Here is a 144,179-nt window from a genome sequence, read left to right on the forward strand (position 1 = left end):
TAGTTCAGTGATCGTATTTTAATGTGCCATTTTATTCGCGAGTCCATTCATCCGATTTGAAACTTGGAAATGAATTAACAAATCGATCTTTCCATTCAATTGGTCCTATCGACTTGAATACAGTGAGCCTGAGTAAACGGGAAGTATCTTTCGTAAATATAAAAACTATTATAAGCGCATTTCTAAATAACAATTTTAAAATATAATTTTGACAGCTGTTTGAGGCTGCTTTCAAAAGATTTCTTACTTATAAATATAAATATATGTACTGAAAATTACGAAGAGAATAACACATACGTATCTGTTACTACGAGAATAAGTATTGCTAATGTATGCAATAGGGCTTGAAAACTCATTTTGATTCACCTTTCTTTTCTTTATGAATGACGAATATCTGTTTGCCATACACGTGATCAAATAGGGGATAAGTGTTTAATCCGTAAGATTATAAGTATTGATTAACATTTCCTATAACTACTTCTAATTGAGGCTTTCTAAGAGCAACCCCCTTAATTTTGACTCGCAGCTTTTAATTTTAGACTAGGATATGAGCATAGAATCTACCTTTAAACAATGGGATCTTTTTTTAAACACCGTGGCATGACAGTGCCTAGTAATAATAGTTTTAGCGTCGCTAAAATCATTTTCTGGATTCTCATATTGATTTTTTTCCAGAAGATATTAAAAGCTGCAATTGAAGAGTATGAGCAATGCATAATACATACATATATAACGTAAGCATACCATAAAGAAAAATGAACCCCAACAAAAGCTGATCGACTGCTATTGAACTCTAAAAAGTGGTTTATCAGAGGGAAAATGGCAATTAAAATCAATCAAAATTCCATTTAATTGATTTTAATTATTTATTTACTGTATCGATTTATTACTAATTGTAATGGATTGGAATATTTGAATATGAATTAGCTGAATATTTAAGAAAAATATTATGACTGCGAGAATAGGAAAAAAAACATTTTTTGAATATTTACTTTCTTATAGAATGCAGATGAATTCATTTTTACTCAATGAAAATCAAAATTTAGTAGCTAATTAATCTGTCTTGTATAGAGCACTTTAGTTCAGTGATTCGCATAATTGTGCGCTTTTTTTAAAAAAATTAAATGTTTCAAGAATAATTAGAAAAGGGCATAATTCTTTTCTTACCCTTAAATTCTTCAATAAAAAAACTGCATTTTCAGCTATAACCAAGTGAAATAATTTTCTAAATATAATTCAAAGCATGAAAAATAAGGTACATAAACAGCTTGGAAATGCAATTAGCATTGAGATTCTCTTTAAGAAATATAGTGAAGCTTAACAAAAAGTCTACGAAGTGAAGTAATTCCGTAGAATATTTTCTAACTCTTTATGATTAAATGGCACTCAATTATACTTTATAAACGACATGTAAATACTATTTAATGTATATGTGTGGATGTGTGGGGGGGGACTCACTAGCGGCTGAGCTGTAAAGCCGTTGAACTCTGGCAGGTCGATCCGGGGTTCGAATCCGGATCGACGGGGATGGCTGTATTTGCGTTTTCGAGGTTTTCCCCACGTGTAACGTGCGTAAGAGTCAGTTTTGCTTAAAAAGTTCTCCACGAGGCACCCTTACCCTTAGGCAAATAACCGTCGAATGCTTTGCTATAATCAAACAAACCAGACCAAACAATAGATATATAAATAAGTAGCTTAAAAAACTGCTATATTTTATGTATCATTATCAAGTAGTATTTAAATATATATAATGATTAAAAGAAAGGAAAAGTCGGATCCTAACTGATTGTATATAATGTAATCCCTATGAAGGCCCTAACAATTCTTTCTCACTTAAAGTCGTAACCCAAAAAGAGAACAAATTAAACTTCAGATACGTATACAATACTGAATCTAATACAAAAAGTACAAAATATAAAAATAAATTATATATGTACGAAACCTAACTAACTATTTATATAGATATTACGTAAATATACGTATGGTAATGAACATTGTATAATAAAGATATTTTATACCTTGTTCTATAATTGGTTCCATTTATATATACCTAGACATAGATATATATAATTAAAGGATTCCACTTAAGGATTATAGTAGTAGTTAATATAAAACCCAAAAGTGCATCAATAATGTATTTTTCAGTATTATTTAACTTCATTCTTAGGAATTTTCTGCAGTCTAGTTTGCGTTATTTTATTCATAAGTCTCAAATAAAAACAATTATTGTTGATATGTCATTAGAAAATTAACCAAAAAGCAGCGACCGCAATGTAATTGAAAAACAGTCTTTAGACGTGAAAAGGTTGAAGGCCATTTGAATAAAGACTATTTTTTCAGATACTCAGCTACTTCGCATACATGTAACAAAGCATTCGAAATGAAAAACTCAATATTTACTACAAATTCATTCATGTAACAAATATCTGTCTTTCTACTCCTATGCCTTTAAAAAAAGATGTTATTTGCCTTACAGTTTATCGTTAAGTAATACATTTTCATTGTACAAAATTGCATTCATTCGAAGAATTCAATTTGTATTTTCCTCTGTATAAAACTGAATGTAGAGAAGTTAGATGTTTAAACAACCCCCACATTTTCTCAAGATCCCAAGCGAGATTGTCCGCTGCTTGTCAGCTCTCCCCCTGAAAAAAAGGGATTGTAAATTTACGACCTGACCGCATATGAGGGTATTTCGGATCTGATGCTTCTTCCCAACCACTCCTTAAGTGGTAAGAGTAGGAAGAATTACGGCTTTCCTCCGCGCGTGCTCTTGCAGTGTAAGTGTAGTCTGTCCAACTAGAAACTGGAAGATGCACGGAAAGCCATAACTGTCTTTTTGCGTTCCTGCTCTTAGGAGGAAAGAAGGGGAAAAAAAAAACTATTGCCTCTGTAAACAGGATTTGAAGATCTAATATAAATTCTAAAACGAGATTGACGAGTTGCTAGGTTTCGGGACTAATGTTTTCGAGTGCTTGCAACGAAATGCAAAATTAATGTCGTCCGTAAAGAGTTAATCGCTTTTTCTTTATTTATTCCAGTCTAGTTCACATCTTTAGCGAGCAATGTGACATATCTTAAAAAATGGAAGAATCAAATGGACAAGCTTTACCTCTCAGTAAAAATAAAACCTCGTAAAGTTAATGCTGCTTAAAAGAAACAAGTCCTAATGACCGAAGTAAAACTTTTATCGGCAGTTATACTGAAAATTCTCTTTGTGGCTAGTGTTAACACATCCCACACCATACACTGAAACAGAAACAAATGTATGCATGTAGTATAAGACTCCTAATTTAAAAATTACATTAAATTATTAAGTTTGATTCTGCTTAAGCACAGCAAAACCTCATTGTACTGTGGGTGTTAGGGGACCATTATTAACACCTACATTCTAGAGTGAAGTAATCCAAAATACCATATAATATTGCTTACATAGACCTTATATGCACATAACACGCATTTTAACATGCTGCTAGCACAGTAGTCAGTATGGTATCTGCCATATTAGAAAAATACGTTTTTAACTAGGCTTCCCTACCGGAATATACAGCATGCCATTTATATAGCTATATAGAAATTACTCAAATCAAGTAAAAAGTCACTGTTGTTTGGTCTGTCAGAACTGCTGCAATTATTCTTCAATGCCCACTGCTTAAACTAGGTGTAACATATAAAAATGTTCAGAACTCGTAATAAAAGTTAGAGGTTAAACTAAAATAATGTCCTAAAAATATTGGGTAACATGGTCTCCGGATATATTTGCATCCACTATTGTCCTCGATATATCCCAGCTATATAATGTCCCCGATATATACCCGTTGCTGCATAATGAACTTTTACAGCACTCACAAAGGGATGAAACCACTCCTAATGTTAATTCTTAACACCCAATTGTGCAATTAATATCACATTTATAATTTACAGTGTAAAAGAGCTTGAACAAAATAATAAATACAGCACTATTAAAGTAATTGGTGATTTATTTTTATCGTTTTATTTTGTTATATTGGTTTGCTTATTATTTTACACTAATTCTCATTATCTCAATCTAATAATTGCATTATAAAATTTGTAAGTTTTTTTACATATTTTAAGGAACATTATTAAATTTCAACACTTATAATGATTCTGTAGTGTGTCCTCGATCTTTTCGTGTCTGTACCTATGCTTATTCTAATTTAGATTTTTCTTACTTTCTACCTCTTATTTATATCTGTCGTGCGTGTCTCTTTACATCAGCATGCTTATCTGTTTCTCGCTATCGGTATGTATTTATATTTAACTACAGTTGCCTATTTAAATGCATATCATTATTGGGCTGTAGATGTTTTCAGTTTAACTTTCTTGACAATTATAAAACGATGTAAAGCTTGAAAGTCTCGAAATATATGTAGTTATACTATTGTATAATATGATAACGTAGGTGGAATCATAATATTTTTAAATGTACTGAGTTATGAAAACGATTTTACCACTGACAATGTAAGATCGGTTCCTATTGACTGCAAGAGCTAGTTATATGAAATATTCGCGATTTTCTCGCGGTGTAAGTTAAATATGAATAAATCAGGTAAACAAGTAAGAATGTATGAAGAACTAGAGACTTCACTGCAGAATCGGATGCTCTGTAGTGAAGTCTCTGAGTTCAAGGGCTGAATATGTTTGATGTTTTGAAGAATCATGAAGACTATTGATGCTGCTGGGGTATAACCTAATCATTGCTCTTTTCGAATTTTCGCTTTCGATTCTAAGGTGTGATTTGGTTCTAGAGCATTGAGATTTTGGTATAGTTTCATGGTTTTGGGGATATAGGTGGCGTTGAGATATTATCAGTCTTTTGAAGTTGAGGTCTAGATTGGTGGATTTCTGGAGGTGCAGGTTACTTATAAAAGAACAGGTAATGGTATGCATTGACTAATCTTCTTTGATTTCGCAAACGCAGTAATCGCTCTTAGAAAGGCTCCTGAAAATAATCTTTATACGGGTCATGACCGGTGAGGTAACATGTGCTGATTCTTGTGAGGAACTGGTGAATGCTCGGGCCTGCTGTGGTGTTGTTCCACTCTTCTTCCACTCGTGGCTTAGGTATTTGTAGTAATACAGGTTGTAGCAATTACGATTTTGGAAGCCTGATGTTGAGGAACTCACCTTCTTGGGAAAGAGATACTACTTCCAATATTTTCTTGATGGACTCTCCGTCAGCAATCTTGGGAAAGAGATGCTACTCTCCCAAGATTGTCGACGGAAAGTCCATCAAGTAAATATTCCTTTCTCTAGGAAAACAGAACGGAAATATAATTAAATCACATTAACCATGCAGAGACAAAAAGAGTATGACAACAAGAAGTCGTTGAAATTATCCTTACGATTTCTCGGAGTTGAATATGGAACTTCCAAATTATTCCCCATTGGAGGATTGCTTTTAATTCCTTATAACATAAGTGAAATGTGAAAAAACTGTAAAATGTGAGTGTAGTTAGTCTGACATATATAAAATTGCATAAAACGACAGACGTTGCTACCCGCTACATTCCACGTATATTGCAATAATTAGGTCTTTCTGAGAACTTTGTGAACATCGCAATTTAGTAGCAGCAGATATTACTGCGTAGGATGAGGTATAGTATGTTTGTAGATATCCGTTAAAACTAAGGAATTCTAATGTGATGATTAAAATATAATTGATAAATGAATACCTTTCGTTTATTGACTATGCTAACCCAGCACGAATAAATATTATTTGATCTATTAAACATGTAATTTTATTATACCTATAAATACTATATACGTAAATATTTACATAAATTTAATATTTTTGGTATCTATATGCGAGTATCTATAGCAAGAAGAAATTTAAAAAGGGGGAATTTAATGATCCTTCGCACGCATCCCCATCATTAGAATGCATGAGATTGAATTAATGAGAAAGATTCTTGGGGAGAGAAGGAACCTAGGTTTAAATACAAAAATTTCACTGAGGACTACATTAAATGAAGAGACTGCTCTTGGCTTGGAAGAAGAACTGTAAACTTCATATTCATTTCCTGCATTGTGCAGTCTTCTTTAGTTTACGTAATGGTGCGTCTAAATGGCAGAATAGTTAAATGAGAGCTAAATGTCTAGTTTTCATAAATTAATTGGGACAATTTTTATCATAATGTTTATAAGCAATAAAAATCATAATAATTATGAGGATTTTCCAAGTTTTAGGTTTTTATATTTTAAATTACTTCTTTGTAATTAATTAATCTGCTAAACGAGCCATTTTAAGTGATTTTGAGATTTCAACAAGTATATTTATGGCTGCAAAAGCTGAAAAAACTATTAAAAGGTCGCTTCAAAGAAAATACATTAGGGAAGATAATGATTCAATTAAATTGCGGATTGTAATCAAAGGAGAGAGAATTTGAGTTATTGTTAACTCATTTGAAATGCATCATTGGAAATTATTAACTCCTGACAGAAGAAGAAAGGTTGCCATCAAATTTTTATTTTTGGTTTTTAATTTTTTCAAAATACTTGAATTAAAGCCACGCAGACAGACAATGCAAATTATTAAATTTTAAAACAGCCCATATAGTACCGATTATGACACTCTGTGTTTTACTAATTTGCAAGAGATCGCTCGTAATTTGCAAGAGATCTCTCATTATATTGATCAAAATAAGGATAAGAACATCATTATTCAGATTAATGTTGAGTTAACGTTGTTTTATAGTTTATGATACTGATGTAGCTCTAAACATATTTTAAATCAGATTCATGCAGTAAACAACGAAAGGAGAAAATGTTTACCAAAGCGCATCTGAAAATTTTGGCTGATAATATTGATCACTTTCACTTGATCTTTATACAATTTGTTTTATATTTAATATCAAACAGTTTTACAAAGGTTTTGAATTCTAAACTTCGAAATGTCTTTAGAAAATACAAAGGAAAGCAGTGGAAATTCTTTTACATATAAGACTGCTAACACTAATTTAAAACGTATTCTAAGAGAAAATTTAAAGAATAATTTTTTAATCTGCATAGCATGAAGTGTTGTTATTGTATTATCGATTGCCCTTTAAAAGAGCGGAGTTCGTACTTGCACGTCACATTTGAGATGGCAAGACTGAAAAGTTTTACAATCAATTTAATGTACCGTAACGCATTACAACATTAGAATTCTTATTGTTTTGCTTTGTGAATGAATTTTACAAAGTAGCACTGAAATATTTTAATTATGAATTTCATACCTTAGACATATCATCAAAGATTAGCATAAAATTATCGTATCAGAGTTGGAAGTTTCTTAGGGTACCGTAAATAAAAAGTTATCTCGATCCATCAAGTTAGGTGTTATTTTTAAAGGTGGTAGCAGTTAGATCAAACGTAAAGCTGGCCAGATGGCGGAAAAAATTGAGGATATAAACATAACCCTAATTAAACCTTCTGCTTTAGTGTCTGTACAATCAGAGAACACGTGGGGTGAACCGATAGTATCCAAGGGCCACTATCAGTGTTATCGGATTTGCTGGCGGGATCGAGGAAACGTCTCTTCTCAAACACATTTATCGACAGGTTCGACCACATACCTCCTCGCACACTTGATCATTCTCAAAAATTCTCCAATAAACAGCGATTTTTACCTTCCTGCCAGTTTGTCTTGACACGTGCTCGATTTATTTTCACTGGACTGCCAAACACGATGTTTGGAGAAAGGCCGTGGTCGGATTGTATCTATGGTTCTCAAATTGGTTCTCAAGATAGTTCAGAGTATCCCAGTGTATTACACTGCAACTTCGGGCCGGTCAGCGAATCTGACGATTATCGAAGGTGAGTACATGTTTTGCAAAAAGGTCCCCCATTCATGTTTGCGTCATTCCGGTGCATTGAGATAACGGTGCAAATAGAAAAGATAGTATTTATCACATTTATTTAACTTAATTAAAACAAATTTAATCAGAATTTATCGTACACTGATAGTCGACTCCACAGATAACTTTCTCGTATCGTTCACTTTCTCGAACTAATATTTTATACTATACTATGAAATATTTTTACAACACAGACTTCGTATCATGTTAGAATATTTCGGTTACATTCTCTTCATATGTTAGGTATTTGAAAATATCTAAATAAGATTCATTCATACAGCAACTATATGTTTTCTCAGTCGTAATTCACATCGACTTCTGAAAATTTTACTCATAAAATGGCAGAAATTATTTGTATTGTTAAAAGTTACTTTAACGTTATCGCTTTTCAGCTAAACTTACTTTAGAAATCATATTTTTGTAAAGGGATGTTTAATATAATTGCGATAAATTTTAAAAAACATTTCTCATTTTTACGCCTTAATTAAACTTAATTAAACATTACATACACATATTCATTAAAGATAATAATCCAAAATCGGCCCGAATTGTAAATATTCATCAAGATTAAGGACATGTAAAATGAGCAAATATTTAAATTGTGATATTCTTCGTTCATGAGCGGAAAATATCAAACCGGTTTGCAATAGACTCCCGTGATCGTGAAGAGAGTTTTTTTGCAGTCTAAGTGGATAACCACTTTCAGTTAGTATGCTTAGATTTGAGTTATCAGAAAAAATTACTGTCTAGCATTTACGAATATTTAAACATTTAGGAAAACATTTAGTAACGTACTAAAAACTAGCACTTAACAATATTTTTGAGACGAAATATTAAAATAATGAGACGAAAAGTTTCTTTTACTTTTGGATTTTACTTTACAATGCAGTTTTTAAAGTAGTTCTTTAATAATACATATCCAAGAAAAGGGCTTCGTTAATTTTTTAATTCATGAAAACAATTTGACCAGTTCTTGCAACTTTTTGTTTTTCAAAGAGCTTTATGAATTGGCGTTGAAAAATTATTCTCCCTCTTCCTTTCTCAAAATTTGTATTTATTGTTTTTTCACTGTGTTAAAGTACTTTCACAAATAAGATTCGTTTTAACCTACAGTTACTCAACGATCACTTAACGATCCTAGACGCTTAGTTGAGACTTTAAAATACTTACTTACTCATACTTATTGATTTTTATCTTACTATTGTTAAAGCGAAATCAAAAAGCGGATATCAGAAAAACTGTTCCTTCAAGTAGATCTCTGAAGAAGCACAAGGCTCACAATGAGCTAACATCCAAATATATCAAAATTTATTTTCTGATGGATATCTTCTGATATTTTTAAGGCATATTTCGGTTTCCAAATTAATTTTCTTATCATTATCTGCAAAGCATTGCGCGAAGCAGATTCTAGTTAAACTGAAAATTCAAAATTTCTCCTAGAAAGGTTCGCTATCTCCTCTTCAAAATCAGTTTATTTAGATGTTTCTTTAAACACCATTTCATTTTCCAACACTTTTAAGAAAAACTTCTTTTAAAAGATTCAGATCACAAACTCGATTCTGAAGTAGTTTTCTAAGGATTCTATAATAGGATTTTCTTATCATACTATTAAATAGTTTCGTTAGGCTGTAGTTAAATGTGCTTGATCGAGTATTCATATAAAAGTCTGTGTCCTTAGACAATTCGGAAAAGGGTGCAAGATTGAGGATTGTCGCGGAAATATCTCAACAAATTTGGTCAAGAAAAATAATATAAAAGTCTGGACTACTATATTTCCAAATTAAATGAGTTTATGCAACTGTTTCAAGTCACTTAACTCGGTATTTCTGATCACAAAAATTTTGGGCATCCAAAATTTAACAAACAACAACAACAACAACAACAAAATCTTTCTATTTGTTTTTATACCACTGAATTTAAAAAGCAATAAGTCCTAACATTAAATTAAATTTTATAAACTCATGTTACCTGCGATTTAATTATTGTTGTTTTTTTGAAAAACAGAAGAATTTGCAATGAGTATAAATATCGTTATTAACCTTAAAAGCAAAATGCTTGCAGAATTACTTTGTCCTGTCATGCCTTTTTTCAGGTGTGGAGTTCGAACTACGATAAAATGCCTTGCAATTTGTCAAGACTTCTTCCTCAAAATACTATGTAATCTTAATTATGCTGGAATCGACATGAAGAAAATAGTAACGCTAGGAAAGAAATATCAGGGAACAAATTATGTAATTTAAGTCAAAAGTACGAAATAAAAGTGGCGATTAAAAAGAACCAAAATATTTTTTCGTGGCTAAGAACTGTAGTAATAAACTAAGATTAATTAGATTTTGAAGTTTAATCCCCTGGCTGTACCAGTAAATAAAACTAACTTCCTTTTTTTTTTTTTTTTTTTTTTAAATGCTGCTTTCAGTCTTTTAAGTCAGAGAGGAAGTGTGATAAAACTGGAAGCTGGAAGACTGTCAGAACAGATCAGAAATCGAACTTTAATTTTAATCAACTTTTCAGCTTTAATAATGGTTTAAACTAATGTAAAGAATAGGCAATTCAATAATGCAAAATTGTTAAGGAGAAGCTTCAATCAATCAGGTAGGCAAGGCATTCACAAGGTTGTCTGTTAACTGCTACGCTATTCTTAAAATCGCAACGTCTCCTTTTAGTAACAGCATATTTTTCCTTCTAGTATAAGTTAAGTTAGAAACTAGCACAGGAAGAACAGAAAAATAACCATACTGTTATTTTAAACTTAAAAATAAAGGGTTACAATCTTTATTTGATTTGGTTTGATTTCCAGTTCACTTCAATCATCCGATCCTAATTCTAATTAATCATTCTGACTAAGTTCTTATTTTATAAGAAATCCAAGCAGTTACTCTCTCTTATAGAAAATAAAGAGATCTTGGAAAACTGTTTGATATCGAATTATTAATTATTTTATACAAATATGTAAATATTCTTTAAATGTGGAGATCTACGTATACAGCATATGTTTCTCATTATTAATTCAAATGCGTCAACCGTAGACAAAACGGTCTTCCTTAAACAAGGTAGATGAGCATGTTCAAACTCTTCTTTTCCTGTTTTGTTTCAGTAATATAATCATGTGTCCCTGAATATGGAGCTTATACAGGTCCTAACTTTTCAGCTTAATTTAAGAGGCATAGCCTTTAGCTGCCTTTTTTTAATCCCTTACTGCCCGAGTTTAACTCCTGCTACATCTCACGACATTTCGCGATAACAAAACTTGAAACTCAAAACTGAGCAAATAACTAAACAGATAACGATAACTATAAAGTGTATTGGCAAATAGTAGCTTCATAATTAAAAGATTTCTTCCATTTACAGTTTGACGAGCACGATTTATAATCTAGTGTTCTACCGTTGCTATGCACAAATTTACTAAAATCTGATTATGTAACTCTGAAGGGATAAAGTCTAACTTAAGAAATTTTTATCAGAAAAAAAGGTTTACAGTAAAGTTCACCTGGAACAGTTAACCAGCCACAAAGTTAAGCAATTGCTTAAAAGAGTAAGTTCATCTCAGCTACAAACTACTCCAAGCTCGGTGCTTCTCTTCTTTTGTTCTACTTCTGTGTGCTTACTTTTTTTAATCAAATCTGGATGGAAAAGAACTATATAGTAAAAAACACCATAAAGCTTAATTCAACTCAAAATAAATTCATCAAACAAGGAAATAAAATTTAAATTTAAAGTTTCTTTATGTATATGTATTCTTTATGTATAAGCAATAAACATAGCTGTGTTTTATAACTTTACATTATAAAATAAGTTTACTAATGGAAGCGTATTTTTTATTTATTTACAGAAATTGTGATAGTGAAATCCTATATTTAGAAGCATGTATTACAAATTTCCACATAATAAAGCATATTTGTAGTTTAAATCCATCTGAATTACTTAAGAGTTCGTAATCATAGATACTGTAAGAAAAAGAAACAAACAAAGAATCTCAAATCTTTTTAATACTTTTATGATTAAAATCATTTAGTGTATTAATGTAAGGAAAAATAATATACTAAATGGCAGAATTTGTACAATTCCAAGAAGAAATCCATCTAAAGCTATTAATCAGTTATCTTTCGAATTTTCTGCTTGAGTTTCTAGAAAAAATATTAAATGATATAAATCTGATTGAAAATATTTCGGAAAAAATAGAAACTATTTGCCTTGAATTAATATGTACTGCATTTACATGGTTCATTCTTCTATATTTAACTAGGCACCGTTATACATTTTAATACTTTTAAAAAATTTCTGTACCATTTATAAAATATATGGCAATAATCATCTTTCAATAATAACATAAAGATCGAAATTTTAACGATAGTTAGCAGTTGGATATATTACAAATTAAATATAATTTAGTTCGCATCAATTAAACAAATTATTAAAAAACGTTTTAAAAATATTTAAATTATTAAGAAGATTTAAATCATCGCTCAGTATTTTAATCAAAGATAGATTAATTTATGTGAAAGATATATTCAATTATACTGTGTTAAATGGGGACATTCTAAAAATCTTCTATGCGCGAGGACACGTGAGAGATTTCTTGTGTTTCTTTCAGTGTAACAACCATCAAAAGGTTACATCTAGGTTCTTTTTATTTTTTCGTCCTTTATTAATTTCCATGGTATCGCAGAAGTTTTCTAGCGCAAGATTTTATATGTTAAGGGAAAATAACATATTTTTTTCAAGGATTAGAAAAGAAAGAAAATTCATGCATTTATCCTACGTATTGACCAGAAATAGAACCCTAACGCAAGTACACTATCTTTATTCATTCAATCAATAATGAAGCTCGAATTCGTATCAAAAATCCAACATTGTAGAAAAGAAAGTGATAGCAATTTGGGATGTAAATATCCTCTTTATTATTTACTCAGCTACTCCAGATATAAGCAGATAAACGCATTTTGAAATGAAGCGTAAGTAGAAGGTGTCCAGGAAAGATGTGATGAAAAATAGCGACACGTATATCCGAAATCAGTGTTTTTATTGCACTGTGGTTTACAAAGCTAGAAAGAACTCAAAAAGTTTTTTTTTCACAGAAAGATCGGCGCGGAGCGGACTTGGCCGCTTTAGATTTGCGTACTCTAATTACAGAAACGATAGATGCCATGCCTTCTGACATGTGGAATAATATCGACTAGACTTAGCCCGAACTAAAATGGCGCTTACATATAGGTTGTACTAAAACTTCTTAAGTCCCCCCCCCTCAGCTATGTAAACACAATGCGACAATCATACATATCACTGCCGTTCTTTTTCATCGATTCTTCCCCGAACATCCTGTATTTTAGACATACTGACATATATCTGCATTGGCTAAATGAAATAAACCTCGTTTTGTGTTACAAGAAAGAAGAAAGAAAAAAAAAAAAAAAAAAAAAAAAAAAAAAAATTCAGTTAGCTTCTTATCCGATTTGTTCATAATTTCTTTCGCAGAGAAATCTAGAGAAGAATTACATTTATAGGCTAAGAAGAGGAATAATAATACCCAGTGAAATATAAAAAAATATTTTGATAAGTACCCCAAAAGCATATTTTCTACACCAAGAGTCTTCCAGAACAGAAACTAATGGCCCTAATTAAAATTACGAAACGTTAGAAATACAGGTGATGAATAAAATTGAACTCTAAATTAGTACCTTCAGAATTTAAAAAGGTTTAAAGGAATCCAAAATTAAATTTAAGAACGCATTATATTTTGGTTCGGTGCATAAGTTCATGGAGTTTTTTTAATAGGTTACACCTCCTCTAAAAAAAATGTAAATGACACATAGTGATCGAGTGGTCACATACCATAAGCTGAGCCAGTTTCCCGCCCTGTTTGATAGAAATTCTTATGAAGATACTGTTAGCCATCTTTATCAAAATATATCGGTCTTCCTGAGCATGGATCAATAGAAAAGCCAAACAGCATTCTCTGAAACGCTTCCTTTCCATACTTTCAGCAATGGCATTAGTCCCGTACGTAGTTTTGCCACTACTGTTCTACTTGAAACTCTCAGAGCACAATGTGCCGGAAATGATCAGCTTTGCCCATTCGACATTCCATCATCTTGTTTCATCTTCAAAACAGGAAAAAAAATTGCGCTGAGAATAGTTAGAATACTAATTCATGTGTTTTCATGAATATAAAACTACAAACTAAGCAATAACAATTGGGTAACAACCAACGAACTCTTGACAACGAAGTATTGACATTCCATAGAAAAACGATATGAACTTATGTACAGATCCAATGCGTATATGCGAACTATGCTATATATACACTATATCCACAAAAGTCTACCAATTCGCAACCGTTTCATTTCGCAACCGTTGGTCGTAGACATACTGTTACAGTAATATTTTAAATGCTGCAAGTATTTTGCAAGTATTGAAAATTTTTTAATTTGAAATACAAATTTAGTAACAATTGTAAAATCTAACATTTTGTACCATTTCCAGGTCCTAAATTTATATTTTCGGAAATTTTGTTCTCTTCATAAGAAATAAAATCCGATAAATGTGACTACCAAGCGATAAAAATTGGCAGAGATATTTGATGTTTGTATATTAATTGGAGAGAGATATGTTTGCATCTGAATGTAACTAAAAATAAAATATCAGTTAAGAGAGTTAAAAAGATTAAATGACGAGCATTTCTGTGCAGATTATTGTGAGAAGTATTGAGGAATGTAAATATTTTCTCCGAAGAGATCTTATTCTCAGAATCTAACAGAACTTGTGTTTTAAAAAATATTGTCAGGCTTCAGTCCTAGCACATAGCCAATTAGTAACATTATTTGTATTGGTTAAAAAATTCTAGTTTGATGATTTTTTTTGCAGGATTATGAGAGTGTGATTCCAAGGTAGTAAAGGCCCACTAGCGGCCGAGCGGTAAAGACGCTGAACACTGGTAGTTCGGTCAGAGGTTCGAATCCCGTGAACGGGCTAGCTGCATGGGCGTTTTCGTGGTTTTCCCCATGTGTAACGTGTATACGAGCCAGTTTCCCTTAGAAAGTCCTCCACGAAGGCATCCCTCCCTTTAGACAGATAGCCCTCGTGTGCTTTGCCATAATTAAATAATCCAATCCAATTCAATCCAATCCAAAGTAGTAAAAATGCATAAGAATACTAAAAACGTATTTTAAGTATTTTAAAACTTATAAATTACTTGTGTGATTTTTTCCCTGCTTATCGAATGTAATAAAAATATAAAGTAAAGACTTTAATTCACAAAACAATGTCATTGAAAGGAATTTAAGAAGAAAAAACCCACCTCGAATTAGTCTAATATATTTACTAACCCACCCTTTGATTCACATTGAAAATGACATCAGAAATCCCAAATTGTGAACTCAAATACCTCGGAAAATTTTTATAATATATATGAGTATTATCTTTTATAAGTGTCAGGACCAGAGGAACGTATAAAAGTTAATTTTTACTTTATAAAAAATCATTTTTTAAATTTAAAAATTCAAAAATATGAATCTCTCAGTCATTTAAAACATTTTCGTGATTGGAAGAATACGTCTACGAACAAAGCTTGCTAAATTAAGGACAGGGTAAGGATTTTTTGGAGACACGATGTATATACAGGACGTTTCAGAACTATTGTTGAGAAATATATATGGAAGTGCGAAACACGATAGCAGGTAAACCATATAGGAACATAGGGTCGCATACACGGGATTGGTACTATACTATACTCGTCGGGATTGGTACTAAGAAATATCTGATTATCTACCCAACCATAAAAAGAATTCACCAGACACTGTGCTATATTGACAAAATAGGCAACCCATAATATACGCAAAATGTATTTGACAACACATCCAACTTGAATTTTAAAATTTGCATTCTTTCCTGCGCTTTAAATCATGTAATTCTGTGGTATGACCACTTGCCATATGTCATTTTCAGTTAAAATTTAATTTATCTTTATGTAATTTACTATAATTCATAAATTTAATTGCTATATTTTAAATAAAACATTTTATATAGCTGATATAAATAGACAGATTTATGATCTTAAATAAGAAAAAATTTGTATAAAGTGGTGTATAGTTTTCATTTTTGTATATAGAAATGTGGAAAATATTGTAATATGCAGAAAATGCTCTCATGGATACCACACAGGCAATCTTTGTAAATAACTAGTATTTATGAGAACCTTTTTTTTAAACGTGGACTACCAGCTCAACAATGTGCTTATTTTTGGGGTGCATGTTTGGCAGATACTTTGGGTCAGGGTGTTTTACTTATTTTCTTGGAACCTTTTCAAAGTCACTTACAGATCTGTTTATAGGATATACATTCAGAAAAAATACTTTTTGATGGATCAGGTAGTCTGGTGTTGCACTACCTTCAATAATTCCGTTGAAAGTTTCAGTTTTCGTGTTGGAAGTTTAACTATACATAGAAGTTTTTTAATAGATCCAAATAGATGGAACACAGTTTAGCTCAATTTTTAGCAGTGGAATTTTATCTAGGTAATAAAATTGGCAACTCTGAGCATCAGAAGCTCACAGTCTTGAAATATAGACATTATCATACCAAGCAATGGGCTAAAACAAATTTTCATTTTATACATCAAACATTGTTTCTCATATTTTCACTTTCATAATGGTAATCTTATACAAAATACATGCTTAGTGAATGAAAATGTTTATTTTATGAGATAATTCACAAGCTTTGATGTAATAAATGTGCAGTCCTTTTTTAGTCTATTATCGCTGCTGAGAAAGATTCTTAAAGCTATTCTGAAAAGACTAAAATATAACCTCACATCAATATTGGTTCAGACCCAAATTCTCAATTTGCCTATTAATCAATTATATATGCATTCTTTTTTGGTATAGTCAAGGTCTCAAGAGTTTTGTTAAATGCCTAGGCTTTACAAAATATATCAAAAATATAATTCAGTCCTATCTTAGAAGTTTGTAATGCCATGCCATCCTAACAAGCAGACATTCCCCTTAAGTAGTTTACAGGCTGTCGTTAATTATGGTTTGGGTGAATAATATTTCTGACATCTAAAGGTTACATACAAGTTTATTTGGGATAATTAACATTTTAATTAATTTTTCTATGAGTTTTAGCACTGCCACAAGATTTTTCTCTTTTCCACAAAAAGTTACAGTTTGTTTTCCAACTAGTCGGCCATCAGTATCGAAGTAATCATTAATCAAAACAGTTTTAGTAAAGTTCCTTTATATCATGCCAAATCAACAAAGTTGCACCAAATAGTTTGTCTTCGCAATCTTATTATTGTGATAATATATTTATATAGCCCTTTCTGCAGATGAAAAAATGTGATTTTTCTCGCATAAAAAGCATCACTTAGTCTATTCATATAAATTGTTGCAAATACAAATTTATATATTAGAAGCTACACAACAAATTAAAAATTACATTTAATGTAAAAAAAAAATTGCTGTTGAACTCTTCACAAGGAAAAGGAAAATGGATAGCGCTTCAAAATCTATAAAATAATCCTTTCCTGGGTTGAGTGCTCCATTTATCTTGGGACAATTTTCGTTTCTAAATTAACAAGGAAATTACATATTGCATGTGCTCTCAGAAGATGCCACCAAAATTTCATTAAGTATTTAAAAAATTCTTGATATCCCATGTTTAAAACATAGCCATTAACTTGACTAAAATATACTGCAGTAGAAGACCTACAAACGGAAGAAACTACAATCGAGTTCTATTTCCATATTATTAAACTTCCGGAAACTATGAAATTCTAAACAGTGTTTTACAATATTTAACGAATATTTTAAACATACCATAAAAAATCTGGCACACAGAGAACTTGCAGTTTTTATAAAAATATGACCTAGGTCTTTTAATACACCATATAAAAGCTATGCATTTTTTGCAAAATATGGATTATAAATAACATTGATTAGATATTATTAAAATGCATATATAAATCTCAGCTGTCCAATTTTTTACGATTTTTTTTAACAAATGAGTGAAAACAATATAAAAAAATAAATAGGACTATGGAATTGATGTTACACACAATTCATGGACCAATTTCAATATCAATTGCAAGAAGTCTGATTATTATATTAAATCAATTAAATAAGCAATGTATAATTTTAATTTAAATATAAATTTAAGATGCACTACAATGAATAAACGTCTCTGAGAATGTTATTTCCCAAAGTAGCATAGATGATAAACTAAAGATCTCACAGCAAGTGTTACCATGCCATGAGCTTTGGATTCTGGCAGCGTAATGGAATGTAACAGCTAGAAAGAGTAGGAAGATTACAATATAAATATTTCTGATGATAACATTTTATACCTTTTTGTTGCCTTTTTTATCTTTGTCAATATTATAACACATATGCTATTTATTTCTTTGGTTACTTTTAATAAAACTGTTTAACTCCTATAATGTTTCTCTCAATTCTTACTTTAGGTATTGCTTGTATACTTTTGTCATTTTTGTTTTGATGTGTACATGTATTAAAATAACATAACAATTTGTATAACGCATGTTTCAGTGGACCAATTTAACTACTTTTATTTAATTTTTTTTTTAATCTTTTTTTTTTCCAGTAAGGAACAGTCATGTGGTTTATGTACATGGAATGATACTAAATAATCTTAGATTTTGGGAGGGATACAATCAGTTACATATTTAACGTTAAAAGATGTTGAGAGTAGGGAAGAAATATCAGATAAATTTCTCCAAAGAGGAAAATTCTTGAAAAATCTTTCTTTTCACAGAATATGTATATGCACTTAATAGTTAATAAAATATGAATCATTCTATGAAATAAAGTAGCAAATTTTTACGAGAATTTTAGTTTTGCTGAATGCTTGAAAGTCAATATTAAATTTGCCAAACCAAAGATAAGAGGAAAAATAATTTAAAATATAGCCTATTATGCCTCCTTTAAAAAAATCTAAACTTAAAATCAGTTTCAATATTTTTAATCATTTTTTGTGCATAAAGACAACAGCAGCTGATCCATACTTGCATGTACCGCACATATGTTTCAGGAATTAAATAACATGCTTCATTTAACTGTCATTTCGCAAAACAGTACCTACCTGCTCTTAAAATGTAAATAACAGACATAAAGGTTATTCTTTTTTCACATTCAATTTCCTGTTTATTTAAGAACAGAGCATTACCTATCAGCCATAAAGTTAGTCACACAATTTTTGCCAATTTACAAAGTGAACTTGAATACAAAGTTGTTACAAAGTTGAATGGATTAAGTTAATAAGCGTAAGATAAGAAAAATATTAAATAAAATCAAGTAAGTTTCAATCTCGTACAGAGAAGGGTTTTTACATTCATAAATCAAAGCTGCTAATGAAAATCAAAACTCTTTATTTTCCTCATACAAAAGTCCGAATAATGTCCCTTATTTACCCATTATATAGATGAGATTTAAATTAATGTAATTAACAATTAATTAGCCAAAATGCAGTCACCTGCTGGCTCATATTGGATAATATAAACATGTGAAATATTTGCATTCAGACAATTTACTAACGGAAATTTTACACACAATTAATCATACACAGTATATTGAATGAAATTAGCCACTTTATTTTTAAGAAAAACTAAGCTAATTAAATATAGCACCACTAACACATATTCGTTAGCATTTCAAGCGATAGTATCATAAGGACGCGGTCTTCGAAATGAGAAAATTGCGAGCGGTTGGATGAAATCCAACATGAGCATTTGTAAGCGCTTGGACGAAATCCCTTTTTCCCTCTGTCATTCTGAAACCCGGGCGATGAGTAAAAGTGAGGTTTGGGGTCTAGACGCTTGTCGATTCTACAAGAGTTTCATACACTAGACATGTTATGTACACTGGTGAAATAAGAGAATTTGCATGTTTGATCTACGATCTCTAAAACTACTGGACATATTTTAATAAAATTTTGTGTGAACATAGGTTGATATAATACAAACAAAATAAACATTCAACAGTTATAATAGACACACATGTTCGTGTGTAACACTCATGGGAGTCTGAAGGTCTGAAACAGCGGCAGCAGAAGACACAAAAGGAATGGATTAATAGGAAGTATGGCCCCCTCTTGCAGTCATACAGGCTTCGCAGCGTGATGTCATACTGGAAATAAGGCAGTTTATCAGTGTCTGTGGTAGTTGGTCCCACTCATTTAGCAACGCTGTTTTCAGATGGTTCTCGGAGGGGGTTGCGAGTTGCAGTTGCCCTCTCCAAAGAGTCCCAGACATGCTGTATAGAGTTGAGGTCTGTAGAACTGGCTGGCCAATCCATCCGCCGAATATCCTCACTCTCGAGAAATTCGTCGATCTCGCGTTATCGTCTTGTAAGATGAACTCGGGGCCCACTGCACCATGGAACCTGTCGAAGACGTGGAGAGGTGTAAGGCCATCCAACATGATGCCTGCTCAGACCATTACACCGCCACCGCCATAATTGTTGATTTCTCGGACATTGGAGGGTAAGTAGCAGGTCCCTGGCTCTCTCCATATGAAAGTAAGGCGAGAAACGGTGTTTAGGCTAAAACGGGACTAGTCGGTTAACAGAACGGTCGCCCATTGTTCCGTACTCCAATCACTATGTTGCCTGCACCATGCTAATCAGACTCTCCTGTCCGTGGACGTGAGCGGGACGCAAACAGCCGGTCTTCTGGCAAACAACCCTCTCTCATTCAGTCTTTTGGAAACAGTCACCCTTGTTACACGAGTTTATGTGGCTGCATACTGGTCCCGAAAGAGCTGAAAAGCTGTAGCCCTTCTGATACGCCTCGCTAAAATGGAAAAATAGCAATCCAAATCTTCTCTGGTCTTCGCGGCTCTTGGATGACCTTGCCCAGGCTTTCTCTCGATGGATCCAGTATCCTGGAACTGTTTCCATAGGTTACACACGACGCTTGGGCGTTAAATTAAACTCTCTGTATATCTGGACTTGCGATTGGCCTGTCTCTAGCCTTCCCACAATTCGCCACCTCATTCCATCATCTAAACGTTGGTGGTTACTCATTTTTACTGTTCCGATGTGAATTTAACTGATTGCTGCAAGATAACACCAAGAAATTCGCCGAGGTGTGCTGGCGAACGCACTTCGTCTTACCCTCCACGCACTTATAAAGCCTGTTTTTCTGCTGGCTTCGCGTACACACACGTGTACGCTTACGTATTTGCCGTACAATATTTGCATCTTTATCTAGAAGCAGTGGTTTTTCCTTCAGTTCAATTTTTTTCATGTAATTCGATAAAATATGCAAATTCTCTTAATTTATTTCATCAGCGTAGCTGCTTCCCTCCACCAGAAAAAAAAAAAAAAAAAAAAAAAAAAGTTTAGTCCTAACGTTAAGCGCAAGAGTTGCTGATGTGACCCTATGTTGCTGTATAATTATTGCCTGCTATCGCGCTCGGGATCTCTATGCACTTTTGAACATTACTTCTGAAACAACTTATATAATGCGTCAGTAGTGTACTCACAGAAGTGTCATATGTATGAGACATATGAGTCTTTTCTAAGAAAAGAAATTCAAATATATGTATATATATATATACAATTTTTCTTCTCCCCCCCCCGAAAAAAAACAAAAAACTTCAGAATCCTTTTATTGCTTTTTTTTTAATTACATTTTAACGCTTGATAGATTTTTCGTCCATCAGATAAAGCTTTTTAACCCTTTCCGGCACCTCTACCTTTTAAAGTTGGAGTTTCGATAAAAAAAAAAAAATGGGTAGGCAGTCTAATTAGGCCTAGAGGAGTACACAAGTAACATTTTGTGAAGATAGCACTTATCGTTTTAATTCTGTGAGTGTGCCCAAAGTGGGCACACTGATTGAATAGAGCTTCGAAAAGAGTGCTGAAACGAGTATTGTTGTCAATGAACTGACCGATGAGATGCGGAGAAACAAAGAATACAGACATTGTCCTAAATTATTGGTGAGCCCGGTCTGGGCACACCTTGGGTTCGCCTTTTGATTTTAGGCAAGATATCAAGGTAAAAATTTAAAACTAATATAATATAAGGAGATTAGCATACAGCCAAAAAATAACATAGAAATTTCTTTTCAAACAATTCTTTTTATACCCTAAAAATATTTGGAAGATTTCTTTGAAAAATGAAAATCTTAAAAAACTAAACATGACTAAAATATATGGACTGGTTTGTATTGAGCTGCCATATACTATAAATAAAGAAGGTTCAGAGTAACCTATAGTAACCTATAAATCCTTTTTCATTCAATTTTTCTGTGCGTACAGAAGGAAATTTTTAGGTGTGTCCAGACCGGACACACTGTGCCGCAAAGGGTTAAATCCAGACTTATTCTGTGCTTCAACACTCTTCAGTCACACAGCACTACAGTTTTGTGCCTGCGAACTAAAAGTATAATTAAACAAATTAAAAGTGTAATAAAATATTAAGCTAAATTTCCATTTTCAAATTTGTACAGAGGTTAGAGGCAGGAAAAGAGCTCATATATTTTTTCCCCTTTTTTTAAGACAATATTAGGCAATCAAAATGGAAATTTAAGAAAATATGTAGGAAACTTCCTAGCCTGGTGAACAGTGCTAACCATTAAACCCCAATAATTTATTTTCAATGTTAATGAGCTTTATGTTCTAGAAGTCAGTGATACTTAACTCTTTTGAAGCTATCTCGCTTCTAGGCGCTCAAAAGTCCTCTTATAGCCTAGGTAATTTTAGCCTAGATAAAATTTAAAAAATTCCCCGGTAGACGTGGCGTCGGGTAAATAATGAAAATTCGTAAAACATTCATGGCCTGGGATTTACACTAAAAATTTCACAATCATGGATTTACATCAACATTTTAGGAGGATGTACATCAATGAAGCGAAACAATAACCCAATTATATAGTCTGTAACTAAATAAAATTTGTTTTGTGCCTTTTTTCCCTTAAATTTGCATTTATAAATCAAAATGTATTCAACATCGTTCTTTTAGATTAAGTAACCTGAACGGTGTTTTTATACATTATACTTTACTTTGCTTACATATTTTTCTGAATTAAGTGGTACGCGCTTTTAAAAATATTGTTGATCATCAAAACACTTTGTTGCGATCGGCAGCTGAAGGCGATTTTATGTTATAAGGTATTTTCTCCTCTTTCCCGCGTACCCTCGGGGCGTAATTGGAAGCATACTTGACGGGTATTCTAGAAGTTCAGGGTTCGAGTCCCGGGGTGGAGACTGTACATTTTTCACGTCTTCTGCTCCAAAATAATCTAATGACTCTGCAATGTAGCTTGGAAGAACACATTTTTCTCGTATTCCAGAAGCTCAACCAAACGTAAAATATTTCAGAGTTCAATCTTCTATTCTAGAGTTTGAAAAAGAAAAACTTTCAGTGTATTTTTGCGGAAACACTAAAGAAAAATAGCAAAAAAAATTTTTAGATATGAAAATAATATTTCATTTATAATAGAAATGGGAAAAAAAATCGGAAGTATCCTAAATTTGCCGGAAAATCTGATATTCGCGAAATCATACAAAGTTCTCTAAAATTTGCCGAAATTTCTACTGCGATGTAAATATTGACCCACTCATATAGTGCTGTCTGTCGTATATGAAATATTGAAAAGAAAAGGGAAGAGACTCGTAAATGCACAATACTTTAAAAAGAAAAATGTAGTATTATGTATAAATTCGCACTGTACATTCGCGTACATGTCATGTATAAATTCGCACATAGATGAAGATTAAAATTACTACAACATGAAGGCAGCATGCAACGAACGTCAAATTTGCATGAAGGTACTACATGCTGAGATATCCAAATGATGAACATTCTAGCGCATGCATACAAAGCAGATATGTGTAACGATATCAAAATGTGTATAAATGGGAAGATTGAACAGGGAGTTTCTTAGTTAGAAATCATATTTGGATGTCGGTTGTTTGTGTGATGTACTATATAAGACTTTAAGCACAGTTTATGCATATCATCCTTATCACCATTTTGCAGTGACTCATCCTTGAGCTTTTTTTCCTGTGCACAAATAACAGGACTAAAAAAAAAAATCAGTGTTCAAAATATTTCAGTATACAGTTGATTCAAACTAAAAATACATATTTCCTGATCGGTGTAGCCAAGTAAACATCCAATGTGAAAGATACACATTTCGTCTGTTTTGTCTGCGGTATCATAAAATAATTAATTTATATATTTATTGTACTCTTTTGTTCGACATAAAAATACTTATAATTTTTTCGTATTTGTCAACTTTCCTTACGTTTTTGTTTTGATCTAACTGATGAAAAGTCAACTAAAAGTAAAGATCGCAAATGCAATTTAATTGCAAAAATATCTCTAGACCTTTAATCGTATCTGAATGTCATCTGTTCATCTGAAAAATACAGTAGCCCATCTGTTCGTATCCGAAAAATACAGTAGCACATTGACTTTGGCTACTGGAGATAACGTATGATCCTTCCTTTCCACAGAGTCGTTGTTTCAGTTTTCGTAAATAAAAAATACCGAACACTTCTTCTAACTCGAGTTTTCTGAGTACTTCTTGACATTAGAGAAGCATCCACATTATGTTCGCTGATAAGCTCAAGGAGTCGTAATAGGAAAATGTGTTTTTGGAATGAGAGATGACAGGTTGTTTATTTTCCGGACGGAGTCGTAGCTAGGGTTTTCAGCGCCCAGGGACAATTGAAGATTTCGCGCCCCCTACTGCTTGCCAAGGATGAAAAACATTTAATTCTAAAATGTCGTAACATCAGTTTGGCGCCCCTTGGATTCTGCGCCCGGGAACAGATGCCCCCTTGCCCCCCTCTAGCTACGCCTCTGTTTCCGGAATAAGACGTCTTTAGTACTTGTGAAAATGCAAAATATGTTTTAGAGCAGAAATCAGAATGGAGAGTATCTTTCTAGTAGATAAGTTAAAATTTTATTTAAAGATAATTAAATAAATATATATGCATAAGTTTTAAAAATAGAAAAATATTTTCGTTGGATAGAATATTTTCGTTGGATAAAATACATTCGTTCACAGGAATCGTTGTGTAACTGCATATTAGAAGTTCAAAGGGATATTTTCTTACACTTGTGGAAAGCCATTAAATACCCTATATGTTAATATATTTCTTAAAATACCAATTTGTTATGTGCACTTAAAACAAAGGGTTCAATGTAGATAGATTGGTAAACTTATGGAAAAACACCTTGTATTCTTTTACTTACGGCTTTCTCTAACAGATGGCGTTGTGAAGTATTAACGTGATCGTAAATTTTTAAAAAAGAGTTGTTCTTTTTGAACGTTCTGTCCTTCAACGATCTTGCTACCGGAGAAAAAGATAAGAGTGAAGAGCAGAGTGATACTAGATTGCTAGTATTTTGAAGAAGAGTATAACAATGAAAGATAACTTACTGTTCCTGTTTCATTCGAACAAAAATTATAAATGAAAGTAAAGAGGTGAAAAAATATAAGTTTTCATTTTGAATTAATAATTTATGATTTGGAAAAGATCTGAGAAATACAAGATAATGAGCATATTCTATCTACATCTTTTATCACGATTCACAGCCAAACGGAAAATATTATGTTTATAGAATAAATCTAGGAAATTCCGCTTTTAAAATGTAATATAAATAAGCTTAGTATTCAAAATATTTTAACTGCAAGGGTTTTAGTCTCAGATTTACCTGATAAAATTTCACGTAGAAAAGTAGTTATAATTTTTTAATACAGTAATTTTGTTTAAATTGACTTATGTTAAAATTTAAATATTAAAAATTATGTTATATTAAAATAGTATATTAATTCTCTTCGCTTAAAATATTAATTCATTTCAAAATAACAAGAATAGACTGTTTTGTTCAAGTTATTATGTCAAAGTACATCGTATTTCATATTTAAAATATGATTTTGGGGCTATAATTCAATGTCTTGATCAAATTCTTCTACCGGTTTGACGATCACAGAAATGTCTGTTTCTATAGTGATCATATACACATTTCGGAATTAATTACATGAATTAGAAATAGTGTTTTACATTAAAAAAATGCTTTTTATGTAGTCTGTCTGGTAGTGCTTCTCCTAGATTATCAATTTGCTGCTTGATTTCCTAAATAAAATTGCATGCCTGAATAAAAATGCACTATTAACAATAATATTTTGCTCCGCTCCACTTCCTTTGTTTTCCAAAGACTTCTTAGAGTTCTGCGTTAAGAAAGCGATTTTTCTAACAATCCAATGGTAATAATCCGCTTATGATACATTATGCGTAATTTGAAGAAATGGAAGACAAAAGAAAAAAAAAAAAGACACAGATAAAATAATTGTTTTTCTTTCCTTTTTACTTGTTTTACGAAATTTAACGGAAAATTTGGATATTCTTATACCTGACTGATAGCTTAATCGTGATGGGTTTGTTCTCCTTGACGGCTCGATATGAAAAGAAACGAAAGCTTCTGTAAATATAAAAGTTAGTACATTATTTTGATTATGCAAAGATTTAATTTTAGCATTTCTTTCGGCTTTTTTAATTTTCTGCTGTAGAAGAAACTAACAATTATCACAAATTTTTTCCGAAGCTTTGTATGAATTCTTGAAGCCAAATTTTGGGAATTTTCGTCCAACTATTATAGTGATAAATTGATCGGTTTTATTAGAGTTATTCAGGTAAATAAATGTCTCATAATCAACAAGATGTTTAGGTAGAAGACAGCAGAAACAATGCTTTTCAGCCTTTTTAAGATTTAAATCTTTGCAATAATTTCTTTTACGCTTTATATAGAAATGGTTAAAGGCACTGAGATTTTATTTTATTTTTTAATGGGAATATTTTCTTTTAAGATTAAATACACTATATTCGAATTTATTTATTTGGGACTCGTTTTGTTCGGATACTCGTCTATTCCGATAAAAATGTTATGTATTATTCCGATTTTCCGATAAAAATGTTATGTATGATGGTTTTTATTTTTAATACTAAAGAAAAAATATTACTTCTTTCACTTTTAGAAATGTCATTCATATGATTTTCGCAATAATTATTTTAAAACTTTTTAGATTTTATTATTTTTCCATCAGAGTCTTTATAAAAGAGTGCAAGCAATATCTGTAAGTTTTGAAATATAATGAGTCGAAACAACATGTCCTATGATCATAGACAGATTACTATTTTAAATAGCAAAGAAAATTATCTTCTATTTTTAAAAGTAGTTAATTGCAGGAATTTAAGTCATTCAAATGATTTTGAAATGAAAAGGATTCAATAGTAAGCAAACATTTTCTTTGAATGCATGATGTTATATGTTATGTTAAATATTTTCATTAAATAAACGAAGCTATTTTTTTCCGAAAAGTAGAAAACTTCAAATACCTTCCTTATCTATCAAATATTCTCAACAAGGGCTCATGAAACTTACACAGTTTTATAGGTTTTCCTTAATTTTGAACAAGCCGAAATTACATCAATGTGTAAATAAACTAATTTATACGTTTCATTCTAAGGCAAAAATTTCTTCTTCCCTCCCCTTTTCAATCTTAATCTGAGCTTTTAACTATCACTTCTGCATAATGTACACGGAAATTTCATTGCACATTTAAAAAATATATTGATTTAAGAAAACAGCAATGTACTATAGTAATCACATTTCGAAAACAAAGAATAGTATTCAGACTATTCATCTTATCATGACTCAGCACAAACTCAAAATAAATTAGAAGATTAAGAAAGAACGCTTAAAATGGAAGTTTAGAAAATATTGAAATCCAGAATTTATAATTCATAAATTGCATGTCTGAAATAAAACTAATATAATATTAAAAAGAAATTTAAAGCATTTGTTTGAGAAGCGGAATTAATGCTCTCTTTTCTCTAAACTGCGATGCATAAAAATAAAATAATGTTAAGAATGGCTCAGCATTTTATGCATTTGAGCAAACTTCGAGGCATTGACCAGTAATTTAAAGACGATTAAAAGGTTTAATTCGTGCCAGTACATATTTGATCCCAATAGGTAAGCTTTTGTCTAAGTTTCAATTTTCGTTTTCACCTGACTCTAAATAACTGTTCAAAGGGTTTATTTTTTTATTAAACCATATAAAACTGAAAGGTTTGAGACTTTCATATTTATTACTTACCATATAAGTCCAGGTTAAGTTTGCTAATTACTCTGCTTCTGCTGCTGCGTATTGATTTTAATATTCATTTCTTAAATATAAATTTTTTATCTTAAAATATTGTTTTGCGCACATACTTAGGTATAATTCCTGCATTACGTAATCTCCAAGGAACACCCAAAAATATTTTGTATGTATCATTGGTATAAAATTGTTCAAAAACTGTAATAGCTCCAGTTGATTTAATTTCGTTTTCTAACTGTTCGACAGTCTGGAAATAAAGCACTTTTGAAAATAAAAATTGTAAATCATAAGCCCGTCTGGTTTTTGAAGAATATAAGCTTTCAATTCTTGGGAATTTTCAGAATTCAAAAGCAAGTCAGTTGGCTGCTGGCTATAGCTATTTTCGATTAGGGTAATATATTTGGAAAATGTTTTTTTTTCAGTTATCCGTAATTAAGAGTAAGAAATGATTAAATAACTGATATGAGCGTATGTTTTTCTTTAAATTTTGAACATATACAATCTCCTCGTGGAAATTCAAATGTGCAACACGGCGCTTACAAAAGTAAGTTAACTAAAACATTAAATATTACGTGTATATATAAAGCGCAGAAAAACAGAGAACCAGCAGTTTAGATTTCACAAAAAAATCAATTCTCCCATTTCTAAGCGAACTTACAGCTAACAGAGTTTCGGTTACTAATTTGTCGCTGATGGTAATACTGTTCTAAAGATGAAGAGAAGAAAGAGATTCAGAACATATAAGTTACCTTGAGGACTCTGTCCCATTATCCTTGATCCACATGACGACAAGGTAAATATAGAGAAGTATTTATAAATAGAGAAAAATAATCGCAAGCAAATTACCAAATGCATGTAATTACAAGCATTTTGCGGTTTTCAACCCTAACTGGAAAAACAACTGAGGCTTAACTGAAATAACGGGACAAAAAAAAATAGGGCTGAAAAATGTTAAATTTTAGACATTATGGAATGTCCATCGAAATCATTAGAAACCTTTAGTTGTATCTGTTAAATATTATAATAGTTTATAGATTAACTCTTCAACTCACTTGTTGAGGAAAACGGGTAATTACACTTTTTATTGAAAGCAATTAAAATTTGAGTTTTCCTTGATTTGAAAACGAGTGTACAAACTTGATTTTTTTTCCCTTATTACATGCTCCGCCCTTAGGCACTACACGGAAAGGGAGGGATGCCCGTGGACTTTTATGCCACATTGTTTGAAATGCTTTTTAAGGGAAACTGGCTCGCATCCACGTTACACATGGGAAAAACTACGAAAACGCACATGCAGCCAGCTCGTCCGCCGGGACTCGAACCCCAGATCGAACTACCAGTGTTTAGCTGCTTTTACCGCTCGGCCACTGCTGGGCCGTGGGCAAGTGGTTAATAAACATTTAAATAATATATAATTACTAAATATTATGAACCTTAAATTTGCATATATTTTTATAACATACTAAAATAAAAATGTTGGTTTTTCAGTTTTATTTACTATTTGGAATTCGCCATTCATTTGAAAGCAGTGGGCATATTTTAATACTGCTTCTTCATTATTATGACACATTTTAGGTAAATCCGAAGCCATAAATCGTAATACTTACCCTGGATACTTAAGAATACGTATAACTTAATATCGTATTTTAATACTTAAGAATTTTTTTATGTATGTGTTCCAAAAATGCATAGATAATTTGAAAAGAACAAGCTTAACGCCTTTCCGTATGTACCTTAAAATTGCATAAATAAACTTTTTAAAAAATCGCTGTGGAAAAACTATAATATAAAAAATTAATATATGAAAGAAATTTTAAAAGCTTTTTAACTATATAATTATTTTTATTATTATTATTATTTTTTTTTTGATGTCAGACTTTTTTTAACTTAGCTTTTTTTTCGAGTAACCTAAGGAAAAGGATTAAGTATGCATACCACATTTAAGCGAACTGTTCTAAATAAGATGTGCTGGTTTTGAACACTTTTTTCCCTAATAACATATGGAAAGCATCTACAATTAGAAATAGAAATAAATTCGCTAAACAAAGTTGAGCAAAAGTATGTATTATAATACATTTACTTACATTATTTATAACTACCAATGAGCAAATTTTCATCTTACGGTGCTTACAAATAACTATGTATTTCACGCCACTATTTGATGGATCTGGAAGTAATTTCCGAAGAAGTAGATATTTTGCATTTCTTTATTTTTGTGTACAATTTTCTGATATCACTTACTTTTAATCACAAAATATGTAATGAAAGAAACAGAATAAGACGAAAAACATTGATTTAGAAACACTGAATATATCCATTATCCAGTGACTCAGTATCCTTTCCTCCATCATTTCAGTTAAACGACTTTTATGCCACATTTTGTGTTTGTTTTTGATCGCTGTTCTCTCATTATTTTGAATCTTTCTTTCTATCCCGCTCAGGAGATTCAGCTAAGTTTCATACTCGGAATCAATACTGCCTTCCCCATTTTTGTAAATTTATTTTTATTTATATAAATATTTCTTCTTTCCGTACCCCTTTTACATCCAATTTTGAATTGTCTAAATAAGCTTTTACACATCTTCATTGTTTGAAATGCTTAGGAAAAGTATTTCGATAGATATTAGTTATTAATTATATGAGCAAATTTCAAGCTGAAACACCTTTACATTTTCCAAAACAAGGACTCGGGTCTCACCGTAATGAGTTTAATACGCAAGCGGTGCGTTTTCAAGCGAAAGCTTATCTTTCCTAACAGGCCCTCCAGAATTAAAAAAGTGCGTACGGCAGCAAACCAGGGCTGTCACCTGAGGGCAATTAAATACATAACTCTTTTACTTCCTTCCGACGAAAGTTTTTTGACATTTTTCTCCCTCCATTTCAATTTTCAGTGGAATATACTTATATTTTTTCAATTATTTATGTTCAAAATTGCATTAGAATTATCCGAGAGAATGCAATTTGAAAATTAACCCCAGTTTTGGAAGAGTGTAATTTGGAAATTAATCAACGTTTCCTTGACTGTGTCATACGCTGAGCATGGGATGCAAGTAAACTTAAAACCAGTTGTGCCTACACGTACAGAACGCAGCTCTCTGATTATATTCTTTACAATATTAAATTATTTGTTGCGGGGTTATTAAAAACAGCACTTTGTTTAGCTTCCGTATGAGTCTAGATGCCTCACAATCATATACTATTTATTGTTCTGATATTTCATAATTTATGTATAATTTGTGATTATGACGTATGATGAATGAATTGAACTTTTACTTTTTTTTTGCGTGGAAGTACATTATATAATACAGCAAATCAGTTTTTACACACATATTGTGATATTTCCTGTTCACTTGTGCCCCTTTAGTCTCTGTACACATCAAATTCTACGCTAAAGAACACATTCAGAATTTAGTATTTAGTATTTTAATAGTCAGAATTTAGTACATTTTTTAGACTGTTTAAGACAAACTTCTACTTTAAACTGATGAATATGTATTATCAATTTAAAATCAGGTTTTGTCTTAATTAACCTAAAAATTGTTGCACTTTAGGGGGGGAAATGTCATATATCCATAATTTTAAATAAAATCATAATATTAATGGAAGGCCATGTTAAAGAAAATGTTTAGCATATTTTAGACATAATAATAAGAATAATAAAACTCATTTATGGCTTTCTTCAGAAATAAATGACCTGTGGAGAAAACAACGGTACCGTGAAGAAATGAGATAATTGATAAAATAAAAATCTGAGGGGGCGGATAAAGTCTTGAATACTATTTATAACATTTTGACAAATGAATGAAGCAATCGAATCAATTATGATTCATTGCTGCGCACGTGGTTTGGCAGGTTTGAAGTGCCTACTTCATTCACATTTTAAACAAAGTAGCTCGCATTCAGAGTAATCTATGTTAAGGCATTTAATCCGTTTATAGACAGGCTATTCGAACTGCATACAGTTACGCCATCTATCGCATAAATAAAGCATTACAAAAAAAAAAAAAAAAAGGCACCACTTAAAACCAATAATTAACCCTTTAATTGATGAACTAATCGAAATCACGTTAAATGAAACGGTACATGCTAGGAATAGTAATTGACCTGTTACAGTAAATCTGAATAAAATTATAAATAAAAAAGTTAATTGCTTAAATTTTTATTTCATGTAATAAATATTTGTTCGATCTGCATTTTACGGATATGGGAGGAGAGATTTTTACATACTTCTCCATTTTACCATCTTTGCAATTTGCAATAACTGGCCACCGCTGTTTCATAATGTCAGGAGAATTTGAAGCTGTAACTCCACATTGTGATCAAATAAAATTTTCATAGAATTCTCATTGTGATTTCAAAGTAGTTCATGATATTTGGGTATTAACTTTTTCTCTCTAGTCCAGTTCCAAGTTTCTAATTTGATGAGAAAATTTAAGAAAGTAAAAATGTAAACAATAAATTGACCGATACAATTTTAATTTCATAATCAATTACTTATGTAATTAATTCTGTGATTAATTGTGTAATTAATCTTATGTGATTCATTTTTTAAAACTAAACTGTTTATTTTAAACTAGTTTTGAAAACGAGCAGTACTTTAGTAGTTCATGGGAAAATTACGATTATTTACCATGAATGATGATGTCTACTTATTGTTTCTTTAGCCTTTTTCCTATTTCAACAATCTTAAATTCATCTAAAATAAATTTATCTCTACAGTTTACTGACAAAATGGTTCGCTTGAAGGAAAAAAAAAAAAAAAAAAAAAGCTTTTTAAATGATTATTCATTCTCTTAGAAACTGTAACCTACCATTTCCTAATCCCGCTAACTGGATAATGAATTTGTGTTGAGGTGGATTTTCCTACAACTAATTTACAGAGTTTAATTTAAAGGCTGTGCTCAAACTTGTTGAAAACGGTTACTGCTAAACATGATGGGTAGGGGACTGAGAAAACCAACATGAAGTTTTGCGGAAGTTCTTGTCAAAATAGGACTAAAAACAAAGTAGTACACTTTGATATTCTTATTTTATGTAAAATTTAATGTTTATCAGTTAATGTAATGTTGTAATTCATTGCCCAATATTCATGTTAATTATGCAGTATTATTTAAATGTCAGTTAGCAGATTTGCATTTAATAAGTTTATCCTAAAAAGGACAAAATTAAAAACAAGAAATAGCGTATAATACATAAAACATGCAATACTATAGTTTCAAAGATGAAACAGTTTTTGTTTTGTTCTTTAGCTGTGACTGAGAAGAAAACGCCGTTTCTTTTTAGTTACACGTCTTATGCATATACTTCACGCTGGTTCCTGAAGTTAATTTAGGCGCTTTTTCCGATGGGATATCTATGACCTGCAGTACTGTGCAAAAGTATTATATTTAAATTAGGTATTTCAATTACTTGGGATTACATAAAAGATAAGAGAAATATCCGAGTACATTTATTTATTCAACTAAAAAATTAGCAGCATCATTTGTCTTTAAGCATGAACGTAAAATATTAGGAGAAAGGAAATTACTTGTAGATTTGAGGGCACTGAGGAAGCTAATTTCATTTAATTTTCTCTTCAAGTTTCATCCCAAAATTTGCTGCATTTGCTACTAAAATAAATCTTTTGATACATTTTTTAAATTCTTGATTTGCAAAATTTCATATATGTTTAATGTGACTGAGTAATTATTCTATGCTGAGCGACTGCAACTATACCGCTTTTTGCTAAAAAAATTCGCACTGCTTAGAAATGTGTTTCGGTTTATCGTCTTGTTGATATTAAAACCTTTGATGATAAGACGAAGCCCAGATTTAATTCATAAGTGATGATTTGGATAATGATTTAATAATTTATTTTCTGATTTAATTTTTCATCACTTTTGGAAGATCCCCGCACTCCTTCAGCAGCAAAATGCTCCAAACAACAAGAACCTTTCCACCTCTCTTTAATAGGAAGTTTCTTACTCTCTTTCCCTGCATATTCCATATGCAATAATCTTAATTGTTGTTATAAATTTCTAATTTATTTTTGTCTGTCAAGAAAATATTTCAGAGCTCTTGGTAAGCAATTGATTATTTGTTGCAATCTTTTGCACTGCCCAGCTGTTATTTCTCAACATCTTTATTCTACTTCCGTGTAAAATAGACCAATTCTTGGTGTCGTTGATATTCGAATTCTTTCAAAAACTGTACTAAATTAGGAAAAAGAATTTGTAATTTTCAAATTTCTTTAGCGTAGCTTATATTTTACACATACACACACACAAAGAAAAAAATTTCCACTAACCTGTAAAACATAAGAAAATAAAAACATTAACTGTAATAGTTCTTTAAATCTTAAAGAAAGGTGGAACAAAAGCAAGGTAAATAAATTTTGTCAGACTCATTGAATTTGAGGACGTGGCCCACCAGCGGCCGAATAATTAAGTCCTCTGAATGCTGGTAATTCGACAGGGGTTCGATCCGAAGGAAACGAGCTGGCTGCGTGGGGAAGTTTTCGTGATTTTTTCTCATATGTAACACAAAATACGGGTCAATTTTCCTTAGAAAGTCTTTTACGAAAGCACCTATGCCCACAGGCAGTTAAGCCCTCGTATGCTTTGCCATCTTCATGTAACTAAAAATCAGACTACAAAATTATCAGCGATTCAGAAGAAAGCACCATGCTTATACCCCAGTTAAATTTTAAAGAAAGATAAAGTAAAACCTTATTTCTTTGCTTTTATATGCTAATATATTTTATATGCTTTGTAATAAAATAGGACAACGGTGAAGAATAAAGAAGTTACATTAAAAGCAAATGAAAAAAATAAATAAAAGAATGATCTCTTATAATACTTTCACACGATACTGAGCTTAGCGCAGTTTTGACTAATTCCACTTTTGACTAATACCCGTACCGAAGTATTAATCACATTTAAGTGGAACTTTTTAGCGCATCTTTAACGAAACATGTTTTTGTCTGAAGAAGCTTTTCTTAAAAAAAAAAAAAAAAAAAAATTACTGCCAGGTATCACCACCATTTCTGTTACTATCTAGATTACATATACCTGGGATAGAAATTTTATTTCATGTGAATAAATTTACATCGAAAATGTGGAAACATCTCATGGAAGTATAGAAGTAAATCAGTGTATCGTACTTAGGCGACTGGTTGTCTATCACGTCTTCCTCAAATCATTCAGGCCGACCAGCGGCCGAGCGGTAAAATCGCTGAATACTGGTAGTTCGGTCTGAGGTTAGAATCCTGCGAACGGGCTGGCTGCATAGGTGTTTTCATGGTTTTCCCCATGTGTAACGCGTATACGAGCCAGTTTGCCTTAGAAAGTCCTCCACGAAGGCATCCCTCCCCTTAGGCAGATAGCCCTCGAGGCGTTGCCGTAATTAAATAACCTAACCAAATCATTCAGCAGAGAGAGGTTATTCAGCATGATTGGGGGAAGACTGCAGATAACCACTTTATTGCAGTTTACTTTATTGAGTTTATTATTGGTTACATTGTAAAAATCTTCTAACCGATTTTTCTAAAAATACTTTGTAACAACTACTCTAATGTTTTACACAGGATTTGTATTATTTTACGTATTGTGTAAGTAGAGTAACTCTAATAAAGTACGCTGGAAGATCGTAACACATTATATGCAAAGTATATAAACAATTTTTACAAGAATCTCAAACTAGCCGGCAGTTTCCAAATAACATCGGGAGTTCAAGAGCTAATCGATCGCAAAGATGTGAGACTACTGCATTACGAATTATAATGTTTAAATAACTATTTAAAAAACCAACAGGTATTGGAAGACATTATATATCAAACAGATTCATTCAGGTCTTATTTTATTTAATCTGTAATATATAGCCCCCTCCCGAAAAATGAAATGCTGTACATTTAGTTAATCTAACTTTTACAGAATATAACCGCCATCTGAAAATTGAAATCCGTAATTACATAGCAACATTTCTTTTACTGTTGAATAATACCTGATGATCATATAATGCAAAAGCTGAAAATATGAACAGTGATCACTGACAGGAAATATAATAGTTGCGAAAACTTCCATAATTGAGCGGAGGGGGATTACTTTCAGTATTTAACCTGTTTATGCTAACGTTTTCTATATATATAGGTTTAAAAATTATCTAAAGTAAAGCATATGTATGCTTTTACCCTTCCTTCGCCCGCTTAGGCTGTGCATACAGTTTATGACACAAACTTTCAAATGGCGAAGTATCTCTAAATTATAATACTCGTATTGTTAATTTAAACTGAAATTCTGCTTATCAATTGACTTTAACTTAACGGTCTATGTTAGTCTACACACCTGCGAAAATTAATTATCGTCAGCACAATAATAATTCACAGAACAACTAAATAAGCAAATAAGAACGACAACTTGTAGGATAACTTAAAATAATTTACAATGCAACAAATTAAAGACTCGCTTGTTTGAAAGCAAACTTCAACAACCTAAAACCTAAAGTCACAGCCGAATAGCCTAAAGCTGCTAAAAGTCTGCAGTTCTGACTAATTAATCAATTTACATGGAAGTATCTGATCTTTAATTACAAAGTTTCTAATTTGAATTCTATTTTTGAAAAGGTATTCAGTTTCTGTTTAGGGCGATGCGCATTTCCTGAAGCAGAAACTAATCTCTCTAGGATTAAATATAAGCTGCAATTAATAAAAGAGCAGTGTTTGAAAATATTGTCGGGTAATTGAAATATAGATGAAATTTCTGAATTTCACGAGCTATTGTGGCGGAAGCTAACAAGACAAGTGTGAAAACATCATATTTAACTGGTACGAAATTTTAACGTAATTGTCACAGTATTACAAATCTACACAGTTACTAAATTGTGTACGAAATCAGTAATAAAATCTAATGAATTTTTAAAGGGAGAAACTCCTTACCTTTTGGAAGTTTTAATGATCGGTAAATATTCTCTATGATGGATTTTAAAATTTTAGATCTTACCGTAAGCCTCTGCTAATTTAAAATACTAATTCCTCTGTCTCAGTTAAACACATCTGAAAATAAGCATTAGGCGTTTAATATATTAGCCACGGTATAAATTTTTATATGCGTTAAACTTTCTATCCATTTCCTTCGACTATTATGTTAAAATGATACGTATTTTGCTTCAGTCTTTTAATGCTGTTTCTATGAGCATTTAGATCTAAAAGTATATTAAAAAACTGTGTAGCGCGTTAAATAATATAATATGAAATTTAAAAAAATGTTTAATTAAAAAAGGCTTGGTTATTCTTATTATTAACTAATTCTTTTTTAAAGGCTTGAAACACCGAAATGTTTTTCAAAATGGAGAAATTCAAAATGGACTTTTTCGAAGACAAAGTACGACAAATTTTAGCCACGACAGACAAAGCTTTCCATCTGATGTTAAAATGCTAGTATTATCTTTGTAGAATCCTGTTTACTTTTGTAAGAGCAGGATATAAGCGCATTTATAAACTAAGCAAAATCTAATTTACACTAAATTTTTTTTTAAAGAGGTGGTACTCTGAGAAAAGCGTTGATTTTGGGGGGCATTAAAACCTAACTTAGAAAGATTTTGAAGATTAATAATAAAATTTCAATATAAAGTAGCTTTTAAATCTCGTCAATCGCTTTTACGATATATACTCGTAGTTTAACAGGAATCTCCAACGGAATATTTTAAATCGTTTTGACATATCTACGATCGTAGTTTGAATAAAAATATCTACAAAGCCCGATTAGGATTCACTATCAAGCAGCAAGCGACATTTGTTGACATGTATATTTTATTCATTTCCTTATCGGAATAACGACAACCGTTGACAAAAGTAGGATAAAAAGTTAACGGTTGAATTGGGAAAAGGCTGCATGAATAAAAAAGTAATGAAAGAGAAAAATCGAAAAGAAACAACTGAGAAGGGCTGCTGAAAGTTTTTTTTAAAATCTAATATTAGATATGATGTTCCATCAGAGACTGACTGCGCGAATATATTAACTTTAATGTATTTAACCTGGGGAAATAATTCGATTTGCGGGAAATTTCTGATTTGTTAAGCTCTTACTCTATAAAGGAGAATGACAGATAACTGTTTTAGTTCTATTCAGGTAGTCATCTACAAACAATATGTTGCGAAATTCTGCATATTCTGTTATAAAATGAATTTTAAAGAATTCATGAATTTAAACTCGAAAGTTTACTTCAAGTTATTTCGTAAAACCTTTTAAGTCGGCATTGGATTTGCGCAACAGAACAATTTTGAACGCACTCAAATAAGTTTCAAAACTAAGATGTACATTTGCTTTTCAAAGTCACAAGATTTTTTCATTGATAGTAAGTGAAAGAAAGTAAAACTAGAAAGAAGGCAAAAAATAACATTTTAACGTAAAAATACGAATCATTAAGCAAAATGATACTCAATTTACTTTTTATAGTAAAAAAAGCACTCCCTTCCGTTTTTTGCTTATAAAATGTTTTTGCTATTTTTCGTTTTTTTTTTTTTTATTTATTTTTTTATGTTATTGCTTATGATTTAACGTTATTTCTAGGTTTTGTTAAAATGTTCTAAAGTTACATCATATAACTATTTTTTACTATACAACATACTTTATTATAATACATTTTATTGTTTTATCTCTGAAAAATACTTTTTCGCAATGAACTTAAGTTGTGTATCTCATACATGCACTAATATCCAAAAGTAAACTCCGAAATGTACTTTTAGAGGAAATCTTAAATAATGAAGTCGCTGAACACTGGTAGTTCGGTCCGAGGTTCGAATCCCGCGAACGGGCTGGCTGCATAGTTGTTTTCGTGGTTTTCCCCATGTGTAACGTATATACGAGCCAGTTTCCCTTAGAAAGTCCTCCACGAAAGGCATCCCTCCCCTTAGGCAGATAGCCCTAGTGTGCTTTGCCATAATTAAATACACCAACACCAACAACTTAAATAATGAAGAAAATTTTAAAAACCTTTGACGTAATCATAATTTCAATAAGCATTACATTACAAAGCAAAATTATTTATATATTTTGTCTATATACGGTTTTGAAAGGAGCACCTGCTCAATATACGAAGTTGAAGCAGTTTCTCCGATAAACAGATGCATAGTTTTGAGTTTCATCAGTAAATAGGGAATATACTAACTTCAGTAATTCAACAAGTAAAAACAATCTTAGAATAGGAAGATCCTTGTGTCCGATATCAGCAAAACCTTAAAGATTTAACAAAAAATTTTCCACGGAGTTGCAGTTATCCCAAGAGACGCGTCGCTATAGAAATGAAAGGAAAGAGCGTGAAGGGAGCACTTAAGCAGATAATAGAGCTGAAGCTATGACAATAACATGGTCACATTATCCAGTTATAGATAATTTTCTCCTTCCTTACCACGTGTCTTTGTGGCAAAATTGGAAGCAGTTCCTACTGGCAATCAGAAGGTCGCAACTCGAATATCGGCGAAAGCACTGCTATTTCTTACTGTTTCCTACTCCGAAAGAAACCTAATAGGCGTTACAGATAGTGTCCGAACAAAAACCAAATACAGTAAACGATAGTTAAGCACCATCAGGATTTGGCCTCTGGATACATTCCTCCCTAATGGCCATTTAAGTGGGGAAGAATGCAAGGAATTTTTTCCTTCCTTACTGAGCGCCTTCGCGGTGTAATTATAAGCAGATCCGGCTAACAATCGGGAGATCCGAAGTACGGATCCCGACCAGAACGGAAAGCATCTTCAGTCATTAGTAATTGAAACCGGCATCGATATCTGAAATCTATTGGGTAATCGAAACCGGCAGCTAGCTTCACTGGGATGAAGGAAAAGCCTAACCCCGGGGAGTAGCAAGGTCTTGGACTAAAATCGTGTCTGAAGCCCTGTTCATCAAATGGTTGCATTCTAAAGCCTCTCAGATTGGAGACTTAGTATTTTTAGATCAATAAACTACTTGATATAGAATATATTCATCTCTTAAGGATATACAATGTCGACTCATGCTCATCAGAAGATAAGCTGAAATTTTCCGATGATTGCTGTTCCGTAGTTCCTATCTCATAAACTATTCTAGAACTCGTCACCTCCTTTCTTCGTTGTATTTCAGAGTCACAAATATGGCTTGCTAGTCCATTGCCTCAATGCCCGCCAGGGACCAAGAGGTCAGACCGCTGGAAACTGTTTGTTAGATGCAGATTCAAATCCCTGAAAACTAACTGCAGGAAAATTTTCGTGGGTTGTTTCGTATAAAACGTGAATACATACAACATTTCCGAAGGACGTTTTAAAGGAAACTGGGTCAGTTTCTTTTAAAAAGTCCTTAGGAAATGTATCCCTTCCCTAGGCAGCTGGTCTTATGTATTTTCCCCATCTCGTGATATACGAATAAAATCCAGTCTATTCTCTGGATATCCTCGCTGTTCAGGAGTTCATCAACTCTCGCTATGATATCGAAGTCTGCGGTTTATTAACGGAAAATGACGACAATGTCTGCCATAGAAGATATTGAATAATATTGTAGGATGTCGCTTCTGTACAACATATCATTCATTAGTCATTTTTAAGCAAAGAGATTGGGTTTGGATTAGATGATTTGATTTTTGCAAAGCTCACCGGCGACTATGGGAAGCCTTATATGTATGTTGCAACTTGTAAAAGCCATGAAATCATTACGCAGAGAACATGTTAAGACCTCGGGATTAGAACTCAGGACGTATTACTGCTTCGCGGATTTAGCCTATCAGACATTGATGGCCAACCAATATGTGAAAGTGCATGATATATAGCTATTTAAATAATATCACTTTAAAGAATGAATTACGTTTCCTAAATAAGATTCTTTTTTTTTTGGCAACAATAGCTCTAGTTATCGAATAATTGTTATTCGTATCCTAGAGACTCACAGCAAGTGCCTTAAACAGGAAAGACAAAACTAAATATTGCCCACAAAATATCCTTAACCATTTCCTCGGACCATATGTTCCCTTCAATTTTATCTCATAACGATCTGAAACTGTTTATTAAGCCGTATAAATGAAAGATAAAATTTTAGTTTTAATTTAAAAAGCTGTATAAACTTTTTCTAAAAAAGAAATTCTTCCCGTTTATTTTTTACACTAAGTTACGTAACTGCATATTTTAATGCGTCATGTTTTGTCAGAGACATCGCTGCATAGCCATTTTATGAGACTAAATATTGGACAGCCCTTATCTGCTCTGTAATAATCGATGAGATAAACAAAGGAATAGGACTACATATTTCAAATTAAAATATACCTTGTGGCTGATAATGTTATATTTCATGAGCTCTTATCCTAAACAGATATCATGAATAAAGAACAGAAAACACTTATCACACAGTATAACTCTAATTCGGAGAACGTATGAGAAATTATCATATCCCCTGAGCATGCTCTAAAGTTGTCGGTGATAACAAATATTAGGTAGTACTAATATAGTAACTGGAAGATTCTTAGTTCGAATCGCAGAGAGCGTATAGCTGAGTTTTCATGTTTCTCGCATCCACTTAAAAGACTGATAGTTCATTAATAACCCAGTGGTTTCTACAAGGAATTGGAACGAAAATTTGAGTTATTCTCTTCATGTAGAATTGAAAGTTAATGCACATTATTACATCGCATGTGAAACTCTGGGCTATATGGAATGCACATTAACAATAAAAATCAAAAGTTTTTAATAGGATTTTCATGCAGAATTATTTTATATAAATATTAATTTCCTATGTAAAATAACTCATGATATGTCCTTGATTTATAAAATTAATTTTTTAATAAAAGTTTACTCTACTTATTTAATGCTTTATATGCTGACTGGAGCATTTTCATTTCTTCACGTATAACAATGCTGGGCCCTGTATTCATTGGTAACTGTTTTTGATGACTTTTGGTAACTAATGACTTTTTAGCCAAGTGTTTTTGCTCTCGTTTACAGTAGTTTCCTCATCTCCACTTAATGTGAAGACATGAGCATATGAGTTATATGAGTGGTTTAATTCTTAGGTGTGGCTTTAGGGTAAAACTTTGGTGAAACGTTTATATGGCATGTTTTTGCCATTTATGGGACAGATGGGTAAGATAAAAAAAAGAATTTCTACAGCATTTTATTTCGGGTAGGAAAAGAAATAGGCGGCTGAAATTCGAAAATCGAAATTACCATTGCAAAATCGAATTTCCGAATAATATTTGAACTCCTGTGCTTCTAATATAATATATATATATATATATAAACATATTAATAAGATTTAAAGGAAAAGGACGGTTAAAAATAGCTAAATCTTTAAAGTTCATTTGAAGCAGCTAATTCCAAAGTTTACAAGTAACACCATGTGAAAAACAATTACACTAAATGAAAGCAGTTAAATTTTACGCGAAAATACCTACCTAAAATGCAACAAAATTTAAGAAAACTTAAAAAACAAAATCCAAATTGGCACTTGGAAAATACTAAACAAATTTTGTTAAAAACCTATACTACAAAATCAAATTTGGTACGCTTAAAAAACCAAAACTTATTCAAAACAAAGAAATAATATACAAAAACATTGAAAAAATGGTCAATTCACTTAGCTCGAGATTTCAGATGCAGTTTATCAAGGGAAAAGTACCAGAAATCTCTAACTAAGCTAATGAAAAGGCACGCTTCGTCGAACTTAACCATTGAAACTGAAAACGGTAATCCATTTATAAAATTATTAAATTATTTCATCTTTTTCTAGCTAGGTCTCAATAGTTTAGTCCCTTTTCCCGACGTGCCCTTAGTTAAAAATAAAAAAATTGAACAACAAGATCAAATTTAAAACTAATACACGAAAAATAAATTTATGCAATTAAAAAATTTTAATAAAATATATATTTTAATATGTATATTAAAGTAAAATAGAAATAATTAACAGTAAGTTCTAATAAATCGGCAGAGCTAAATCCTTCGCTGAAAGTTATTTTAATTTTGTAGAAATAACTTAAAATTTAAATAAAAATTAGAAGCAAATTCAAAAATCCTATTCAGATACAGCAAAGTAGAACAAAAAGAAAATACGCTCAAAACAGTGTAAACAAACACTGCATAAAATAGATATAAGTGAACATATTTTAGAAATTAAATAAATTTTCGGTAAAATTAGAATCAAAATTAAAACCGATATTAATTTCAAAAAAGCATACATAGATGCAGAAAAGCTAAACAAAACGAAACTCGATCAAAACAGTGCAAATAACCACTCAATAAATTCGAGAAAAGTGGGGGCGGGGAAAGATTTTTTAACTGAAAAATTAAATGTGCTTTAATTTCCGAAGATATTTTTGTTAGGGCTTGGAGTCTCGAGAAATGTAAAATTAAAATCACCTTCTTCTGAGATAACCAATGTAAAGTCAAAAAAATGAATCTATATTTAAAAAAATTTTAACTAGAAAAAACGAATTAAACTGTACATTAGTTATCCAACCCTATATAAATATATACAATTTTTTGTCCAACCCTATATAAATATATACAATTTTTATGCATATTTTTTATTGCTTAAGTAATCGTTTTGTCCTGAGACTTTTATTATTTATTTATTTATTTGGTTTTAAAACACTGAGTTGATGGGTTATTTTTATATTTTTTATTGAGTGATTTAGGGATTTTACTGGTTTTAAATTTCATATCTTTCATGTCTTTGCGGTTTTGGTTTTAAATTTCTTACGACTTTCTATGACTGATTAATTTATCAGCAGAATATTGCGCTGAAATGCTATTAGGATATATTTGCATTAAAAACTTTTTTTTATGATACGCTCTCATATATATATATATATATATATATATATTCATTATTATAAGTAAGGTTGTAAGAACAAACGAAAAAAGACCAATTTTGGTTAAAATTTTGCCCATTGTGCTGCAAAATTAAGGAAATTAGAAGATAAATTTTAGTAAGAATGCCAAAAAGTTACCAAAAACTGTGACTCCGAGAAAACTCCAACATAAGCATATTTAGTTGCATGGAATGTGTGAAAGAGGAGAAAAAATATTTGAATATTTACAAGTTAAAATAATAAAAAAGCTATATGCTAAACAAATTGGGTAATTTTTAACACAGTAAAAAAACAAATCAATTGAACGAGGTAAAATAAAGATAGTAGGCTATATGCTAAACGAAAAAAGTAGATTATGAAACAGTAAAATCTAATCAATTGATCAAGGTAAAATATATTAAAATTAAGAAGCGTTAAATGGCTAATTAGCCCAATTCGAAGCTCATTTTGGCTTTTCAAGGCAAATTAAAAAAAAAAATTTAAATGAACTTCGAACCAAGCTAACTCTATTACGCGTTTCGCCGAAACAGACAATTGAAACTTTGCGCGACAATTTTTTAATGAATTAAATAAACTATGTCAAAAAACTTTAGTCTCAATTCTCTGTTCCAATTTCCCGACGCGTCCGCATATATTGACACATTAAGGTGTAAAAAATGGAAAGGCAATTTCGATGTACAGAAAAAAAAAAATAAATAAATAGCGGTATGCTATTAGTCAAAATATACAAGAACTTATGGGTTAGATCTGCGAGCTTAAAGAATTAAAACTTTGCAAAGGAACCTTAAATTATATTTAAATCAAAAAGGAAAAAAAAAAAATAAATAAGACGACAAGCAGCATGGGTCTTGCCAAGACCTAGAAAAACTTTTATAGAAAAAATTATAAAAATCAGACCTGGAACAAAGCTGTCTTCTTTGGTGACGAGGAAATTCGAAAAGGGCTTGCAAACCCCCTATATGTATATACATATGTGCGTGTATCTATATCTATCTGTATCTATATCGATATAGATAGGTAGATAACATAAATAAAAACGTTATAAATAAAGATTTTTTAGACAAAACAATCATTTACGTAATAAAAATAAATAGGCCTAAAAATGTATAAATAAAATTCCTAGTTTATGTTTAGAGATATAGCATGAAAAAAAAAAACCGCTTTTTAGTGTAGTAATAAAAGGATTAGTACTGCTTCAAAAGGCTGCAGGTTCTTGTCCTTTATTTGCCGACCAGCGGCCAAGCGGTAAAAGCCGCTGAACACTGATAGCTCGGTCCGGGGTTCAGTTGCCGAGAAACGAGATGGCTGCATGTACATTTTCATGGTTTAGCCCATTTTAATGTCTATTCGAGCCAGCTTCCCTTTGAAAGTCTTCCACGAAGGCATCCCTCCCTTAGGCAGATAGCTCTCGAGTGCTTTGCCATAACTAAATAAACCAGACCAAATTTCGCCTTATTTTACTCAAACAGCCATTTGTAGGGTTCCCTCTTTCACGATCAACGAAAACGCTTATAAAAATTCCTAACATTTTCAGGATACATTATAAGGTACTTCTTTCGCCTTCTTAGCATGCCTTCGTGGTGTAATGAGCAGCACACTCGGCGCGTACTCGAGAGGTCCGAGATTCGAGTCCCGGCGAGGGCAGTGCTCATTTTTCATCTCTCCTGCTTTCAAAAATACTTAATGTCTTTACAGTGGCGACCGAACTAAGAAAGGTGGTGGATGATGATTCTACACCACCAGGATTTGGCGATTGAGTCCCCTAATCCCCAGCCGCCCTTTAAAAGGGGGAGTATATAAGGTATTTCTCCCGCCTTCTTAGCATGCCTTCGTGGTATAATGGTCAGCACACTCGGCGCGTATTCCCGATGTTCGACTCCCGGCGAGGGCATTGCTCATCTCTCCTGCTTTAAAAAGTACCTACTGTCTCTACAACATTCCCAGATACAACCGTCCTTCCGTCATTCGGCAGGGTAAGGACTAGAGGATTGCTGAAAACCGGAAACTGTCGAAAAAGGAAACCAGTTTTTTTTGCGCTTGCAGATTCATTAAAGTTGCCAAAAAATGTAGCTAAAGAAATACAAATTCTTTGCGAATGAAAGTTGAAGCTAAAAATCCAGCTATATATATATATATATATATTAATACGTGTATTTAAATGTAAATGTCGCGTCGGATGTACTGAACAGTCAAAGGACAATATCTTAGAATATGTATGCAAAATCATATGTACAGTACAGTCTGCGCATACCGCAGTGACATAGCAAGATGCTCCTATGAACAGTAGAAATGTATACTCACATGCCCCGCCATGTCAGACATCCTAACCTCATTTGCATAACTGCCAGAGCAATTATATTGCTCAATATGTATCAAAATCTAATGTTACGTTGGACATAATAAAAACACTGCTGAATCCGAACGCTGCACAAACTGTAAATGTATAATACCACGTAACGCAAGTATAACGTCATTTCTGAATAGTAATGTAAAGTCATATGCAATGTTGTATTGAATTACGTAACATAATACAGAAAATACTTACAGTACCGCATTATATGCAAACACTGTCATAAATAAGTATCTATGTGCCTGTACAAAAATCTCACAGGTACAGCAGGACCTCTGCCTTGAGCACCTATAATGTCTATATATCAGGTCTGCCTGTACGCCATCCTGAAGCTCAATCACATAAAAGCAAGAGCAAATATAGTGTTATAAATGTGTTCTATATGCAATGTTGCTCCTGACAATGTATTTACAGAGTTGAATCTGCATAATGTAATTCGTAAATGTAATGTCAATAATGGTAATGTAATACCACTATTATCTCATACCTCATATATAATGTCAATGCCGTATCGCATAGTGTCTATATAAGCCATGCAATGTCATAATTATGTAAATATGCATATGCACAGCACTATTTATACGTGCACTGAAGTAATTTAGTTGCAACCGCCTTCTGCACACATGTAGTGCATATGCACTAGTCCTGCATGAAAGCTCTCCCAAGTTCATTTGCGTAATTACAGGAATAATTATTATGTTCTATATGTATCTATATGCAATCTCTAGCCAACTTTAGATAAGGGTGGACGTGGTGCTGTACTGATTAATCTTTACGGCAAAGGGACAGTGCCCACGTCCACCGTCACTTATCACTTATATATATATATATATATATTATAAAGTTCATGCAGGTATAGAATAAACTGGAGGAATGGAAATTTTTGGTTTTAAATACAAAAAAAAAAAAAAAAAAAAAAAAAAAAAAAAGGGGGGGGGGGAAACTACTTACATTTAAACATACTTGTATATTTGGACAATAAATAAACATTTGAATGAAGGTGATTTGTTGAAGACTGTCGAAGAAGATGGTTGAGTCTTATTGTCAGAAGGTTCATTGAATCTCAGTGGCAAAGGAAAGATTGTATCGAATAGGCTTTAAGAACAAAAACAGAGTATTAGATTGTGAAGTCCGCCCTTCACCATGCCGATATGCTAAGAGCTGCCTCAGAATGATAAACATTTCGTTTAGTTTTAGTTCTCATTTTCATAGTTTTGGTACACTGCTCAAAAAAAAAAAAAAAAAAAAAAAAAAAAAAAAAAAAAAAAAAAGGACACTGTTATATCTCCCGTTCTACTGGGCCGATTGACAAAATTCAAACTGCATTTTTCATATCTCAAAAGTGCGACTTAGGATATATATTAGATTTATATATAGCGCTATTCTAACATAGGTATTTTGACACAAAATCGGACTTTTTCTGAAATAACATACCAATTTTTTTCCATATTTTGATTTTACGACTCAAATTATCCCAGAATACCAAGTTTTGTAAAAATCGTACGAGTAGTTTTTAAAATATTAGCTCTCAAAATTTTAGCTCCTCAATGTTAATTGAATTTGGCAAATATTTATTAATATCTCTTTTTTTATTAAACTTTTATTATTTTTCCTTTCACATTTCGAAATTTAGGTTCATTCCAAATAAAATTTACCAATTTTTTGTGTTTTATTTTTTTAATTTCCATTTTTAAATAATTTTTATAAATTTTTCGTAAAACATTTTGAATTATAACCTATAAAATTTTTACCATCATCTTAAAGAAGTTGTGTTTCTAAGCATACCTGTAAAAAATTAGACTTTTTTATTCAAAATTTTCTAAGATATACACGAACTTACATATTTTCGCGTTTTGAAATTTGGCATCTTTTTTTGAGCCAACCATCAAGATGCTTGGGTTTATTTAATTATGACAAAGCACACTAGGGCTATTTGCCTAAGGGAAGGGATGCCTTCGAAAAGGACTTTCTAAGGGAAAACCTCTTGATGAAAACAGTCTTTTCTTTTATCTCATAACCTTCAAAATAAATGCTTAGCCTCTAAAGACTGATAAAGTCTCTGATGAAATGGATTGAATTGGATTATTAAATTATGGCAAAGCAGGGCTATCTGCCTGAATGCCTTCGTGAAGAAATTTCTAAGGGAAGCCAGCTGGCATACATGTTACACATGAGAAAATACACGAGAACGCCTATGCAACCAGCCCGTTTACTGGGATTCGAACCACGGAGTCAACTACCAGTGTTCAGCGACTTTACCGCTCGGCCGTTTGTGGGCCGTTATGAAATGGAAAGCGATAACTTTATTTAAAATGATTGTCAGAAATACCAAGATGTTTCGAAAAGTTGGATGCTTTTTAATACACTTGCAGAATGCCTAAAGAAAAAGAGCAAGAAAAAATAAATTTTTGCGTAAAAATTTAGTATTTGTACTTTTTTTTTTTTTAATTTAAAACTTTTTAATCTCATGATATTTGATTCTTGTGATTTCAAAAATAAAATATTTGACTAAAAATATGAATAACATTTTAAGAAATCAAATGTAGGATAAAATTGTGTAAAGCAATGGGCACAATGATAGAACTGTTTAAAACAGTGTATGCAAGTTATCCTAAGTTAAAATGTCGGTTATGCATCTCTCTTCTTTATATATATCTTTTCTGAACAGAAAATTGAAAGGCGTGTTAAGTGTGCTTTACTGTATTTTCTCTTTTAATATATGCAGTTTTCAAATGCATCGTAGTCTGGACAGTGTTACAAAGTATTACAAAAGGTTGCAAAGTATTCTTCCGAAAGAAACGCAATTCAAATAAATAAAATCAAATTCTGGAAAATTTATATTAATAAATATATTTAAAATGCTCAGTTCGAATGAATAAATTGAAAATTTTAAAACAAATATCTGAAGAGACAATGCAACACTAACAATTAAAATAAAAGTCTAAAAATTAAAAAATTACCTAAAATCGTAACTATGTCTAAAAATATAGTATAAAGAAAACTATTTGAAAAAAAAATTAAAAAAAAAATAAACGATGCGCCTTTGATTTAAACTACGCAGTTCGAATGAGTAAATAGAAATTGTTAAAACAGTTATTCGAAAGAAACTATGCAACGTAAACAATTAAAATAAATTCAAAAAAGAAAAAATTGCTTAAAATTAATAGCAATTATAATTTAAAATATAAGATAAAGAACATTATTGAAAGAAAGAACGATTCAGTCTTTTTTTCCTCTCACGCACTATGTAAAAATGGAAATGAAAATAAGTTGCCACATATTAAGAAGTTCGCCAAGTGAACTAATTTTGGCGCAAACTGAATAAAAAGCGCCAACATAAATTGTTGAATTTCTCCGTAAATTTCGCACAAAAGTTTACAAAATTTAATATTTAGGCATAATTTGGGTCGTAGAATCGAAATACTTAAAAAAAATTGGTATATTATTTCAGAAAAAGTCCGATTTTGTGTCAAAATACCTATGTTAGAATAGTGCTATATATAAATCTAATATATATCCTAAGTCGCGCTTTCGAGACATGAAGAACGCAATTTGAATTTCGTGAATCGGTCCAGTAGAACGGGAGATATAGCACTGCCCCCCTTTTTTTTTTTTTTTTTTTTTTTTTTTTTTTTGAGCAGTGTACATATTTAGAGGTCGTATAAGATTATCAGTTGGACACTGCGACAGCAGAATTTGAAATTCTGTCGCAATGATATACAGTGAAAGGTTTTCTTCATCTGAGATAATCGAAGGTTAATGGAAAGTAGAACTGGCTTAGTTATTGTATGCATTTGCAGTATTTGTTAAAAATACATTATTATTTCAATGCTTATTTTTTGTATTTTATATCTCCAGGCTCACTCAATTTTATTAGTATAGTTTAGAAAATTGTGCATAGTAAGAGCTATGCACATTTTAGTTGAAGAACGATGGTAGCTGCATTGTTTTTGTGATAATAAAATATATGTTTTTAAGCTTGATTTTACTCTGTGAATTATCTTCCCAGGTATAGTATTTTTATGCATGTGACTATTTCAAAAAACTATGTGGCGAGTCTAACTAAGAGTTACTTTGTAAGACATTTTGAAGTGGGATCTATTTCTTTCTTTTTACGCTTTATTGAAAGTTGTAAATGTCGTTGTAAGCTTTAAGAACATTGGTCTTCTTTAACATTTTCAGTTATAAGCTGCGTGCCCAGGAAAACCTTGGGGATCATTAAGGCGAGACAGCACAATAAATAAAATTGACCAACTTTATTTTTGTACTTTCTGTTTTTCATTTTTACTTAATCGAGTGATATGAGGTCATTAAAATGTATGGAAGACCATGAAAGCAGGATGAAACGTGTCGAAAAAGAGCTCCGTACAGCAAATTCACGAGTTCTTATTGCTATTGAAAATGGGTTAAAGAATGGTACCGAGAAGCGGAAAAAGAATGTACTTAATAAATCTAAATTTAAAACTTTGAAATCTTTATACTTTTTTATCTGAAGCTTTCTTTTTAGCTAAGCCTAGTTTTTAGCGAACATAGTTTATAACAAACTCCCGAATATAACGAACACTTTGTCCCCATTCAGTTATCTATATACTTGATGGTATTTCGTACGGCCTTAGCGAACCTCCAAATGTATGAAAATCGGGTGTAACGAACTTTATGGGTATTTTTAACTTAATTTATTATTATTATTATTATTTTGCAATTTTCGACTGAAAAATCTTTAATCCTGAAATTTTTCCATGTTTAGGTTTTTGAGATAGCAAAAATTACCTTCACATTACTATTCTTTTATCTTCATCAGCACCTTTCTCTCTGTTGTTAGAACTCTATGATTCTGATTCTCTCTAAATAAAGATTGTACGAGGCATGTGTAGCACCTATTTCTTGAAAAGCCAGAACACACAAAAGGCATACCTTAGAAGATCTTATTACCTCACGCATTGAGCAAAAATACCATTGATCAATTGAGCCAAAGAATTTGAATCGGTTCTTTGATTCCATTCAAGTTCTTTTATTGAGCTGCTAGTCTCTGCTTTTTTCAAGGTTTATCGAAATCGTGAAAAATTTTGCTCTTCACGGAAAGAGGAAGTAGTGATTAGATTCTGCGGAAACAGAAAAACGACAAAACAGGAATTTAGTTATAGTAGGAAATAATAATGGTATTTAACCTTTAATAGGATTGTTTTAATTAGAGTTATTATTAACCTGTTTTGGGAAGATGTCACAACGCTAATCAATCACTTTGCGTCATCCATAAATAAGTCTTTTCACTATTTTGTGACACGATACATTTTTTTAATGAGATTGGATATAACGAACTAATTGACATAGCGAAAATAAATTTTGATCCTTTATATTTCGCTACAGCGGAATTTGACTGCATTATTATTATTATTATTTAATTTCTAGCTATGCAAAATTTCATTACTTCGTCCTGGATTAGATTACTGATAAAAAAATTAACTATCCTTATTGATATAAAAAGCAGCATAAAAGTTCCTTCTAATTTCAACCTAACCAGAAAGAAAAAAGAAAAAAAAAAAAAGGCCTAAAATGCCTAGCGGCGAATATTACCTATCTTGATTATTGCAAGGATTTAAATTTGGCGCTTCAGAAAAAAATTGACATACATAGAAATTCGATATATATATATGCCTTAATATTTCACGAATTTACAAATACACTGTTACGTGGAATACATAGACACACTACACATAGTATGTGTGTATTAATTCAAATGTAAATATCTTGATGATTTTTACAACGTAGATTCATGAGGTGCATAGCGGAGAACAAAAGCTTTGAGAAGTGGCCGTTGATTTCAACGCATAATTTAATTTTTTAATAGAGTAAGCCTTGATACGCGCAAATATTTTCGCATATTATTATTTTTATGAGTGAGCTATGTATGCACCCCCAAAATTTGTACAGATTACGTTTTCAGGACAACGGAGAATATCTAGCAGATGCTAAGCGACATGTTACCAGCAGGAAGGTGAAGCGGGAAAAAAAAAAAAAAAAAAAAAAAAAAAAAAAAAGAAGTGGTGGCTACGCATTAGTAACAGCTATAGTTAAAGACTTGGTTTCTTTGTTCAAATTTTGAGTCGTGAGACTGGATGAGAGCCAAACGCAATGGCGAATGAGTTTATAAGCAAGCATGAATGAATTAATTTCTAAAGATGCAGTCCAGTGAAATTATTATAAACAATTCAGAACAGAATGGGGACAGAGACAAATTAAAATGAGGAATTAAAAGGACTACTGCTAAATTAAAATTGGTAGTTTTTTTCATATGTTATATCTTACATACGGCAAGGTTGCGTAAATCGTACCCCCTAGGAAAAAATAGGTATAAATCGTAGGATCTATGAAAAAATAAAAATTATGTGCAGTTATAATATCTTGTGTTGTTGCTGCTGATATTTGTTACAATAAAATTCCATATAGTCAATTTTCTTGAATAAAATTAATAAAATTTTTAAACACGAACTTGTACGACTTAGACAAGCAGTATTCTAAATAGCATCACCTATAGTTTAAGTCGCTATTACGTTTAAAACTGGACAATTATAATAAACTTTCTTTTTCTCAATTAATTTATTTATGCAATTAGTTACAGCAGTGATTACAAAGATATTTTTAAATTTTTTGTCAATAATTCAGGCACTGAATCACATTCTCTTCCCGGTCTTCCTCACAAATATTACAGGGAGAGGAACACGATGTAAAACAATATAGTTAACTAGAGGGTAACTCGTCTTGCTGGAAGAGGAGGCAGTTAGCATGATAGCATGTCTGATATTTAAAAGACACGACTTAAGCGGTGGTGCGACTTATTTATACATTTTATAAATATATATGTAATGATTCGATGACATAGATGATTTGTTGATTACCACCTATGCACACAGAATGACAGAGCAATGTACCTACCTTGAAGATTAGAAGATGTAACAATTTAGAGAGAGACGTGGCCGGAGATTCGAACATAATTTATTAGAAAAATAAAATGTGTACATATAAAGTATAATTTAAAATAGCAATAGCCCCTCAATTCTTAATTTTGATTTGGATATTTCCCCTTCCATTATAAAAGTAGTAATACCTAAGCTTTATTAATTATCCAATCAAAGGCGCTGAATTCATTCTGAACACAAGTCACTTGCTTTATGCCTAGATAGACTGCTTAGACAGATTGCTTACTGCTTCTCTTTATACCGAAGCTTTCGAAATGTAAACGTTTTGAAACAGGCATGAATTATAGTGCCAAGCTGTTTGTGGCCGCAACACGCTTACTGAAACAAATATGAATATTTAATCTGCTTCGGCTGCTAAATTGCTCTTTATTAGGGATCAGCATCTACGAAATGCAGTATTTCTACATTTTTGCCATCATTTGTTTCTAAAACATCATTACATCCAAGTTTGCTTCATGATATATACATATATCATATATATATATATATATCACGAAGCAAACTTATTCTATAGAAAAAACAAAATGCATCCATTTCAAATGTATGTGCTTCAGCGGGATGATTACGCATCTGGGATTGCTTTTGCGTAATGGTTTCTGTAACCAGCAATAACACTGTCTTAACGTTCCTTAAGAATCCTCCAGACGCTGTAGCACGAAAGCTCCCGACTTCGTGCGCTATAGTTCGCGTTTTTCAACTTTGAGTGTTTTGCACTGTCTTTTATGTCTGAGAGTCCGTGCCGATCTCACCCGTTATAAGTCAACTCTCTGGAATGAACTTGTTTCAGTTAACTTCTAGTGCAAGAGGGCAAAATGTTTATAGTTAGGAGTAGACCTTATCGGATAACGTTTCTCCGACCATCTCTATACATTTCTCCGAATACAATCTGCAGCAGTGGAAATTAAACTTCTCTGCGAGAACGCTTGGCACAACGTCATCTACCGCATCAGGAAAGCATTTCCGACCCTACTTTGCTTTGTGATTCAAAGTCGTCTGGATGCAAACTACGAGTTTTTAATCCTTGTACGGGGACGCTCTAATCAGTCTGATGTGTTAAAAGGAATAATTATAATTTTCTAATTAAACCAGAAAATCCATTGAAATACGCTACGCTATTATGTGCACTACCATTGAATACATAATACACACATACACTCTACTCTATTACACTCGTATATACTATTTGATGCAGATACATGCCACAATCGACTTCGATTATCTAAGGGCGAGATCGCTAACCATCAAAATGTATGTAAACTGGTCTATATAAACATGGCTAAATCAGTCGTTAAATTTCTCAGTCTTAAAATTAAATCCAATTTACAGTTTTTAATCTTTTGTCTCACATTGACTCCTATCGAAATAAAAAAGCAAAGGAAAAAAAAAAAAAAACAACTGATGTGGCCATCATATGACCTCCCGCCAGTTCCACGGTGAGCATGGTTTTCTGTTAATTATGATGCTTGTTATTCCTTTTTCTTACTTTTTTTTAACTACCCTCCGTATAACCCTGATTTTTAGTTAACTGAAGACGTCGTCCCCGGTATTAACGTGGTTAATTAGGAGTTGCCTGTATATACAGGGGGTTATAATTAAAATTCCATATTGAAATGGTCATAAAAAGAAAGCTACTGGACCAAATGTTATCAAACTTGGTAATCGTGTAAAGGAGGTCATGGGAATTTATTTCCCCCCCCCAAACGTTCAAAAACTCACCACCAAGGGGAAATGCCGCTGTATGCAATATTGCTAAACGAAATAAGGGTCGGAATCTAACTTCACCTTTCTTTTACACGGGTTGAACATGTTGTATACTGTAAAGAAACATTGACCTAAGTAAAATTAGCATTAAGCGTTAGAGGCGATAAAAGTTGAGTGAACGCAGAGATCCGTCCATGAAAACCACAAATTAGCTTTTAGGAAATGTGAGATCACAAAAGTGTGAGGATTCCGGAAATCATTTTCTTACAGATAGCTAATTTGTGATTTTTGAAGCCTGAATTCGGCTCTAAGACATGAAAATATCGGTTTAAAACGTTTTAATCGTTTATAATTTATTACGGCAGGGAGAAGCAAATGATTTATACAACTAATCTAAACAATTTGACCGAATTAAGGAAAGCGATACACCGATATGTCCGTAACATTCCTCATATATTAAGAGCTACTGCTGAGAATGCAGCAATACGATTTAACTTGCTTTCGGAAAATTGTGGACGCCACATTGAACATGCTTTGTAACACGTTTCAGAAACTACTGAACACATTTTAAACCGATGATATTTTTAATTTAAATAATATATTTTTGGAAAAATATTAAATGAGTTTATATGATAAATTAAATATTTCTTCTTCACAAAAGGACTTTGAATTTGCAATGATAATTATAAACATAAATGGTATACTGTACAAAAGAAACTATGATCCTATGAGAGAGCACTGGCTCTTGTTAGTACCAAGACAACTTCGTAGCTACTATCAGGTTCAATGTTTCTTCTAACCTTCTTCGGAAACATACAATGACCTGACTAGAACAGAGAGCTTACTAAAGCTATGTTCACTAATTGTAGTAAGTAGACAGGATACAGACGAAGGGTATACAAAACCCTTTATTTTTTTTCTTTATATACAATGACTTCCGTACTTCGGAATACAATGACCCTCCACTCGGGGTCTAACTTAAAAGATATCAAAATAAAACTAAACTCTAATTTAACTTTAGAATAAGATTGGCCTTATAATAACAGAAAGCGTATGTAGCACAGAGACTGTGAACACTACAATACGTTTAATTTATCAAGAGGATTAAAACCTCTGGCCTGGAAGGCAAAGTAGCAACTGCGTGACTTCTAAGGTAAGCGGCCTGCTTCGAACTCACGGCTTCCTCTCTTCTGCTTGGCAAAAAGGCCACACTTAAATACTTGGCGTTCGCCAGACAACTTTGCATAAACTCCTTCACGCTTATAATTCTGGCCGGAAGTAGAAAATAAGAAGTGATAGTAAAGATTTAAAATAAAATAAACGTTAGTAAAACTTAAGATCCTTACATACTTCCCGCCAGAGTTAATTAGTTTGAAACTGAGGTCTAAAACGACCTTGTTGAAAACTTTTAGCTCTAGAAACTAACGCGAGGCCAACCTTTAACAATCATAACTTAGCTAGAAACTAGAAAATTTTAAAAGAAAGAAATTTGTTACAATAGCAGCTCCCGGAATATACAACAATCTTTTTTCTTTTTCATCTGTACTGCATCAAAACAGGAGCTTTATTCAATTCTGGTTCCTTCCAGAGATCTGGAAGGAAAACTAGTTTAATGAAATGTTACAGAATGACATTGCAAATAACATATAGAATATACTTTTCTTAACATTCTTATTTCATTCATGATTATTTTAATTATCTCTCCCCGTGCTCTCTGACATGTGTTGTAAAAACACCAAACACGAATGTGTTTCTGTCTATGTGTTCAACACTTCCTCCTACAATCAAAACACTAATGTGTTAAAATTCAACATACGAGACCTCTTAACACACCCTAATTTCAACTCTAGACCCTGAGGTACTATTCTGAAAGTGGCTAACTCTAAAGTGTAGCGTCAGAGAGCCTAACTACATCATTCAACCTTTAACACATATTCACCATGATTTAATCTTTACAGTCACACGAATAACAAATTTTTTAACATTACTTTCACTTTTACCATATCACGTTATTTCTAAACATTCAAAATAACAGTTCACATGTATACAAGAACATATCAAGATGCCGTTAATTTTACACATTTGAAAACATACATTAGTAGTACATTGTTAACTTCTATTCTTTTCAAAGCAAGTGCCAATTCTTTCTACATTGAAATAATACTACATTTCAAAAAGTCTTTCAGACTAAAACTTCTTTCTTGCTAGAATGTTTTAAATAAAATTTATACAATAACTTTTTACAATATTTAAGTCTTTACACAACGCTATTATACATCAACTTTAGTTTTACGCGCGAGTAATTGAAAAACATAATAAGAAAATCGGTCACAACTCATTTCTCGCCCTTTTGGCGATAAAGGTAGACCTCGCATGAGGTAAAACTTCTTGAAATCTGCCACTTGCAGTAAGAATGAAAGATTAACTTAAGTTTGTAAAGTAACATAAAATTTTACTTATCTTTGTAATATTCAGACATCCTTTTCTGGGCCCAGTCTTTAAAGGTGCTGCAGACCGTAGCTTGGTTGATCCTCCTTCCTGTACGGGCTCGCCCTTCAGTGCTTTCCTCTGGAAGCTTCCGTTTTTCACCACTACGGCCACCCTTGAACATCTTCCTTCTGTCCTCTGCTTGTGGTCTTGGCCGTTTGAAGGCAGCTGGTCTTGGTGGAACCGGGAAACTTCTGTCGTGATCCTGCTTGGACCTCGTTGTTGGCCGTTCAAATTTTTCTTGTACTTTTTCCTCCGCCGCTGATGGCCCTTCCGCAGTTCGGCGACTTTTGCTGCGGAGAGTTCTGTCGGATGAGTCAATCTTCCGTTTCACAGCCGGGTTATAGTTGCCGTCCTTTCTCCCGGTCTTTTCCACATACGTCGTCCTTCTCCCTTCTCCATTCTGGGGGTGTTCGTGAACTCTGTTTTTTGGACGGTGGAACGGCTTCTTTTTCTTTGTACCTTCAATTTTTCCGCGGGGCAATTTTCTTTTCACTTGCTTCTCTCTCTCATTGGCTTGCCCTTGTACTTGTCGTTTTCCCACCTCTGGAACTTGTACCTGCGGTGTCTGCCGTACCGGATCCTGCAAAAGATCTGAAAAGATTTGCATTTTATTACGGTCATAGAATGGTTTTATCTGGTCAATGTTTGCGGAACAGGTTTCACCATTTCTTGCCTTTAACACTACAACAGCGTGAGTTATTTTTTCTATAACATATGGTCCTTCAAAGCGTGGAAAAAATTTGGCAGTTTTATCTTCTGGTGCTGAAGAAAGTGAATGCTTAATTTTTAGTACTTCATCCCCTACTTTATAAGTTACTCCCCGTCGTTTCAAGTCATAATACAATTTTTGTTTTCTTTGTGCTACTTCCGTATTCTTTTTTGCTTCTTTTATTAGTTTTTCTATATCACCCATTTTAAATTCTGGGGCTCTTTGTTGCACATAAAATAGTTTATCTAACGGTGTTATAACCTTTCTGCCTAGAAATAACTCAGCAGGAGTTTTGCCCGTTGTATCATGTTTTGCGGTCCTAAGGGTGAAAGCAAATTCATTGACATAGTTATCCCAGCTTTTATGAAAATTTTTAACATAACTACGGATAATTTTCACTATATTTCTGTTGACCCGTTCCGCTATATTTGATTGCGGCCGATACGGGACCATTTTTAAATGACGTATGCCCAGTTTTTGGCACATGTCTTCAAATATATTACTTACAAATTGAGGACCATTATCCGATATAACTTTTAGGGGCGCCCCGTATTTTAAAATATATTTATTTAAAATAGAATCGGTAACTAATTTCGCGGAGGCTCGTTTTAAGGGAACAATTTCGGTCCATTTACTAAAATGATCAACTATAACAAGGAGATAGCGACTTTTGTTTAACTGACTTTTTGGGAAAGGGCCCAATAAATCGATGCCGATTATTTCATTTGGAAAATCGGATTTAATACTATTTAGAAACCCGGCCGGGCGGAAATTAATATAATTAACGGCTTGACATGTTGGGCAGGACTGGACATACGCCCTTGTTAACTTTTGCAGTTCAGGAAAGTAGACTGCCTCGCGTACGCGTTGAGTACTTTTTCGAATACCAGCATGAGAAGCTAAAGGGCTGTCATGGAGCTCTTGCAGGATATTTAATCTAAGACTAGCTGGGATAACAGGTCGAAATTCGTTGTTGGAATTCGTAGTTTTTGTATAAAATAATAGACCATCTATTAGTTCGTAATGGGCCGCCCTATTTCTTATCGCCACAATATCTTGGTGGCTAAAATTTTCAGGATCCTTCAAATACTCATAAATACTTCCAAACTCAGGATCCTTACCCAGTTCGGTTATTACAGTTTCTCGGGAATTTATTGTACACGCTGTCAGCATTGCAACTTTTACGGTATTACCCTGTTCGTCTAATTTAATTCGTGACAGGGCATCTGCTACGATATTTTCCTTTCCGGGGGTATGCTTGATTACCAGATTATATTCTTGCAGCTTGAGTGCCCATCTTATTAACCTTGGGGATAAATTTTTTCCAGAGTACAATCTAGTTACCGCCGCATGATCAGAATATACTGTTATCGGCGCCTTTCCAAAATAGACTCGGAACTTTTGCACTGCTAACAGAACTGCAAGTGCCTCTCTCTCGGTCGCGGAATAGTTTCTTTGTGTTTGATTTAAAGTTCGGCTAAAAAATGCTACTGGCTGCTGATTTTGCGAAAGTACCGCTCCTACCGCATAATCCGAAGCATCCGCTGAAATTTCTAAATTTTCATCCTTTTCAGGAAATTTCAACACAGGGGCTTGCGTTAATGCTTGTTTTAATTTTTCGAAAGCACTATTGGCTTCGGCCGTCCACGAGAATCTTGGCTTTTTCCTTTTTAATTTTAACAATGGCTCAGCGATAGCCGCAAAATCTTTTATAAAGGACCTATAATATGAACAAAGTCCTAGAAAAGAAGAGAGCTTCTTTGCCGTGTTTGGAGTCGGATACTTTTGTACAGCGATTATTTTTGATTCATCTGTCTCGATCCCTTTTTGCGATATTTTGTAACCTAAATATTTTAATTCAGGGGCTGCAAATTTGCATTTTTCGACATTAACTTTTAGACCGGCCTCATTTAATAAAGAAAACACCTGTCTTAAATCCTGTACATGTTGGTCTAGATTATCACTAGTAATAATGATATCGTCTAAATAGATAAATGTGGACTTTCCGAGAACAGGTCTTAACACAATGTCCATGCATCGCTGAAATGTTGCTGGGGCGCCTGAAAGGCCAAACGGCATTCGCAAAAATGCATAAGTGCCAGACTTGGTTATAAAAGCAGTCTTAGGCACGTCCTCAGGCCTGATCCCTATTTGAAAATAACTACTCGTTAAGTCTAAAGTTGTCATAAATTTGGTTGATTTTATGTTCCTTAAAATTTCTTCTATAATCGGTAACGGATATACCGGATATTTCGTTATGGAATTTAATTTACGGTAATCAATAGCGAATCTCCACCTTTTTGGATGCTCCAAAGGATAATCATTATTTTTCTTACATAAAACCACCGGACTAGCATAACTACTTGAGATAGGCGTTACGATCTTTTTACGTAGCATATCGGTAATATGCCATTCTATAATTTTTTCCTTATTCTTATCATACCGGTATGGTTTTTGACGAACCGGCAATGCATCTCCGGTGTCAATACTATGGTTAGTAACCTGGGTAAATCCTGGAATATCACTAAATAAGGAAGCAAATTCACTTACCACTTGTCGGATTCTATCTTGCTCGTCATTAGGCAGGTGGTCGAGATTTAACCTTGGCGGTTCAACCTTTTCTACACGCACTGGTTTCATCGTCAGCTTAAGAGACGCTTCATTAAAATCCAGTGTAGCTTGTGCGTCTGAAAGAAAGTCTATTCCTAGTATTAAGTGTGCTTGCAAATTCTTTACTATAAAAAACATCACCTTTACTTGTTCGTCCTTGATACGGATGTACAAAGGTACTTTACCTACGCACTTACATTGTTCTCCTTGCGCCGCTAATACTGTTGTATTATCCGCATTATATATGCGGTATTTGCGAAAATACTTTCTAAAAAAGACTTCTGCCACACAGGAACACTGCGCGCCGGTATCCAGGAGTGCGGTGGCCGGGATATTATTTACCAAGACTTCAATCTTCGGAAGAGTTAAATTTTTCACCATTACTGTATTTAACTTGTAGGAAGAGGGGTTTTCGTGGCCTTCGGATTTCCGCACCCTCTCGTCAGCAGAAATCCGTTTTAGTTTAAATTATTTTTCCTTTCGGTGCTTTCCTTCTTTCTCCACTGGCCTTGAGACTTTTTTCCTGGGTTGCTATTGAACTGTCGACGTTCGCCGGCTGTTTTTGAATGCTCGGGTTTCCTTGCCCACTGATTCGCTTTTTCTCCGTAGCCATGTGCTTGAGTTTGCTGTAGTCTTGGCGTACCAAATTGGTTTCGCTGTTGATATTGGCGTCTTGTTTCGACGTCCGCCGTTCTTCTACTTTCAAACTGGATTGCTAGCTCAAATAATTTTTCCAGTGTAGTCGGATTTCTCAATTCAATAAAGTCTTGCACTTGGGGTAGTAACCTCGGCAAAATCACTTGAATTATTTCAGGATCCGGACGGTTTCCATACAAGAGCTTGAAAACGTGAATTTTTCTTAAAATAAAACTCGACATGTTTTCCATTCTTTGTTGATATATACTGAAAAGTTCTGTTTCTAATTTCGCACGATCCCTTACAACAGGGAAGGCTTTAAGTAGGGCAGTCTTGAAATTTTCGTAAGTATAGGTGGGACTTCCTGCTTGACCCAAGAGACTTCTGCCGATACATTTGAACCAGTTAAGCGCTTGGCCCCTCAAAGCGCTGGTAGCTAAGGTAACTTTTTGAAACTCGTGCACGGGGTAGAGCATGAAGTGGTCATCCAATTTTTCCAAAAAACTGGTTACCTGTGAGTTTCCATTAAACGTTCCTTCTGGTTTCATCGAAGCGCGCATGGTCTGGACAATATACCCAAATCCTTCCAGGGCGGCAGCTGGCATTTCTGGATTCTGAGCTGTTTCTGCAGGCAGCACAGGTTCTTCTTGAAACTCGGCCATGGTTATTCTTCGTCGGGCGCCACTATCAGGTTCAATGTTTCTTCTAACCTTCTTCGGAAACATACAATGACCTGACTAGAACAGAGAGCTTACTAAAGCTATGTTCACTAATTGTAGTAAGTAGACAGGATACAGACGAAGGGTATACAAAACCCTTTATTTTTTTTCTTTATATACAATGACTTCCGTACTTCGGAATACAATGACCCTCCACTCGGGGTCTAACTTAAAAGATATCAAAATAAAACTAAACTCTAATTTAACTTTAGAATAAGATTGGCCTTATAATAACAGAAAGCGTATGTAGCACAGAGACTGTGAACACTACAATACGTTTAATTTATCAAGAGGATTAAAACCTCTGGCCTGGAAGGCAAAGTAGCAACTGCGTGACTTCTAAGGTAAGCGGCCTGCTTCGAACTCACGGCTTCCTCTCTTCTGCTTGGCAAAAAGGCCACACTTAAATACTTGGCGTTCGCCAGACAACTTTGCATAAACTCCTTCACGCTTATAATTCTGGCCGGAAGTAGAAAATAAGAAGTGATAGTAAAGATTTAAAATAAAATAAACGTTAGTAAAACTTAAGATCCTTACACTACATTCTAAAAAGTCTTCATGATGCTCCAACCGCCAGCAATCTCGTATTTGACAAAACGTACGATCATGAGAGCACACGGCGGTATACATCACACTATCGAGAATGCCAAAGACATAAATCACCACCGCAACTTCCCCCAGAAAAGAGCTTCATTCGATAAAAAACCCTGGCATAAACTTTCCCCAAAATGTAATATATCTACTTGAATGCTTTTCTGTTACCTGAAACGGGAACCTGTAGATTATTGTTCGCACAGATCACCTTATCAGACTTACAAATGCTGAGGGCACCGAAATTGCCGAATTCCTAGTTGGAGGAATTGTACTGAACACGGTGCCCCAAAAATAGGTAAATGATCGAGGACGTAACTTCTTATCCAATGTTGTTAAAGAAATCAACCAATTATGCCAGACGTCACATCATCTGACGGCTGCCTACCTTTTAGGAGGTAGACCAATAGCTTCACAGAAAAAAGACCCTTGCAGACATGTTGCATATGTACGTAGACATCGAGCAGAGAAAGTAGGATACCATCCTACTACTTGCGACTTTTTCCTAAAATTCAGCAAAACAAAACACAGTGGGTTCAACCCATTCATTCTCGTTCATGGTAAATATATCCAGACTCTTCTCGCTCTAATTTTTCCATTTAATACCTAAGATTCATCCAATACTGAAGATTATGTGCAACATCTATTCATCAGACCTGAAGAAGCTAGAGAGGTTTCAAAACTTCACATTCTCAAAGCACAAGCCACAGACAAGCGCTGATACGATAACAGGCATCGACCTATCAACTACAATATCGGAGACTTAGTCTGGATCTCCAGTTCAGTACGTAAGTTTAGATTTCGAAAAGATCCTAAGACATTGCTTTGGACCGTATTGAATAATCTGACGGAACTTAAGAAGCAGAAAGTATGGAACAAAGTAGAAGACGGTGGAGTTCAAAAGACATCTTTTCACGTATTGAGACTGAAATCCTTTCTTGATCCAAAAGGACAACTAGACGATAGAAAATAAAGCCCAATATTTCCAGGTGACCTGGTTACAAGAAGCCAGACCAGATCTCAGAAGAACCCTGTTTCTTCCTAAGAAGGGGAAAATGTAGTTAAAATGGTTCCTTTCGGCAGAAAACATCGTTGCAAAGTGGGTAAAACGTCGGATTCGGAAACTGAAAGGTCCCGAGTTCAAAATCCATAAAAGACAAGTCACATAAAAATTGGTTTACGTTTAAATTTCCTTCCTGTTAATTTATTTCTTTTATATCCCATTTATTGAAGAATGTTCTCCATTTTCTAGAATGTTCCAGCTCGTTCATCAAGTGTGTATTGGTGGTTTCATATTCAGTTCGAATAATAAAATCTTGAGTTGAGACTTGAGTACTTTAGTCTTCATTTGTATGACCACTTCATCTACGCGGTAATATATACATATATATATATACAAAGTGTCTCAAAAGGTCATTTCCAAACATAACATGCTGGTCTGTCATACCATGACAAAGAAGATTTACGTCCGAAATTGTGAACGGCAACCGCTAGAGGGCAATGTTGGCAAGCGTTAGAGGGGAAGAAAGGAAGGATTTCAAAAGAGGTGTTATATGACTTTTATTAAAGACCATAGTTAAATTATAAAATATGATCTAAATTCCTTTAAGCTACCACAATGTATGCTTCACAACGTCGACGCATGGATGCAAGGACCCGTTCAAAATGGGCAGGCGTGTCCCGGACACGTGCTGCCAAGATCCTGGCTACGAGATACATGAACCATGAACTTCGTATATCATCACGGGTAGAAATCTAGGGCGTCAGGTGGGGAGATCGCGGTGGCCATGCAACTGGTCAGCTTATGCCAAACCAGCAATAAGAATATGTCCTATCGAAGTATTGCCGCACAGTGCTGCTAAAATGCGCAGGCATTCCATCATGCTGAAACCAGATGTTTCGGCATGTAACTACTGGAACGTCAAACCATGAGATCCAGCAGCACCCTTTCCACAAAATGTCCATAAGGAAATGAGTAAGTAAATCGATTCCTCCTTCTATTGCAATGTTCTCGCCTGAGCTGAACACGCTTTCCACACTCTCCGATAAGCCTGCAAACATTGCCCTCTAGCGGTCTCCGTTGGCATTTTCGGGCAACGACCTTTTGAGACACCCTGTATATACCAAAATATAGATTTTTAGTATAAATATCAGCTTATAAGTCTATTAAATTAACTCCAAGTGCCTTTACGTTTTCCTTGTAGCTGCCAGATATATTCAATCTTATTTTTACTATGTATTGTCATTACTTTCTGACATATGTTATACATAAATTTGTTCATAGGTCAAGTTCATTTTAAAATTTTACATAATGTTATCTCCTTAACCTCGATGCATTCGCAGTTATCATTTTTCGCTTAATTTCAAATAAACTTTACTTCTAACTGGATAAATAATTTCTCGGTTTGAAACGTAAAAATCATATAAATATCGTTGCGAAGTTTAATTTTTTAATTTTTTAAAATAAAATCTAAAAAAAAAAAATAGATACATATTTTGCTCACTCGGAAGCCCCCTACGTTCGGAATACTGCCCCAGTTGCACAGGTGGTAGTTACGGCCCTGTCCTCAAAACTTGATAGGTCGAGCAAGTCAATGCACAGCACCACTAACCCGATCCATTTGTGGTCAAATTTAACGTGTAAATGGTTTAAAAGCTCCAGCTGAAACGCTTAAGCTCCTCATCATATTGAAATGACAATGAAGGTTGCTTAGACATAAGAAGATGTTTATCATTTAAAAGTTGTCGCAAGACATGCTCTAAAAATATCAAGTAGTTTCTATCGGTCAAACGAAGAGATGACAGGTAAGCTCCGATATGATAATCCCCAACAATGTCGGCCTAAATAAGGTAAACTGGAAATTCGTTCCATTGTGAAGTACGACTTGTTGGCGAACAACACGGAAGCAGAAAAAAAGGGATCTGTAACACACTTTTTCAGAAACCATTGCGTGAATGAATTCGAGGAGTATAATGATCCAGCTGAAGTACTTGGATGCTGTGCACGTGATATAAATACGTTTCGTTTTCTCTAAGGAAGAAATATAGGTAGGTTTAATCGCATTTTTTCATACTTAAAAGGTTTGTTATAATCATTAGCTCCATTCACACCAGTGGAATAGGGTTTAAATTGTAATTACTCAGGGAAGGAGAAGTTGGGCATGTGGGAATGTGAAGCTGCCTCAGAGAAATCATAGATTTAATGTCAGTTTGTGTTTGTTTCGCTGTGATTGGTCGGTTCTTAAACCAGCTTGGTGTAAAATTTAACAGTTACAACACTGAGGCGAAATCATCATACCAGATCCCGTGACGTAGTAAGGTCTGGTTGCCTAAGAATGGAGTTTGGCTCATGCGACTTGTGCCTCGCGAAGCCGTCTTATGAATGTTCTATAAGGAAACGTCCACACGAAGTAAGATAAGCCGAACATCCTGGGCTGGGGAACTAATCATTGCTACGTTATGGAAACTAGCGTAAGGATTTTGCTTTCAACTTTATTCAAATCTGACATAAGAACTGAACAGTGACAGCGAAGCAAACACGAACTGACGATTTCGCTGAGTCAGCTGCACATTCACGCATACGCAATTTCCCCTTCCCTGACTTGTGTCACAGGTGTGAAAAAAGCTAATAATTTTTACGACTTATGAGTATGACAGTAATGAATCATATACCATCGTATAAATGATTGTATAGAGAAAACAAAATGCATCCATCCATATCAAATGTAGAGCATCCAGGTACTTCAACCAGATGATTATGCATTTCGAACTGTTTCTGCGCAATGGTTTCGGAAATCAGCCATACCACCGTCTCAAACGTTCCTTGAGAATCCTCCAGAGGCTTTAGCGGGAAACCCCCCCCTCCCAACTTCGTCCGCTATAGCTCGCGTTCTTTAACTTAGAGTATCTTCTACGGGACGTATCTCTCTCCTTGATGTCAAGGAGTCCATGCCGATCACACCCGAAATATATCAGTTGTTTAGTAAGTGTATGTAGTTAGGAGTACGTCTCATCCGATAACGTTTCTCGGGCAATCCCCGTGCAGTTCTTCGAATATACTCCGAAACCTTGGAAATTTTGAACTTCCCTGAGAGAAAACTCGGAACAACGCCATCTTCCGCTTCAGGAAAGACCCTACATTGCTTTGCAATTCCGAAGCGTTTGGGGCCATCAGCGGCTGAGCGGTAAAGTCGCTGAACACTGGTAGTTCGAATCTCAGCGAACGGGCTGGCTGCATGGGCATTTTCGTGGTAATAAAGTCCTCCCTCGAATGCATCTCTCCTCTTAGGCAGATAGCCCTCGCTTGATTTGTAGCAATCGAATAAACCAAACATAACCGAGACGTCTGGATGAAGTTTGTAACGCTGGTTCTGAAACACCCTGGACACTGTGATTAAAATTGTTTTACTGCGAAACTCGACTTAATGATAACCGATAATTTTCAAGAATTAAATAAGGATTTGCTTGCATAGTGAAAAATAACTCGATCAAAATTAAATTTTAAAGTTTTGCATGAAAATTTCGCTTTATGTTTTCAATATATATGCACATACAAAATCTTAAAATAAAACGATTGGTTAAGTGAACTTTAATCTGTGTAATTATTAGATAAAACTCTTTATGATTATTCGCTTTCTCTACAGTTTGGGATCGAACAGTGAAATTAAATAGAAACCTTTCAGTTATTTTTAAAGAGGAAAATCTTAGATTTATTCCTTGAAGGTTGGAAGTATCCTTTAATAACTCAGATGTAAGATAACATTGCTTGTGTAGCTGATTTTACGAGGAAAGAATGTAATTCATGCTGTTGATCCATTTTTATCTTTTTCTCATTCAACTGAACAATATTGCCTTATGCTCACTGGTAACGGTTACTGTCACATCGGGATCGTGCAGCGGGGTTATCGTTTCACAACATCTCTTATTCATCAAACATTTACTAATAACTGTTATTTTTTTAAATACTTCTTAAGATACATAACAAAAAATAGAATCTGCAATGTATGTATAAATTCTTTTTGTTTACTATGCAGATTCATAACCATAAGCACTATTAACATAAGAATATTAACAATTTCTTTGTGAGCGCATGATGCTTTATTATCCCTGCAAATTCAAGCACATTTTTTATAGGCTCATTGAAAATATTCAGACATGTTTTTAAACCAAAGCCAAAAGGCTTTCTTTTCTATGCAAAAGTACCCCTCTTTTCGAAAATCTCACCTTTCGGAGTCAAAAATTCATCGGGAAGCTTGATCCAAAAGCTCTCGCAAGATGCTGATGTTAAGGTAAGAGGGATAGGAGATCCTCGGATTCCCTTCCTCTCAGGGGTTCTTTTGTGAAAGATGAGCGGAGTTTAGCACTCAGGAGTTTAAGTAAGCAATGCAGTGATATACATTGTAATTTCCTTTCTCTGATTTCCATAATACCAGAATAAACGACTTGATGCATGAAGGTAGGAACCGTCCGTACCTCTCCGACTTGAACTACTTTTTATTTGAAAATAGATTCATTCTACGCTTTATTGACTAAATTCGATAGGGGAAAATATAACAACGAAAATGTTAGACCTTGAAAACTGTCCCAATTTCGAATATGCCTGTCTGAGTGAAGGGATAAATGAATAGGTTTTGCAAAATTGAGTAGCAGTCATAAAACTTGTAAAGTTTTTTAAACTTCTTAACAGCTTTGAATTTTTTAACTTAAAAGAGCTAATGCGTCTAAAAAGGGCTAATGCGTCTTAAAAGGGCTAATGCGTCTATCTGTTTGCAAATGCACAGATATAGGAAAACTGTACTGTCTTTTTATATGCATCTGCTCAGGAATGTTTACTCCTGCACAACTACTATCACAACTAATTTTGTAAAGTGTTGAGGCCTTGAATTGTTGAAAAGAATGTGATGTAATCGCTTTTTCCCTTGATTTTCTGTCTGTCTTCTTCCATCCCGAATTTGAACTTGAAACTTTACAAGAAAAAGATAGTGTTCTATGCTCTTTTCAGGCAATTTCATGGCGAATTAGTGAGATTTGCAATGGATGAAAAATGTAAAGACTGTACCTTTGAGTCTTTGTTTTCTAGAATAATTTTGCTTTAAACAGATATCATTCCTACGCTTCTAGTAGACAAATAAGTTCAGTATTCTTTTTAACAAAACAGTTTGAACAATCTAAATATTTCAACCTCTTTTTTTTTTTTTTTTTTGCTTCTTTTTAAAGTGCGCACATGTGTGTAATGGAATTTTATTTTACCCTAGATATTTAACATTCTGTTAAACAAAATGTTTATTTTGGGAACTATATGTGTAAGTACATTTTTACGTCATTTGACTTTTACCTTTTGATTTTTCCAACCTAATAAACGGCAGAACTGAGAAAACTCATATGTTTAATTTTACTGAATTTAAATCAAGATGCATATTTTAAAGAAAAAAATAAGTAAAAAGCCATTTTTCTGAAATTAACAAAATATTTTAAAGAACTTTAAGAAAAAAGAAGTTATAATCATGTATTTATCGTCCTCCGGAAAAATTTTCCGAAAAATTTAAAAATGATAGCTGTAAGATTAAGAAGTAGGGAGATGGAAAAAAACAAAAAAAAAAAAAAAAAAAACCCTCAATAGAACGAACTGCTAATGAATGTAATTCGACTAAGGATGTTTAATGTTAGTTCTTCTTCCTTTGTGGAATTTTTTAAAATTTCCTTTTAAATTAATATAGTTTTGTTAAACTGCGGGTCTGTTATAATCCCAAATATAAGTTCTCGAACATTCTGCCATAAATAGGTTGCGTTGATTTTAATTGACAAGGTTAAGCTAAAAGGGAAAATTAGCGTCTTTTCTCTTCCGGATGGGGAATCCGATTCCGAAACAAATGCGTGCGGGGAAAACTAAGTTTTAACTCGAGGTGCGCCGGTGCGGTCGAGACCTCTATGATTCCCTCCTCCGTCCCCCAAATTCTATTCCTATTCCGATATCCTGTCTGGTCTACGGAAATGTCGTAGTTGGTTTCTTCTATGTTCCACCTCAACGAAACTCCGCCCCGATGGGACGAACAAACAAGTCTCCAACCAATCACTAGCAAGCAAAAAGAACGATGGTGAATGACAGGACGCCCTTCACGGCTGGAACGAACCGTTTTACCTTGTCAACACCATCATCATACTAACACCGGTCCTTGCTATATCATGAAAACCACTTTATACTTCGAAAGCCGGTTACTCAATTTTGCTGTGTGTTTTTTTCCGGTTAAAAATATGTTATTTTTTAGTTTTCGTAATGATGCGCGAATTTCAAAAATGACGAAATAAATAAGTTTCAGATCTTTGGAAAATATATATATATATATATTGCTATTTATCTTCATGCACCAGTATGAAAATGTCTGTGTGTCCAACGTCCACGGCAAAGCCGAGTAGTTTCTCTGTGCGCGATATTTTGGACTTACCTGAAAATAAATCTCCTTGCAGCTTGATTATTGCAGCTCCACCTGTTTCTTCTGTGGCAACACTGCCGGCAGTGTCACCGTCTCTTGATGGATTGTCACCGTCCGAGTGTCCACTACCGTATGGTGCAAATCCGGTGAACTATGGCGGAATTTTTCCAGAGCATTTCCCTAGGTTTCACTCAAACACATCAGAGGAAATTTCGGCATACTCGGGCCCATGTAAGTTATATATTCCCTTTTTCTCTTTAAAAAAGTTTGATGATGATTTATTATAGTATACCAGAAGTCATGCTTAAAAGAATTCATACTTAGAACTTAAAACCTTAACCAGAATAGCTTGGGATTTTGGCAAAACGGAGAAGAGTTTTGACATATTAAATCTGGTGTTGGGATTTCAACTTTTCTAAGGAGTCAACGTATTCATTGGAATACTTAAGCATTCTGAGAACTTTGTAGATGGTATAAAATCTTTAGAGAAATGTTTTCACGAACAACTTTCAATGATCTCATAGTTCTTCAAATTACCTAAAAAAATAAAAAGGGAAAAAAGGAAAAACACAAAAAGGATAAAAACCACTTTTAATGTAAAACGCTTTAGAGATTCGTTTTAGAGAATACCCAATAGGGTAAAATATTTTGCTCTTCAGACACACGCACAAAACTGAAACATCAATCTGTTTCCAGAGAGCAAAGCGTAAGGCCGAGTAAAAGCGTTTTTTCTTTATAAGCTACAAAGCGTCAGAAAATCATTCAGTGAAAAATTTTATTACTTGATTCAGTCAGGCATAAAAGAAACTTATTTTCATTCAACTTCAAAGTAGGTGTTAAAGAAAAACGCAGTCTCTACGAGTAAGAATGAAATTTCATTTAATTCAGACTTGATGGAATAATCGAGGCTCATGCTAAAAAATGCTGTTTTATTGAGAGAAATACATATATATTTTACATTGTATATATTTTACATTGTATTGTACATAATATTTTACATTGTATTGCACAAAATTTAACTCCAGGGCAAATTTTAGTAAAATTTTTCAAAGCAAAATTTAGCCACAATTACGATACCAAATTTATTGAGGTTCCACATAACGCATGTTAAGGAAAGTTCCCTAAGTAGTTATAGTGCTAAAATATTTTATTTTAATTTACACAAAAGAATTTTATGTCATTTACAGAAGTTGAACAAATTTACAGGAGTGCAATACAGAAATAGCAAAAATAAAAATGAAGGGAGGCATATCACTTCTTTTCCCCTGGTATTTACAAAGGCTGTAAATGAAAGAAACGAATTTTTTGGATTTTAATTAAGGTTTTGAAAGTACGCTTTCTTATATCGATGGCTTTTCTGTGGACTTTTTGTATCCTGATTTTCAGGATAATGAAGCGTTTCTTGCAGTCGTGACAACCATGAATGCGCTCTTTTTTATTAGTCTAAAAACCCAATAAACCTTGAAGAAGCATCAGGGCATTTTGGAGGGAATTGTAGCTATCTTTCTTTTTTTCAGTTTTTTTACGAAATTTAATACAGAAATCAGTCCATGATTATTAGCCTTATCATGATGCTATTGTGATATTTGAGGGCTGGGTGGGAAAAGGAGCAAAATTTCTTCTTTAAATACATAGCTTAAAATGTTATTTTTAAAATAAAATATTTTATTTTTAACTCTTTCAAGTTTAATTTCCCGTTGTAAACGGAAAATGCGATAATCATAAATCTTTTACTGAAGCTTTTATTGCACTCTTTAAACTTAAGTTTGTTTATCTTTCTTTTCATTTTCTCAGTCGTAAGCTGATTTCTTATCTTCAGAGTTGTTTAATAAGTCCATGTTGCATCAAGAGCCATAACATATATCCTTTCTGCTCAGCCAAAATGATTTTGATAAAAACGACGGGCATTGATAGAGAGGACGAGCACTATTCATTTTAGCCTTTTTAAAAATTTAACTTTTAATTATTATTTTATTTACTAACAAAGAAATTTTTAAATAATTGCTTTTTTTTTTTTTTTTTTCTTTCTTTCTTTTCTGATCTTTTTTTTTTTTTTTTAAACCGGTGTATTTCTTAATTTTAGGATTAAAGAAATTTAAAATCTGAAATGTTTTGAAATGTAAAATTAAACGATTTCTTCAGATGTCAGTGTGCTGATATTGTCCTCGTAAAAGCAATGACTGGCGGTTTAACCGTTAAAAGTTATTACTTACTTCATGTTAATTCTATGATTCTTATAGGTTTGTCTTTTTTATTTTTAGAATAAGAATACGTGTTGGAAAAGGGCAAAAACATGCCTTTGATTCAAACTTACTTAACTTCCCACTTTTAAAACAGACGATACTTAATTATATCGGGCAGTAATTAAGCTCAAAATGATAAACTGTTTCTAAAGAATTCTTACGGAGAGTTTTGATTTTTATTATACTTTTTTCATCAAAATCATTCTAAAATTGCCTAAACAGCTTCTTAGCTAGAACGTCTAACAACGTTGTAGAGAACGTATGCAATCGCGAAAGAATTCTCCCCTCTAACATTCTGCTTAGCTCTGTCGAATGCATTTCCGAGAAGGAAACGCTTATAAATAACTTTAACGAAACAAGAAAGTTCTGAAGTTCAAAGTTTTGGTTTCGCTTTGCGGCTTCTTGAATGGCACGAAACGTTTTATCTCTTCTACTCTTTATGAAATAGATTCTTACGGAATACTGAAAATTTCCTTCTCATTAGAGGAAGCAAAATGTGTGTATTTATTAGCTGCAACAAAAGTTGTTTCTCAAAACTTCGCGTTTGCAGGACAATTAATGGAATTAACCATTTATAACGATTCAAATATGCAGTTTATTCTTGATTGAACTTTGAGAAAAGTAGCAGAATATTATGCATAGTTTAATTTAAGGTTTATGTGGGTGCGTTGGTTAAAATGTAGGTAGGAAAAAAAAAAAAAAAAAAAAAAAGAAGGTAACAGAACGTTATAGTTAAAAGCAAATTATGTATAATTAACAAAACGATTTTCTAGATAACACCATAAAATGATCTTATAACAAGTTATTTAGTTTTATTCAGACATACAAAGAATTTTGACTATGCATATCATGAAATCTGTTTTTATTATTTTCCATGCTCAGAAATTTAAAAAAGATGTTGAAACTAACTTTCTTTTTAAGGCGTTTAACTTAAATAATTATGTTTTAAGTACAAATTTTAAAATAATTTTTTAAGTACAAAATGCTTAATACCGTAAGCGCATAAAACAAATGACAGACAAAGGTAAGCAGGAAGTAATATCGTATTTACGTAAAAAGTATGTGCCTTTATCTAGCTCACTATTTTTATTTCAGCAGTAAACTTATAAGACATTTTATCATAATTATCAAATTACTCGGATTTTAGCCTTTACAACAACTTCTTTCTGCAGTCCTCACTAGAATGCAAATATGTTGTTTTGTGTATTTAAGCTGATGATTTGAATGTTTAGAATAGAGCTTCTGGCAGCCGCGTCTTGGTGTTTACTATCACCAGCTCTGCCTCAGTTATTTTCCGGCTTCAGTGCCTTGCTAGCCGACGTTTAAAATACCCGCCAATGAATAGCTTAGGCCAGCTTAACTAGTTTATTTTATGAGTAGTTTCAGACTACGTTAAGGTTGAATTTTAACTTTCTATTCCTAGGTTGAAATTTAACTTTCTATTATATTAATTTAAATACCCGCAAGTCGACCTTTCTGGTCATTTAAGACTTAACACTTTCTTTTTGTCTTTGTGATTTGTTTCAAACTAAGAGATAACTCGCTATTAGTCTAGAAGGATCTGCAGGACTTTGATGCAAGCTTCTAGATACAGTAGAACTTTACAAAAGTTTAGAGAATAAATTTATTTTTATTAATAAATTGAATAATTTTTAGATATATTTGGAAATCTTTTAAGAACGTAAAATTTTACTTAATATCAATAAAATTATTTTAACATTTTAAAATTTAGCATAATTATTATTCTACAAACGAGTCAGTATCGGTGCGAAAAGAATCCATAAGCCGATTATAATTTATGGTAATAACCGTAATTTTGAAATTTAACTATAAAATGGAAAGGATTAATACGTTTATTGAAACTAAAACTATTTTTGTAGTAGCGTAATGTCTTAAAAAAGCAACACATAAAGTCAAATTTTAAACAAATCAGATGTCTATGCAAAATGGTTTCAAATTCATCATTTGGGGGAATCAACCGCCCTACACTCTGTGAAAATAATACAGGTTTTAAAATTAAGGTGACCTGCAGAAATTATGCATCGGAACAAAAATACCTTTATGCGTCAGTTATTCTACATGAAAAATACTGTGTGTTAGCGAAAGAGTGAGATACAATAAACTTCATAATTATATGCATGATAAAATAATTAGACGAAATATATCGTCTTACTGTTTTCGCACCTTTTTTATTTTATTTGTCTTTCTCTCTCTCTCTCTCTCTCTCTCTTTTTTTTTTTTTTTTTTAAATCCATTATCAACTTAATTAAAGCTTAGTACTTTTTAAATAACTTTTTTTCACTGTTGCATAAATTCGATTATTTTCTATATTATGGAATATAGGATAGATTATATTATAGACTTATATTCTGTACTATTCTGTATGACATACACAAATGTTAATTGAAATTAAATTACTTGAGTGAGTTCAAAATTCTGCGATTGTAAAACAGTTTTACAACTTTGTTCCTAAGGAAAACTTGGATAAATTACATGGTCTCGAAGCTGATGAAACGTCAGACGTTATCTGACAAGATATAATGGAGAACATAGAATTGATAAGAAAAATCATGTTGTCAGTATGTAAGAAATTATGGCAGGTAAAAGACTGCATGAAAGGAACGTACTTGCTACATACTTCTTTGCGGGTAAAGGGAAGCAGCACATACCTTCGCTTAAAACAAATGAAGTAAATCCCATAAAATATAAAGATGCGATATATCACAACACTTTATATATATATATAAAAAAAAAAAAAAAAAAAAAAAAAAATGCGACAGTGTTAATGTATACTCAGAATACATTTTTCTTGGAGTAGCTAAATGCATTAAAAAATGTATAAAATAAAAATCTGAATACAAAATTTTGGTGAGTAAAGGAAAAAGCTCTATTAATAATCTTACAATAAGAGAATTGAAAGCAGTATTTTTTCTGTGTTTGGGGGAAGGGATATTATTGTTTAAATGTTTAAAAAGCTGACTAAATAAGGGAAACTGACACATCTTCAAAAATATTAAAGGAAAACTAACGTATCTTCAAAAACTTGAAGATAAAATGACAACGAAAACTAGCTTCCACCTTTCGAGACAAGGTCTGGCTTTAACTACATTTTACTTCTAACAAACTATCTACCTGGCCTTATCAGAGACTTTTTACTTTCACCAGATAACTAATGAGGACTCAAACAAACAAACAAACAAAAAAAAAAAAAAAAAAAAAAAAAAAAAACCGTAAAATGACAAAGTAAAAATTATTTGTAATTTTATTAAAATTTATTTTGGTGTTTTTAATAAAACCGAAAAAATTAGAAAATGTGCTGCGAACATTTAGACGTCTACAGTCGAGCGATTAACTATTCACAGTACCATAAAGTTATGCAAGGAACAAGCCTACCTCTACTACTCTCACCTCAAATCTCCCGAATTTAGATTTTGCGAGGCTTAAACCAGTTATCGTTGCAAGTATTTCAAAAACTGTAAGAGCCACCTCAGTTTTAAAACGTGGCTGTTGTAATTTGGCAAACCTGAACGGTAAATGAAATTTCCAATCACAGTAGGAAGACTTACTCGTATACTTACTTTAACGAAGCTTACGTGTTTTTCTGTTTTCATTAACAGCTAATTTGCATATTTCCGGAAAGAGAGATTGTTTTGAAATCAAGAACGCAATTTAAAAGCTGTACTTAAAATGTTTAATTGTAAGGAAAATAAATAAAACCGTACACGGAAGACTAGACAAAGTCTGATAACAATGATAACAACTAATTAGCAATATAAGGCATTTTCTCCCTCCTTTCAGCATTCCTTCGGGGTGTAATTGAGAGTACACTTGACGTGTAATTGAGAGGTCCATGATTTAAGTCCCTGCGAGGAAAAAGGTACCTGCATTTATTTATATTAAAGAGTCGCTCTAATAACTTTGTTCAGCAGAGTAACACTTAGCAGTTATCGAGCATAAATGTGCTTTGTTAAAAGTCTCAGAATTTTAAACCGGTTGTATTTAATATATTTAAAATTCATTAGGGACAACTACATAATTTTCTTCTTTTAAAATAAATCATCGAATTATGATAATACAGAATTGAAGGCAGTGAACATGAAAGAAAATAAATGAGTAAAAAAATTCGAGATTTAGGAAAATATATCAATTAAGACATGAAAATATTTCAGAGGAACTTTTGGTCATAAAATATGACCGCTTTATTACATAAATATCCAAGCATGAATTTAATTAACAAAAGAGAAAGATAGAATTTGTTGCTTGATAAAAATGCAGTTTGCTACTTAGTGTAACCACTTTAAGCTATCAGTGAAATAATCAAAAATAAAAAATTCTAAATTATCCAACTGAACTTGCTTTCCCATTCTGAGTACAAAGTTAAAAAAATTCTTTGATAAGCATAGCATAAATTAAAAGACATTTTTATAACTATTTATTTGGAGGTGATACATTTTACTTTTCAAACATTGATAATATAATAATTTCTTCTTGTTAATAAGTTTTGAAGATTAATTTCATTAATATTAATACTGGCTTGAAATATTTTGATCTTTTACACATACTATTTCTCAGTGTGTCACAAGATGTTTAAATACAAAGCATTTAAAAGAAAAACATGGTTTACAAAATTAGTATTCATATATTTATTATCCTAACTTCTGGCAGTTCGGAAAACGATTTTATTAGATACATGATATTTAAATGAGAATCTACTCAGCTAAATTTTAACTCATATTATTCTATATGATTTTTGCTTTTGTAATAAAAATTTGAATTTCATTGAAGCTTTGTAACAATTCGGGATCCGAATCTTTTTAAGCTTCGTTGAATATGAAGGGAGTACACAAAGGCTGAATAATTAAAAGCTTTCGAGGCAGGAAGCCTGGGAGAAAAATACTACATTATCCATATTTCAAATTTTTTTGTTATACGGATAATGCATAGCATTTCTTTAAAACTAACAGCCATACACTGAGCTATTGATACTGTTAATAGAAATATGAGTTAAAAAGTTAAACTTATTTAATACAGTATAAAATCAATTTTATTAGCTATTTTGTTTTATATTTTTCCTTATCTCTTCCTTTCAGTGCTTATGAATGCATACAAAATCATATATGATGTGGAAACAAATTACATGGAGGGAAAGTAAATTTAAAGAAGTATCCTGAAAAATAGAAAAAGGCAATTTATTCAGTTATATTTCTTTAAAAAAAAAAAAAAAAAAAAAAAAAAAAAAAAAAAAAAAAGGAGAGAGAAACGATAAGGCCGCTTATATCTAATATTTTTCCTTAAATTTAAAAAGTATTAACTAGGGAAAGATTGGCGATACAATCAATTGACAGCCATCTCTTACCCCATATTTAGAACTAACTATCCTGAAACTTAAAGAGAAACTGATCATTGAAGAAGCTAAAATTACAGCAAAAAATAATGTAGAAGTTTCAGTTACGCATCATTTACCTGTGAAATATTGGACTGGTAATGATACCTTGCAAACTTTGCATACTTTGAATTGGCAGATTTAATATTGAGCACTATGAAGAAAAATGCAGCTAATTTCATTTTAGGATAACAAAGTTCTATTTTCATGATGTTTTTAATAATTTAAGTGTAAAGGTCATGTCTTCCGTAAACAGAATTTACAGAACGTGTGAAACAACTTTGGAATTGAATACATTGAATATTTCAAAATTCCATTTTTGCCGCTAGGACACATACATACTATTTCAGCTCATTGAATCAACTGTTGCAGAACTGTCGTTAAAAAGAGAGAATCAAAAATACTATTTAAATAAACGATTATTATCATTTATTTGAAAACTTCATTTATTGCCTTTGCATTCCGAACTCTGCGAATTAAGTAAAAAAATAGATTTTTAATAAAAATCAATACCATACTCAACGCAGAAGCAGTGTCATAACCAGTGAGGTTCTACCGAGGCGTGACTAATTGTAGTTAAAAAATATACAGGATTATTGAACGTAAAATAAACTCATATTTGTGTATCAGGCTTTAAACATTAAAAAAAAATAAGAACAAATTCTCTTAACTTGTTTTAGGTAAGAAAGCGTTGCTTTAGTGGATTAAAAAATTTCTTTTTCAATATATTTCGAAAGCCAGAAGATTCGCTCAGAATTATTTGTGGAATTTATAAAGGAAAAAAAAAGGCACTTTAAGTTCTCTCTTTCTCTTCAAATTGTCTTGCCGTCAAAGAAGTAGACTAATTAAATTAACAGTAATCAAAGTAATCCATCTTTCTGAAAAAATAGTAATCAAAATATTATCTGTGTTGTCCTAAATTTCTTTTGGATGTAACAGTTTCTCCGCTATTAAGAAATAATAACATTTGAATATTTGTTACCTGTTAAATGCTGCGTTTTTTTAGATGTAACTACTTAAGTAAATTGTAACAAATTTTTATTTTCAGCATTTCTCAGACTACCATTTGAATGGCATGGAAGTATTCAAGACATTATTTTAATCGAATTATTTCCTGATAAGTCTAGTGCGGTTCATTTCATACGCACGAACTGCCTCAGTTGCGGAAAATATCTTTCAAAATTAGATGAAATAAAAATATTTTGTTAACTGATAATAAAAATCATTACTCATATTAGTATTTAGCAATTAGTCTGACCGTTTTTCCTTAAAAAATAGAGCTTCTAGGAAATAATGATGACAGTTTTAAGATAAAAAGATAATTTTTGATTAAAAATGGCTTTTCTCGTTTTTCGCTAAAAATTATAATTTACTAAAGAAGCATTGCTTTGAATTTTAAATTATATATTACGCAAATTATTAGGAATACGGAAAGCCTGAATGAAAAGGGAGAATAATAGTGAAAAATATATGATTTTGGATGCTTTCCTTCAGCCATGTATTGAACAAAATGCCCCCTTCTATATAATATGCAGCGTGTCCTATTTTGCTGCATTAAAGTTGCCATCTGAATCGTATAGAGCGTATTAAATGTTATTTGATAAGTCATTTCTTGTTACTAGAGATTACAGCTTTCAGATAGAGAAACAAAGACATAACTATAAATATTTTTATAGACAAATTTCAAAATCTAAGAGAATCTACGGATGTGATATTGCTGAATCTTAGTTTGGCTTTTAAACATCCTAAACTTAAAAAGCGGAAAAGAAGGGCCAAAATTTTCAATCCCTAAAATTTTTCGGCTCAAGTTGACTTGATTTGTTTCGTATCACGTAACATTCAGCTCCCTTTAATAATAAGGAATTATTAATATTAAACTTTGATTGGTATATGAGAAGACTTCCTGTTAGTAATGATTAGTGTTCAAATAAAATCTTTCTGGAAACCAGACATCTGAAGTTACTCTTGTGAATTACAAATTATAGCTTTGAAGTCTAACAGTAACAATAACGTACACCAAGTAAAGTGGCATTACGTAAAAAGTAGCTTAGTCAAAAACTGAATAAAGCCAAAAAGATTAATCTCCAGATTTAATGATTTAATCTTTAATTAGTTAGTTCACAGCATTCAAATGTAACACATTTCTTGTTTTGTGAATTTATTACGTAGAATCGAAAGAACTGTGATGCTAGCTAAAACAAATACAAATATACAAATAATGGTCCAGAACACATAGTTTTTATAGTTTATAAACAATTTTTTTCTTTGTTTTAGACGATTTCTTATTTAATCCAAGACAAAAGATAATATACCTTAGTCTTAATTTAATGGAACATTGGTAAAGGTATAAATTATTTAAAATTAGTCTTCCTAAGCTGGAATGAATAAAAAGTGCGGTGAAAAATGAGGACTTAGCAAAATGCAAAATCCATGGCGGAGTGCCAAATTTTTAATTAATTCCTGCTGCTGAATTCAGAAGTACATCAGTCTCAGTAGTAGAAAAGCAATATTACCACAAACTGAATTCTTTAAAAATTATGCCTTTTTTCAAGTGAGATTTTATCGGGTTTCATGTTTCATCCAAATTAAGTGATGGAAACACATATTCACCCAATTTCGAGATATTTCTCATTTCAGTACGACCACGTCTTTATCATCTTAAAGCATCCGCCGCTATGAGTAAAGGTTTAAATAATTCAAAATATTTCCAAAACAGTTACCATTTTTACAAGAAAAGTGTATATGAGCAAATAGAGGGGAAAAAAAGGATCAAAATTGATTTGAAATCTGTAAATACTGAAGTTAATAGTTCTTTAAGGCAGCGATTCTCAACCGGTGGTACGCAAAGAAACAAAGTATTTTTAACTATTAAATTCAAAAATCTCGTGAAGAAAAAGAACAATTGATAGAAATTTCCTATGCTCGAAATCTAACTGAACATTTCAAAAATAACACACTTGTTAACTTTTGGCTGAACTGAAAAAAAGAATTTAAAAGCGTTTCTAATAAGGCTATTATCTATTTATTGCGTTCTTGCACAACCTATTTGTGGGAGATTTTCTTCCATGTTATATTTGAAAAATAAATACAGAACAAAATTAAAAGTGGATCCTAATTTACGGTAAAAACTAAGTGAAATAAGGCCAGATCTAAAGAAATTGATCTATCTTGAACAGGTCTAAATTTCACACTAAATTTTGGAATTAAAGTATTATAACTTAATTTTATTAATTAAAATGGCAACCAATTTTTAATCTAATATTTTTTGTGTGTGCATATTTAATACAAACATCCAATATATTGTGCAAAAATGTCAAAATATATTTAAAAAAAATTTTTCTATTGAGAAACTGAAAAATAATCATTGTATAATCTAGCGGTGGTGCTAAAGTTTTTCAGTTTTTGTTTAGATGGTACGCTTTAGTCAAAAGGTTGAGAAGCGCTTTTTTAAGGTATTCATAACCATTTTATGACGAAATAGGTTAAGTCACATTTTTTAAAATATAATGTAATTGCACATTAAAACAAAAACTCCTGAAATTAGGTAAATACATGCCAATTGAAAAATAAATTAATATAAAAAATGCACTATAAGAAATAATTTCACATTATTATACTTATCAATACTTTTTATATAAGGTCCCCAGGAAGCATTTTCATAACTAAAAGAAAATAACATGATCATCACAAATGATACATAATACATACATATTTCGTGCAGTTTGCAGGAAATATACATAAGTTCAAATGATAATCCGCAGCCAGTATTTGTCTTTGAAGGGGGAGATTTTCTCATTCCTCATTTCGAAATGTAACGACTTTTAGAATTTGTTACGCAAAGTTTGTATTGCATGATTAAATATCTCAATTAGATGTTGCACAAATCTAGACTTGTTTAGAGAGGAAAAAAAACTTAGAATAAAATTTATATTTATATGATAAATAGAAGGATACAGAGAAGTATTAAGATGCAGTTTTCATGTGAGTAAGTTTACAAGAAAATGAAGAGACGAGAAAATTAAACTGATGTACTGCGGTGTGCTATAAAAGCGTTTTGAATACTTAGCAAGAAGAGCAAATGTTGTCACATCTTCTCAAGTTTTACTCTATAACCAGTATTTGCGATTTGTTACAAGCATAAATCATTTTCATATATCCTCTAAGACAAGCGTGGGTTCACTGTACTTTTTAAGTTTTGTTTAGAAATAAATTCGCTTTGACTCATGAAGTGAAAAATACACAAATAAACTGGGTATTTATGCAACATCTACAGAATGGACGAATTTGAAAAGCTAATAGAAATTTTAGAAGTGTACCTCCTACAACATTTGATATTCAGCAGTGAGTTTTACATCTTTCTGACAAACAAATATCCTATGAATAAAATAATTATCATATGAGTGGAAAAATTCTATGTATGTTTTCAAAAGTGAAAGACTTGCATAACCCCGAAAATTGTGAAGCTGAATTATGAACTCTTGATACAACACAAATTAGATATAATAATGCTCAAAAAAAGAGGATGCAATTTATTTATCACTGATGTTTATATTTCTGTAAAACGTGCTTCGCATTTAAAAATAAAAGTAAAAATAAAAAATAAAAAAATAAAATCCTACTTTTTTTCCCTCAGCGTAGGAGCGGAAAATGTTCATATCCTGCAAAAATATTATGCACCTAAGCCGTGGTAAGTTATTAATATTCTATGTAACTACTAGCCGGCATGTAAAACTGTCTTATTTATAAAAAAAAAAAAAAAAAAAAAAAAAAAAAAAAGTAAGGGTTTCCATATGCAGTTGTGTTTCCATATCCGTTGCTTATCATGACTCGAAAATTTAAAAAAAAATTAAAAATAAAGGATGCGCGAGTTACGAAACTCTTTCCAAATTAATATGGTTTGTAACTAGGTGAAATGCAGCAGTTCAAATATATCGAATTCGGTCTTTCCATAATAACTGCGATCGTTAACCCACATACTCCTGCGGGATCCAAAGCAATGTGTTTCAGCGTTTATGCAATACTTTTATTAACAAAGTGTTATTTTGATTATTTTGCTATCTCTTTAAGTCGCTTCCAATATGATTTAGTGTACCAACATTATTTTTTAATTTCTCTGTGATCTCTTAATTAATGCTAAAATACAAGAACTCTTTACTCCAAAAAGGTATTCGCTATTACCCACAGTAAATGTCAGAATGTAACATCTGTGGATACAGAGCATTACTGCACTGATATTATAGAACAAATACTATTAATATGGGAATATCCTATATTTATAATTTAAAAAGATGTTATAATTTCCCCTTACGTTTATAATTTTCATATAAGCTTGTGGGGATTTAAGTTACTTAACAGATAATTTTATTTTCAAACAATCTTTCCTATTGCTCTGGTTTCAACGCACACTTTCTTGCCAGAATGTAAATGCGTTAGCACGCGTGTATTCAAAATGAAATAGAAAGAAGTTAGTATTTAAGGGAAGGCTTTGGAAGGTGAATTTAGAACATGATCTGCCTGTCTAAAGGACACGTTGCTATTCTTGATTTACTAGCGGTTAGATTTCCGTGGCGTTGAGCGCTTCTATCCATTAAGCTTGTTTACGCCGACTTTTACAAGACAGAGCCTGCCTGCTTTCATAAATAACCTATTAAAAGTAGTTAAACTAACTTAATTCTGTTCTCTTTTGAGTTAATAGATAAGTGTTGGTTTTTTGTAAACACGACTCGATGCAATCTGGGAATAATATTAAGTTAATAAAGGGTTCTTTACATCTTTCCTCTGGACTTTGTCGTACTTCAGACTTAAGACTAATTCCGTACACAGTCTACTAACGCGTAGTTAGTTTATGCTCTCTAAGAATGCAAGACGTTATAAGCTTTTAAAAGCATTCTAAAACTTTTTATACTTCAAACATTAGCTACATATCAAATGCATGTCTTAACCTGAAAAATTTTTTGCAGTTCGTTTAAAAGCTATTTTAAATTTTATTTTGAATATTTTGATGCACTGGAATTGAAGAATTTCATTTAATATTAAATTATTAACTATTAAAAATACAGAAATATAATGCAAAAAAGCAGCTTTTTAAATTGTACTTCTTTGGTTAAGATTTTACATTTATTTTATTGTTTAGTGCGTTCTTCATTTTGCCAGATGCTTTCTAAGCAAACTATTTAATTGAGACCTGGATGGATTAAATCGTTTTCCTTTAACTCAAAATCCGAACTGTAACTTCATACGAATCTTTTTTTTTTTTTTTTTTTCTTTAATATAAAATAAACGAGCCTACGCAGTGATATTTATTATTATCTGAGTATTGCGCATCACTTTTATGAGACATTTTGCCTCCACTTGCTCTATCTCTTCATGCTAGTTTCGGCAAAACGTAATAGTAGCTACATTCTTTAGCACATTTACTCTGCTGTTGCAATATTTGTTTGTTTCAAAAGCTCTCATTGTTTCCAAAGATTTCGGGCTAGTAACAAAAAAACTGCTTTTCTCCATCCTGATAGGAAATTGTCTGTTTGATAAGTGTACTTTGTCTTCTACTAATATATTATTCGCACTTTCTAGTCTCAACACGATCTTTTAAATTATGTATGGTAGGAAAATATTTGAAAATGTATAATTTTGGTTAGGGCAGTTTTCATGTGGTAAAACAGTTTAAAAAACAGTGGTAAGTATTACCGAAACGAATGCTAATTTAGAAACAAAATCACAGCTAATGCAACAAATAACTTTTAAATATCTGTTACGCATATTTACTTGTACTCATTCATTATTCCGAATTCATTAAAAAATCCGAGAAAAATCTGCAAATAGCTTTGTAAAATTTAAAAATTTATATTATTTGTAAGTTTTAATTAACAATATTTCAAAAAGCTAAAATATTAATTCCAGTCAAACTTCGAGATAAAGACTTAGAAAATTATGAGAAATTTGAAATTCAACTTTAAATACCGCAATTAACAGAGAAAGCAAAAAGAAATGCAAAATTTTAATGAGCTTGAAGAAAGAGAGTGCTACTGAAAACGATGTGAAACCGACACCTTTACGCGGTAGTTTGTTCTTCACATCTGGCGACTTTATATTTTAATAGACCTCATAGTTGGTCTTTTTTTAATCTCTTTGAACTATTTTTATAATTTATTGAGGTACTTACTAAAAATGAATAAAAAATCCGGAAAAAAAACCATTTTAGAGAATTTTATGCCAACATTCTAGCGTTGTTTTCTATTAAGGTACATAAAATCGAAGAACATTTCATAATATTTCAGTGAGACGGAAATATTAGCAGAATATATTTATTATACAGAGTGATACAAGTTGTGCACATCAAATTTTCAAAAATAGTGAAAATTTCAAAATGTTTACTAATGGCCAATATTTCAATAGATGACATCCCTGTACTGTTACAAGTAATCTGTCACTTAGAATTTCAGTTGTAGTTTATGCAGTTAGCCTTAGAAACCGTTTATTTGGTGCAAGACGGGGAAATTTTCTGAAGCAGAATGAATTCTTACTTATTTCACAATGCATTGTTACAGAAAAATTGTTGAAGCTCTTAAATAGATCTTTCCCAGTGTTTGCGAATCTGATAAGACAACTGTTGTTTACTTGGTAATTTCGAAAAACTGGAAGCGTTCACCGTAAGAAATGAAATGACCGCCCTTCTCTTCTGAGTTGTGACAAAATGTATAAGTCAGGGATAAAATGTAGTAATCACTAACCGAGATTGAAAGAAAGATGGCATCGCAATCGAATTTATGCAATGCGAAGTAATGTTCCATTATAAAAATTCGTTCTGCTTAGAAAAACTTCTCTCCGTCTTCCACCAAACAAATGACTTTCAAAGCTAACAGCACAAACTACAACTGAAATTTCAAGTGACACATTACTCCCAACCCTATGGGGATGCCATCCATTGAAATATTATCGATTAATATCTATTTTTAAGCTTCCCTAATTTTTGAATATTTGATGTGTATGACTTTTGGATTAACTGATATTTTAAACACTGAAATAATTTCGTAATCGTAAGTGACGTAGGACATATATATGCGATTCTTACAGTCAAATTGAATATATAGCAGCTAGTTACCTCGACTGCAGTACCGATGGGCTTGGGTTCAAATCCCAGAAAAGGAATGGACGTTTGTAAACGTATAGTGTCTGTACGGCAAGGGAGGTATTCAGAATACACGGAGAGCTGAAAGTTCTCTCAAGAGATTGTGGATAGGAGAAAAGGGATCGAAGACTATTAGATCATCTCTTGGAGTATTCTCCCTTTAAAATTAGGGCAGAAGTTTAACAGTTAGCTAGATTCAGCTATTCAGCATACCCTATTGTATCAATTACCTATGATACTACAGGGTTGTTGACCTAGCTTCTACTTGTGCCTATCCTTTTGAATCGAATCATTAGTATACTACATAAATCTCTATATTATAGAGGCTGTTAGTTTGTATTAAATTTTATGGCATGTTGGGAATTTAAGGATATGCGCACAACAAATGAGAATGCAAGGAAGCAAGAATGCAACTCTTCTATCAAACTGTAAAATTCTTTGTCAATCATGTAAATAGGAAAGAAACTCCAGAAAGAGGTTTTCTGTTGAAAATTTGGTAGGAAACTTATTTTCGTGAGGGAGGAAGGAGTTAATTTCGAATGGCTGTCGCTTTCACCCCACTCAAGCTCTAAAGACTAAACAATATATGATGCAACATACAAAAGAGGAGCCAGCAAGGAAGATGTCAAAAATGAAAGAGGCTTTTATAGTTAGCCTTTTCCATTTTTAATTTGATTTCATTTTGAAGGATTACTAAATCAAGAATATTTGAGTAATGATGAAGAGAGAAAAATTAAAATAGAGTTGTAATAATTTTCAAGGCATTTAGGTAAATATTAATACCATGACATCATTTGCATTGTTACTACCCGAAAATTAAACATCATTGAGTTCAAATGAATGCAGACAAAAATTTTTTTCAGTGTTACGCTCAATTAGGTAAACAGATCTCAAAACGGAATATTTAGTTAATTTATTTTCATACTATATGCAAAGTTCCCAAGAAAAAAGGTGAAAACGCAAACTGGGGAGGAATCTAGTTTACTTCTCCCAATCTCCTCATGTTATAGACATTGGTGCATCCAGATACAATGTGGAAACTTTCTGGTTCGATTCCCAATGAGAAACATTTGATCTTTCAGGATCATGTCTACTACATAAATCTAAGATTACTGTAACTTTATAATACTTGCTGACCAAAATGTACAGTCAGCATATGTAAAATATAAAAAATGTGCTGTAGATTTTAATGCAATATATTCACTTGATTTTATCGTAAAATAAATTTCAGATTGTAAATTACAAGTAGATAAATGTAGATTGTAAATTTACAAATTTTAGTCTTCTAACGCACACAAAAAATAAAAACGTGTCCAAATATACGACTGAAATAAAATCTGAGCTTGTGCATTGACGATTTAAAGCAATCTTCGATGGATATCCTTTCCTTTGACCTTAAGCTCGAATTAAATAAGGCACAAAATAAGAATAAACAAATGGGAAAAAAAGAAAAAGAAAACAAAGAGAAAAAAATTATGCACTCGGGATTGTTTAAAGATGAAACCAAAAAGTTGTTACTTTCTCATTTCTCTATCTTTCTCTCTTCTTTTTATTTCTATTGTGCGATAACGGCTGATTATTTTTTCTTGAAGAAGCAATTTCTCGACCCTTCTTAATTTCATAATAAGAAAAACTTGAAAGATACTGAAGCAAATTTCGAAATCTACGAGTAAGGATCACCACAATTGTTGTTATCGTGAAGCAAAGAAAATACGCGTTCAGCTGATAATATTGTCCTTATCACCTTCTTTAGAACAGTGTTCGAGTTTGTTCAGCCTCGATTAACGTCTTGTTGTTACTTCAACGAACCATTTGTGTACTTTTCAGTTTTCTTATCATTTAAATAAAGAACGGAAATTAATTCATGTGTTATGAATATTATCCATTTAATAAAAACATTTTGTTGTCGCGTTTTAGCTTTTATGAAGAGTAAACTAATACAGTTTTATTTATTTGAACTAGCATTAAATTTTTTAGCTAAATTTTCCTATCGAAATTTTTATGTTTCTGAAAACGTCTTTTTTCTCTCTTAAGAGATGAAAATTAGCTAATAATAGGAGGAGGAAAAGCTCGCTCAAGTATGATTGTTATTGTCGTTTTGCTGCTACCATGACACTGCTGCTGAAAAGCAGTATGCGCTGCCCTTCTATTAATGAAGTTTTGAGCAAGAATTCGACCGTCTCCTTACAACTGCACATTTATCAAGTAATATAAAATGAAGTAGTAATTTATTTCATCCAGGATGATGGGCGAAGAATTGATTCCCTTTAGTGAAGTAGAGTACTTCACAAGTATAAATGCAGAAGGAACACAATTATAAATGCGGAGACCATTTCTCAAAGGCGACTACCTCTGAAATTTATTAGTATTTTTGTGGGAATAAATGAACGTAGGTTTTAAACGCCTGATACATTCACCTCCACAGAAGACCCATATCATCCGAAATCAAATATAGTCACTTTAAAGAGAATTCATATACAGATTGAATACAAAATCTGTATAAATGTTTAGGTTGCTCATTATTTTAGATTCTGTAACCTGGGCTTGGCTACGAAAATTTTTATCTTTATTTTATACTTTATTTGCGTTTAAAACTAGAAAGTGCTAAGTCAAGTTTGAGTTTTCTTTAAGTTCTGATGAAAGGCCAAAATGCGTCGGAAGCAACTTGTGTGTCATAAGTAGCTTAATGGTAATGCTAAACATGAATAAAATGAACATAAAATGTGTTAATTTCATCAATTTAAAGGTTCGAGCTATATTAATGAAGAAGAAAAATCTGTATATCATGCATAATCTGCAAATTTTAATTTTTAACCTTTTACTTACGTTTTTGTAAACCTCGTGTAATATTTTGTGGTTCACGAGGAAATATATTTTTTCTCAATTAATATATATATATATATATATAATATATATATAAAGGAGAAAATGATAAAAATAAAATGTAGGCCTAAAGAAAAGTTTGGAAATAACGTGAAGGATTTAAAGTAATCTATAATTCTTATGACTTACTCTTTCCCGATAAGATATTTTGTTAGATAATTAATTGTATTACAGCTTTAAAAATATATGAGTTCAATGAATAAAATAATTATAAGTGTTTATAACATGAAAATTCCTGCGTTTGTTTCCTAAAATTAGTCTGTTACCTCACTTTGGTTCCAAAGCTGAAAATACAAATCTTATACGTATTTTTTGCATGAAGTCTATGAGTGACTATGCTTCATAAGATGCACATGAACTACGGAAATACGGCAACTCTTTACATAGAACATCAGTGGCTATTTCTATATTTATATTTCTATATTTATATATATGATTTAAATTAGAATATATTTTCGATTACTCTCTCTGCACACAGGAGTTGATCTGGGCTTATTTAAAAAACTGAAGTGCATATTTACTGACTATTAAAATTTACAAAATTAAATAGAAAAAAGCCAAGAATTTTAGTTACATCAAACAATAATTAACCTATTAATCGAGTTTAAAAAGAGTTGGTACTAATAACATCTGTTTTTGTAATTCCTAACACAATGGAATTCTTAATTCTTGAAATAAGATTCCCTTAATTATAAGACTATTAATATAATGCGAATGATTAGAAAATTAAAAATATTTAAGCAGTTGGGAATTTAAAATGATGTCATCACTAAACAGAAATACTGAAATATTTTTTAACTGAAATAGTGATTCTGATAAATTAATGGAGCTGCTAATGAATTATTTTGAAGACCTTCGTTAGGCACGATAAGTTAGTTAAGCTGAAGTATGTAATTATCCTTTTATTCTATTATTACTATTATTATTATACTATTTTGAGTAGGTTATTATAGATTAGGAAATGGGAATAACTCTTCCACTAACAAAAATGAAGTTTCGGAGAAAAGTGAAAAATTCACCGAACTTTTATTAGCAACTACAATTATGTCGGTTACTCATATTAATAATAATTACAAATCTAGGTGATTTGCATGTAAAAAATCACATAATAAACTATTTAAAAATTATGGACAAAATAGTAACATATTTATAAAGAAGCAGTTTTCTAAAATTCCTGCATTTGGAGGAGTAATTAACTACTTGATTAGTGAATACTTGCAAATCAACTATTAATTAATTTTAAATTTTTTTAGTCCTCCAAAAACAGAACTTTCACCTACAATTAACGGACCGTAGGTTAAATTAAATCCTTTTATCATGAAAAAATTGAAAATCTTTCAAACCTTTGCTCTAGCTCAAATTTAAATTTATAAAGCAGTAGTTTGGAAAGGCGACTGAAATTTTCATTAGACAGCCGTCCAAATGGTAGACAATTTCAGTGATAAATTAATTATTGGTCGTTTTTATGACGCAGCCTTGTCTTCTTTCACACTATGTTTATATGCTTATTCCTGAAAAAAAAAAAAAAAAAAAAACCGGCATGATTGAAAAAGGAAAAACTGATAGGATAGTGTAACAAAAGACTTGATCTATTTAGCTAAACTTAAAGCTTACCGACACATATACAAGATGGGACGAACACTAAATAATATTTGAATGCGAATCTGAAAAGTTAGTCGAATCTTTCGAGCCCCTTTTTATAATAATAATAAATTTTAACTTCATATTAAGAGTTATATATGAAACAAAATTTAAAGCCTGTGTTTAAGGAAAAATGTTTTAAATGCGCATATATCTATTCAAAAGATTCAAATAAAATTTATTAAATGAAGTACGCAGTTTAAGCTCTTGACCTTTTGCTCAATATAATTACGACAGAAATATTTGAGTATTTTTCATTATTTTCTCTGAACCCCTGTAAATCATAGCAACTGAAGAAAGAAGAGAATTTCAAGAGTTAGCACAGATATTTCAAGAGTTAACTCAGAGGAATACTAAAAATGGAAAGCTTAGCTCTTTCCAGAGAATTAAGACTGTTGGATTGCAAGTTCCCTAACACATAACACTGGTGATCTGGGTACATTGAAATTGCAAAAGCTGCATTCTTTTTGTTAATGAACGATTTTACAGAGGTTAATAAAACTAATCTTTCTGAAGTCCTGAGTTAAAACATGAAAAAATTATTTAGTGTATAAGATTTTAAGAATTCGTATGACCAAATAAGAGGAAAGAATTTTGTTTCCAAATCTTCAAATCTTTTTAATGATTCTTGAGAACCAATGATTCCAACTTTCGATTATCCTATTCCTACATGTGCGTGTATATGCATGTAATAATATAAACATACTGTCTTTGACAGCTTCGGAGCTATATAATTGCACTTTGTCATAGACACGACATCATCATCATCAATTGTGTAAATAACAGCCACTGTTTCCTTTAAAAAAATGTTTCATTAAGTCATACTTCGCAAAGCTAGATAACCTCGAAGAAGTTATACAAGACTGGGAAAGGATCATATTGATTTTACTCAGTTTGCATTCTTTAAAGTACGTGTAGCTCTCACACTTAATAAGTTAACGATATACTTCTCAAAATAGGCTATTTAAACATGCATCTGTATAAACGAATATAAAATATCCTTTCTCAAGGACTACGTAAAAATTTATATTATATTTGGTTTGAGCCGAAATTAATGCTTAGTCTTTCCCACTGCACTTAAAACATTTTCTCTCATAAAGAAAGATATGCATCAAACACAAAACTACTATTTATCATACAGTATAGTTTAAATTAAGGTAATTATTGCGGCACAGTATTCAAATTCTATCTACCTCCAGGAGGATGCCTTCATGGAGGACTTTCTGTGGTAAACAGGTATACATTCACATGAAACAAGAAAAAAAAAAAAAAAAAGAGCTTCCTATAGCCAATGCATGCCATAACGTACATACCCAAGGCAGGTTATCAGAGTTTAATTTTCTTATTTACTCCGTCGTTAGCAGGTTTCATTCTGAATTACTTCTATAATTAAATTTTTAAATTTATAGTAACCTTCTCTACTTAATGAAATATATGCATCATTTACAAGATTATTTTTGTTAAGTTTATTGAAAAATTTTGTTTATTTCTTGACAATGCGTTGCCTTTTGCAAGAAATGAGAGCGGACGTCGGATGACATTTGTTCTGCTTCTTTTTCAGTGAATGAAATTTAAACATGAAAATATTACGAACCTAATTTCATTTTCAAAATAATATTGTTTACAAAACTTGCACTGCTTTAAGTTAATTATCCTCATACTTACTTTGGTTTTACCGATTAAGACTAAGCTAAATGATGCTTAAAAACAACTCGTTTTAACATATATAATACTGTAACATTTAAAGAGCATTTACTTGAAAGAAGAAGTCATGAAAGAAGTAAAGAAGTCTGTCAATGCGATTAACTTAACAAGAAGAGTGTACTCTTACATAGCTTTATCCAGACTTATCTTAAATTGAATAGTATTTTTGAAAGAAACTCAGTAACCGACAAAATTCTACCATAGTTTGGTTTTCAAAAACTGCAGTTTATTCGAGTGACAAAAATAACGATTTGTTACCTTCAAAGGCAAGTATTTCCGCGAGTACAATTGCAAAAGATACAGAATTGACACAAAATTACCATAATGATGTATAAATAAACAGTAATTTAAGCAGATATTACCTGCTTCAGATATTGTTTTTCAAATTTTTAATTTTGTTAGCAAGCTGTACTAGGAGGAAAAAAACTTACTTTTCAAACATTTGTCTAGATTATTTGCAAATTTGTCATGCATATTAAGTAATGTATATAAAATACTTAATTTAACAAAAAGTAAAGCTGATGATTAAAATTTGAAGTTGTTCTTAATAAGCTTGAAACGAATATGGTATTCAATAAAATGACGTCCAAAAATGAGGAAACGAAATACTTCAAAAAGTGCTTCATTATGAGAATTGCAATGGATCTGTTTAAAGTAAACCCAATGATACATTTAAGAATAGCTTTCAAACTCTTTGTACATTATTCAAATAATTTTTATCGAGTTCAAAATGTTTCTAAACAAGTACTAACACGCAAAATCAAGCATTTAACTTGCAAATTTTCATATCACTCTACACGTTTTTGATGTTATTACTTAATTTTTAGTTTCAGGTTTTATTTTTTTCACTTCATAGATTTTTGTAATGAAAGTGAATATTTAGAAGCCTGAAGGAGCTTAATAAGATTCATAAGTTATCGAAGTAACAGGGCAAGCTACTCTTATACTTTTATTGCTTTTCCATTTTATATAGTAAGCTTTTCTGTCTTTCATCATAGCAGGCATTTTCTCTTTGAAGAAAGATTTTTTTGAAGAAAAATTCCATTTATAAATGCTCATGGATATAAGTAATAAGTCTTTCGAAAACATGTAACAATTTAATAAAAAATTTCCATCGTAGTTCGGGATTATATTCCAAATTATAATGCATTAAATTCAATAGCATGCTTTAGCACTACGCGTTATATTCAATAACGTGAGCAAGAAGGATGGAAAAAACAAATAATCATAAAATAATATTTTTTGGACAAGAGCCATAGGGGACTTCAGGCTTCTAAATTTGAATTTAAATTTCAGGCCTATACATATTGAGTGCAATGTGATTCAAGATATTACAGTTTTTATTCTAGGAATAGGCGAAAACAAGTCGGGAATTTAATGAAGCACAAATTTGGACCCCTGCTTTCTAATGTAAAAACCGCATCCGCTCAACTGTCTGAAATTTTCAGCACTATATCAGTTTTGGTCACATAGAAATAACCTTCAATATGTTAAAAAATAAAAAGAAATAAAATACTACTAATAAAAAAAAACTTGATATTAATCGACAGTTAAAAAATAACGTGCGCTAGGGAGTTGCAGGCCCTACTGCCGCTTCACTGCGTCATTCAAAGAGTAGCGGTTTCGCTAGGCATTGCGGGCAGGGTTGGGGGAAAAAATAGTGTGATTTTATCACACTGGGGAATCAAATAGTAGCGAAACCCATTAATTACTGCTGAGAAATCGTTTCAAGGCGGGATAGGCAGTCGAAAATGGAAATTGCGGCCGATTTCTGGAAATGTACTTCAACATTCGGATGCGACATCTCTTCACATTAATGAGTACGTCCGGGTATGTTAATTAGGGTCGAGTGCTGTTGGAGCAGACAAATCATCTCGCTATCCCGGAATGGTTCCCATTCGAAACGGACACCGACTTCGCCATTAGAGGGGTTCTCCCATTAATGGCTCCCCCTCCCTCTTCACAAGAAGATATCATTCAACCCTTAACTAGAAAGCATAGATTTTGAAAGATTATGTATGTTTTTGAAAATCCAAAGAGCAAGCTGAAAATCCATTCCGAGCAGATATATATATATACAACAAAAAAGAAAGCACTTTAAAGTGCGTGTTAATATTGTCGTCAAATTAATACTGTATCTTACATGCATCAAATATCTACATAAGTTCTCAAGCAGTAATATAACAACGGATCAGCCCGCATATGCTGGATACATATGATTTCATTTAAGTTACTGAAAAAAATTAATTTTCTTCAATTTGATGTGGTGCCAACAAATCGCCTGTAGTAATTTTTCTTTCTTTCTTTTCTTTTTTTTTTTTTTTTTTTAATTTTTAATTTTGAAAGAACTTGGATTCATGCCATCCACTGGTATCTAAAAAATAGCTTTATATGATGCCAGAATTAAATGTGTAATTGCATAGAATTTTTTTTTTGTCCCACTTGTAATAATGGGTTATCGAAGACGGAATATATTCCTTTTCGTTAAACTCGTGGAAATTTTAATTTGTGATATCTATTGCATCTACAGAATTGCATGTACAATTCACGACAAAAATATAGTATATTTGGTAAATTAAGAAATACACATTCATAGATTCATACATGATTTATATCTAAGCTACATTATTGGAATCAAGAACAAATATCATTATTTTAAACTCCATTAGTTCAAAGATCTTTCTGACGCAATATATGCTTCTTTTTCACAGCTAATTTTTAAAGGGCGTGTAAGTTTTTTTAAAAAATTATTGCCATACAAAACCATTGTTGAAGTTTAAGGTTAAATATGGCTAATGATTCTAAATCTGCTGTCTAGTTCAAGGTATCATCTTAAGTGGTATACGAAATGTTAGATTCTAATTTCATTTAATTTTACTGACACGTATTCTAGTGATACTATTTATTACGAAAGCAACTGAAATAATATGAGGATATGTGTATGTTACCATCACGGTTAAACGAAAGACAGCAGCATGAACTACCCGAGAAATAACATGATCATTCTACTGCGCTGCTGGCAATTTGTAAACGTGAATTGTTATCTAGAAGAAACGGCTCCCGTTTCGAGATTTAGAGAGAAATTTTATTTGGCAAAAAAGCTATTGCCAAACTAATAAATTAAAGTATTATAATTATTCTTTTAATAATTTACAGAATGGAGAAGTTTTCTAACCGAATAAATCTCTCATTCCTAAGGTTTATATAATATAATACAATGGCACTAGACTGTTAATTTTAGAGATAAGTTAGACCAGTTATAGTATGTGAAATTTTAGATTTTGCACTGTATTATGGAAAATATTCAAACATACTAAAAAGAATCCATTTTTTTCTAATTACCCAGGTATGGAAAAGAAGCTCATTAAAGCCTGAAAACCATGTTCAAATTTTCTTTCTCTATTAATCGGAGAAGGGTTACCCTCTTTGTGCGAGGCAGATATTCAGTGTCCCCGAACTTCGTCTTTTTAAAAGACTTATTAGTTAGCCTTATAAGGTATTTCTTCCGCTTTCTTAGCGTGCCTTCGTGATAAAGTGGTTCTGCACGCCGGACCGGTATTCCAGAGGTCCGTGGTTCGATTCTCGGCGAAGGCATTGCTAATTTTTCATCTTGCTAGCTTTCAAAAAATACCTAATGTCTCTACAGTGGCGCCCGAACTAAAAGGGTGTTGGATGAGGATTCTCCACACCCAGGATTTTGGCAATTGGGTCCCCTAAAAACCCTAACTTGCCCTTTAAAAGGGGGAGTATATAAGGTATTTCTCCCGCCTTCCTAGCGTGCCTTCGTGGTGTAGTGGTTCTGCACGCTGGGCCGGTATTCCAGAAGTCCGTGGTTCGATTCCCGGCGAAGGCGCTGCTAATTTTTCGTCTTTCCTGCTTTAAAAAAAAAAAAAAAAAAAAAAAAAAAAAAAAAAAAAAAATACCTAATGTCTTTACAGCCCTTTAAAGAAGTTTACTTGATTAGATTGAATAATATCAATATTTAAAATTCCTGTAATAATCTATGTTTTGTCAAATCATAAATCAGCATATTTATTAAGAAATATCATATTTAAATAATGGTTAACTTAAATACAGCATTACATAAATTTTACTTTTAAAGATACAGCTTTATAAATTCAACCTTTATTTATTACAAATAAGTTATTTCAAAAACTCATTCAAAAGATATTGTTAAATACAATGACAAAATTAGTGCAATACTATTTTTTTCATTATAATTAAGTAATCTTAATTTGTCAAGTTAACCTAACCCAAGAGGCTTTTTTTTTTATTAATATCCAAGAAAACTGCACCCAGAATATTTAATTTCTTGGATGATAAACATTCACAGAGTGCGCGTTAAAAATTACGTCGCGTCTACTATATCTTTTTTCAGTTTCGAAAGCTTCATAACAACTGACATCAACGGACAGTTAATCACTTTCCTTTCTCATAAACTGAAGCATCTGGGAAACACAGTTTTCACAAGCCTATTTAAGCATAATAATCCGCTGGAGTCATTCGACAAGGTAATAAATGTTTTTACTATTATTTGAGCGCTGATCCTTAACGGCGGCCGTTTTCTGACATCTAAAATTTGAAAATAGCGGCATTTATTTCTTCGCAAAACAAAAATAAAAAGAAGCCAATGCAACAAGCAGCTTATATATATATCCCTTGACTTCCGTATTGGAAGGCTAGAAAGAGCTCACCTATTGTATACCGGATGCTGTAGGAAAAGCGGATCTTGAGTTTGACTCGATGCTAGCCGGCGGCTGCGGGAGATAGGCTGCAGCCCATTCAAAATGAAAGCCTCCAGGTAGTGGGCTGCAGATTTTTCACCTTGACGTTATCGGCATGCCCTAGAAGGAATTTCACACCCTAAGGCAGATGAATAGCATCAGACGACGCTATTACCGCCCACGATGCAGGCATTAGGGGACATTATTGGGGTATTTCTAAAGTGATTCTTACGGTCTTTTGCCGCTGTTTCGTACTACATGTTAGAATAGCAGGGTCTGTTCTTTACCATCTAAAAGCACATTCTTAGCCGAAGATGAAATTGAGAAGAGGAGAGTGGCAGCTTTAATAGATATTTAAGTGCGCTTATACATGACTTGCACATAAAGAAAAAAAAAAAAAAAAAACTTACCGAATAGGTTTTTGTATTTGCATTTAAAACTAGGATTTCTCTCTTAGGTTCTTGACTAAATATTTCGCTTACATTAATTACCTGTTAGAAAAGTAATAAAATTGAAAAGGAAGATGTAAAACTTAATCTCAAATAACCTTCTGTTAAATGATTAACATATTTTTGAAGATGACGCGGTATTGCTTAGCCCCTATTAGGTTTATTATTCTAAATTATCACTTAAAAGGCACAAATGAAGAAAATTATGACGGATAGAACTGAAAAAAAAAAAAAAAAAAAAAAAAAAAGCTTCTTTTTTTAATTTAATAATAAATAGATATTTTTCTGGCGTATAGCCTTAATTTATTTTTGGTTTAGTTGGCTAGTTTAATTTAAATGATTAAATTAAAATACTTGATTCGAGATTCCTAAATAAAACAGTTTTCAGTTTATGAAATTTAACGAGTTTATAATTATGACCTCGGAGCTTCACGCAGTATATGCTAAGACAATTTTTTTAAATATTAAGTTATTTATCTGGATGTAAGTTTTATGTATTTTAATGCACTGCTAAAGACTGCAAATTTACAATCGTGAAATAAATAAGAGTTTTATAAATGCTGGGGAATGAAACTCCCTCTTTCCAAATGAAAGCTAAGAAAATTCACTTTAATTGCATTTTAATGCAACATTTTGTTATAATTCTTGAGACACAATTTTGTTTCCAGAACCAATATTTCTTTCTTACAGTTTAGACTTTTGTTTCAGAAATAGGAAAGGAAAATTTAAAACTTAGTTATCCTAATATTCTGTTAAAAGTTTGATATAAATGATTACTCACCAAAATTTGGAGTTTATTTTTTTTTTTACTTAAAAATTTGGATACAAGAATTTGGTTATAATCAAATATGCTCTTATACTCAATTTAGGAAAAACTGATTATGGCTTGTTGCGGAATCTTTATGGAAAGTGTAAATAAGCTTCTAGCAAATTTAGCTTATAATCAGTAATGTAACGAGTGAAATGAGAGAGTGAAACGAGTAAGGGAAATGAGCATATGACAAATAAAAATCACAACTTTACCTTAATTAATGGCAAAAATCATGAATTTATTACTTCTAATAACATTTCGCTCTGCTTTAACATTTTGCTCTGTTACTTTTAATTTAAAAGTTGCTGAATGGAATTAGCTCATATGTTTGATACGGTCCGCACATCGTATTTAGAATAAATACTTATACTCTTAAGTTATACATTTACATCTGCTTAATAAAGCTTGCACACTATAATTTATACAAAGTACTTATATTTTAAATTATACATATATATTAATTCATATTGGTGTCTTGCATAGTATTTGTTTATAAATGACTGCAGACTTAGTTGGTAAGTTCATAAGAAATTAATTAAATGTTTTCCATAACTTTCTATTAAGTTTGAATTTCGTCATAGTGTTTATCACGAATATCATCATACATTTTATCATAGGAAATTATATTAAAAAAGAGTGGCAAATATATTTAAATATGGATATTATCGAAAGAGTAATATGATAATAAATGTAACTCAGATTATAAATGTAGTTAACTATATTTTATGTAATGTACTTAACAATTTTTCAAATTATTAATGAAATATCTCTTTCTATAGACGTTTATTAACATGATCAGTTAATGAAATTACCTTTGAAATTTCCAAATGATAAAATATTTGTTTAAATCTATAATTTTGTCATCAAAACTAGTGTTTCGTATGTTAAAACCTACAGTTTGTCATCAAAACTAGTATGATGTAATATATTCATCTTTTCAAGTAGTATTTATTGACTTCAAAAGCTTAACTTAGTTTATTGTTTCCTCACGCGATATCGTACAAGTTTTTTTCGTGATAAAGGAAGAGTGTGCACTTCAGAGAAGATGGTGGAGGAGTACTCATAATTCTGGTAAGTACTCTTCTAATTTCTCTCTGTTTTAATCTTTTTTTAAACATTTTTAAAATCTCTTTTAAAACAGTCTATTTAGTCATGTGAATTTAAGATGATTCAAACGCTTTTGAAGGTAAATTATAAAATATTTCATACATGACAACGTAGTTTTTCCTAACGATAGGAAGAATGAAGAGATCAATTTGTGTAAGAGTGAGCAGTCTGAGCGGTTTTTATTGGTATGAAGTAAATCTCCTGTATACTTAATAATTAAAATATACCAATACCGAACCCAAAGCAAATGAAGTCTGCCGTATCCTATTCGGTTTATCTCGGGCCACCCGACAATAGCAGAGTAAATTTTTGAGTAGATTTGAATTAAAAATAATAAATATAACAATTCTAAATGAAAATTACATTTCTAAAAAGATAAAATTTAACTCAAAATAGTAATACGAAAACACCAAAGCTATAGAAAATCCCTCTTTGTTAATGGTTTCGAATGAATACTGATAAATTTCATAAAATTAAACTACACAGTGTGACATTAAACGTACGAAATTATTTTTGCTTTTGCGCAAGGAAGGAATGCAGAGATAATGTAATAAGAGCAAATGAATAATACTTTAAATGAAATGAACTAGCTTTTATTAATATTAGACAAAATTAACTTTTAGCTTAAGGAATAATAATAAATGACTAACCTGAATTCTTAATACAGATTTCAGTTGAGGCCATTTAGCTAGTTATTCGTTATATCTTTCGCAACACCATATTTAATTTTTTTTTATACATTTGAGCTTAATAGGAACATGCCAACAATTTTTACCGGATACTTAAATAAATGGCTTTGCAAATTCTCTGTACATACTTATAGCAGTCTTTTCCTCATATGCTTATTTTATAACATTAAAGGAAAGGTAGGTATTAAATATCCTCTTGCAGAAAAACGTTAGTAGTAAATTTGTGCAAAGAATAAGATAAGCAAGTTACTTTGGAGAATTTGCCAAATAAATATCAAAGCAATTTAATACTGCACATTTTTAAGTGTATAGTAATAAAACAACAGTAATGTTTCTTTGCTACTGTAAAATATTAAATGTTTACATGCAGTGAAATAATACTATATGTTTTGTGCAGTAGGAAGCAACACAATATCCTTTGTATAACTTACCCAAAATAACAATCGTTTTCTGACATTTAAATTAGCCCTCATTCATAATCAAAAATTTTAAATAAAATCATAAATTTGACTTTCATATTTTTTGCAGTCTACATTTGCATAAGATAGATTAACTATAAATATTTAGGCATGGAGAAAAGACTAAATTATGAGTAACAGTTTAAAATTGTTCTTCAAAGAAAATCACTTCCAGAGCATGAATAAAATAAACTTTAAGCTATTGAAGCTTTGCACTAATTTACGATATTATGGATAATATTTATTTTCATTTCATTATTCTGCTTACTCTTTAAACTTTTGTGGAAGCTAATCTATGAAAGTGAAGGCAATGACAGGGAAGACAAAAAAAGAGGTAGGCTGTTAGAATGATATTTTATAAGTAACTTTCGGAGCAATTAATACTGTACATGTATTATATATTATATAATAAATATATATTATTAAATTAGATACTAATGTTCTTGTCTTTTCTAGATGGATGACACTACTCTGTTTGAATGGCATTGCAATTGTTTGAAGGGTACCAGTGAACTACTTGTTTGAACTCTGTTTCTACATAAAGTTTTGGTTTGTTACAGATATTGTATATTTGTAAAAATAAAGTGCATAAGACATAGTTTGAGAGTCGTTTTTATTTTATTCTATTTAGTAACCAATATCTCTGCATGCATCAAAGCATTTAAAATATCACATATATTTTATATTAGAATAAATTTTCGATAATACGAATATACATTGAAGTCAAACTTTTTATGAAATTTTGGCTTTTTATAGTTCAGTGTTAAATTTTCTAACAGAACTCGACATCTTATGAAAAGTTTTCCGATATCAGGTCTTCGAATTATTTTTCTGAAAGTGGGTTTTCTTTGACGAATTAAAATAGCCGGTAGCTGGGTTGCATTTCAATTGATTATGAATCAATCTCGAGCTACCGGTATTGTTTGAAATTCTTCGCATCCTTAAAATTCCATATGAGCTTTCATATGAGCTTAAGTGACAGGGAACTCTCTGTCTTTAGCACTGATGAATGATACCTGTGTAAGTTATGCATAAAAAGTTAAAATGTTAATTAAAAACTCTAAATGCCTAATAAAAAGCATCTGATTATGGATGTTAAAGAAGAATTTTAATATAAAGGAAAAAGACTTAACGGAAAAACATGCTATCCTTCCCAGCATGTTATTTAGCATTTGGAAGGGTAAAACTAGCATTTCGAAAACACTAGCCCATCCAGAGGGGAAAAACTTTGGGAGGGGGAGGAAATCAACTTTCCTCATTGTCGGAGTAGCTGTCTTAAAACAATTTAAATATAACATTTATGAAAGTTAGTTACACAAAACATATTTTTGTAAGTAAACTCTTAATTTTATATTCCTGCAACTGGTGCACTATTACATAAGAAAGCTGTAGACTTTACCAACTTGCTGAAGAGGGAAGGGTGAAATGCGGGACGGTTTGAAAAATTCAAAGTCAGAAACAAGATTGTATTTCGAACATTATACGCGAAAGAGTAACGAATGCGTCTGGTAACGAATGTCATGAATGTAAGAACGTTTTTTGAAAGTAATAATGCTAAAGAAGAAGTTTTTGTGCCGATAAATTGGATATTTTTTATGAGCTGAGACGATGAGTTTTAAAGACTAAGTCATATTTCGGTAGAAAGCTAACTAAAGAGACCTCTTGTTTATGGGTAGTTATAAAAGAAAAACTTCTCGGAAAAATTACGCTTACTGATAACACACAAACCCATGCTATTTCATGAAGTATGAAATTTCTTTCCATGCAATGCAAATTAAATAAAAAGGCGTGAAAAATGTTGATACCTTACAATTACAAGGAGTACATTAACACATAATCTGAATTGCAGTTAGAGTACCAAAGAATTATTGAATGTTTAAAACATTCGTACTAATAAATCTAGTAAAAATGGCATTTGTTGAAGTGCATAAACAAGTGCATTATGATCTGCTATCTATGACCAAGTTTTATTTTTATTTATTTTTTTTTTGTGTGTGTGATGGTGTGTGTGTATGTGTACGGAACACAATTAAAAATTATTTTCAGCAATACGGTTTCTTGACAAACTCTACGGATCGAGGTTTTTTTTTTTTTTTTTTTTTTTTTTTTTTTTTTTTTCAAATGGCGGGCACTTGCCTATGCCGGCATCGGCCACTCCTAAGTGCCAGATGTGGCGGTCTCTTTATTATGGAGGCACCCAATAGGTGGGCCATCTTTTCCTCCTATGAACGGACAGACAGTTACATCTATGCCTTCTCCGAGATTCGAGCCCGGACCCTTCGGTATCGCAGTCAGGCATCCCTAACCACTATACCGTCTGGGCAGCACGGATCGAGTTGTTGTTTACCAAGTTTTTCAGTTCTGACAGAAACATCTCAGCCACTTAGGAATACTGATATATTTGATGCTGTAAAAAGAATGCAGAAAGGTGGTGGTTTTATAGAAACAAATTTATGGTTCGTGGCAGAATTAAGAAGAACATGTAGCAGTTGTGAACTTTTGACTCTATTCGAAAAACAATAAAGATGATTTTCTTTTATTTTCAAAAGAGTAACGGCCTTATAGCTCATTAAAAGGGAAAATGTACCTTCACTTAGAATTAGTGAGTTCTCTTTCCTTCAGGAAACAGTATTGATTAAATTTATTAATTTCTGGGCTAATTTTTTTGCATTGTTTGATGAATAGTTTATAATATTTTGAAGATATTTCGCAAGCTACCTTTGGGAGATTTCGACTGACTGATTGATCTAAATCTTTCTGGACTAAATCTCTAAAATACTTTTTGCTAGCAACTCGGGTGAGCTCTACAAAAATATTAGTAGAAAATGTTTTAACTTATAGATTAGTACAACCAAACTTCTGTTCAAAAGGTCCATCACAGAAGGTCAAAACTCTGAATTTCTAACGCTAACTCTGGTTATATCTACGAGTGTTAACGTTAGAGCTAATGATACGCGTAAGTGAAATTTAAACATCTGGAAAACCAAGACGATTGTTTTAGTTTTACTTTACAGCTACGTCCTATATTTTTTTGTTATACACCTTGATGCTTTACTCAGAAGTAAAATATCACTATATAATAAAAAAGGGAGAAAGATAATATGGATTTCTTACGTAAAAAGAGGAAAAATTTAAACCGCAGAATGTTATATTATAATAAAATAAGCAATTTGTATTTCCTGAAATTCTTGGCGCATTTTAAATTTATTTGTGTCTCTAAATGTAAATTGGCCCACCAGCGGCCGAGCGGTAAAGTCGCTGAACACTGGTAGTTCGGTCCGAGGTTCGAATCCCACGAACGGGCTGGCGGCATGGGTGTTTTCGTGGTTTTCCCCATGTGTAACGTGTATACGAGCCAGTTTCCCTTAGAAAGTCCTCCACGAAGGCATCCCTTCCCTTAGGCAGATAGTCCTAGTGTGCTTTGCCATAATTAAATACACACACACACTAAATGTAAATTATTATTCATTATTCACTTGTCAGCTGAGGTGTGTGAAACTCATTCATTATTTAAATGCTTTTATAAGCCTTTTAAAATTTAATTGTTTCATCTGCATTCGATTATTCTCTCACAATTTTGAAACGTAATGCAATAATATTCGTCTACGAAAGAGTGCTTTTATAGAATGATCTCTTTATTTAACCTTAGTTTCATTTACAGATTCAAATGTCAATCGTTTCTTCATTTAACAATTCTTTCACGAAATAAATTGCTGGTATTAATTCTCTTTTAAATCTATTTCTGCAAAATGCGGTTTTGTTCCTCATTAGAAATAATACAACAGAGAGGGATTCTCAAAGGAGGATCCACGACTCCTCGGGGAGTCGGATAAAATTTGCTAAAAATCTCAAAAGCATTTTAAAACTCTTATTTTTAAATTTTTGCAGAATTAGAAACTTTATTAGCAGTATGTTTTACATTTCTTGTGCCTTGTACAGTAAAATATTTTAGCGTTATTGATTACTTTTTTAAGAATATATAATTTATGTCTGACAGTGTTTTGAAAATCTAATTGTTAATGCGTTGCAAGCGTGAGAATTAAAACAACTAAGTATACAGGCAGTTTAAAAAAATTTCTTCAGATCCCAAAAATATTGAAAACGTTTTTAACATAACTTAATACTACAAAACCTTAGCTCTGTATATGATGTGTCTTGTACTTATTATAACGGGGCTCGATGTAATATAAGTGCGTATATTTTGTTCTTATTTCGATCGATCGTCCATTATGCCTCTTGGACCATTATGGTCTCATAGGTCAGCAATAGATTCCATATAGAAAAGTCTCAATGCAACTAGATTTCTGTACACCAACGAGTATTTAATTTAAGAGGCATCTTCTAAAAGTACCACAAAGGGCGGAACAGACTGCTATAGCAAAATTCCTGGAGCATATTTATTCATTTTCAATTCTTTGTAGCTCACTAGTTTATTAGCCGTAGAAAGATTTGAAAGGATTTTATTTTCATAATATTGTTTTAATGATTTAAAAAGGGAAGGAGCAGTATTTCCTCTCAAGACCTCAAAATTATTTTCAAATTCTTAAATTAAAAGTTTGGAATTTCCTTAAACAGTAAGGTCTATGTTTTAAATTGATTTTCATTTAAATAACTGTATTTTCATGACATGACTTTGCTATGCATTTGCTAAAAAAACAGAGAGATATCACTGTCAAGATAATTTCAAAACCATTCAAGCAATGCGGTTTTAGTGGCACGTAATTCAGAAGTCAGAAGTAAGCGAATAAAAAAAAAAAAAAAAAAAAAAAAATGAATGTAATCTCTCTCTCTTTCTCTCTCTCTCTCTATATATACACACACACTTTGTTGAAATAGCGCTAGAATGCTTTCAATGAAATTGTCCAACAACAAATGTTTTTCAGGTTCAAGACTAAATTAGATTTCATTTTTCTTAATATTGCCTGCTTGATCATTTCCTTATGATGATCCACGTGATTTTTCCATATTTTTGCATTATATAAGTAACTCAATCTTAATTACCAGAATCATACTGCCATAGTTAACTATTGAATAGTTTTAATAAGAATAGAAGACACTAAACCTGACAAATGCTTGTGTTTTTATTTTTAATATGCGTTTTTGTTCAAACATAATATTTGAATAAAATTTCACACAGTAAGAATTTTGTTGTTTTACATAGATCATGATCATTTACATTCATCAATAAAACAAACGGGAAAGGAAGTTTTCTTGTAAAGTCGTTAAATGGTGTTTAACACATTAAAAATTTTCGAAAATACCCATATAACGATTTGTTAATTTGAGTTTATTCTTGTATTAGTTATAGAAACAAAACGGTAGATGTATGTGCCTCAAATTGCTCAAAAGAAAACTACAAATGTAATTTCTTAAACAGTCTAACACGCTTATCGCTATAGGGTTATGTTTGCAAGCACGAAATATAGTGAAGACGATCCTATGGCTTGCCGAAATATTTTCCAGGACCTGCTTTTGAATAATCGTTAAACGAAACTGCGACTATTTAGAAGCAAGTTGATTTAAATTATCAGTCTTATGAGTGGCTAAAAATCTCTTTATGTTAAATAGGCTAGTTCATCCCATTACTTAAGTGCTCGTTAATGTCAGGGTTAGTTGGAAACCCATGTAGTACCAAAGGTCTATAAATTTAATTTTTATTTTTTTGAAAACTGTATTATTTAAGATCTTATCTTTCCTGCATTCTGTCGTCATTAAATATTTATTACCGAGATCTGTTATTAAGCTTGTGTTTCGTTTCGTTAAAAAGTATTTCCACGTAATTCCTCAGCTTAGCACTTTTATAAGAAGTTATGTCTTTCGATGCCATGATTGCATGCCATATACGACCTTAAGAGTTAGATCTAATTTATAGAAGAAAATAAACGTGAGTACATGGTTCAGTTTTCCACAATTTTTCGTTATTAGATTTTCTTTTTTAATTCAATGAAATTACTGTGTCATTTCCTGTCATCATAACATTATGTACACTTTTATTCTTAAATATTGTGTAAAAATTCATATAAGAAAAAATAGAATTTCATAGCTTTCTTTGAAATGCTGGTATTTGCATATTCTTGATATGTTAGAGATCAATATATAATATGTTATTTAAACAAAAATTTCAACATCATTAGGATAAAAACTGTACCTATTAACATTATTCTTGAAAAATTAGTACCATGTGTTTTTAAATACAAAATTCTTAATGCACAAGTTTAAGAAAAGGAAATCAAGCCTCATGTTCATAACTGGACTATTAATTATGGGAGTCAAAGTATGAATTAGTTATAATAAATTGTAAGATCATATAGTGCACTCGTCGTATTCATATCGCTTAAGTTAATATCTCAATTTATAAGTGAAAAATGTATGGGACACGTAATTGTTTCATAAGTGACTAAACTGAAAATTTACATTCACAATGATTGCAATGTTGTGAAGTTCTGTAAATTTACAGTGTCTTCGAAATTGGACTAATTTAATTAAAAATGTTCCTATTCACATAAAATGAACATATACAGACAGAAGGGAAAAGAGAGGGCGAAAGATTTTCCATTCAATCATCAAGAAAAATGTTAAAGACGGTCGTCAAACTCTTAAGATAATTCCATTTCTATTTAATGAAACTGACATGCTTTTAACTTTGCTTTTTACAAATGCTTAGAAATAGCGCTAATATGAATCTATCAAAACATCATAGATGTAAAACTTAAAAAGATTTATTTCTTTTCTTAATTGAAAGTTATGTATTTGTTGTGAAAAATCTCTAAAAATTAAAACACAGGTGAAAAATAAAATGCATAAGATTAAGAATCAGCAGAGTTACAGCAGATGCAACGAATATGGATAATCATTGATCGACGTGATGATTCCTGAAAAAAATTTTCTCTCTTCATATAATGACAAACAATGACACCTGATCCATTCTGAAATTTCTTAGAATTTATATTATTAACTAGCAGTGAAGTCAATTTTCTTGCTTAAATGTAGTTTGTTAGGCTGTATTGCTTCAGGCCATATACTAATTTTCTTGTACTTTGATTTGCATAATCTGCTAGTTTTCCTTAAACTCTGATGTCATTTTAAAACGTAAAATCGTACGTTCTTAGCATATGTAGAGCATTTTAAAGTACCTTTTGATGTTGCCTTAACTTTAAGAGAAGCGAAAAATCCAAGCAAGAAGCTAAATTTTGTTTTAATGTCTCCCTTCAGAAGCGGTCGATGTTTTGCAAACGTTTGAACCTTTAAAATGTTACAAAATATGAGTTCAAACATACCGTAATACCCAATTTGTCGCCAGTTATTATCCAACGAAAGGTTTCACTGCTTAGCAAGGGGAAAAAACGGATCGTAACGCCCCATGATACTAGCTTCTGCAACCAATGACTCACGATCAGCGGCCGTCGACAAGGGATTAAACGAAATGCCGCGTGGACATAATAGCCCTAATCTAGGAGGAACATGACAGCTTAGTGAAAGACTGGTGCTTAATTAAATCGTATCCCTTTATCTGACACAAGGATCTTTTTTGGGGGAAGCATGCAGCTGCATGTTTTGGGGTCTGGCTCTTTCCGTTTTATTTGACTTTATGGCTGATGTTGTTGCAGAACCTTATTGGGATTGGATGGATCTTGTACTTCATTTGACACCTTTATTTAGTTGCGGTTTGCAGAAGGTTCACGACACTGGTTGGTTGTTTAACTTCGAGGTTTGATGAAAGCTTGTGATTGAGTAGAAGCATTTAGGGAACATCGCAATATTTAATGCAAGACACCCGATCTCCCGACGACAGCAAAATTTTTTACTGTAACATTTGCATATGTGCGATATTTATGAATCGATGCAAACATAAATTTACTTTTAATTCAAAACTGAGAGGTTCCCGCCATGATTGAGACAAAAGTAGCATCAAAGTTATTCAATGAATCAACGAATTATTCAACGAAGTGAGTGGGAAATTTATGAGATTTTTCTCTAAATGAGAATTAAACAAAGAAGATAGTGGCATCAAAATTTGCTCTTTATTTTTAAAGAAAGGGTAAAAATTGTTATTTGATATCAGAAAATTCCAAGCCAGTGATATAGAAATTCATGAAATTTTAATATTTTTATTATTTATTTTATTATTATATGAAAATGAGTTATTTTTAAAAGACAGCAAATTCTAATAGAGAATCCTAATAGAAATAGCTTTCTGCAATTTCCCATGTATTTGTAAGTTATTTTTTTTTTTTACTATGCGCATTACTTATAAAAAAGAGAAAATGTACTGTAATATGTATATATATACATATTACTTTGAAGAATATATAGAATGCAAATAAAATTATCAAGAAATAAGATAACAAGCATTTATCTCAAACTTTCCAGTAAACAGTTACTTTTATTGTTTGATAAAATAACTATATAATTTATATAACATCCTTCTTTAACTTTCTTCCTTGAGGACAGCAAGCTGAAGACAATATATACTGTTAATTACAATGACGATTATTTCCTTCCCAAGGTACTTTTTTATGCTTAACAAAATAATTCTACAATACTTAATAAATCTATCTGCTTTTTGATCACATCACCTTTATTTTGGTTATTACGGCAGATGAAAAGAAGCTTACTATGTGTGCTTGTTGCTGATATGATATTCAGCAAACAGAAATGCGTAGATACGGTTGTGAATAAACTATCAGTTGAAGTAGTCTGGAACATACTTTTTAAAACCCCGTGATAGTCTCCCCTCTTTTAAAAAATACTAACTTTTTTATAAAATAAATAACAGAATAAACATGGGGGAAAATTAAAATTAGTCAATTCATTTCCGGATTTTATGTTATTTAATTTACTTTAAATCATTCTGTAGATTTTGTTTTTGTTTTTATTTGATTAGACTCCATTTTTTAAAAAACGTTCTTGAGAAAAATACCCCCTTCCCCCCCATAATCTAAATTTTACATTCGGATGCAGGATTATTTGTTTCGTGTTTCAGAACCTTAGATCTATGCAAAATAAACAATACTTTTAATATTTTAAGCCTTACTCTTGGTTTTTATAACAAATTGTTGATAAAATATTTTTAAATATTTTATTAAGACATATTTCTTTGCTATATTTAATTTTTTATGGATGTTTTAAAAATAAGCCAGGACTGGCACTTTAAGTAAAAAATATCTAAGCAACTATTTTAGAAAGAGAATACCGTATAATACTCATTCAGATTTCAAAATACACTTTAACTAAGATTTATTATTTTTAATTTGATATTTTAAGTAACATACTGCTTTTCTTTTTTTTTTTATAGCTTTTAATCTGCAGTTGGATGCTATTGCAAATTTAACATCTGCTACAGACTTACACAATGATTCTTCAGTTCCATCTCGGTCTTCAGTAAGCTCTGTACTTCCTTCAAATCAAACTACACCACTAATGGGTCGTATGTCTCCCAGTAAAGCATCTCCGGAGCCCTCACTTATGGACCACGCAACTTCTGATGCTTTATCAGTTGTAGGCATTGACAGCATCGAGCAATATTCGTCATCATCAGAAGAAGGTAGTATCGATATTTGCAACCGTGTCATTGACAAGGACTCGCTATCATCACCTTTGACATCTTTGAATATGCGAGCAACTACGTCCACGCTCGAGTCTTCCAACCCAAATAACAGTGCCAGTGATACCGACAAGGGAGAAGAGTCTAGCAGCGGTGGTCAAGGAGACAATTTGCCTCAAAAAAAGCGAAAAAGAAGAGTGCTTTTTTCTAAAGCGCAGACATACGAATTAGAGAGAAGGTTTCGTCAGCAACGGTACTTATCTGCTCCAGAAAGGGAGCACCTTGCAAGTATTATACGTTTGACCCCAACCCAGGTGAAAATCTGGTTTCAGAACCATAGGTACAAGACTAAGAGAGCACGTCAAGAGAAAGGACTAGACATGAATCCTCTGCCTTCTCCTCGTCGTGTGGCCGTTCCAGTACTAGTGAGAGATGGCAAGCCTTGCCAGCCGCCCATGAATGGCTTGGTTAAACACCAGGACTCCCATTCTCAGTCCATAGGACTACAATCCCCTCATAGTGATTTACCGCCTATTACATCATTAACATCTCTGGCAGCAGCTGGAGTCACCAACATTAGCAATTGTGTCACAAACTCTTGCATCAGTTCCTATAACATGAATATGAACAATGTAGTGCCACCGTATAATCCGCATTTGTTTCAACATCAACAACGTTGGTGGTAGATTTTTACCTACTTTCAGTTTTGATGCCAAAAAAATGGAATAAATATTCCTTAAAACACAAATAACGAATCTTTGTCTAGATCAAAAACTAGAAGATATGAAAAGTTTACTAAAGTTTAAGCAATCAAAAACTAAATATAATGTCCAGTGCTTTTATCGTTCTCAGTCTGATTGTTTTCACAGGTTAACTAAAGTTCATTAAATATTTCCTGATATGCTACAATTTGGAATATATTCTGTTTTAAAAGAGTCACACGCAACGAAAAGTACTGGAATATTTGTTCTAGAAACTTGTATACTTGCTAATCCAAAGATCAAAGGGTCAAACTTATTTGATTAGGTTGGGTTATTTGAATATGACAAAGCCTTAAGGGCTATCTGCCTAAGAGGAGGGATGTCTTCTTGGAGCCCATTCTGAAAAAAAAAATGGCTTGGATTCATGTTACGCGTGAAGAAAATCACAAAAAAATCGGCCATGCAATCACCCTGTTCACCTGGGTTTGAACCCAAGCCAGGTCAAAATACCAGTATTCAGCGGTTAACACTGGGTCACTGGTGGGTCTATATGGTACTTAAAAATTACTTTTATAAATTTTCTCTTTCTGTGTTATTTTATTTTATGAATAATGACTCAAGATATGGTGCCATTTTTATTTTATTAGCATTTTATATTTTTAAAGCTCTCTACGTACAATCATGCATTGTTGAAAATTCATTATCTCATTGATAGATATATCTTCATTAATTCAGTTACACTGAATTATGAGAGTTCATTTTGTTACTTTTTAATTGTTCATCTGCTGTCATATGTAATGAGATTTATCAGTTAAGCCCTTTTTTTTTTTTTTTTTTTTTTTTTAACTAGAAAGAAATTTTTAGGTAAACTCTCAATGAAAACATTGTAATAAATTACAAAAATCCCGGTTAGTCATTACATTATTACATTATCATTCTGGCAGTAAATATAATGAGGAAAACAAGATTGGAATTCAATACTATACTTCCATTCTACCTCATTTACAATATTGTGGTAATTTGAATTAAGATATTTTACATGACTTCTTTTGAAAATTTATCTAAAGAAGCATGAACACATTTACTTCAATGAAACTTTTTTAATTTTGAAAATTGTTTTATAATCTGAAATATTGATCTAATATATGCCTTTTAGTTAAATTTGAAATATCATTCTAGTCTGTTGTTTATGATGGCATATGATTATAGTCACTGCACAGATACAGTAATCATTATAAATGATAACATTTTGTTTGTCCACCGCTTTTGTAGCCTTTATGTGTTGTAGAGCATTTTGTGTCATCGTCGTTTCACTTAGATTAGTTTTTAGCCAGTTTTATAGGCAAGTTCATTTTGCGAATGTATTTTATTTGTAAATAACAAGTAAGAAGTTAGTGGATATTATATGACTGTATATGAAGACAGCAACATCATAACGCAGAACAAATTTGTTCAAGATAAATAAACTTATATGACTTATGATTCAGAGGATAATGAAATGAATTATGTTTTATTGTAGAAATGTATACTTTCCGATTAACCGTATAAAAATGTTAGTATGTAATAAATTTTTATTTGTACTAATTTCTGTTTGTGTTTTTTTATTAATTAGTTGCGGAATTTTTGCTGATATTTGCTGTAACATTTTTTTAACGAATACAGTACAGCAATACTTACAGAATACTAGGGAGGATTAAGAAAATGATTACAATTAACGTACTTTCCTTTTAACCAACTACTTAGCTGATTATAAGTAAGATCAAGGATGATGCAACTTTCATGTCTTCTATTTTTCGCTCTCAGTTGCTGTCAAAAGCAGAAACATATTCCCGGAAAGGATATATAACTTTATTGGCTTGGTCAGCCCATAGGAACTTCACATTCAGCATAATCTCAACATAAGACATTCATTCCTTTTCAACTAATTCAGCTGCTTCCTTTTTCATAGGATCTAATGCTAGTTCAGAATCAGCTTTTAAAAAGTGTTATTCATGACATATACATGCAATTTTGTTTAAACCAGGAAATTTTTCTCGGGGAGGAAGATTCGTCTTCCTTCTCTGTGCTGCGCGCCACTAAGCGGCATGCCAAGCACAGAAATTTGAAGGAAACTAGGAAATTCTAGGGCACAAGTCAGTTATAAGATGCAGATACAGAAAATCATTTGCCTGTCTGCCGTATGCCAGTTACCAGTATATCACCTCCATATAAAAACAATCACTTCGAAAAATATTTAAGGTTATTTAAGGTTTTAGTACAGTTTTTTTTTAAATGGAATTTTACAGCAAAATGCTCGATTTGATTTCTACAGTCTCCTCACTTACCTAAGTGTTTTCCTAAAAGAAAGGGAAAAAGTATATAAGTAAAAGAAATAAATTATTATGATTTTGACAATTTTAAAGCAAAAAGAAGTAGTTAAAAAAGAATATAAACGCTAGGCTTATATTCATACTTTAGTATTCATACTCTAAAATTAAACACACGGCTTATATTCATACTTTACTATCCATACTCTGAAATTAAACACACGTACCAACAAGCAAATTTTGGTCTCAGATCCTCATTTTTTATTTCCAAACCGCTATTGACCCAAAGGATAAAATTTAAATTGAAATTGTGTTTCAACTCAAACTGAGAAGCTTTTAAACATTTAATTTTAATATAAGTAAAATTAAATTCTATTTTAATGTAAATAGCTTTAAGTTTTAATGTTAACTAGCATTTAAGAAACTGTAAAGTTTCTTTTGTTAATTAAACAGTTATTATAATTTCAAGTTTTACTACTAATTTCCCTATTCCTCACCAGAATTCAAATTATGGTGGTCGTTTGAGTTGAGATTTTTGGATTTTGAAACAGAGAGTATTTCTGGAATTGCGTGCGCGCTACAGGGTTAGTTCCTGCCAGCTGTAACAGTTGTAATTATTTGCCTTTTGCGGGCTCTCGTTCCCGACACGTTAAATCTGATGTATTGGCAAAGTTACTGAGCCAGCATATTTAATTGTGTAGTCCTCGACTACTGTTTAACGTATAATTTAGATTTGATTGTTCTATTTGTTTGCCTCACCACAAGCTGTGGTTATTGTAGCACAAGAGCGTGTTGTTATGATTGAAGTTTTGTTTAAATAGAAAGTTTATTATAACCTTCTTAACACTTCATCTCAAACATACCTTCACGTCTGCTAGTATTATAGGACTAAAACAGCATTACCAGATCATGTGTAACTCTATAAAGTAACAATGCAAATAAATATATCTTCTTCATTTTTTGGTTTCTTTGGTTCTTTAATTGATTATAGCAAAACATATAACCTAAGAAAAGGCCTACTTCTTTGGAAGATTTCCTAAGGAAAACGGGCTCGTATTTCCTGTACAAATGGGTAAAACCACGAAATATCCTTGCAGGCAACCGGCTGGCTGCCCATAGAGGCAGGGACGAACTTCTAGAGTTCAGAGGTCTTATCAATTCAACCACTGACATTCGACCAGACACCAACATTCGACGAAAATTGAAAACGTGATATTTGTATCGAAAATGACGTTCTAAAGGAGTACCTTTTTATTCACTGAGTACAAGTGCTTAAGATGAGCAAATAAAAGTATATCAGATATTATTTAAACACTGGGAATATTACTTACCTAAAATAACTAGGTATTGTTGAAGAATAATTTAATATCATTTCAACATATGTTTCTCAAAGTGGGGCAATAGCATCCGATAGAAGACGCTAGGAGACTTTAGGACTCGAGAAGACAACAGACATTCGAGAAGACTGGCAATAATTTTATCATACTGTTATGCTAAAACTAGATATATTTTATCCAACAACATGACATGAAGAATGTGTGTGTGTGAGTATGGCAAAGCCTCGAGGGCTATCTGCCTAAGAGGAGGGATGCCTTCGTGGAGGACTTTCTAAGGGAAACTGGCTCGTATACACGTTACACATGGGGAAAACCACGAAAACGCCCATGCAGCCAGCCCGTTCGCGGGATTTGAACCTCGGACCGAGCTACCAGTGTTCAGCGACTTTACCGCTCGGCCGCTGGTGGGCCCCATGAAGAATGAAATCATGCTTTGCACTTCCCTTTCGGATATGTTATCATCTCTAACAATTTACTGTAGATAGAGATTTTAATGCTGCATATCAAAGCAAAGAAACTGCCTGCAAACTGCTAAATATAGTGACTCACGACTTCCATTAATAAATTTTATTCTCAGTTTTGTTGAGATTCTACTAATCATTCTGTTAATTAAATACTTTAAATGCTTTGTTGCTATTGCAAAACAAATATGCGTGACAGTATGTACACGGAATTTTTATTATTAAGAGCTTAAAGTATTATATTGCATACTGTTTTACTAATAATTTGGAGCGAAAGGGGTAGAATAAATTCTAAAAATTAATATTTATAACAGAGTTAGTTATTTAAATATATTTATGTAATATAAAGAAAATCGTAAATCTTTCCATTCTTTCTTTCTCTCTTTCTCTCTCTATAGGAATATACTGGAGAAGAAGCAAATAAGTATAGGAAGAGTTACGATAAATTATTTCAAGCAAGGAGAGAGGTAACCAGATAGCTTAAGAAATGCTGATTTAATTTGCAACTTCGAAAGAGGAATGCGGTTTGCATTGTTTGGGTAACTAGTTATAGCAAAGCACACAAAGATTTTCTACCTAAGGTCTTATCCCTCCGAGGAGAATTTTCCAAAGGAAATTGGTTCATGTTCACTACACACTTGGAAAAAATCCATGTTACCAGCTTGTTTCCGGGAATACGAAGCATTGACGAAGTGTCAATGTTTACTTCATTCAGTAGACTACAGGAAAGTTTAAGATTTTTTTGAGTAAGTAGGTTTTAACTGATTAGACTTGGGATCAAAATATTTAATCACATTTATTTCTGAGAGAGGAAAAGATTCTAATTTATGTCATTTAACGTATCTTTCAGAAAAGAAAACAAAATTTGATTTGTAGGTTTCCTGTGCTTTCTCTAGAAGACTGTGGAAAAGGTGAAAAAGTTACCCTGAATGTTTAAACTGTGAAAAGCCTTTCAAAATTTTGGAATTAATTTTTCATAGAATAATATTTAATGCAACATAATATTTTAAAACCATTTAAGTTTTAGTTTAATTAAAAGTTGTTTTTCAAGTAAGTGTTGCTGTAGATACATTAGGTATTTTGAAGCAAGAGAGATGAAAAATGAGCAAAGCCTTCGCCGGGAATCGAACCACAGACCTCTGGAATACGCGCCCAGCGTGCAGACCACCACACCACGAAGGCATACTAGGAAGGCGGGAGAAATATCTTATATACTCCCTCTTTTAAAGGACGACTGGGGTTTTTAAGGGACCCAATCACCAAATCCTTGATATAGAGAATCATCATCCACTACCCTTTTAGTTCGGGCGCAACTGTAGAGACATTAGGTTAATTGGAAGCAAGAGAGCTGGAAAAATGAGCAACGTCTTCTCTGGGAATCGAACCACGGACGTCTGAAATACGCGCCCAGCGTGCAGATAACCACACCACGAAGGCATGCTAAGAAGGTAGGAGAAATACCTTACGTTGCTACAAGGATATAAACAAAGGTTACCTGAGATTTTAGTTTTGGTACCCTTAAAACAGAGGCCAAACAGGATTTTAATGCATAAATCATTTCTTTTTTGCATATTTATATGACGTCACATAACTACAAAATCTATTAGAATAAGATCATTCAATTCTGTATATACAGAAAAAGTAATTACTACATTTGAATTTTATCTCCCCCCCCCCAGAATAGAAAGAAATGCTTAGACTTAGTCTGAGTACAATGCTTTCTTCGATCCCAAGAAAGCGCATATTCGTTGAGCAAAATCCATTTTCTTGAACTATGATTACATATTATAATACTTCGCAAAACATTCCATTGTTGCGCTTAATAAACACTTAAGGAATTTCTAGCCTATATACCAGTACAAACCACTAAGAAGCGAAGGTTAGCTGGCAGTTCTTGAAAAGCTGATTCAGTGGATAATCACGGGCTACAAAATATAGATTTTTATATTGGGAAAAGTACACCTACATCTATGTTGCAAAACCAGTAGGTGCGCGCTTTTCTTTTGGTCGGGCCGCACAAAGTGCGTCTGCATTGCGCTGTTCCATATTGAGTCGTTTCGAATATCTTAACTGAATACTTTGGATACAGTACAGCTAGGATTTGGTTATAAATTTAACTCATTTCGGTATTTGTTTTAATAGATACCAAAACAGAAAAGATACCTCAAACATACACATGTAAATATAAAGAGAATTAGGTCTTTCACTGCAGATGCCAAAGTACGGAATTTATTTTTCTATCCTATCATGTGTAAATATTTTTTTTTTTAATGAGCGCTTAAAATTACTATCTTCTTTCATATAATACTAATAATATATAATATATAATTTATAATATATAATTTATAATATATAATATATAATTTATAATATATAATATATAATTTAATATATAATATATAATTTATAATATATAATATATAATTTATAATATATAATATATAATTTAATATATAATATATAATTTAATATATAATTTTTTTTAATATGTCGTCACAAGATTTAGGACATGACCAACAACTGTAACAGTACTTGAGAAAACCCATAAACGTATTGAAATACGGTTAGTTAAGTTACGTGTTAACTATTTATGGTTTAACTCATTTTATTGTGATTTAATTTACTTTAACTAGTTTAATTATTCATTTTAACTTATGGCGTAATTTACGTTCTAACTACTTCTCCAACGCAGAAAATATTTTATTCAATGCAGATTAATAAAAAAGTATCTCTTACCAATTATGCGGTGCCCGTGCACATTAATTTTGAGGTAGTCTATAATATAAACTTTTGAGGTAGCATTAATGAGAAACTGGTAATGAAAGGCAGCCAGACTTTCATATCGGAATGAGGTCATGAGTTCTAGTGTTAAACGTCCCCTTTTCCGATATTTCCAGCACCGGAGGCTATCATGTCTCCTCATCAAGAAGGTGAACGTGTCACTAATTTTCGAGTTACAGCGTCATAAATGTCCAACTGATTACATCGCTCAGTGTCCGATATTCCACAGGGTAGCATGTGTGTTGGTTTAAATAGGTAAAATTGAAACGTTATCAGTTTCGTGTTCAATTTTGTCATACTTCTAAAATTAAATATAAAGTCTAATTCAGTCTAAAATCTCTCTATGAAAAATCTTTATTGTAACTTCAGACAAAAGAATTTGATAGTTACATTAAAGAAAAAAGTTTAATCTCTCTAACTTAAGAATACTAAAACTTTCTGTTCGTAGAAGAAGGACGGTGGAAGGGTTTCTTTTGAATGATGCAGTTTTTTGAAATATAATCCATGAAATATTCTCCATAAGCATTTTGATATTTTATAATATGAGTAAAAAATTAACAAAAAATTCTCCTTTCGGAAGCCACTAATATGGATAACATATGTGAAAGAAACAAATTATGTATATTGTTTATGATTCTTTTTTCAATTCTATTTAAAAGAAAAGTGTAAAAATCGAATTAGATACACTTTTTGTGTTGTAACTTTAAATTGCTTCTCAAATCGGGCGTAATGAGCATAATACAACAATAGCTCCTCAAGGTGCAGAGTCATTAGATTTATTGAAACAGAAAACGTGAAAATAAATGAGCAGTGCCTTCTCTGGGGTTCGGACCTCTTCACTGCTAGTCGGACGTGCTTCTAATTACAGCATGAAGATGCTTCATAAAGAGGGCAGAAAATAATTACCTTTAAAAAATATATTTTTCATTCATGTTTATTTGGATTAAATATCACTACTTTCTTGATATGGAACATTTCAGTATTTTTTGCAACATCTAAAAGTTAAGCATAATTTGCAATAATTACTCTAAAATAGACCTAGAAACTATCGACAACTATGTAAGGAATTATCCATCGCATTCCCTCGTGCGTGCTTTCGGGGTGTGGACAGTTAGTATATTCGGCTAAAATGTGTAAGATCGGTGGTTAGATGCGCTACGGGCATGGTTAATTTTAATTTTTAGATCTTCCTGCATTGAAAATCCTAATAATCTGTATGACCGTTTTCCTTCTTGTATGTAACATCGTTTGATATTTTTATTTAGCAAGAATAATGAGTAGAAATGTCATAATACAAGTTTGCCCTGCTATTCAAAGGTAAATTCTATTTCTGAGAAATAAACATGACCCAAAATTGTATAAAGTTGAGAGAAGAAGCAATTATCGTTATTGTACATTAAAAAAATGTATTTTGCGCTCTCTTGGATCTAGAAAATGATAAAATAGCTCAAATTAAATCTTATATAAAATCGTAAAAAATAACATTAATCTACGATATGATAAAAATGAAGACTATAGGCGGCATTAATTAACTGCATTATTCATAATCACTAATCTACAGAAAAGAAATAAAGTATGAGGGGGTTCTCAATAAAGCAGCTAGTGTGCTTTGCCGTAATTAAAGAAACCAAACTAAACCAATCAATAAAGCAGAATAGAGAAGCTAGTAAGTACACAGGAAGACTGAGAAGTGGTAGAGATGGTGGAAATATTTGTCGGAGTTTCAAATAGGGGAGATATAGGAAATTCGGCTGTGGGAAACAGGTAAAGAGATCCAATTTCTTACATTTATCATCTTCTCAAGACATTAAGCAAACATGTCACTAATGCCAACACCTTTCACGTCTGCTGCGATGCTGGAAGTCTTCCGTTGAGCAAGGCTGAAATGTCAAGCGAAGTAGTCAGGACTTCCGCTAAAAGGCTGGAGTGCTTAGCCTCAAGTAATTTTCTGCTTACATTTCGATGGAAGCATTAAAATACACTGTGAAATTGCCCTTTCAAAGTTAAATGCTGAAAACTTTCAGTTAACCCTCCGCGTACGGCGCTATTTGAACACATTGGGTTTTGAAATACGAGGCGTTTTTTTATTATTATTATTATTATTATTATTTTATTCTCTATCTTCATATATTATTATTCACATCTTTACAAACAAAATTTGTTAAATGACGAAATTTTAGTAGTTTTTTTAATTTAAAAAATATACAATACTCACGTGATTTTAGCGTGCATGGAATAAAAATATAAAAATGTAAACAATAGTACTCCCTTACAATGCTATAAACCTGTAGTGCCAATTAGGTGCTAAACGAAACGTAAAATATGAATATTACAATATTCTTTGCCGACGCGGAGAAAAAAGGGATCCATATTGAAAATGAGAGAAATAAACTTACACATGCTATTTTCACGCGACCCGTATTACGAGACGGATTTCGTATTCCGTTGAAATCGCGGGCGCCGTACGCGGATAGTTAAATGCGAAAAATCTCAATCCTGACCTCACCCCATTAATTCAGTTTCTCCCCCGGTTAGCAAATATAAGTGCTAATATAAATCTTTGAAACGAACGTCATCAAATTCTAAAGCGAACTTTCATAAAGTGGAATCTGCATATGAAATTTAAGTAATCCTTTTTTTAAAGTTTCGATTTAAGAAATAAGATGAGAACTTATAAATCCTAATTTAACGGATAACTAGTTAAAGATGAACAAAATTTAAAATATCATTTGCACTATTTTCAGAAATGATTTTATTATCCAAGAATGCAATATTTTCGTATAATAAAGTATACCTGATTTTAAAGTTGCACAATAGAAAATTTGTTACGTAGTTTGCATAGGCACAGATAGGGCTTCTGTTCTTGCGGTTTTTAATTAACAGGAAAATTGTAATTTACAGGAAACGAAACAGGTAATTTTAACAGAAATTTACAGGAAACAAAAGAAAATTTGCTTTAGCTTTTGTTTGTTCGTCTGTTTTGTGATGGATGAGGGGAATGTAAAATTACTTTTTGAGAAAAGAAGTAATTTTTTTAGGCTACAATTTTCAACAGTTGTAGCCTAAAAAAAAAAATGCTCAAAAGAGTTTCTATTGAGCATTTTAGCAACCGTTTCTCTTTAACTGATCAGTATTTCTCTCTCTTTAGTGAAAAGCAACTGCGTAAAAAACAAAGCAAAACAAAAAAAAAAAAAAAAAAGTTTCTCTGCTTCTAGAAGAGGCAAGAGAGAATGGCTTTTAGAGAACATGTTAAATGCGTAATTCTGGAAATCATGAGCCAGTATACAAGGATAGATTGTAGCTATTGTATCAAAAATTAAATACAAACCCTATCCGTGATCTTGGAATTAGACAATAAAATCTGTAAGAAATTAATCTGCAAACTTGCAAAGATGCTATTACATGTTGAACGAACATTTTACATATTTTCCACGATTTTTTTTAAGCTAAAAACCTAATGACAAATTTGCATTTCGTTAATTATGAATCTGGATAAAATTCTCAGTAGCGTTTCTTTAGAAAAGCAGTTATTTCAGGTGGAAGCAGAATCTTATCAATACTTCAGTTTCTCTAATATTTCTTTCCTGGCTAATGAATTCGAGTACTATCTTGCAGGAGACTTCTTAGACATCATTAGTTAAGATTTACTTTCTTATAAACTCTTAACTTAGTTCAAATATTTTTAAGAAATAAATCACAGGATTGCATTAAATTTAAGATGAATCATACTTTCAGGAAAATATCCAGGAAGAGTTTTAATTCCCGAGAACGAAACACAAACAGAAACATGCCAGAATCCTGGAAGAATGTAATTCCGGTTTCCCGAGAAAGAAACCTTATGTAAAAGCGAATGTAAAATTTAGTTTTAAAATTAAGAGAAAAATTGATTTCGTAAGCTGCTTTAGAGGTGAGCAGCGTTCGAAATGGCATCACTGCTTGGCATTTTATAATGTACTGAGTGCATGTGAAAAATATATAATTTAAATTGTTGAAGATATTTAAATTGAAATAACAACTAATTTAAAGTAAAATGCGAAAATTTTATGTATGAAAAATATGTTATTCTTAAATATACATGAATCCATATGAAGGAGGAAATAGTAACTTCAGTAATCCTGTAATGCTTGCAAAAAAAAAAAAAAAAAAAAATAAGACTGTCAATTTTCGCTATGTCCTATTATGTATTTTCTGCGTCCCTTCGTGGTCTAACGATAACATATTCGACACGTATTCGAGAGGTTCAGGTTCGAGTCCCGGCGAGGGCACTGTTAATTTTTCAGGTCTCCTGTTTCACAAAATCCTAATGTCTCTACAGTCTAATTAAAAAAAGAAGGGGAGTTGGAAAAGAGTGTAGATGTTGAGATCAGTTATCGATGATATTTTCAAGATCATGCTCAAACTTCAAATCTGCTGCGTCTGTAAAGAGATATTTGTTTAAAAATAAGAATGCACTTAAACACTTAAAAGAACACACTTATTTTGGCATAGATTTTGAATGAAACTCTATCAATTTCGATGGAGATCAGATATAGTCCCTCTTCTCCAGTAACAAAACAATTCTAAAAAGTAGAAGGAGGGATGACCATACTTGCTAGCTTAAAAAGCGACAATTCGTACAGAATGGAGGATATAATCAATTCATGTTAATATTGAAATAAAAAATATTTAAACTGTAACCAATAGATTTATCTTTTATTGGACAGCATTATACAGATGATGAGCATTCATTTAAGCTATCATTCATTTCATGGTCTTCCATCGCGAATCAAACATTGGAGATATCTCACCGGTTGTACGTTCTCACATTTTATTGCTTAATCTAAATTCAAAAGGAAAAGTTTAAGTTGATTTTTTAATTGGCAAAAATTTAAAGTTATTATATACAGTACTTTCAGAAAAGTTCAAAAATCTCAGTGCTGCCGAGTACGCAATACGAGTACTTTAAATGCCCTGTCTCCATCCAGGAACAATTATATGGCTTTATTTCCCTCTTTACGAGCGTTTGTGTTACAAATTCCGCTCTTACGGAAGACCTAATTTCGTGTGGGTGGGTGGGTGGATTTCAGTTAAGAAATATGAAAAGCAGCATTATGGTTTAACATTTGCATGTGCAATGACTGTAGAAAATTATGACTAAATATAATGTAACGTATTTTCAGTGCCTGCGAAGAACTGTACAGTAGGAATTAAAATGCCTTTTTCTTTCACCGTAGGCCTTGTAACCAAATAGCCAACAGTTCAACCTACCATCGTCATGACCACCACATTTGCGATTCGCTGCAAGTATTTTCAAATTTGAAATTGAAACTATACCACACTGGGTTTTTTTCTACTTATATTATTTATATATTTATCAAATCATATTTCTTTTATTATTTTTTCAGGTTTTGACTAATATTTGGTATGATTTTATGGGTTCTTTTTTCAAGGTTTTAGAAAAATCAAATCCCGTTTTCATGCATATTAATAGTAACTGCTCCCTCGTTTTGTAACATTTTGCCTTATAAAAAGCATCAAAGAAATAATGTACGTTTTTAAAGCGAGAGAAGCCTATAATGTAAGATTATCCGTTCATACATTCATGAATTACATGATACAAATTAAGTATTCACTTTTTATCCACAGTTTTCAAACGTTCGAAATATCAGAGGTAACAGCAAAGGTTTTTAAAAGCGTTTTAACAGACAGATCAGCAAAGGTATAGAAAAGTGTTTTAGAGTAAAATTCAACCCCCAAATAAGGGTGCTGTTTTGCTTAATTTTAAACAAATATTTCTCTACAGCCACAGTGGAATCGAATTTAGCGTACGATCTAGAAGTTATTATCGAAAATTGGGCACAAAATCTAGACTGATTTCCTTCCACTCTTTTCTTTAATTAGAGTTCACGAAATTGCTATTCTTTCCGGTCTCTGGGTTCTTTTTGCAAGCTTTATCTGCAGAAGCTACTACTTCCTTCTTTATATGTATTCCTGGATATTTAAGGATAATAGATTTTGTACATTTAAAATCGGCTGCATTTTAATTTAAATTAGTTATGATTTTGATTTAAATGTTTTCGGCAATTTAAATTATATATTATTCGAATGTCATAGTTTGCAATAAGCTGTCATTCTGCTTTCATGTTTATTACTATGTGCTATAAAATATTTCAATGCTTCAGTTTCACCTTATGACTTCGAAATTATTCAGTGACCAGAAGGCAGATGAAATGAAGAGTACATAAGGTATTTTCCCCTTCCTTTTCTCGTGACTTCGTGGTGTAACTAGAAGCAGGCTAGATGCATCTGCAGGAGGTGCATAGTTCGAATCCCGGTGAAGGCATTGCATATTTTTCACGTTCCTTCATCAATATAAACTAATGACTCTACAGTGGCGTCCGAAGTCGTCTTTAAAAGGGGGAATCCCCAATCGTCTTTAAAAGAGGGGATGTTTCTCCTTTCCGCATTCCTTCGTCTTATAACTAGAACGTACTCGACGCGTATTCGTTAGGTCCGTAGTTCGAATGCCGGTAAGGGCGCTGCACATTTTTCCCGTTCCTGCATCTATATGTCATGACACAACAAGTATAAAGAAATAATGCGTAAAAAGAGACAAGAGCAAAATTTAAGAAGGGTCTTCAAAAGGTGTTTCTATCTGAGGTTTTCGGAAAATTTAACATTTTAGATAAGAAGTCCAAATTTTAAAAAAATAATTTAAACTGTAGTTTTTTTTTAAATCGAAGTTGGTGTCCATCTAAAGGAGCCCTTAATGAATGAAAATTATTTGACTTCTTTCAGGTTAGCCCAGCTAGTTTGTGGTGTTTTTGTTAAATGAAATTTTAGCAATATAATTTATAATAATGCAAAATAATTCAGTACAAATTTCAATGTAAAGAGGTATTTAAAAAATGTTTCTAATTAATTACGAACTTTCTGTCCGCTGATACGTTAAACCCAAAGGGTATTTAGTAATAACTGATTTTTCCTTAACTTACTTGTGTTGATACTGTTAAGTAGTAAGTAAGTCATAATTTCAGCAAAATGTAGTTATTGACTAAAAAAAAGCAAGTGCTTCAATTATTCTGCCCATAAATTAATATGCAGGGTACCATATATATAGTATCTATAAGCTTGTGTTCCTTTTTTTTTTTTTTTTTTTTGGTACTCTATTATTCTAACAAAAGTTACCATTTTCCCACCGTTTCATTTGAGTCCATTTGCAGAATAGTTGGTTTCCTTCTCCTCCCTTCTTTTTTTGCAGGGAAATATTAAAAAAAATCATTTGCGCTCCAGTCGGAGTCTATACGTGGAGTTAGAAATAAGACAAAGGGTGAAATAACTTTTTTGTATGTTGCTAAAAAATGTTATGTTGCTAAAATTATATTTCTAGAAGTTTAAAAATAATTAATTGTGTTTCGAATTCTCATAAGCCACAATAACTAGTGAATGAAACATAAAAACTTCACGAAATGATTACCATTATACATGTAATTTTAATTTTACTGTTACTTGTAATTTCTGAAAGAGAGCCTTTTCAAACAAACTGACGAATTGAAGCTCTCGTGCGCAAATTTTCATTAACATTTCTTAATAAATAAATATTACTTTCAAGGTAATAACTACCGACTGAGGTTTGAAATTCAGGTTCAATTTAAACATTCCATATTCGTTAACTTGGAAGTACTCATATTTTAAAAAATCTCTTATTTCACTTCTGTTGTTTTTTTTCTTAAATTCAGAACCATGGCTAATTTTAGCAGCGTACCTTATCAATCCAAAGAACTGCGTTTTATAACGCGAGGAAGCTCCTGGTCTTCTTAAGAACTGCTCGTGAGAATCTTCAAGGCAAACATCTCCACTGTCAAAGACGCTTTGAAAAATATTTTGAAACATCAAGAAACGTTGTCGAAGGTTGTTAAGGACCTTTCGGGTTCTTTGTCGAGTTGAATTTCATGTATGCATCAGTCTCTTGAGGAAACGCTTCCCCAAGCTATGGGATTTCAGTCATCTCGCTGGCTGGCATCCAGGTGCTTGGATCTGTTATCCAGGTGAAAAAAATGCATCATATAGACCGCTTGTTTGGACAAGTAGGAGCGGAATTTTTCTCATCCTTTCTTCGAGAGCTCTCGATTTCTTCAAGACCACCTCGGAGACTAATAAAAACACCGATCTTTCAATGGCTGACAAAGGCATAGGCGTCGCTCGTAAAAGCTCAAGCAGACCAGCATCAAAAACGGCGTTAGTGATAATTTCGTGTTTAACTTGCATTTAAACGCCCAAAAACATTTTATTCGCTCTTTTCAGAAAGTTAGTGGTCGGACATTATACAATAAGTTCGGCACCTCTGAAAGAGAAATTTTGTCGCACGGTTTTTTTCAAGCAACGTTTCGCAATGAGTAGAAAAACGTAGAACTTTCAAATGTTAAAGTGCAGAATAAAATAACGAAATAAGAAAATATTTTATGAGCTTAAGAAGTAAAGGTTAAAATTCTCATTTATGTATTCATGTTGAAAGTTCAAACTTTAAGCTTCAGTAGATAATATCGTCGAAATTGAGTACTTCGGCAAAAAATTGCCCTGCCCTAATATAATAAATAGCATTAAAAGATAATAAAAAATTAATATACGTACTTCGTTGAGTAGCAGGAAGAGTCTTCGATGATAAAGAAGAAAAGACGAAGCTTCGACACTTAGACAAAATCCGCTATACTTAGCGATGGAAATGCTGGTCAGGCAGAGAATATCAAATGTGTCGTTGCCGAAAATTGAAACCGAATGTCCCTATTACCAACAGGATATATTAACCGTAATACCACAAGAGAACTATGCTTCAAGGGAATGATACGCTATAACTTTTTGTGAAAAACTTACGATATTTCATAAATTTACTAATTCTGTTTTCTGGTGTATTTTTTTTTTTTTTTTGTTTTATTTGACTTTTTTTTTTTTTTTTTTTTTTTTTATTTTATTTGACCATTCTGTTTTCTGGTGTATTTTCAACTTTAGGAAACTTTAGCCTTTTACAAATAATGTTACGTTAACATTTTAACAAAGTAGTTTATTACAAGGCTTCTTGTTTCAAGCCCCCTTTTTCTCCTTTGATTATGGATTGATGATTTGAATTTTTATGGAATTATTTTAATTGCTGAAATATCCTCTGTTAAGCCTCAAATTTTAAAAGCGTCTTATCAGCATACCATAGAAAATGAAAAGTGATATAGATGTTCCTTGAATGTATGCAATGCTCTATTTTTCTCTAGACAATTTAGCTTTAGATGAATATTCGTGTTACTTTTATAAATTACTTGTATTTGAACCAAAATAGTTTGTTGATTATTCAAAAATGGCTAACCATTTTTAGATAATCATGCAGTATCACAATTACTTTGAAATGGGAGGCTAGAATTTAAATTTGCTCTAAAACTTTGCGCAACTAAACAATAACTGAATTATCTCAAATATTCCACAGGGGCTAACACTGACTTAATTCGATTATATCACGTACAATTATGCTTTCTTCCTTCCTTGGGATTCTTAAGAAAGCTTATTTAAATTTTTATTGAATTTAATGAATTTTGCATAGCTGAAAAATCTTTTAAAATGTTTAATGAATATTTCTTTCAAATAATGTAACATAGTTTATAAATTGTACACAGATAAGTGTTATTATTGTTATGTAATGCAAAATGTAAACAAGTACACGTAATTGTGTATTTAACTTAGTTTCTATATTTTTGATTAAAATAAATTGTAGGATTCTCCACTGTGTAATTCTAAGTTACAGTTAAAAGTGAAGAATCTTAAAAACTAGTAAGCAAATAATCGCTTGAGTTCGTGAGACAATAAGTAAACTTGGAAAGGGTTAAAAGACCCTTTATTACTCAAATAAGATTTAACAGAACTCCGTCTTGGAGTTGCACAATAAAACCGACACTTGGGCTTGAACTTAAGAGACTAAGAATCAAACTAAACTAATCTTAACTAAAGAGATATAGTGGAAGCTATCAAAATTCTAACAGAGTTGGCCCCTTAACGCTAACTGACTGCGAAGATATCAAGGGCCTAAAGTACGGCCGAGCGTAATAATAGCTTACGAAAGAGTAGCCTAGAAAAGCGGACGCGTCCAGACAGAATATCTGGTATCTCTCTCACTAAGACAGTAGAACTTCCCGGTTAAATACCACTCTTCCTCATTAGCATTCAGACGTGATTTTAAAACTATGTTCTGGCCGGAAGTGGTAAGTTGAAATTAAGAATCGATAGGAAAGGAAGTTTAACTCAAAATTTAACTGTTAATAAAATTAACATAATCCTTACAAAATAATATTGATCTAGCTTTCTATAAAAACTTTCATAAGAGCAAAATTATTTTGAAATCAACTCTTACATATAAGGCATTTAATTTCCTTGGACATTCCTGAAGATATTATATTTCGTCCTGCTTCTAAAATTTATTTACCTTTCTTCTCTTTTTACCTCCTTGTACGAAGTAAATGAAGTATTGTAATCACAAAAAATTCCGGGTACCGTATTTCAAAGTAAACATCCATTTTGACCGCTGTCGAATGTCATTTAACGATGTTTTTGCGTGACATCTGTACGCATCTTTACGTCTGTACATCTGTACGTAAGGACAGAATAAATGACTCTTTTACCCCAAACGAATTATAAAATTGATTTAAAATGAATTCAGAAAAGACGTTTTGTTTGGCGTCTGTGCGTACGTATGTATGGATCTCGCATAACTCAAAAACGAGTAGCCTCAAAACGTTGAAATTTTGTATATAAGACTGCTATAATATGTAGTTGCGCATCTCTCTTATATATATATATATATATATGTATGTATGTATGTATACTTTTGGTGCGCAACACCAAGAATCCGGGCGTGGGTTCGAATCCCACTTCTGACACCAGAAGTGTTGCGTGCGTACGAGCTCTTAATAGATTGAATGCTCAAGTCCGATCTTATCAATCGAAATGTAAGAGAACTCTGTAATTTTCCTCAGAGATATTCGTACAAGTGTTTACAATTGTATTGCAGGGAACACAACAATTTTAATTATAATTCTACGAAAAACATCTAATTAAATACAAAATTCCCTCGTTATTTAAACTAAATCTAATTTGCATTCTGCTGACGGCAAATGGGGCGTACGTGTAAGCAGAGAAAAGAATTACCATAAGAACAAGGTGCTTGCTAAAATAATAATAATAAAAAAAAAAAAAACTAATGTTATTCTTTTAAACTTTAAACATATTATCTAAGTAGCTTCATCTAAGCTCTTAAATTTGCTCTTAAAACATTGTCATTCCTAGAATTTCTGGTTTTACTATCTGAATCTATAATCTCCCATAAAAATTCAGTTACCTAAATGAGATATCTTTTATCTGTTATATAAAGTAAATTCGCTTTAACAAGCTGAGCGGATTAATACGGTTATGAAGGTATTTTTTCTTCACGCTTAAAATGCAGTGAAGATAAGAAGAAACTCTATTTAGTTAGCGGAATTCGCACATGTGTCCATTTTATTTTAGAAGTAAAAGTTATAAGCCATTTCCGTGGCGCAAACTAAAACGAATCTTCTTCATAATATCACTAATCACTCCAAATCTCTTATTTATTTTGTACAATTCTTGTTTAAAAAAAATTATTTCATTACGAATTTTCAAAGTATGACCATTTATTTCATAGCTCTTTTCTATAGTGCAGTTTATTTTCCTTCAGACACTCAAATTCATCTCTGAGGTTTTTGAAGTAAATGTATTATGTTTTACACCATAAGAATCAATAAAACTTTAAAAAATGTACTCGTTGCACCTCTTCGTGTAAGTTATTGACATAAATACACTGAATAGAAACAGAGGTTTTTAATAAAGTAATCAGGAAACGTTAGAAAAAAAGAAAGCAATCAAGTAAAAATAAACAATTATTTAAAAATAAAATGAATAAAAAAGTCATCAACAAGCGCAGAACGATTCCGTAAATATGTCTTAATCGTAACTGCATAATAAAAAGTATTATCTTATAATGAAAATTATTTAAGCCTAATTTATCACCTTGTTCCTGCAGATTCCGTTTTCTCAGCGCACGGAATACCTGTAAACTCTGATACACATCATGTACAAATACTTCAAAAACAAGAGGAGCCATAAAACTATCCCCGAGAGAGAACGGAAGAATTATTAGCAACAAATAATCATAAATTAAGCCTAATTAAGGCAAACGCTGCTTCCGTTATTGACGTTTTTGTCTCAGGTTGACGGTGAATGCTCACTTTTTTTATTTATGCCAGCCATTTGCCTGCCATCCTGGTGAAAGCACCGAATTTCATGTCTTTCATCCTAGGCTCTTCTCATTAAGTAAATTACCCTAATCGAGCAAACTCTCCAAAATGGTGTAAAAGTGAGAAAGAGAGAGCCATCACCAACAAAATATAATTAACGACTCATGTTTTAGAGTTCGTCAATTAGCGGGGGCCTGCATAATCCGAGCTCTCAAGAACTGAGATATATAGTGTCATCCAATGGACTTCGTCTTCCTTTGTCCGCAGTTCAATTAATTCTCTTCGCTTTTATTCCCAATCATTAAAAGTATTAGGATTTGCTAATGAATGCATTTGCGCCAACACAATCGAACCTCTCCTACGGACTTCAAAAGAAAACAAATAGCTGTGGTTTGCTGAATGCTGCGCTTTTTTTCATCTTTCAAAATGGATGGATTAGTAAAAAATGGAACGCGCTTGAAATTAAGCTGAGAAAATTTAATTATGGCATTGTTGAGCATAATAACAAAGCTCATTAAAAAGCTTTTTACAACAAATTCTTATTGGTTTAATTAGCGATAAATTTAAAATTTTGCTAAATATTTCGAAGTTGTATTATTTTTAGGGGAAATTCTAAAATAATAAAAAAGAAAATAAATTAAACTTTAAAGCATCAATGCTTTTTGAATGGGAAGTTGTACAAAATCCCATCAGTAGCAAGTGGAAAATAGTAAATATATATTACCTAAAAAGACAAACAAAAAAGTTATATCTGTCAACCAATAAACTCACTGCTTGGAACCGCTTCATAATGGTGCTCGTCATAAAGGCCTGAAACAGTATGACAAAGAGTTGTGAAGGTTTTAAATAACCGTCTTATGCAATCTGAACTTGTAACATAAAAGGTGCGACTCGTGCTACGCATAGGAACTACTAATCGAGGCGCTGTAAATTAAACAGTAACTATCAAATAAATTTAGAGTTTGATAAAGTGGTCTGGAAATACACAGTCCAGCAACCAAGTTAAAACCGGCTCACTTTAATTTTACCGGAGCATTAAGTTTAAAGTATCAGCTTCGAGCAAACGCAAAACCGGAATAATCACTTTAGAATTGGCGAAATTCTAGCAGCGCGACGTAAGTGTCGAAAATTATCAAGATTCAAAACATTCAGCTTATAGAATTTAAAAGCTAGTTTACCTTCTGGCTAGGAATAGCGCAGGAAGAAGTCATACGAAATATCAAAATCATAGTAATCATAGTTAATAACATAAAACAAGATAACAAACGTAACAGGATAACCTTTTATACAAATTCATCACTGTTCATCGAGACAGAATGATTCACAAGCAGCATAAAGGCATTCAAATTCTTATGAAAAATCAGTTTTGAATTTGGGGAGGGGCAAGTTGTGAGGATGCAGGCACTTTTATGACGGGGCACCGCTATGTACTCTGACTAAGAGTACTTGCATAGCATTGCACTCTGGCTAAGTGTACTTGCATGACATTGCATTATAAATTTTGTACTCTTAGAGTACAAAATTAAAACCTTACTCACGTAACTGTTACCAGGCATAAAAGTGCTCGGACCGTGATGGAAGTTGTTTTATTCAAGTTCTAAACTAGTCTTCATAAGGGCGAGGGCACTCATATACAGGGATATTCTGGGAAATTTTTCTGTCTTTGAAACGAATTATTCACTTGCATGAAGTTGCCGGTATCTTTATGAAGCCGCACTTTATACTAACTTTATTTTTATGAAGGCATTCCTAGTCCACCAATTACCCTTATGGAAATCCGCAGCATTCAGCGAAACTTCAGGACTTCTGGACGTAGACAGACATTCAAAACTGAACTATTTGTAACTAAATTGATTTCGAAAATTTTCAGTTTTGCAGTTACGACTTAAACTGTCTTCACTATTTGTTATTAATTTTCTATGAGCACTGTTTTGCGAAAGCTAGCACTTTTTAGGAAAAAAAAGAATTGATATGAAAATAAATTGTAAAATCTTAAGAAAAAAACTTCAAAAAGGCCATTTTTTGAACTACCGTGGACGAATCTAACATCATTATTTAATATCACTATCACTGCAGACTCTGAAAATTACGCGTAGTAGTATAATTAATTTTTCTTAAAATATGGTATGGATATTTTCAAGGAGAACTGTTTAGCCCTCATTCCCAATGAAATCAAGATTTGACTATGGATGAAATGATATCCAGTCAAATTTTATTTTTGATATACGCTCATTTATGATAAATTTATGATTTTTATTAATATGCACATAATTTAATATTCGTCAATAAAGCTTACCCATGTTAATTTGTCTTTCAGTGACAATGAACTACAGGAATGTACGGCCACCTTCAAAATTAATCTTGACTTTCAGAATTCTACACTCAACTTTAAAATTAATTGTGAATTTCAGAATTCTTTGGTCATCTTTAAAATTAATCAGGTATTTCAAGATACTGTGGTCTAATTTAAAATTAATCATGAATTTCAAAATTCTGTGGTCAACTTTAAAATGAGTCGCGTTTTTCAAGTTTCTATAGTCAGCTTCAGAATTAGTCAATTCGGGTTATTACGACATATTTGGTGGACGACGGATGTCAAACTTTTTCAGAAATATGGAATTTTCATTTTTAGAAAGAGAAATTAACATACAGAAACACTCAAAAAATAGATCGCACTATGCCTAAGAATAAAAGACAAATCTAAATATGTCTTTATATATTGAATTTTGATTATTTTCGATCTTTTACGAGCTGGGAAGGTTCAGCAGAAAAAAAAAAAAAAAGTCTACAAAAGACATTTAACCAGATATTAAATAGATAGAACTGCAGACAAAGTATTATTCAAAACTGTTATCATTGAAGACTGATATCTTCGACACAGTTAAATTACTGATTAAAGGCGAGTAGTAAATTAAGAGCTGTATTAGAATAACTCTAATGTTTTGTAATTGAACTGCATATTTAATTGCAGTTCAGTTACAATGTATGTAGTTGAATAACAAATCATTAGGGTAATTCTAATGCTTCAAATGTAAGAACTCTAAATCAGTTATACTTAATTTATCACTCTAAATATTACCTATAATATGCTAGTGATAATAATGAAAAAATTCTCAAGGTCTCCTTCAGCCAGTTGTCTAAAAATTTCGCCCCAAAATGTGAGAGCACGACTTAAACAGATCTTCTTCACGGGATAACAGATCAAAAACAAATCTTCTTTCCGGGAATGTTTGCCTCAAGGTAAGCAATTCAATTAAGTAAGACGTTTTTCATAACATAATTTTTCATATACATGATTAAAATGGGTTTGTAGTCCATTTATGTGATCAAATTCTATTTAATTTGAAAACATTTATTAAATGATATATTAGATAATACTATATATTTATATGCGTTTAATGATGAATATTATTTGCAGTTATAGCTGATAAAAATGGCTTATTTGGAGCAAATTCTGCATTGGAAAGTTAATATTTTCTACTTCGAATTTGGAAAATTCAATTTACTTTGCTAAACCAAGTTCTCAGCAATTTTGTTTCTAAATCACGCGAAGAAACTTACAAATATTTTAAAAGTTTTTAGCTTCAGTATATTTATTTTTAAATATAGGTTAAGATAAATAATAAATTCCAAAATTGGTCAATTTACTACTCTTGATATGCATGCTTTTAAAAGCGAGAGAGAATAAGGTATTAAGCTAGTGGAAAGGGCTTTTGCTTCCTACATTGCGATCCATCTATCAGTGTGAAGATGGGTGGGCGAGAAGACAGCTTAAACCTGGCAACTAGTCATTTGTTAGGGTTCTCCAAAGATATTAGTTTGATGGGCGGTTCGATAAAAATGCGCTTTTGGAAAGACGGTTGACAACTTCACTCCATCTCCTAGACAATAGAGCCTCCAGAAACGATCGCGGTCGGATAAATGCTCTGCAGGCGGAGATATTATTGGAACCATTAGCAGTCACTTTGTCTGTTCCGACCGGGACGATGCAATATTATTGACAAGGAGGGAAGGCCAGGACACAAGTTATCACTCTCCAACTGCCTTTATGAATCCCGATTCGCTTAGTTCTTTGCTTATCATTTCCTCCACTGAGTCAATGCGACAGGGAATTTTGCAAACGAAGGAAGTAGGAAAGCCTGAAAAGAGGTTCTCCACTATACCCAGAAAGATAAGCCATATGTTTCAACACTTTTGTCATCATATCGCTAGAACAATGATCGCTCTTAATAAATGAAATGCTGCTGCTAATTGGCGCCAAACCCAGGGAAAAGAAATATTTCGCTGTGGGTTTAGCAGAAATTGTAAGCGGCTGTTTGGAGATAAACGTCTGGAAAAATGCAGTTTTTGCGCAGCATAAATTAGAAAATTCTACAGAGGGAATGTTAGTCATTTCAGGAGTTTCATTATTACTCATTTCGGTATTTCAACAAGGAAATTTTTTAAAGGCCTTCTTTGCCATAAAATTTTACAAGACCTATGTACCCTAAAAATTTTTGCCAGTTTTTACAACAATAAAACGAATAAAAAAAATTTACGAAGAAATGCAGCAAAATTTATAGTTTATTTCATTATATATATTATGATTAATTTTTACCCTCAAAAGCGAAATATTATTCTACTCACCTGAGGGTAGAAAGTAAATAAAATTTGGGGAGAGTTCATGACGATTAGTTTATTATTTAGAGAGATGTATTTAATAATATTTAAATTAAATTAAAAAATTAACATAAACCTATATTGGACAAACATTTTAATATAACTTTATCAATAACTATTAATGAGGGTAGTTGACAATCTCAAATCTCCTATGTTCATTTAATTCAAAATTCAAAAACATAAATTCATTCTGTTAACTCAAATTATAACGATTGGGCATCTTGCCATGTTTCGTGGTATTTAAGCTGAGAACTTTACGGCTCTGCGGACAAGCAGCTCTTATCAACTTGAAGCAACCGGTGAAGGATTTTTTTCTTCTTAATGATGAGATCCGACCCTAATCGAAGGTGTCCTTCACAACATGATTGAAGTATTATTTAGGCATATTTTCTTAAGAATTAATAAATGATATTATGCCTAAATATTAGCTCCGTTAATCTGTTTATTCCTATCTCTAAAAATAATAAGTTCCCCTTCATGAAAATTTATTTTATAAATTATTTTCCTACTACATTCCGTCTCAAACCTTTTTCTTAACTGAGAGGAAATTGCCGGCTACTATAAAGTCGATAGGGACGTTTGGTTTTCATTCTCTTGATAAGTAATTTTTCATCAAATTTTTTTTACTATTAAATATTTCACTCGTTATCGTATTGACAAAACAGAAGGTAAAGTGTTTTGAGCAAAATTTTAAGCAGACGATATCCGTATCTGAGAAAAATAAGATTTTACCCTTCCTTATGAATAGTTTAACAAGTAATTAATTACTTTAACACTTTCTAAATTATTATATTCTCTAATTAATTCTAAATTATTATATTACATTATGTTTTGATAATTTTTATGACAATTTTTTGATAAAGAGCAAAAATCAAACTTTTCGTCTTTAACTTTATACTAAATAAAGAAGAAAATGCAGGGGAATATGGAGTTGTGCTGAGTTTTTAATCTTTTCCCTTTCACAATATTTAATGTTGCTACGAAGGCCAAGAAAACCGAAAGATTAGTAATTCGAATTTACAAATAATTTGAACAGAGCAGTCAAAGCAAGTTTTTCGGGAAACATTGCATTTAAATGGTGAGGAAATGATAACCAATAGTAAAGATGTTTACTTTACCTGTAACGTACTATCACTACTCTCTTCTGACAAATAAACAAATAAAACAGGCTTAAAAATACAAAATATCTTAAAATAAATTGAAAAACAATAATCAAATAAAATTAGATTAGTTTCAAAACTGTAGGGAAATGCAAGGTATGCGTGTATGTTACTTTGTGGCCTGACCCTCAGCACAACAAGTTTGCAATTTGAAAGTCCCGAGTTTGTTTACGATAAGAGCACATTTAATTATTTTTTTAGATTTCCTGAGTAAAACAGTGATACTACAGAAGCTCTCAACTAATATGAGGTAGACTGTAATTCGTTACCACCTTGAACTGGTAGACTAGGTATCGTCTCCTGCCTCTCTAATCGCATAAGATATTCTTGGCATAGGTTCTTTTGGTGTTGTGATTAGCTTATTCAGCTATCAAATGGAAGGTCTTGGTGTCAATTTCTAGTGAGAACAAGGTGGGGGATTTTTCAAGATTTTTGCCCACAAAGATGTCTTCTACACCCCAAATTTTCTTACCTTACAAATATATATTTTGACTGTCGAAAAACGTAAATAATGAATCACGGATCACTTAAGAACATTTCACTTGAAAGTTAAGGAAAATATATGCATTCAAAAATGCACTGGAAAAAAATTACTATTAAATTTACTAAGTATGTTGAAAGAGTGGAATGTTAAATTTTAGTTATAAATTGTAAATTAAAAAAGATCACAAAGATTTTCCTTTCTAAATTTCTTTATTAGTTCCCCCCTCTTTATTTAGAAAGCATTTAAATGCGCTATCTTATATTTTCTATTTTAAAATACTTTTTGTAGTCGCCGAGTTAAAACCATACTTTAAAGTGATTTGTTGTTTTTTCTCTTAATAAGCCCCGTTACTTGTTATGTTATGATTACATTATGCACTAATGGAAATAAATAAACATCGAAGAGATATAGTAATATGGAAAACAATTAAGTATGTGAAATTTCATTTATCCATCGATATGATCTTCTTTATGGTTTTCTGAGATAGCGGGTAGATCATATTTGCATCTTGTAATAAAATCCGGATGTCACTTCTTTCAATAAAATATTGTCATACCTCATTGTATTAAGAAGATCAGATTCAATGTTGTATTGTTTGCGAGTAACATTCAAAACAGTTCAGAGCTCATCTAACAGTCTTCTACTATTATAATACTAATAGTATTCTTCAATTTTATACTACATTTTTAACTGTTGAATTATTCGCATATTCAGATGTTATGTGTAACTTCTTAGTTTATTAGAGGAGAAACGGCTCTTCTATCTCAGTTATTTAAAGAGAAGATAAATCACATTTTCATGTGAAAAGCAATCGTATGTAGTTTCATAATGACTACTAAAGTGGCCCACATTTTCACGGAAAAGTTTTTTAAAATTCAGAGCTGGAATAATCTGGAACTTAATGGTTCATTAAATCGGGTTAAAATATTCGTTAAATCGAAAATATTTGCTGACATTTCGCTGGGAAAACGGAAAAAGGAGTTGAATTTAGAAAACTGTTAAATTCGTATTTGTTTAATCAGGATCCAACTGTATATAAAGATCTCGACGTTATAAAGGTTTAAGAAATAATAATCTGTTTGCGATTACTTTCACAGAAGTGATTTATTGAGCCGAGAGGAGAAAAGCCCTACGACGGCTGAAGAACGCGGAAGAGAATGGTATAACATGTCTACGGTTTTATTGGCTATACAAGCTCTCGTCTATAAGAGGAAAGATTCGGATTTATGCATTCTAGGAAATATTTCTTTTTGTCCCTGTGATCTACAGTCTGGGAAACTAATAGCTTTTGCAAACTATTGACCTAGGTCTAAGATGCAGAGGAATGCTCTAAATATGACGCATGTGACTATATAGAAATATTAACTGCATATTTGCTAAAAGTAGCAGCAAACACATCCAGACGAATACATCTGTAATGTATATGATGTACGCATTTTCTTGTTCTTCGCAAATTTCAGATTACATTCTTAATTGAAGTTTAATGTTATGAAAACTAAAATTTTGGAAGAAAATTACTAAGTGAGCATTAGCAAAGAGGCAAATGAGTGCATGCGATAGCTTTTATACTTTTCTCCTACGCATTGCCCTTACTTTGATTTTGAAGTGCCTAAGACTAAGAGTGCAAATGAATTTCAGTGGTAGCTCAGTTGATACTTTTGGGTAGTACTATTAAAGTACTTTTTGGAGCAATTTCACTACCGTCGGATAACTGAGAAGTGAGAAATTTCTCTCTCCCCCCTTTTTTTCCTTCGAAGCAAAGAAAAAGGAAACTAAGAATTTTTACAAAAATTATTATTGTTTTCATTATTGTTATTACTATTGCTATTTTAAACTCTTAACACCTTTTGAGCCTAAGTTTTATTTGGTTACCGGATGCTACTTCACTCAGAATTCGTATGAAAGGAGGGGGGGGGGGAATTAACTTTCCTATAAATATGGTAATAAAAAGGCAAAATGGCTAACTTTTAGCTTATTTGAATCAGTTTAAATTTATTCTTATAAAATTAATGAATTCATATTCGTTAACTAATAAATGATTTTTAAAGATAATCTTTCATACCTAATTGTTGAAATCGCAATTATTTTTCGATAGTTCTAATTTAAAAATTAGTGGTACTAAACGTACTGAGCAAACAACGCAATTTACTGATCGTTTGCACCACATAAAAATAATTTTCACTAATAATTTAATTTTGCAAAAAAATGTGTTAAATTTTCATTTATTCTGAGTAGTGAAAATATTTTACAGTGCAGATGATAATTCCTTTTAATTTCTTGTTAACTGTATCTTTTCAATTCTCCTCTTTCTGATGAAGTCACATCTTATTCCCCTAGTTTCAGTTCCTAATGCTTCTAAAATGTTACACTTATAAAAAAATTATCGTTATAGACTAAATTTAAACATTATAATTACTTTCCTTTCTCCCGTATAGATCGTTTGTTTGTTTAATAAATAACAGCAAAGAATACGACGGTTATCTGCCTAAGAAGAAGCACGAGTCATGAAGACTATGAGGATTCTGAAAGAGAGTAATGAGAAAAATCTACTTTGTCTTCGTTAGGATTCGAACGACAGATTTTATAGTTACAAGCTGGACGTACTAACTACTTACAACACGAGCCCATCGAGAAGATGCAATAATTTCTTACAGTCTCTCCACTTAAAAGGGTGACTGAAAAGAGGTATGACACCCAGTCGACTAAATCCAAATGGGGACGAATAATCATCCCTCCCTTTTTAGCTCAGAAGTCAATGCAGAAACTGTTAAGACTTCTTCGAAGCAGAAGACCTTAGAAATCTACTGCACCCCCATCGTATCTTCAACTTGCCAGCTGGACCACTTACACTGCGACAGTAATCATAAGGGTTGGGTTACGGCAAAATACGCATGAGCTATCTGTCGAAGGGGAACCATAACTTCGTCGAAGAATTTTTAAAGGCCATAGAATCGTATCACGGTATGTACGGAAGAATGCTATAATTACTTGCAGCCTTCAAGGACGCCTCTTTACGGAAATTTCGTCAAGATATAAGCTTTGCTATCATAAGAATGCTTTTAAAAAATTTATTGTACTTTATACAAATTTTTATTGTTACTAAATACATCCTTTGCTACAGCTCATCCAGATATAAATGTAGAAACGTTACTCTGCGGTAATTCTCTTGGCTGCTTTTTGAAAAAGACAAAGAAGTACTCACTTTTGTTGTTTATTTATTTACTTATTTTTTGTTTCAATTTACATTCTGTTTCAGGCCTGACTAGCAAGTTCAAGCTTCAAGTTGTTTGATGTTACTTTCTTCATGTTAAGTAACTATCTACTTTTGATAGATTTACATTTTTATTCACATTACTTTCACAATATTTTGCGCGACATTAAAATGTCTCTAATAAATATTTTTAAACTGTTGACAGGTGTATTTAAAAAATAATTAATAATTTAAGTATTTTACTGGAAATTTAATGTTAATGTACTTGCAATATATGGAAATGTATGGTTAATGTACTTGGAATATATGGAAATGTATGGAAATGTAATGTTAATGTGTAATATTTATGCACTTAAAATCTAATGAGTAATAAATAATATGTAAAATTATAAAAAAAAAAATACTTCAAGTATCTCAGGCAGCTCCCCATATAACTAAAATAATCTTATATAATCATTGCCCCATGAGTGACCGAGAGGTCAAGACCGCTGAATGTCGGTATTCCAGGCGGGTTCGAACCCGAGCTAACAGGCCAGCTGCTTGGTTGGTTTTCTTGGCTTACTAATGTGTAATATGAATATACGCCAGTTTCCCGCAACAAGTCCTTCCCGAAAGTATATTTTTCACGCAGAGAGCCCTCATGTGTTTTGCACTATTCAAATAACTTAACCTCACCTTAAATAGACCACACAGTGGGAAATTCACTGCTTTAGATGATAGCGCAAAAAGAACCGTTGCTTAAAAGCTGACAATTAATTCTGCAAATCTTTACATGTCAAAAACAATAAGATACGCAAGGTCCGTATTAAATAAACGATCTGCTTAATTCCATCTAATGGATGAAAATGTTAAATTCATACTGAATGTGTGATGGCTTGGAACTACTTAAAATTTTCTCTCTCCGAGGGGAGATATAAAGGGCAGATTTTAAAGATTTATAATGTTCTAAAACGATCTTTTCTAGATTAGGAGTAATGCAGGATTTCGGGCATTTTGATGCCCTCTCAATGATACTTATATCTATTTCTTCATGAGGACTTTCCTTCTGCGAATATTATTGCTGCCGATTTACATGGTGCAATATGGAATATACGTAGACCTTGAAATATTGAAGGAAACGAACAGGTTCATAAAACTGATATACCTTTCAAAATCTTTAATTCTGTGTCTTTATAATGAATTAGAAATAGACATTTCACAAATCCTTGAATCCTAACCCAATGAAATAAAATTTCTGATCAGAATTCTATTTCTAAGATTTTTCAGACGTTCAGAACTCAAGATAATTAATATATAATTTATTTAAAAAGGAAAACATTCAACTAGGTTCAGTGCAGAGCTGATAAAAACTGAGAGCATATCTCAGGACGAAATTTCGAAATTCATTTCTTTCCCCGAGTTAGCTTAGCTATCAGTTCTAAATCTGGCATTTCTCTTCTTTTCGTCTTTTTTGTCAAAAGTGAGGACAGCTATTTATAGTGATTGTATGTGTTCCCTGTAGAGACCTTTTATGAACCTGAAAACCGTCTATGGAAACAACATATTTGAAAATTATAGTATACTATATCTCGTATTTTATTTCAGGAATTATGGATTTCTCAGTTGGAGAAATTTTTGCAAATTTTTCTGAAAGAAAATTACATTAATTGGGTACAAGGTCATTATTTCATTTCCTCATTTGCGTCTTTTGGAGGTAACATCAATTTATCAATATATGGGGGTACTATGTTGTTCAGATGTAACAAGATACGGTCTATATTTCCATCAAAATAAAAAACAACTTTAGCAGCTTCCTGTTTGAAGAGTATCCTTCTACAGTTTCATTTTTAATACGGAGACGGCGGAAGTGTTCATCATAGTTTTGCAAAGGCATGAATAGATGGTTACGATAAGGGTAGTATTTCAACAGTCTTAGCAAAGTTTGTTGCAAAAGGAGTTTAATTTGAGCAGAGATCAAAACACTTCCGAAACTGCATTTAACTTTTAACATGAGCTACGAAAAAATCGTTGACAATAAAATCACAGTAAGTGCGGAACACTTAGGGAAACAGGTGAAGGAGTAAGTCTGGTGGTAAATAATTAATTGAAAATTTATGTGGGAGGCCCCAAACGATTATCAAAGTTAATACATTTTCGATAACAATCCCCATATATATTCGGTTTACATACAATATTATTGCAGCGCGAAGAGAGAGTCAGTCCCTCCTGTTTCTTGAAGATAGAAAGTCTGTAGTAATGGCACGAAACTTCAAAAGCCATATCTTCAGTCCATAAAACTAAGAGCGTCTCTGCAGAGACTTAATTGCATACATGGAAGACCGTGGAGTGATCTTTGTGAATGGTCCCAGAGCGTAAGCGAGCGACACGCACGAAGCAAATGCCTCCCCCTCCCCTGTTCTCCCTGGGGCGGCACCAGGAAATGATTTCATTAGCAGTGGAATCAATTAGACTTTGCAGGGTGATAGGGGAGAGCTCGATTGTTGCCTCGCCCAGCCATTGGCTGGCAAGAAAAATCGTTGAGCGCTCCCCGCCATTTCCGCGCCAGAATCACTCCGTCAGTTCGGTACGCCAGAGCGTTAATCAAAGTATCTTCCCTTATCGGGTTCTGTCTTTTAAAACAGATTAGGGTTTATTACGTCGCTTCCCAACTCCACATTTCAACAATTAATCTTGGTAAACAGTGATAGGCGGCAGGCGGGAACAGCATTGTTTAAAAGTACGACCACAGAGGGCGCGCGCTGCTATCTTCCGGTTTTTTTGGTTCGTTTTTTAGAGCAGCGGTTTGAGGTCGTTAAGTGCTGCCATTTCCTACGACAATGGAGACTTCTCTCCTGATCAGGAAACCTGCGTCTCCACGTTCTAGTTACAGCTTCTTAAGTGCGGTTCCTTCTTTTTTTTTAAAGGGACTCCAAACTTTTCACTCCGATAAAGAGTTGATTCAATGGACTCGCTGATGTCACTCAGTCCCGTCGTTACAAGTCGGCCGTTTGGTTGGATGAGAGACTTCTGCCCGTCGAACTCAACGCGGTTGTGATTAGTTCTGAATTTCTTTTTCAGGTTACGTATTTTTTTCAAGGTGGAAATTTACTTTTTCGCAGAGAACTTCAATCTATAACTTTGGTTATGTTTGAGGTTTTTAGACTCAGAATATACTTCTTAGACTGAGAAACCTAGGAAGTGCATCTCGTCTTCATATACATATATTGTCCAGAAGATATTGCATATTTAATTATTTTTTCTTTTCGTGGTTTTATTCCCGTTCGTAAGGACATGGATATTGCTTGAGAGGTATTAGGGATGTTCGTTAGCGTAAACTTTCGTGCAGGAAACTAACTTTCACTATTGCAGTTACAGAAGCAATCATCAATAGACACATAAGAATTTTTTTTTGGGGGGGATGTAAAATAAAATCATTTATTTAAGACTTTTATTACACAACTAGCTACATTCAACAAAATTCTGTCACTTGTTTATACATTACCGCAGCGCGTTATTCAATTTAAATTCTAAAATGTAAACGAAGATGTTATTATTTTCCTGTAGAGAGGATAAGTTAGTCGGTTAAGTTAGAGTACACGAAGGCCACCAGCTTAATGGACAAAATGTCTCCATGAAGGATTTTTGGGAGGAAACTGGCTCGACTCCTGTTACATATAGAGAAAACCACAGAAGTCTTATGCTACCAGCCCTTTTGATGTCAAATGAACACCATAATTACTATCAGCATTCAATTTTCTTACTGATGGGCTGGAAGGATTGCTTCTGTGAAGGACTTAACAAAAGTAATTGGAGTATTTATTTTAATGCATGAGGAAACATATGATAACCTTATATAACTAAGGTATAGCTAACTGACAAACGGCTAGCAAAGTTGCGCCAATCGGCCATTTACATTTATAAAATTTCTTTGCACAAAAATATGCAATATATATTATTACTTTAATCTCAGGGAAATAAACATGAATCGAGTTCTCGTATATTTAATTAAAAAATTCATGAAATTAATATTTTTGAGACTTAATTTATTTTTAAGATTTTTAATATCAATAAAAAGTAACCTTTAAGAAACTATTTTTTTTTCCCTTTTAAGTGAGTACCTGAATTGTGATAGCCATAAAATCTAATATTATACTAAGCAAATGGTTCCTTTTCTCCTCCGTGAAGAATGTTTAAAATGATCCAATGAGAAAATGCGATTAGGTAACATGTTTGACATGAGAAAATATGTACGAATGAAAAATTAATTGTTATTTTCTAGCCTTATTACATATATGCGGAGTTTTAATCACTAAAAGCAATATTTGTGTTTTTTTCACCAATATAATAATAAACAAATATTTTTCTTATTGCTTGCGGTATATAAGTGCGTATACATACTTTTTGTAGCCTCCAAAAAATTTTTTTAACCTGCGAATTTCATTTTTCATGAATTATTCTAGACGTTAGCAGTTTCAGTATATAGGCAATTTTATAATGGGTTATTTTTTGTCTTTGAGAAACATAATCAAGGGTCATTCAGTATTCTATCATATTTTTATTAATTTTCTTTTGCGAAGGCGTTGGTTATATAGTTTAATCTCATTATAATGAGCAAGATAGCTTGCTAAAAAACTAAAAATAACATTTGCCGCTATAATACTCCTATTCTTACACACCGACCAGCTGCCGAACGAAAACTAACTAAATTTTGATACTCTCGCCCCTTTCAGTTAAGAAATCTGTAGGAGAGTTAAAATTTTGACATTTCTTGCCGAAAATTTGCCAAAACAAGTTTGCCCCCCTTACGCTAGTACCGGACTACGTACGGGTCGGACTAAGCAACGTCTCTGATTGGAAGGTTTGTTGACCTCGTAAGCTGGGGATTCAAGAAATCCTTTATTGATACAAGCATATGTACACTAACCATATACGTATTCAATGAAAAAGAAAATGTATACAATATTTACAGACGTAAAAGATGTTACTTTAAATTTTCATTAGTGATACAGATGTTTAAGTGACTGACATCTGTAAACCTTGTCTTCATTATCCATGGCGAATCTCAT

General features: G+C 32.2%; 1 protein-coding gene across 1 annotated transcript; it reads left to right on the forward strand.

Annotated features, from left to right (window-relative positions):
• Positions 1-7,530: 7,530 nt before the first annotated feature.
• Positions 7,531-112,053, forward strand: LOC118181757 (uncharacterized). Its single transcript, XM_085808497.1, has 3 exons — positions 7,531-7,818; positions 70,039-70,235; positions 109,520-112,053. The coding sequence occupies exons 1-3, from the start codon at positions 7,691-7,693 to the stop codon at positions 110,452-110,454; spliced, it is 1,260 nt and encodes a 419-aa protein (XP_085664623.1). The 5' UTR covers positions 7,531-7,690; the 3' UTR covers positions 110,455-112,053.
• The last annotated feature ends 32,126 nt before the right edge of the window (positions 112,054-144,179 follow it).

Source organism: Stegodyphus dumicola, chromosome X1 (genome assembly GCF_044657685.1).
Source record: "Stegodyphus dumicola isolate Sdum_Otavi_A_Nest chromosome X1, ASM4465768v1".
NCBI classification, from domain to species: Eukaryota; Metazoa; Arthropoda; class Arachnida; order Araneae; family Eresidae; genus Stegodyphus; species Stegodyphus dumicola.

Coding starts and splice junctions, on each gene's coding strand:
- LOC118181757 (XM_085808497.1), top strand. CDS start 7,691: ATGTTTGGAGAAAGGCCGTGGTCGGATTGTATCTATGGTTCTCAAATT. Junction 7,819..70,038: donor GAATCTGACGATTATCGAAG/GTGAGTACATGT, acceptor ATCTCCTTGCAG/CTTGATTATTGCAGCTCCAC. Junction 70,236..109,519: donor TTCGGCATACTCGGGCCCAT/GTAAGTTATATA, acceptor TTTTTTTTATAG/CTTTTAATCTGCAGTTGGAT.